The following is a 121,896-nucleotide window of genomic DNA, read 5'->3' on the forward strand; positions in this document are numbered from 1 at the left end:
TGACCAAAATATGGAACAGCTTGAGAGAAGAGCATACATATGGCACAGCTCAATGGCTGTTGGAAAATGAACTGGTTATAAATCTAAAAAAGACTATGTATGCAGTGTTTAAAAACAAGGAAAAGGCTGTAGACATGGATTTAGATGTTGATGGAACAAGGCTCGAAGAAGTAGAATCTGCTAGATTCTTAGGTATTCTTGTGGATAATGAACTGAAATGGAAAAAAACATATTAATAACGTCTGTAAGAAACTGAGCTCTGTCATATTCTTAATGATGCAGCTATCACAGTATTCAGACAAGAACCTTCTGTGTACAGTGTATCATGGACTTTTCGAACCATACTTACAGTATGGAGTGACTGTGTGGGGAAACTCAGACAAACAAGAGACAAAACGAGTGTTCACATTACAAAAAGAAAAAAGAAAGCAATTAGGACCATTTTAAGAAGAAAGACCTCTTTAGGTATCTTTACTTTTTCATCGTTGTATATATATAAAACAATAATGTTGAAAGCGTTAAAATTTTTTAAGTGGAACTGGAATTTTGAGGTGTTGGGGGGAGTGGAGCTGGAAGTGGGAGATTGAGTAGATGGGAGAGACTGGGTCTGTGTGCAATGAGGGGAGGTTGAGGTTTGTTGGAAAGGTTGTGGAGGGTGAGTGAGTTGCCTTTCTGGAGGTGGGAAACCAGGAGATTGGATAGTTTTTTGAGGTGGAGGGTGGCATGCTGTTCTAATTTGCGGTTGGCCTGTAGGAGGATGCTATGAACAGCCGGTGTGGATGTGGGAGAGGAAAGATTGAGGACTTTGATTAGGGATATGAGTTGATGGGTGTGTTCATTGGCTGAGTCGATGTATAGGTGAAGGATTAGGTGGGTGAGGGCTATGGATTGTGCAGTTTGGAACTGGTATAGGGACTGATGGAAAGAAGGATTACAGCCAGAGATGGGAACTTTAAGTGTGAGGCCTTTGGGGGTAATGACAAATGTCAGACAAAACAATAATGTACATCACAAAAGGTAGTGAGGACTGGATTACAAATGCTAGTGTACACACCCACAATACAAGAAGGAAGAATGAAGTACGGAGCATACCCCACCGACTGGCAATGCTAGAAAAAGGACCCCAGTACTCTGTTATCAGACTACTAAGAAGTCTGCCGAAAAACCTGCAAGATAGTGTACTTCACAATGACTTTCCAAAGAAACTTAAAGACTTTCTCATTGAAAAAGAGTTTTACAGTATTGCAGAATACTTATGCCATTAAATTTGTATATATTGTTATTCTTTATCAGTGATGTAAAAATGTAAGCTAAAGGTGTAGAAAAATAAGTGATGATGAATGTTAATACTTTGATATGTCCTATATTACATGTACATTTACTGTACAAAATGTAATCTTACAGGATCAAATAAAATTCAATTCAATTCAATTCTGGAGCTTGCACAGACACCAAAACAAAGTCACTAGCGTCAAAATTTTCTGTGAGAATTTTTTAATCTGGTAGGGTACATATTCACTTTTGACTTGTAATGACTGACTTGATGTTGTAATGGTTCCTGTTGTACCATGTAGAGGGCATATTTCACTCTTCAGTTGTAATAGTTGTTTCACATTCTCATTTAGTTGCACATCTTGACCCAGCACAGTACTTGTTTACTTGTGGAATGATACACTGGTGTGGTCGATGCTTACTACATAGCAAACCATAATGCACAAGCAACACTTCAGGTTTACCAACAACAATATCTGAATCACTGCACCCCACGTCATTCGATGTTTACTGTTGTGTATCAATGTCTGCATGAAACTATATCATTTAGAGACAACATTGTCAGGAACGAAGTCACACATATGAACACAGCAGTTTGGGAAATCTGTTGTTCAGCATGTGTAGCAACACCCTTCCATGAACGCTTGTGGAGTTGTGCATAACTTGAGATGAACCAGATGAATGTAAGAAATGTCTGACGTGTGCTGTTTAGAGATGAAGTACATTCAGGCATGATGGAGTCTTCAAGATCCACAGTTCACATGTTTAGAGCAAGTTTAATCCACACGCCACATTTAATTATACTCATCAAGTGTGGTTCTAGATGAATGTGTTGGCAGGTTTTGTTGGTCACTTTAATTGGGTCATATCTCTTGCCTGTGCCATTAAATGGGAAGCATTGCCAGAATTGCTGGATGACATGCCACATACTACAAGACAGCATATGTGATTCCAGTATGATGGGGTGCCAGCACATTTCAGTCATCCTGTGCACTGATTCTTGACCCAGCAGTTTCCAGAAGTGAACTGGCACAGGTGTTCCTGTACCATGGCCTGCTCCATCCCAATTCACCCTCTCTGGAATTTGTTGTGTGGGAAAGATGAGCAATCTTTTTACAAAACCCTGCTGACTTAGAAGATCTGGTTGCCCAGATAGCAGCAGCAGCAGCAGCAGGAGAAATTAAGGGCACTTCAACAGTCTTTGACTGTTTAGACAGAACGTTACCTCTGAGGTAATTTCTGTTTACAAGTCAATGGAGGCAATTTTGAAATTGTGCTGTAATTGAAGTAATTGTCTTTTGTTAATGTTGTTGTCTCTTGGTAATAAAGATTTAAAAATTCTGTTACTTTTTGTTTACTGTATGTAAAATTTGATGTTCCTGTAAAATGGTGCCTCACAGGAAAACGCATTCAAAAAAGTGTTTTCAGTGTTCCATGCAACATGCATGGTCCTGTTGGTTTCATTAATTTTCATTTGAGGAAAACTCCATCAGGAAAATATGAAATTAGAGAAAAATATATGAATTGGTGTCCAGAGCAACTGCCCTGAAATTGTTTCTTTATATGATTTTCATCCTGTATAGCGAAGGACACTACAATGTCATGTGTGCAGGAAGACAAAGTGATTTAAGAAACCCTTGACAGCTCACGATTACAATTCACTGCCTATGAGTTGTGGTATGGAACAAATGTCACAAAAGTAAACACATCCCTCCATCAAACACCCAACCAGCACATAGCATTCCAAGTCCTGATAACAGCCACCGTCTTCCATTGCCATATCCAATTATACGGTTGCAGAGAGCTTTCATCTCTGCTAAAAATACTGCCCACAGCCCAGATAATATCCACTACAATATGCCATAAGAAGGCAACAATACCTTCTGCATATTTACAATAAAATATGGTCTGAACATTACAACATTGTGTCTATAAAGTTAGGCAGGATTATACCTATTCTCAAACCAGGGTAGAATCCTGATTTGGTGGCAATGTCCCAACCAAGAACATTACAATGTCTTTACAAAGTGTTGGAAACAATGGTCAAATTCCAATTAGAATGGTGGGCTGAATATCCTAAGTCCATATACCATTCCCTAATATTGGATGAGTTTTCGCAAAGGGAAAAGAATTGGAAATGTTCTCATGCATTTGGTTAATAACATACAGCTCTGCTTCATTTGTAGCACATTTATATTGGCTTTGTTTCTAGACCTAAGCAGCACTTACAAATGCTAGTCACAGAGTAATACCCCAAATACCTGCAAAACGCCTATCATCATTTCTCTCTGATCGGGTGCTACGAGTCGTACATCAAAGATATACAATAGGATCACGAACTATTAGTGTGGGTTGCTGCAAGAATCTGTTGTGGCACCTCTTCTGTTAAATATACACATAATTGACTTAACATTAAGTCCCATAGTGCTCAGAGCCATTGACTTAACATAGGATATTTCTGGAGAAGATGAAAGTTTTGCAATATGCAGGTGGTATATGTATATACGTGGGAAGTACTGCATGACACAAGTGACAACCACAATGTTCATGCTCCAACAGAGGCTTACAAGCAATAGACCAGATGTATCCACAGTGAAATCAAATGCAGGAATGTTTTTGAGGCACAGAGTGAATCTGCCATGGGAAATAGCTATAAGCTCCTGCAACTTCCTTTTGAAGACAGTAATCAAATCCCTTGGCCTCTTCATCATCCATAAGCTAACCATGAAGTTGCACACAGAATATGTGGTCAAGAAATGCAAGATGGCTGTCAATATAATCAGAGCTATGACAGGACATGTATGAGGTTTGAACCTCAGCACAGCACTAACTGTTCACCGTACAATGATATGTCCAGTTACTGATTATTGATGTGGTTGTCATGGATCTGAAACTGACATCAACCTCAATGGAATTAATGAATGCCAATATAAAGTGCTGAGAGCTTGTTGGGAGCAATGCGCTCCATCCCTACCAACACACTCTTGGTTGAAGCACACAAACCTCCTATCGATCCACACCGGTGCTATCTTTGTACCAAATTTTGTCTTACAAGGAATCAATATGAACACAACAATCTGAAATCGATTGCCTCAAACAGTACAGTGCTTAACTGAATGCTTCTGGATAACTAGAACTCTTCCTCTCCTAGCCAAAGCATATTTAGATACCCAGAAGATTTCAATAGAGATCATTACAGCACCTAGACTAAATAGTTTGTGTCCCATTACCATTGAAATAGCCTAAGGTGCACATAATAACTGGCATTACCTTTGAACATGAGGCTCACATTAACTATAAAGCTCTGGTGTTGTTTTTAAGACAGTGCCCAGAGGCAATACACGGGATGCCCCAGCAGGAATGTTCAATATTCAGGGTTATGACAGGAACAATCATTTGAAGAGAAAAAGTCCAGTAAATGTGGGATCTAAGAAGCATATCTCAAGAGTTATGAGCATTTGTTCATCTTCACTAATGTGAAACACATCTCTTCTACTGAACAATTGCTCACAGCCCTCAAGGTATGTATTTGAGAGCCCATGTTTACTAGACCTCTTTTGCTTCGAATAACTGTTCCTTTCATATCCCTGGATACTGACCTTTCCTTCTGGCACACACTGTATATACTGACAGCTCCAAATTCAGTGTCTCTGTCGGAAGTGTGTACTGCATACATGTTTGCAGAAGTCTGGGCTATTCATATTACTAACAAAGGCAATTGTCATGACCATGGAACTTCTTGCAACACTAGAAGCACTTTGTTTCTGCTTGTGGATGACAGCATCTCTATGTTTCCTACAATATGACTCTTTATGTGCTCTAACACTGCTTAAAAATTTCAGCTGCTGTTTGTCTGAAAAGTCCATTGTATAAAAGGTTATTGAAGTGTTGGAATCAGTGCTTGAAGAAGACCATTCCATTATTTTAACTTGAGGTGAAATCACATTGTAGGGTCACTGGCAGTAAAGTTGTTGACTACATGCCAAAGAAGCTGCTGTGACAGGGCATACCACCTGGATTGCAGTCTGAAGTAAAACTAAACTAAACTAAACTAAACTACATCCGAACAGGCCATGAAGGACTCCTGATATGTCCTACACAGATACACGATAGACAACTTGCAATGGGAATGGCAGGGAACAGCAATTCATCAGTCAGTCCCTTATTCCATTACTTTTCACATGATTTCAGTGCCTAGGCATCTCAACCCTCTAGTAGCCAGACCCAATATTATTCACAGGTGTTTCTGTAAACATCTTCACAGGCTGTACATCATAGATATTTTTCTGCTCTATTTGTGATGAAGAGGACACAATCACCTTTTCCGTGGGTGCCACAGGATACATAGGGAAGTACTACAGTCTTGTTACAAGAACTTACATAGGTTGGTCATCTGTTGCCAATGTGACTGCTTTGTTAGCATTCGCATCTAAGACCAATACTTCACTGGCAGTGAACTGCATAAAAGTGTTCTATAACATTTGATTTTACAATCACTATATACTCTATGTATGGTGCTTACTGCACACTTAAGTAAAATAAAAGTTTTTTTAATTAGCTTCATTAATTTAGAAGATTATTCTGTTGTAACAGTAAAGAGTGAAAGAATGTGAAATAAGCTAAAAATTCTCACTGCTGGCCGATGCAGTGACAGATCTGCAAGTCCAAAACATACAGAAATGAGCTTTTTGTAACCTTATCCACATAGTTATACCTTAGTTTATTATCCATTTTGACAGATCTGCAAGTGCAAAACATCCAGAAATGAGCTTTTTGTAACCTTATCCACATGGTTATACCTCAGTTTATTATCCATTTGGATGACTAGGACCTTTGCACTTATTGTTTCCCCTATCATGTGATGGTATTTTTAAGTCACTTTTATTTTTCTTTGAACTAGTTGGGGAATATTGAAGAAAGGGATACAATGTGTCGGCTTTGACCAATGACATCACAAGTTACCACAGACGATGTATTGCAAAGATTCAAAAGACTAGATGCATGTTGAGAAACAAATGATTGTAGTCCAGAGAAAACAGATTATGGACATTTATCATGTACATCCATATTTTGAACATAATGTTACATGTATCACTTTTTTCACAGTAAAAAAGCCTCGTATCCTATTCTTTAGTTGACCTATATATGCCAAGTGAAGGATAGGATTCTAGTTCTACTGAAAGCAAAAAAAGTAACATGTGTAAAATTGGCATGGAGTACTTCACTTGAAATATGTAAAAATTTTATGTATGTCAGTTTTTTCTCTTGCATTAATACTACATTGGTTTCCAAAATAAAAGCAACAAATAGAAATTTTGCAAAGTTGCATTTATTTTGCCACAAAACAGTAGACACAAGTGATAGAATAGTAGAAACAATGTAAATAATACAGAATGTAAACAATTGTAACATGCATAATGATAGACAAAAATGTTCTTCATTTTTTCCAACTTAACAGATTTGCACACACATTCTGACAATTGCTTAATGTGCTCAGTAAGGAGTGTGACCACCTCTGGCACCAACACAGGCCTGACAACGATGGGACATGCTGTGAATGATGTCATCATCTCATGTTGAGGCAATAATGCCCATTCTTCCTGCAGAGCTGCTCACAAGTCTTGGGAGAGTGGCTGGCAGATGCTGATGTAATGCACCCTGTCTCCCTAATGCATCCCAGGCTTGTTCTATGAGATTCAAATTGGGAGAGCGAGCAGGCCACACCATGTGTGCAATATCTTCCATTTCCAAAAAGCATCAACCACCTGTTCTCTATGAGGTCGAGCATTATCGTCTATCAATAAGAAGTCTGGGCCCACAGCACCTCACAACAACAGTGCGTGAGATCCCAAGATATCCTCACAGTACCTCACAGCAGTAAAATCTTGCTGACTCACCTGCACAATTTCATGAAGAGGTGTTCAAGTGGTCAACATAACCCCTGCCCACACTATTAGGGATCCTCCTCGATATTGGTCTCTTTCCACAACGTTTGTGTCCCAAAATCATGTTCCATGTGGCCTACAGGTGCAAATTGTTGAGAATCACTCTCCAAGTAAGATCAGGACTCATCTGTGGAAAGAATGTTGGTCCACCGTTCGACCGTACAGGTGGCATGTTGATGGGTCTAGACATTCCCTTCTGTGAAGACATTCCAGAGGTAAACAGTAGAGCAGGTCTCCAACAATAAAGGCCACTCTGGTGAAGCCTTCTGTACACTGTTTGCCTCAATACAACAAATGCAGAGGATGCTGTGAGGTCAGATGCCAGTTGCAGTGCAGTACTAAGGTGGTACACTGTCATGCCCTTACAGCCAAATAATGGTCCACTCTTTCTGATGTCACATATGGTCAGCCCTATCCTGCTCTCCGGAATACAGTTTTGGTCTCTATAAAATGTTGCCTCATCCAAGAAGCAACAGAACGATTCACATTAAGCCATTGGACCACTTCAGTTTGCGACACTCTTGCTTGCATTCATCCTGTGGCGCCCCACAGCAGAGGGTCTGTAGGCCTCTTCTCTGTGCCATATTGAACTGTCTGTGACTGTGTACACAATGATTGTGGATGTGGGACTACCCTGCAAACACTACCCCACTTGATATGTGCCCTGCATCATTACTGGAGAGGTTGTCCGTTGATCGGAATGCCATCTTCCATGCAGAACACGATCATAACGACATCTGTTGACAGTTTGTATGATTATATTGTGAGTAAGTCACAGGACAGGGAAATAGCAGTTTGTTGCTTTAATTTTGGACACCAGTGTAGCATCAACTGAAGAATGGGACACTAGTACTAGCGAAGGCAAAAAAAGCACCAAACATAAAGTTTGTATCCCGTACTTAAGTTGACCTATATAGGTCAGCAGAAGAATAGGATACTGGTCGTAGCAAAGTCAAAAAGAGTAACAAACGTACAATTAGCATCCTGTATTTCAGCTGATCTATATACGTCAACTGAGGAACAGGATTCTGGTACCAGTGAAGGCGAGAAAAGTGACAAACATAAAATTTGTATCCTATACTTAAGTTGATCTTCATGGTCAACTGAAGAATAGGATACAACCTTCATAGTTCAGCTGAGCCACAGGATGCCAGTGTTATGTACATTGCCTTTTTTCTTTTTTTTTTTCGCTAGTACTAATCTCGTATTCTTCAGCTGCCCTACATAGTACAAGACACGAATCACTGGCCATTGGCCATTTGCCATTGGAACAACTCACTGTCAATCAGACAGAGGTATAATTCAAAACATGTACACAAATGATTTAAAATTACCACAAGCGACAAAAAGTGTACACAATATCTGTCTTTTAATAACACATTCATTTATATCTATTTATGATTATGATGCTTCACCACAAAAGATAATCAATTTATTATCTATGATTAAAATATGATGTCACTGGTCAAAGCCAATGAGTTGTATTCCATTGTTCAGTTACCCACTAAGTGTAAGCTTTTCCATTATTCTACTGTTTGTGTCAGCATACAGCTTTTGAAGAGTCCTGATAAATAATTTATGCAGGTCAAGAATACAAGTGGGATCAGTACCTGTCCTTGGGGAACACCATGTTTAAAGTTTTCCCACTCCGAATTTAGTTTATCTTCTGGTGGTATCATCTGTTAATTTTAATTTGTATTTTGATGTGGATGTAACATCTTGGTGGGACGTAGCAATAAATTATAGCATATGTTTACTGTTGGTAAGATATAACTCCATCAATGCAAGACAGATGCACAGTTTTAATCTGCTGTGTAGTTTCATATATGCGCACGCTCTGCTGCAAAGTGAAAAATCACATTCTGGAAACATCCCCCAAGCTGTGGCTAAGCCATGTCTCCACTATATCTTTTCTTCCAAGAGTGCCAGTCTTGCAAGCTTCGCAGGAGAGCTTCTGTTAAGTTTGGAAGGTAGGAGTTGAGGTACAGGCAGAAGTAAAGCTCAGTCCATCACATAGTTTTAATATGCCAGAAGTTCCTTATTGATGCACATGCCACTGCAGAGTAAAAACCTCATTCTAGACATAATATTATACGTTTCTTACCTTTTGCAAAAGTATATATTGCTCTCGGGTGTCTGGGTGCAGTCATTTAAGTAACACAATATTTCAACAGCATACCTTGCCATCACCTTCAGGTGATACATATTGAATGAGTGTCTTCGCTACATTGTGCCTCCTTTACATTCTTATCCCTCCCCATCCCTATTCTTGCTACCTGGCCATACAGGGCAGTGCGGTGGAGTGGGGCGGGAGAGGGACGCAATCATAACACGTAGGTGCTAACTCAGTTTCTCAGTGCTTTTGCTGCCCCCATCAGGTTCGACAGTTACTCACAGTTGAAACGAGAATGAAGCCACTATTTATTGATAGGGCCACTGGCCACTTGGATTTCGACAGCTTTCTTTAGAACACAGTCCCAAAATGATGAGGTCTGTCTTAGCACTTTCTTTTGTTCATATCTCATTGAGTACCCTGTAGCCATACAATTTTCTGCAGTCACAGATTTTATTGGTCACTTACTAGTGGTTCATGGTGTGGGTTCCTGTTGCCATGTCCTAGTTCATGAACCACAGGCAATGTATGAGTGGCCAAGTAAGTGGTCCTGACAGTCGGGATACCAGTTACTTTGGAATAAGGCTAGGCATCTCGGACATATTCTGAGTCGTCGTCACCTCTGTGCTCAGACGGCAAGGACTACCAAATCCACCAGTTAGTCCCTCAACCATTAGGGGTAAAACTCAATGGGACCCAGGGCAAGTAAGGCTAGCAACCTGCTTCCCTGGTACTTTAAATATGATGCTGGAAACAATCAGAGCAAAATGCCTCGGACCTTTGGAGGTGACCGAGTCCCACCTCTAACTGACAAACCAGGGACTCCTAAGATACAACTCGGCAAATGAATGGTAACAAGATGGGGAGCTATTAATATCAATGGGGGCTACTCTGGGAAGACGGTAGAGCTGGCAGAGGCTGCAAGTAAGATGGGGTTGGACGTTTTAGCTGTTAGTGACATTCGGGTAAGGGGTGAGAAAGAAGAGGAAGTGGGAGAATACAAGGTCTACCTGTCAGGAGTCAAAGCAGGAATAGCACAATGGGGTGTAGGGCTTTACATCAGGAAAGAAATGGAACCCAGCATAGTTGCAATAAGGTATGTAAACAAATGACTGATGTGGATAGATTTGACAGTGTCTAGCAAGAAAATTAGGATTGTCAGTATATTCGCATTGTGAAGGGACAGATCAAGATAAGATGGATAGTTTTTATGATGCACTCAGTGATGTAGTTGTTAGAGTAAAGGACAAGGACAGTGTTCTGCTTATGGGTGATTTTAATGCCAGGACTGGAAATCGAACAGAAGGGTATGAAAAGGTTATGGGTAAATTTGGAGAGGATATGGAGGCCAACAGGAACGGGAAACAAGTCTTGGATTTCTGTGCCAGTATGGGTTTAGTAATCACAAACTCCTTTTTTAAACATAAGAACATTCACTGGTATACTTGGGAAGGCAGGGGAACCAGATCTGTCATTGACTATACAATAACAGATCAAGAATTCAGGAAGGTTGTGAGGGACACGTGTATTCAGGGGATTGTTTGATGACACTGATCACTATTTAATCTGCAGTTAAATTGGTATTGTGAGGCCGAAAGTGCAGGAGGTCAGGTCTATATGTAGGAGGATAAGAATGGAGAAACTTCAGGATAAGGAAATCAGGCACAAGTACATAACAGTGATCTCAGAAAGGTACCAGTTAGTTGAATGTAGTCAATTACAGTCATTGGAAAAGGAATAGACAAGGTACAGGGACACAGTCCTAGAAGTGGCTAAAGAATGTCTTGGAACAGTAGTGTGTAAAGGTAGGATGAAGCAAACAGCTTGGTGGAATGACACAGTCAAGGCAGCCTGGAAAAGGAAAAAGAAGGGGTATCAAAAATGGCTACATACTAGAACGCAGGTAGACAGAGAAAGTTATGTTGAAGAAAGAAACAAAGCCAAACAAATAATTGCAGCATCCAAGAAGAAATCTTGGGAAGACTTTGGAAACAGGTTGGAGACTTTGGCTCAAGCTGCTGGAAAACCATTCTGGAGTGTAATTAGCAGTCTTCGAAAGGGAGGTAAGAAGGAAATGACAAGTATTTTGGACAGATCAGGAAAACTGCTGGTGTATCCTGTTGATGCCTTGGGCAGATGGAGGGAATATTTTGAAGAGTTGCTCAATGTAGGTGAAAATACCATCAGTAATGTTTCAGATTTCGATGTAAAATGGGATATGAATGATGATGGAAATAGGATCACATTTGAGGAAGTGGAGAAAATGGTCAATAGATTGCAGGGCAATAAAGCGGCTGGGGTGGATGAAATTAAGTCAGAACTCATCAGTTACAGTGGAATGTCAGGTCTTAAATGGCTACACAGGATAATTGAAATGGCGTGGGAGTCGGGACAGGTTCCATCAGACTGGACGCAAGCAGTAATCACACCAATCTTTAAACATGGAAACAGAAAAGACTGTAACAACTATAGAGGTATCTCTTTAATCAGCGTTGTGGGTAAAATCTTCTCAGGTATTGTTGAAAGGAAAGTGCGAGTATTAGTTGAGGACAAATTGGATGAAAATCAGTGTGGGTTTAGGCCTCTTAGAGGTTGTCAGGACCAGATCTTTAGTTTATGGCAAATAATGGAGAAGTGTTACAAGTGGAACAGGGAATTGTATCTATGCTTTATAGATCTAGAAAAGGCATATGACCGGGTTCGTAGGAGGAAGTTATTGTCTGTTCTACGAGATTATGGAATAGGAGGCAAACTTTTGCAAGCAATTAAAGGTCTTTACATAGATAGTCAGGCAGCAGTTAGAGTTGACGGTAAATTGAGTTCATGGTTCAGAGTAGTTTCAGGGGTAAGACAAGACTGCAACCTGTCTCCACTGTTGTTCATATTATTTATGGATCATATGTTGAAAACAATAGACTGGCTGGGTGAGATTAAGATATGTGAACACAAAATAAGCAGTCTTGCATATGCGGATGACTTAGTTGTGATGGCACATTTGATTGAAAGTTTGCAAAGTAATATTCCAGAGCTAGATCAGAAATGTAAGGACTATGGTATGAAGATTAGCATCTCCAAAACGAAAGTAATGTCAGTGGGAAAGAGATATAAACGGATTGAGTGCCAAATAGGAGGAACAAAGTTAGAACAGGTGGACGGTTTCAAGTACTTAGGATGCATATTCTCACAGGATGGCAACATAGTGAAAGAACTGGAAGTGAAGTGTAGCAAAGCTAATGCAGTGAGTGCTCAGCTATGATCTACTCTCTTTTGCAAGAAGGAAGTCAGTACCAAGACTAAGTTATCTGTGCACCGTTCAATCTTTCGACCAACTTTGTTGTATGGGAGCAAAAGCTGGGTGGATTCAGGTTACCTTATCAATAAGGTTGAGGTTACGGATATGAAAGTAGCTAGGATTATTGCATGTACTAGTAGATGGGAACAATGGCAGGAGGGTGTCCACAATGAGGAAATCAAAGAAAAACTGGGAATGAACTCTATAGATGTAGCAGTCAGGGTGAACAGGCTTAGATGGTGGGGTCATGTTACATGCATGGGAGAAGCAAGGTTACCCAAGAGACTCATGGGTTCAGCAGTAGAGGGTAGGAGGAGTCTGGGTAGACCAAGGAGAAGGTACCTGGATTCGGTTAAGAATGATTTTGAAGTAATAGGCTTAACATCAGAAGAGGCACCAATGTTAGCACTGAATAGGGGATCATGGAGGAATTTTATAAGGGGGACTATGCTCCAGACTGAACGCTGAAAGACATAATCAGTCTTAAATGATGATGATGTTGTTGATGATGATGATGATGATGATAATGTGATGATGATGACTTGAGTTCACTGTGTCTCCGGCATTCCTGGCAACACTCTCCAACTGCCCGCATAGTCTGCCATATGTAAGTAAGCACATGACCCAGCACTCTGCCAAATGAAGTCACAATGCTGGCCAAGTGTGACTTTGTGCCTGACAGGGGTAGCAGAAACACTGAGAGACCTCAGTTCATGTCCAGCATTTGGCAGTTGCATTGCCCACCACTCCACCTGAAGCAGTGTATGGTTGGATAATGAGGGAAGAGGTGGGGGTTGATATGTGTATAAAGGAGGTGTTATGTAGTGAAAATGGTCAGTCTACGCAGTTGTCAAAATATTGTTACATAATTATTGCACCTGGCTGGACACCTGAGACCAATGTAAACAGGTAAGGCATAAATTAATTAGACCACGTGGAAAGCCAACGAAAGGTGCCACAAGCACAGGAACAACCAGTAAAATCTACACGTTTGAACTTTGCATAGCTGTAGGGGACTCAACAAAATATGAACAAACGGAAGTGCTAAGACAGATCTTGTTGTTTTGGGACTGTGTTCAAAAGGAGACTGTTGAAACCCGAAAGACTGACGGCCCGCAATACAGACAAAGGCTTCATTGTCAGTCAAGTGTCAGACCCCACACTCAGCCAACTGAGGTCACAACACTAGCTGAAAGTGACTTCCACACCCAATGCGATGTGTTGCCAGGTAGAGAGGGAAGATGTAGGTAGTGATAAGAGTACAAAGGAAGTGCAGTGTAGTGAAGACGCTCATTCTAGAGGTATCGCCTGAAAACGGCTGCAAGGTACAATGCTGAAATATTGTGTTACATATACGACAGCACCTGGCTGGACACCCAAGCACAATATAAACAGTTGACTCACAATGAAAGTTTAAGACCACACCTCATGCAAAACATTTTCGATGATAGACTGAAAAAGTGTAAACTTTCTTGTGATTTTATTGTTTCTCCTGAACTGCTTGTGAGGAATCCAAAGCCATTTGCACTCCATTAAAACTGCTTTACTTTAAACTCGTATAAAAATTAAGCACTGATGAAACATTTTAAAGCTCAGAAGATTCTTTTCAAGTTTCCTATGTACTGATAGTTAGTACCAAATGGCAGGATTATTGTGATATTACATACTAGAAATTGTACCGTTTGTGGCCCGACCACTCTTATCTCTTAAGCATCTATTGGTTTGTCAGTTATTTAACACTACTATATTTTGAAATATTTGAATATTTCAGGAATAAGCAGATACTTCCTTTATGGGAATGATAAGTTTCCAATGAATGTAAGCAATATTCATGTTGAGCTTGGTACATTCCTCTTACATTTTACTGGAGGAATTTAAATGTAATGTCATTGTGAGAAGGTGCATTAATTGGGAGGGGTTGTGGGACCAAACGGCAAGGTCATCATCAGTCCTGCAGTTCCAAAGTTAGTCACAAAAGAAAGAGGGTTCGCTAAAAGTGGACGGACCCAGTCAGGGGAGTCAAATTGTCTTGTGACAGCCAGAGCGAGAGCACCAGCAGCAGCGAGTACTGTTTGTATAAAGTGTTTATTTTGCATTTTGTTTACGACCATCCACTAAGGAAGGGATTCTATTTGTGTTTATCTGCTCTGCATAGTAACTAACAGTTCTTGATAAAACTTTACGTAGTTTTCGTGTTAGATTTCTTAGTGTTTTCTTGATCGTTTAGAACAGAAAGCGCCCTAAAACCGTCTTTTGTTTGTTTCGCGGCCGTTAGCCACTAGTCACTTGAATCAGCAGTTGTCTTGTGACAGCCAGAGCGAGAGCACCAGCAGCAGCGAGTACTGTTTGTATAAAGCGTTTTTGTACTTATTTGCTGCGCTTAGCTTTTAAATAGTTTTTCTGGGAAAACCTAGCGTAGTTTTCGCATCTCGTATTTCAGTGAGTGTTTCTTGATTATCAGAGTAGCTCATCAGAAGATTATCTTGGGAATTTGTCACCGTATAGAGTAGGGTAAACATAGTCATGTGTAGGGACTGTGGTTGTTGTGAGCGGACGCAAGGAGAATTGGCCACTCTTCGGGGGCAGGTGGAGGCTTTGTCTGTTAGGCTCATCGAGCTCGAGGCGCAGGCGTCGGCTCGTAGTGGCGTTGGGGCAACTGTGGTGAGACCTATGCCTACTTCGGTGACCTTGGAATCACATGGAACCCCTGATGTCGCTGCGTCTTCCGGCAGTGAGCATCTTACCGGTCAGCCATCACTCCAGGGTGAATGGCGGACAGTGGTGGGCTCGCGCGTGCCTGGCCGAAAGGCAAAGGTGGGATCTGGCCGCGTGGCAGCTGCCTTACCCCTTTCCAACAGGTACGGGGTGCTTCCTAGTGGTGATGACATCGTTTCCGAGCCACCACAGGATGCCTCGCCTGTTGGGCAAGTGGCCGATTCTCCGGCAAGGTCCCGACAGTCACAGAGGGCGGGCCTATTAGTTATAGGGAGCTCCAACGTTAGGCGGGTTATGGAGCCCCTCAGGAAAATAGCGGGTAGGTCGGGGAAGAATGCCAGTGTGCACTCGGTGTGCTTGCCGGGGGGTCTCGTCCGTAATGTGGAGGAGGCCCTTCCGGCAGCTATTGAACGCACTGGGTGTGACCGGCTGCAGATAGTAGCACATGTCGGAACGAATGACGCCTGCCGCTTGGGTTCTGAGGCCATCCTTGGTTCCTTCCGGCGGCTGGCTGATTTGGTGAAGACAACCAGCATCGCACGCGGAGTGCAAGCTGAGCTTAATATCTGCAGCATAGTGCCCAGAGTCGATCGCGGTCCTCTGGTTTGGAGCCGTGTGGAGGGTCTAAACCAGAGGCTCAGACGACTCTGCGACTATAATGGTTGCAAATTCATCGACCTCCGTTATTGGGTGGAGAACTGTAGGGCCCCCCTAGACAGGTCAGGCGTGCACTACACACCGGAAGCAGCTACTAGGGTAGCAGAGTACGTGTGGCGTGCACACGGGGGTTTTTTAGGTTAGAGGGACCCCCCCCTTGGGCGAAACGATAAAATACCTGACGGCTTACCAGAGAGGACATTATCATCGTTGATAAAGAACGTCCGTCCTCAGAGACCAAAAACAGGAAAAGTTAACGTAATATTGGTAAACTGCAGGAGTATCCAGGGCAAGGTTCCTGAATTAGTATCTCTTATTGAAGGAAATAGTGCGCATATAGTATTAGGAACGGAAAGTTGGTTAAAACCGGAAGTGAACAGTAACGAAATCCTAGACACAGAATGGAATATATACCGCAAGGATAGGATAAACGCCAATGGTGAAGGAGTATTTATAGCAGTAAAGAATTCAATAATATCCAGTGAAGTTATTAGCGAATGCGAATGTGAAATAATCTGGGTTAAGTTAAGTATCAAAGGTGGGTCAGATATGATAGTCGGATGCTTCTATAGACCACCTGCATCAGCAACCGTAGTAGTTGAGCGCCTCAGAGAGAACCTGCAGAACGTCGTGAAGAAGTTTCGTGATCATACTATTGTAATAGGGGGAGACTTCAATCTACCAGGTATAGAATGGGATAGTCACACAATCAGAACTGGAGCCAGGGACAGAGACTCTTGTGACATTATCCTGACTGCCTTGTCCGAGAATTACTTCGAGCAGATAGTTAGAGAACCAACTCGTGAAGCTAACGTTTTAGACCTCATAGCAACAAATAGACTGGAACTTTTCGACTCCGTGAATGTAGAAGAGGGTATCAGTGATCATAAGTCAGTGGTTGCATCAATGACTACAAGTGTAATAAGAAATGCCAAGAAAGGAAGGAAAATATATTTGCTTAACAAGAGTGATAGGGCACAAATCGCAGAATATCTGAGTGACCACCATCAAATGTTCATTTCTGAGGAAGAGGATGTGGAACAAAAATGGAAAAAATTCAGAAACATCGTCCAGTACGCCTTAGATAAGTTCGTACCGACTAAGGTCCAAAGCGAGGGGAAAGATCCACCGTGGTATAACAATCATGTACGAAAGGTACTACGGAAACAAAGAAAGCTTCATCATAGGTTTAAGAGTAGTCGAATCATAGCTGATAAGGAAAAGCTGAACGAAGCGAAAAAGAGCGTAAAGAGAGCAATGAGAGAAGCATTCAACGAATTCGAACATAAAACATTGGCAAACAATCTAAACAAGAACCCTAAAAAGTTTTGGTCATATGTAAAATCGGTAAGCAGATCTAAATCCCCTATTCAGTCACTCGTTGACCACGATGGCACCGAAACAGAGGACGACCGAAGAAAGGCAGAAATACTGAATTCAGTGTTCCGAAACTGTTTCACTGCGGAAAATCGTAACACGGTCCCTGACTTCAGCCGTCGCACGGACACCAAAATGGAAAATATTGAAATAAACGATATCGGAATTGAAAAACAACTGCTATCACTTAGTAGCGGAAAAGCATCCGGACCAGACGAGATACCCTTAAGATTCTACAGTGATTATGCTAAAGAACTTGCCCCCTTTCTATCAGCAATTTATCGTAGATCGCTGGAAGAACGTAAAGTACCTAGCGACTGGAAGAAAGCGCAGGTCGTTCCCATTTTCAAGAAGGGTCATAAATCAGATGCGAATAATTATAGGCCTATTTCGCTTACGTCAATCTGTTGTAGAATAATGGAACATGTTTTGTGTTCTCGTATTATGACGTTCTTAGATAATACAAATCTCCTTCATCATAACCAACATGGATTCCGCAAACAGAGATCATGTGAAACTCAGCTCGCCCTATTTGCCCAAGAAATTCACAGTGCCGTAGACACTGGCGAGCAGATTGATGCCGTATTCCTGGACTTCAGGAAGGCATTTGATACGGTTCCGCACTTACGTTTAGTGAAAAAAATACGAGCTTACGGAATATCGGACCAGGTTTGTGATTGGATTCAGGATTTCCTAGAAGAAAGAACACAACATGTCATTCTTAACGGTTCAAAATCTGCAGATGTAGAGGTAATTTCGGGAGTACCGCAGGGAAGCGTGATAGGACCTTTATTGTTTACAATATACATAAATGACTTAGTTGACAACATCGGTAGCTCCGTGAGGCTATTTGCAGATGACACGGTTGTCTACAAGAAAGTAGCAACATCAGAAGACTCGTACGTACTCCAGGAGGACCTGCAGAGGATTAATGCATGGTGCGACAGCTGGCAGCTTTCCCTAAACGTAGATAAATGTAATATAATGCGCATACATAGGGGCAGAAATCCATTCCAGTACGATTATGCCATAGGTGGTAAATCATTGGAAGCGGTAACGACCGTAAAATACTTAGGAGTTACTATCCGGAGCGATCTGAAGTGGAATGATCACATAAAACAAATAGTGGGAAAAGCAGGCGCCAGGTTGAGATTCATAGGAAGAATTCTAAGAAAATGTGACTCATCGACGAAAGAAGTAGCTTACAAAACGCTTGTTCGTCCGATTCTTGAGTATTGCTCATCAGTATGGGACCCTTACCGGGTTGGATTAATAGAAGAGATAGACATGATCCAGCGAAAAGCAGCGCGATTCGTCATGGGGACATTTAGTCAGCGCGAGACCGTTACGGAGATGCTGAACAAGCTCCAGTGGCGGACACTTCAAGAAAGGCGTTACGCAATACGGAGAGGTTTATTATCGAAATTACGAGAGAGCACATTCCGGGAAGAGATGGGCAACATATTACTACCGCCCACATATATCTCGCGTAATGATCACAACGAAAAGATCCGAGAAATTAGAGCAAATACGGAGACTTACAAGCAGTCGTTCTTCCCACGCACAATTCGTGAATGGAACAGGGAAGGGGGGATCAGATAGTGGTACAATAAGTACCCTCCGCCACACACCGTAAGGTGGCTCGCGGAGTATAGATGTAGATGTAGATGTAGATGTAGATATAAAATATTGAACATTACACACACACAGTAAAGGGATAAGAGGTGAGACCAAATCTACAAACAGGAAAAAAGTGGGTAGTCATGGGGTCACAGACTGAGGAGACTGTAAAAGACATCCCAACAACAACCAACCTACTCCTGCTCCAAGACTAAAGTAGAACCTTATTTCTGGAAATAAAAACCACTTTCATGGACAAAACTTAGGACCAGTTCAACCGTCTGTGGATCGTATACTAATATTAAATTTAAGGACTTGGGAAGCCTATACTTAACATGAAGTGCTGAAAGAAAGATTCCACTAATATGAGAGGGATCGTCAGTCTGCTTCAACGACCACATTGTGGGGGTGGGTTGTTGTGGGTGAGTCAGATATGACCAAAGCATCTCTGACCATACCACAACAAAAACTCTTCAAACAGGAGCAGGGTAGGAAAGGGGGAGGGATAGCAGCGTATGGGTGGGGAAACAAGAACTGGCAGTGTTTGGTGGAGTGTACAGGGACTACAAGTGGCAGGGCAGGGCTGCCAGGCACAGCATCAAGAGGCTGTGGAGGAGGGAGAACAGGGGAAAATGGGGAGCATATAGAAGAGAGGCAGAGAAGGGGAAAAGACTGATGGGTGCGCGCCGGCAGGTAACAGTACGTAATGAGAATGAAGGAAGGTGACTTGTAAGGAGGTAACACGACAGATGGGGCAGCAACAGTTGGTTGGGGGGGGGGGGGGGGGGGTGGAAACCATGGGTTAGTGCTGGCTGAGGCTGGGATGATTTCGGGAGCGGAGAATATGTTGTACAGAGTAACTCCCATTTGCATAGCACAATAAATCAGGTGTGGAGGCTCCAGATGGCCCATGTCATCTTTACAGAGAGCAGCAGCCCATCCTTTTTCATAAAATGGTTTCAAGATACATAGATAGATTAGATAACACAGTACCAGTTATGCCTTGGGAAAGAGACAAAATCTGATCACAAACTATCATTTTGTGTTGAGGGAAGACAAGAAGGAAGCTTGGAGTTTGACATCTCAATAATGAGGTCATTGGAGAGAGCAGTGTTTGAAGAGTGACAGGGAAGGGATTAATTGTTAACATGATTTTGGGAAAAACACAGAAAACTTAAAATCCAAGTAGTTGGAGAGTGATTTGAACTCTGCTGAAAGAAAATCAAGTGCCACAACTACTGTGAAACATACTTAGTACACTTAACAAAAAACCGATTTTGCTCTTGTTCAAGCTCACTCATTGAACAGGAGCCATAGAATGAGATTATTCTACCACTTCATGTACACATTTTAATACTTGTGGTTTGACCACTAGGTGCTACTGACAGTGATGATCTTAATTCATAATTTACACACCAAGTGCTGACAAGAGAACACAGACATTTGAAAAAAGGTTTTACTTATCCTAGCCTTCGGAGCCAGTGGCTCCTTCTGCCGGCAGAAGGGTTGAAGAGGAAGGAAGAGGGGTAGAGGTTTCGGAAAAGGGGTGGAATTCGGAAAAGTCATCCAGAACCCTGGATCAAGGGAGACTTATTGGAAGAGATTAGAAGGAATCGTCAAACATTGATTATTTTAATTGTTAATTAATAATTTGCTGCTACTCAATCTGCCGTCTCACATTTCGCAACACTGTCCTCAGTTCACTTGCCATGTCGTATTCTATTCTAACACTTGTTCATTCTGATTTACTTACTGTCCAACAGGATGTGACTTATTGTTAAATGTGTGTTAAGACACTTAACTCTTCTTTGAGACCACAGTAAGCTATTAATGTCTTAGATGTTTGCTTAGCCTAACTCACAGACCACATGCATCTATTTGGTGTTCTCTGTTGTACGCCCTGCTTTAATTTTTAACTTACTGGGAATTTTTATATCAATATACTTTTGAGAGTGATAAAAAACAGAGGTGGAAAAATTCTTGCCAAGGCACACAGGTGGAAATTAAGTCAATAAAATTTTCAATCAAACAATGGAAATGTAACAATACCAGAGAAAGAAAGTTGCTACTCACCACATAGCGGAGATGCTGAGTCGTGATAGACACAATCCTCACATCCAAGTGTTGCCTCCCAGTCCTTCTTGAAGAACGTCCCAATAACCCTCAACATCACCCCAGGTGAATCCCGTCCCATTAAGGAGCTGAAAGCACACCGCTCTATTGTCATCCTCCCAGCGGATAGAGGCTCCACAACTGTGGTACTTGACTGTGTGGAGTATGTGGCAGAAGGACTGTGTCAACTCTCCGACACCTCAACCCACAAAGCTGTTACCCAGGATCCCATTCCCTCCATACAGACTGAGCTGCAGAAAATCCTAAAAATCTAAGGTACCACACAAGGCCTCAAAATGGCTTCCATAGACCTACTCACTCCAGCTGAGCCACGTACCCCTCCCTTCTACCTATTACCCAAAATCCACAAAGAGAACAATCCTGGCCATCCCATTGTGGCAGGCTTCAAAGCCCCAACAGAATGTATCTCAGCTCTGGTAGACCAACACCTCCAACCTATCACCCGCAGACTCCCATCCTACATCAAAGACACAAACCACTTCCTAGAACGCCTCAAATCCATTCCCACTCCCCTCCCACCTGAAACCTTTCTTGTCACCATAGATGCTACATCCCTTTACACAAACATCCCACATACCCATGGTCTCCCTGCCCTTGAACACTACCTCTCCCAACGCCCACCTGAAGATCTTCCAAAAACCTCGTTCCTTATCACACTTACCAACTTCATCCTCACCCATAATTACTTCACTTTTGAAGGCCAGACCTACAAACAAATCAGGGAAATGGCCATGGGAACCAGGATGGCTCCGTCCTATGCCAACCTCTTCATGGGCCACATGGAAGAGGCTTTCCTGAAGGCCCAACAGCTGCTTCCCCTGGCCTGGTATAGGTTTGTAGATGACATCTTTGTGGTCTGGACTCATGGTGAAGAAACACTCCTTAATTTCCTCCATAACCTCAACTCATTTTCAAATCTGAATTTCACCTGGTCCTTCTCCAAAACACAAACCACCTTCTTGTTGAAGCTCACATCCACACCTCTGTCCACATCAAACCCACAAACAAACAACAGTACCTTCACTTTGATAGCTGCCATCCATTCCACATCAAACGCTCCCTTCCATACAGCCTAGGTATTCGTGGCAAACGTATCTGTTCCAGTGACAAATCCCTCAACAATTACACCAATAACCTGACCAGTGCTTTCCTCTACTGCAACTATCCTGCAGACCTCGTCCACAAATAGATCTCCCGAGCAATACATTCCTCCCCGTGCAACAACAATAATCCTACCCCCAGACCACACAGAAGCATCCCCCTTGTCACCCAATATTATCCTGGCCTCAAATACATCAACAAATTACTCTGCCAGGGATGTGACTTTCTCAAGTCAAGCCCTGAAATGAGATCATCCCTTGATGAGATCATCCCTTGACAATATTCTCCCCACACCACCCAGAGTTGCCTTTCGTCGCCCCCCTAACCTCCGTAACATCCTTGTCAAACCCTACAATATTCCCAGACCACCTTTTCTACCCAGCGGTTCCTACCCCTGTAACCGACCTCGCTGCAAAACCTGTCCCATGCATCCCCCTACAACCACTACTGGTAAAATATACACAATGCAAGGCAGGGCCACATGAGAAACAACACGCCATTTATCAGCTGACATGCTTGCACTGCACAGCCTTTTACATTGGCATGATGACAACTAAACTGGCTGAGCGCATGAACGGGCACAGAAGAACTGTCCGCCTAGGAGATGTCCAATACCCAGTAGCAGAGAATGCCCTCCAGCATAATTCTAGGGACCTAGGAACCTGCTACACTGTACGTGCCATTTGGCTTCTCCCACCCTACACCAGTCCCTTGGAACTGCGGAGATGGGAACTTGCACTCCAACACATCCTTTCATCCCGCCATCCCCCTGGACTGAACCTACATTAACCAACTTCACTCCCATTTACTCTTCAGTCTTCTCCTCTTTCCCTTTCCTCTTTAGCCATTGAAGCATCTTTTCATCCTACATAGTTGTGTTCATCTTTGAACTATATACCTCTTTACTTCTGTATGTATCCTCTTTGGTTTGAAGCTGGCACAGTACTTACAGAATACCTTTGGCTTCCCTCTGACACCCATGCCTCCACCTTTGCTACCCTCCCTGTTTACCTTTCCCCTGTTGCTTCATAACCTGGGTTGTGAGTAACTGAATCCACTTTCCCTTCTTCCCCTTTTTTCCCCTCTCCCCTCCCTGACGAAGGAACAAAGTTCCGAAAGCTAGGATACATAAATTTTCTGTTCTATTTTGTGTATCTATCGGCTGTACTGAGTTGAGGTAAGTACTGACCAGCCTCTCTATCTCTTTGTTATTATTTGTTTCACATCATTATATGATATTTTCCATTAATCATTTAGCACAATAAAAAGATTCACACATTTAAAGCTTTCGGGCATTAAGGCCTTTGTCAGCAGTACACACACACACACACACACACACACACACACACACACACACACACACACACACACACATAAACGCAACTTGCACAAACATCTGCAGTCTCAGAGAGCAGAGACCACACTCAGGCCTTAAATGGCAGAAAGCTTTAATTGTGTGAATCCTTTTATTGTACCTATCGCGACTCAGCGTCTCCGCTATATGGTGAGTAGCAACTTTCCTACTCTGGTATCAATAAAATTTTGTTTATGTGTGTTGGGCAATAACTTAAATGTCTGCTACATCTGCCGAATATTTCTATTTAGAAAGGTGTAGTAATTAATCTAGTCTTCTTTCATGCAGAAAGCAGGAATTCCCTCTAATAATGGAATTCTTCATTTTGATTGGTTTAGTACTAATGAAACCATTGAAAGTTGGTGGTGATTTAGGAGTTTGTACCTTCATTTTTAACAGTTAAGAAATAGCTGCTGAATTCAAATGCAGTTTTCCTCTTCTTGCGGATTATCCCAAAACTGCAACCCCAGTTGAAAACCTTGGGCGATCAACTGATTTCAAGGTGTATGGAATAGGTGACATTGTTGCTATATCCCAATGACTACAGTATGTTTTACATAAAGAATTAACTATGTGAGAGTTTTGTGCAAATAGTTGTTTGTATTTGTGGGATATTGGCCAAAAGTGCAACCACTGTTTTTTAGAGTGTGAAACGTCCTTTTTTTTGTTGATTACTGTTCGAAGGATAAAACTAACTTGCATATTCTGAACACAGGCATGTGCTGTACCTGAAAATCACTCCTAATAATATCCTAAGTATTTCTGTTGAGTAATCAGACATCGCAAATAGCCTGGTATACAAGGAGTGAGGAGAACATGGAGAAACAAATAATGCCAAAGACTTTGGAGAGAAACTTTTAATTCCTTGTTAAGTAAAACCCAAAATTAGAGGAGCACATGCAATACACAAATTTTGGCTCATTTGTAAGCAAAAATACAAAGGTCGTGCTATATTAGTCAATGCCATCTGCCACATACAGTACACACTGATTGTGAAAATAGTGATTAACACAATACAGCTAGCTCTTTACACATGTTAACAAAACAGGCAGTGACATCATAGAAAAGAATTAATACAGAGGACCATCCATCAGTATTCATTTAATTTCTTCTTATCTTCTTTGTACCACAAACATCATCTGAAAAGGCTTTAGATGGTGCAAGCTGACGCAGCAGTGCATCTTCTGAAAATCCACCAAACAATGTAAGCAAGAGGGCAACTCCATAACCAGTGGCACGTTCACCCTGAAAGACAAATGGAGCTTTACAAACCAGTTTCAAGAATTTCTGAGGCTGAAGGTTCTTTTTATTTTGACATTATGCAGTTAGGACATATTTCCTATACCAATATTATGATAAGAGTAATTCCGATTTCCAAATAATCATCTTGATTTGAATAAACTTACAGCAATATTTGCACCATTTGGTATTTCCTCTAATTGTTTTGTTAGGTTATACACCTACATATATGCGTTAGTTGCATAATTTAATTTTTCTTTCCACTCCATTCATGAATGAAAAACGGCAAGATTGACAGCTTGTACGGTTCTGTGCATGCCATTGTTTGCCTGCAACGTATATATGGGCTAGATGTCAAACTGGCTGAGGATGATTTGTTCTTTTGGACCTAAAAGAAAGTCTTTTAAGAAGGTGTACACTATCTTTAAGTGTCTGCCAATTAAGATTTTTCAACATTACTATTACACTGCTATCTTCTGTGCACATGCCTGACGTGCTCTGTTGGTCGGAAATGATGTAGGTTTTCTTATTTACAAGACAGTCCATGTGATTATTCTGCTTCATATCTACATCCACTTCCTTAATCTGCAAACCTCTGAAGTGCATAACAGAGAGTACATCCCACTGTACCAGCTATTAAGGTTTCTTCCTGTTACTCGCATATGGAATGTGGGAAGAATAATTGTCTGATTGCCTCTGTGCATGCAGTAATTATTCTAATCTTATCCTCATGATCCCCATGTGAGCAATACATAGGCTATTGTAGTATGTTTATAGAGTAATCAAGTAAAGTATGTTCTCTAGGTATTTGTTGCACCCAAATATTTGTAGATAGCTGACTCATTCATGTCCTCTCTTACTGCCTGTGCTATTTCACCAGCAAGTTGTATAACTAACATGACCTCCCCACGCTATGTTCCTGTTTTTTATTCTATTTGCATCTTAAAAGTGGCTGGTAGCTGATTCTTATAACTGCATATTTTCATGACAGAGAATGTTGTAGAAGGACAGAACTCTACAAGGTGGCCAATTTCAGACAAACGCTTTCTGTGTAGTGTTCAACACAAATAGTCAAAGTGTGTGCAGTGCACAGAGGCTTTGAAGGGCACTGAGAGTCTGAGCAAAGGTCACAATAGAAAAGCCTGTGTCGCTGGGTGTACTCTGTGGCCTGATATTGGGCAAAGAGCTCTGCTGTAAATACTGAGCAGTGTGACTGAAGCCTATACCGAAAAATGTCAGCGCCAATGACGAAGGCACACCCAACACCAAGGTCACTCTGAGAGCCATCAGTGTACACAATGGCTACCGCGAAGATGCATGTGAAGGTCATGAAACTGAAGGTGATAGAGTGAGGCTGGAGTAGTGTCCCTAGGAAGTGAATGAAGGCCAAGGTGAACACGGGCCGCCGCACGAAGCCAAGGTGGTGAAGGGTTCACACCCACCGGGAAACTTGCAGGTAGCGTGAAGTTAAGCTACCAGAGCAAGAGCTGAAAGCGAATTCCAGGAGGTAACAGAAGAGGGACGCACCCCATACTGGCGATCAAAGAAGCTATCAAAGAAGGAGGCATAGGATGGGTGGCCATGGATGGCAGACAAATGGCATGCATGCCTGCTGGGGAGAAAGGCATGGCAGTAGGACAGTGGTAGTTCAGCAGCTTCTGGTACCGACTCTCAACTGGGCTAGTGCGAAAGGCGCCAGTGGCCAAATGTACGCCACGATGGTGGATAGTATTGAGATGGTGTAAGAGGGACGGACGAGCAGATGCATAAACAAGCACCCATAGTCTAGTTTCGCATGGACAAGGGACCAGTACAAACAGAGGAGGATGGTTTGATTTGCACCCCAGGAAGTACCGTTGAAGACACATAGGACACTGAGGAAACGTGTACAGCAGACTGCCAGGTAAGACACGTGGGAGGATCAAGAAAGTTTCCTGTCGAGCATGAGCCACAGGAATTTCGTAGTTTCAATGAATGAAAGAGCAACAGGCCCAAGATGTAAACATGGTGGGGGAAACCAATTACACTGCCAGAAATTCATACAAACGGTTTTGTCAGTGGAAAAACGAAAGCCATTGTTGATGCTCCATGATTAAAGACAACTGAGACATCACTGAAGATGCCACTCAATGAGACAGGTATGTGGAGAACTGCAATATATGGCAAAATTGTTAACAGAAAGGGAGCCGGATATACCCAGCGGGAGAAAGGCCATTTTAGGGTTAATAGCGATGCAAAGAGGATTACACTCAAGACGGAACTCTGAGACACACCATTTTCCTGGATAAAGGTGTCCGACAAGGCAGAACCCACATGGACCTTGACAACTCGATCTTTTAAAAATTCCTCAAGGAAACAGGGCAGGCGACCATGGAAGCCCCACATGCAGAGAGTACGGATTATACTAGTCCTCCAGCAGGTATTGTAGGCTTTCTCCAAATCGAAAAACACGGCCACAGTCTGGGATTTCTGAAGAAAACCCTTCATGACAAGGGTGGACGAAGTAACAAGATGGTCAACTGCAGAACAGTGCACTCGAAATCCACATTGTGCAGCGGTGAGTAGATTGCAAGACTGGAGCCACCATACCAGCAGGGCATGAGTCATACATTCCATCACCTTGCAAACACAACTGGTGAAAGAGATGGGGTGGTAGCTAGAGGGAAAGTGTTTGTCCTTACTGGGCTTAGATATGGGTATGGAAGTGGCTTCATGCCCGCATCTGGGAGATGTGCCCCGTGCCCAGATGCGTTTGAGACAGGTGCTGTAACACCTGAATGTGAACAGTGTCTGGCCCTGCGGAGGAGGATTGGGATGAAGTGAGAGCATGATCTAGCTCCCTCATAGCAAAGGCGGCATTGTAGCACTCATGATTCTGAGAACAGACGAGTATCGCCCGAGCCCCCACTGCTCGTTTCCAATGGAGGAAGGCAAAGTGATAGTAGAAGGAGCTTGAAATTTCCACAAAATGGCAGCTCAAGGTATTGGAGATTGCAATACGGTTCACAATGACTTTGTCTGCTACTGTCGGGCCAGAAATTAGCGAATGCGTTTTGGTCCCAGAGAGCTGTTGGTGGAGGTTGGCCCACACATCAGAGGAAGGGCTGGAACTAGTGAATGAAATCCAGCTAGTTTTTTTGCTATCCTGAAGAACGCGATCACACTGCGCAAGCATCTCATTATAACAAATGAAGTTTGGAATCGTAGGATGACATTTAAAAACACAAAGTGTGTGTCTCTGCGTGCGAATTGCATCACGGCATGCCTCAGTCCAACAAGGGACTGGGACGTGGCGTGGTAAAGAGCAAGTGAGAGGAATGGAATATTCTGCAGCGGTAAGGATATGTCTGTAAGATATTCCACCTGGTCATCACAACTGGGGAAATTTTCTTCATTGATGGTCACCAGGGAGGAGTAAAGCCACTTGTTGGCCTTAGCAAGCTGCCATTTGGGTGTGCATTAAGGTGGGGTAGGAGTCAGGAAACAGATAACATACGGAAAATGGTCACTTGAATAGGTGTCAGAGAAAACAGACCACTCGAGACGATGTTTTGCTCCTATGTTAAGGCAGAAGAGTTTAAGTTGATTAAGGTCAGCCAAGAGGGCACCTCTCCGACAGGTTCAGGGGGAACCTCAAAGGGAATGGTGCGCATTACAGTGACTGAGCAGCAGAAATGGGTAAGGTAGCTGCCCAGTAAACTGGAGGAAGTGTGCCCTGGTGACATCAAAAGATGGAGGGATGTAAATGGTACAAAGGGAAAAGGTCAACCGAGGAAGGAAAAGGTGAACTGCAAAATCTTGAAGGCGAGTAGTCAGGGAGATGGGCTGACTACGAATGTCATCCCATATGAGCAGCATGACTCCCCCATGAGATGGAGCGACCTCAGGGGGTAAGGTCAAAACGGACTGGGAAGAAATGTGAAAGCTCAAAGTGGTCATGAGGATACAATTTTGTTTCCTGAAGGCAGAGTACAAGTGGACGCTGCAATTCTAAAAGCAACCATAAATCCTCTTTTTTGGATCGAAGGCCATGAACATTCCACTGGATGAGAGTCATGATGAGGAAAAAATGAAGGGGTGTCACCTCAGCAGCTGCCGAGAGCCAGCCTACGAAGACTTGCTGCTACAGGGTACAGAGGCAGGAGGATCCTGCTCCCTGGAGGTCCACACAAGTGTCAGCTTTCTTGTGCTGTCGGCCCGCAGAGTCCAATGCAGAAAAATGGTTGGAGGTGCGCACCGGCGACATGGAGGTGAAGGTATTACGTGGCGACACTGTCAAAGATGATCTTCGAGTTGGTGAAGGAGAAGACTGTTTGGCTTTGTTGGACTCCTTCAAGCCTTTCCAGTTAGCAGAGGAAGACTTGGTTGCCAGCTGGCTGGTGGGACACAGGATCTCTTCATGGGAATATTCCTTCCATCCTTTCTGGCCTGCTGATTGTGTAGCTGGTGACTCTGACCCATGAAGCAAGCATTTGATAGCTTGTTGCACAGCTGGATGAGGGGACGGCGATGCTACCGTGATACTGGGCAATTTCGCAACCTCGGAGCTGAATTTGAGGTCACGTCCGCGTGGCCATATTCTTCATGGAGCAAGATGTAGGAAGAACAGTGCTGAAAGTGCCAGACAGTATAATGCAGGGTTTCGGACTAGCCAACATCTCGCGACTGACTGGGTAAGGCACATTTTCCTTTACCCAGATCTGTTGGACAGCCCACTCATCAAGATAATAGGACAATCTTGAGAGAAGGTACATGGTTGCCATTGCAGTTGATACAGTGGGGAGAAGGAGGCGGAAAATCGTCCTCATGCGCATCCCTACCACAGATTACACATTTGGCTGGGTGTTGACAAGACATTTGAGTGTGGCTGAAATGATGGCACTGGTATCAGCACATCAGGTTCGGAATATATGGTCGGACTGTGATAACTTCATAGACTGCTTTGATCTAGGACGGAAGCACCACCCTATCACAGGCGAGTAAAAGAGTGGGTGTGGGCACTAAGGAGGCATCTACCTTTTTCATTACCCGATGGACGGCAATGATACCCCGATCAGAGAGGTATGTTTGGATTTCAGCCTCAGTCAGAATGTAGAGCAGCTTAGTGTAAATAACACCACGGGAAGAATTCAGAGTTCTATGGGCCTCAACATGAACAGGATAGCTGTGGAGAAGCGAAGCGGCAAGCAGTAGTTCTGCTTGAGAATCAGAAGTAGTCTCTAAAAGCAAACTGACATTCCAAAAATGAAAGCAGGATTTCTCAGAGCTGGCAACTGCATCAACACCTTTCTGAACAATAAACGGATTTACCATTGCGAAAGACTGACCGTCTTCAGTATGTGAAACCACGAGGAACTGTGATGCAGATGGGAGGGTCTTTGAATCGGGAACTTCATTCCATTTACATTTGGTAGATGAGGACTGCAAAGATGATGACTGGCTGATTGCCAATAAATCCCCCACGACTGCCAGCGTCTCCGATGGTGTGCTCCTACCAACCGGAACGCCCCCTTCACAAGGGGGCACACCAGCCTCAGGTGACTGTTCACACCTCCCGAACACCTGATAAGAGGGACCAATCAGCAATTTGGGAAGGTAGCAGCCGTGTGAACCCTACCTGTTGAACTGGGGCTGGGAATTATGCGTTATCCAGTCACCAGTTACACATTATACATGTGGGCCGGCCTTCAGGACCACACAGGGAGGAAGAAGAAAAAGAGGAGCCTCAAATACCGAAGCAGAGGAAGGATAGGAGAAGGTGAACGAAGAAAGGAAAAGGGAACGAAAAACAGTGGTGAGACTTCTTACGTCAGCTACAGACAATGTGCAACATTCCCAAAAACGCTCCAGACATGTTCCCCAAGGGAGAGAAAACAAATAGGAAGAGGATAGCCATGCAGCATGGAAGCAAAAAGATGCTGCAGAGGCTGGGGCCCTGTGGTAGCTTAGGACAAGCCCGCCAAAGAGTGGCGAGCAGTTTGACATCCAAGCAGTATGGCTCTGTCCCCAGCTTTATTCTTTGGTCAGGATTATATCTTTGTACATTTTTCCTATTTTATGTGCACAAACAGTATAATTTATAAATCACTTGAATAGTAGCATCTTGTGTGAATACACTGCCATTTTCATGCATATGACAGCTTGTACCATATAACTCTTTCCATTCAGACACAACAACATTATGAAAAGATCAATTACTGACAATATAATGTAAATGGACAGATAAAAAAATCTGTTCACCATGTGGCGGTAGAGAACACACACACGATGGTTTAACTTTTTCAAGCTTTTAGAGCCAGTGGATTCTTCTTCTTCTTCTTCTGGTAGAAGAGTTGAAGGAGAAGGAGAAGGAAGAGGGGTACAGGAGAAGGATGGAGAGGTTTAGGGAAAGGGGTACAGTTCAGAAAAGTCACCCAGAACCCCGGGTCAGGGGAGACTTACCAGATAGGATGAGAAGGAAAGACTGATTGTTGGGGACTGTAATGGATAGGATTTGAAAACCCGAGAGCTTAAAGGTGGAAAACAGGGTAAATATGCAAGACACAGATTACTACTAAAACATTGTGCATGAGTTAATAAGAGTGAAAAATAGGCATAAAGTGTATACAGGCAACACACAATATCCTGTTGCAGAGCATGCTCTACAACATGACAGTCACGACCTTGGTGCCTGTTCCACCACAGGCATCGTCTGGATTCTTCCTCCAGACACCTGTTTCTCTGAGCTTCACAGGTGGGAACTAGCACTACAACATGTCTTTGATTCTCGTCAGCCACCTGGCTGTAACTTATGTTAATTCCTTCCGTCTCAGTTTTTTTTTTTTTTTTTTTTTTTCAGAGCAACTACTCCTTTCTTCACTCCATTTTAGTTTTTTACATCTTTCATTTTCTGACCTGTCTACTTTTCGCCATTTCCCCTCCCACCTCTGTTACATACAATACACTTTGCTTTTCACTCTTGTGCATGATGCTGTAGTAGTAATCTCTGTCTTGCATATTTATCCTGTCTTCCACATTTAAGCTCTCATGTTTTCAAATCTAGTCTGTTGCAGTCCCCAACAATTAATCCTTCCTTCTCAACCCCTCTGGTAAACCTCCCCTGACCCGGGGTTCTGGGTGACTTTTCTGAACTATACCCCTTTCCCTAAACCTCTCCAGTCCTTTTCCTTCACTCCTCTTCCTCTCCCTTCAACTTTTCTGCCAGAAGGAGCTACTGGCTCTGAAAGCTTGTAAAGGTTATACCCTTTTGTGTGCATGTCCTCCTGCCACCACTTGGTGAGTAGATTTTTTATCTATCCATTTACATAAAATTATGAAAAGGATAGATATTTATTCACCATATAGCAGAGATGTTGAGATGCAGACAGTGCAACAAAAAGACTACTAAACACGTAAGCTTTCGGCCAGAAGGCCTTTTTCTGAAATAGACAACATACATACACACTCACACAAACGCAGCTCACACACCCATGAACACTGTCTGGTTGCTGGGGCTCCAAAAGCTAGTGTGTTTAGTAGTCTTTTTGCTGTGCCTGTCTGTGACTCAACATCTGTGCTGTATGGTGAGCAGCAATCTATCCTTTTCATAATACTGCCATTATTCCATTCCAGATTTTCCATTGTTTAATTTTTCATTAAGTTTTGTTTGTACTATGGTATTCCCATTTAATGGCAATAATGCCATGTACTTTTTAACCCAAAATTAGTGATGTAACAAAGAAAGTCTAAGCAGAACTTAACTTTTACAAGCTTTCAGAGCCAGTGGCTCCTTCTGGCAGAAAAGTTGAAGGGAGAGGAAGAGAAATGAAGGAAAAGCAGCAGAATTTGCCTTTAGGTGTCCGAGATGAAATGAAGCAAGCATGAGTCACCTATTACTGTTGATGCAAGGATTCTAGAACAAGATCTGTCATCTGATGTACGATGCACATCAAAATTTAATTTTTATTTTATTTCCAACAATCCAGTGGTGCTATGGTTCTCTCTCGTGAAAACCAAAAATTAATTTACTATGTTTCATCCAACTTCAGTGAGTCCCTCTACCAACAAACTTTTGATTATTTTAAATACATAATTTAACTTTCCTGGGCTAAAAGTTTCTCCACTAAACTTTACACTGATTGTACTTTCAGCAAAGACGACCATTTCAGCTTCATGTGGCAGACAGTGGGATTTGTTTACCAATAATAAGAATAAAACTGGAGTCAAAACTGACTGCTGTATCTTAAACATGCAACCTTATCTATAACATTAAAACCAGATGCACAGTGAAACTTGTTAATCAATACCGATATCTGTGTTCCTGCACTTCTTACACAGAAAAGCAAACACTAATACACAAAATGTATTATAAAGGTAAGTGAGAATGGTAACACTGCTACTTCCTCTCCGCATCAGTTATGCTGAATTGTGCCCTGAACTCCATACCTGGTTGAACTTGCTGCAGTTGCTTAACATTATGTTGAGAGCTTCTGAAATAATGTTTTACAAAAATAGACCAGTAGAAATACGACCAACATCGCACTATCAAATTCTGTTCGAAGCCGTTACTGGCAGTTACGAAAAATTGCAAGGGACATGGGTATTTGGATGCACCAGTTCTTTTTAGGAGGTCAACAAATAGTGCGAGGCAAAGTGTGTGTAGGTAGACCATTAACTTCAAGAATGGATGATAATGTGGAAAAACTGAAGTGTCCTTTCTCCCTTTTCCCTAGCCAAACTGCAGTCACGGCACTGTGTATTCCTACAGCACAATGTAGCCATCTCTCTCTCTCTCTCTCTCTCTGTGTGTGTGTGTGTGTGTGTGTGTTAAAGCACTACACTTTTACAACAGATTTTATTCAGTCATAGTCCCAAAAGGTAATACAAATATTACCAGTTTATGCCTATTATAGCCATCTTCACACACAGTAGAACTACAGTATCATTCATCAAGAAGCAGCATAACAGCAACATACATGACAACAGCTCTTATACAACCTAGGGTAGAACAGTGAAAACCTTTTGGACTAAGGCCACAGGAACTCACCACTATCACATGGTTTTTGTTGACCTCTCCCCAATGGTTACACATTCTTGTTCAGGTGAGAAAGGCCTTTCAATTAGCTATTAATGAAACTGATATATTTACTGTATAGTTCATCATGTTTGTCAGGACTCTGCTCAGGATTCTATTTATTGTGAAGGTAAATGGCAGATTCTGTATGATGTTTGACAACTATCCTCTGCTAGCTATATGTTTTTATATGAATCCCCAAACTACAAATTCTCCATTACAATTTGTTTAGTAGAACAGTCAAAAATTTGAGCACATATTTATTGGAATAAGATCTATACTGGACAAACGAGATGAATCACTGCAATATTTAAAAGAGTAGATCTGTATAGAAAACAACACATTTTTTGGATGTACATAACAATAATAAATAATAATAAGAAAACACATTGTCACAAGCCTACATATAATATGAAGTCTTGCATAGCACTATAAAGGGAAAACTGATTACCATTCTTAAAGAATTGGACATTTATGTTCATTGTGAACAGATTCCAAAGAAGTTTATCAACAAACCAGGTAATTATACCAAGTAATATTATTTATGAACTGTACTTTGAGATTGGTCAGCTTGGAACTGATTGGTAATGGTATATTCAATTGGAGCTACTTATGGAGTGTTTTAAATGGCTGGTGTCCACGATGTCAAAACACCTGCAAGTGGCTCACAACACTGGCTCACAACACTACAGGAAATCAACCACCACTACAAGGCACATGATCCAGCAGCAGCAATGTACAGTGCTGCATCATTTATATTTTGTATGAAACTACCAATTACTAATTTTTTGTGCCTATGTGATTGTACTTTGACATTCTTTTAAACAATGGGTTAATATTTTAGTAAATGTTTTGTGTAACTGCCAACATTATAAAACAATGAGCTATAATTTTAATATTCCATTACACCAGCATATTTTTCTGGTTTGTTTTAGAATATAAAATCTCCATTGAGATGTTCAGTTCATTGTTTTAACACAATCAGCTCCATATAACCCAATTTTACAGGGTACCACAGAAATGTTGCCGCTAACTTCTAGGGGAGGTTGGGCACATTGTTAGGATTGGTAACTGCATAGCAAGCTATGGCCACAAACATCAAAGGTGAGTGGTAGCAGATGTCGATGATCGGAAAGGAAACAAGAGACTGATTTTTTTGAAACTTTATTGGACATATGAGTACACATAGTGTACGACATGAATAGAGCTCTAATGCTCCAATTTTGTACTGTCAGATGCCACGCATGTCTGACACCGATGGAGTATTAACTGCCAGCCAAGCTTGAACATACCGGGAGTTTCTTTTTGATTGGAGCAGCTGTGCAGATAATTCTTGCGACGAGATCAATTTCAGACTCCACAGGATCATGATACATGAGAGGTTTTGTGAGTGCCACGGAACCAGTCCATTATGCCCAATCAACGAATGTGGGAATGACTTGTTCAGGTACCTATGAAGAGCCAATAAAAATGAATGTTTCTCTCTTGTATTGTTATCCTAATGAGTCTGAAATGGATCTCATCACATCATCGTCTGGGCAGCTGCTACAATCAAATAAACTCCCAGTGTGTTTGAGCATGTCAGGCACTTGATGCTCTGTTGGTATCAGTATGCATGGCCTCTGATAGTGCAAACTTCAAGCATTTATTGTAGCATTAGAGCTGTATTCATGTTGTACACAATGTGTACTCATTATGTCCAATAAATGTTTCAAATGAATCACATACTCGTTTCCTTTCCGATCTTCAACAGTGTCAAACACGATGGAACGGTATTGTTTGCTGATGACATTAACATTCTTCTAAAAAAAAGTATTAGTTTCCACATAAGCAGAAAACCCAAAAATAACTCTTTAAAAGTGAAAGATGAGCTCACAGAATGTCTATCACAAACCAAATTTCTAGGGGTGCAGGTTGATGCACAACTAAAATGGACTGAGTACGTTACTGTCCTTGGGAAACGAATAGCTTCAGCATGCTTTGCACTTAAGACTAATAAATTCTGATTGAAGTAGCTCATGCACTAGAACAACTTACTTTGCATATATTCATTCTGTGATGAGTTATGGGATAATGTTCTGGGGAACAAATGAGCAGAACAGACAAACACTCTTTAAGCTACAAAAAAGGGCTGTACAAATTATGACAAAATGTAGCAAGACAACTTGCTGTACTGAGCTGTTTAAATCTATGGGAATCTTGACTCTTTGATGCGAGTACATTTTGCAAACAGCAATCCAAAAAAAAAAAAAAGGACACACTGATCAGTACACAATGAACAGGTCTCTACATGAACATGGAACCAGTTACAGCCATCACACATCTCAAAACACACACACACACACACACACACACACACACACACACACACACACAAAAGTGTGTGCTATATAATGGAATTAAACATGCCTTCAGGAATGACCTAAAAATTATTTGTTAGAAAAGTGTATTTATATTAGACTACCTAAAACAATGTGTAAATTTTGTTGACAATAATTCTAATAATTAATTACTGAAATTAAGAGGCATTTTACAATATGTTCAATAGAACAGTGAAATACAATGTCAAAATGGGTAACTCAGTAAAGCAAGACATGTCTGTATCTATTTATGTGTGTAATTGTGTATGTTTATGTATCTCTGTGTCTGTATTTTATGCATTTATGTGTTGACATATCCATAGAATTTACATTGTCTATGGATGGTTCAAATGGCTCTGAGCACTATGCGACTTAGCTTCTGAGGTCATCAGTTGCCTAGAACTTAGAACTAATTAAACCTGACTAACCTAAGGCCATCAAACACATCCATGCCCGAGGCAGGATTCGAGTGTCTATGGATGGATAGATGGATAAATAAATAAATAAACTTCCGGTACCAGTTACACATGATGTTTGTGTTCTGAGCTGTTATGCAATTCTCAATCCTTGTGATGTGCCACACCTCCCTAGAAGTCTGTCATGACATTTCTGGACACATTGTATATACTCAAAATGAATGTGCTATGCCTGTCCCATTCCTTTCTTTTTCCTTCCCTATCTTCAGCAGCATTATGGTGGTATATCTGAGATAATTAGCTACAGCAGAGCATAGTGAATTGCTGTTGCATACTATATCTAACATCAAAATATTGCTAGAAATAACTGAAACCAGTACTGTGTATTACATCTTGTGGTTGTGACTGAATAAAAATATTTGTAAATGAGTCAAATTTCTGTTTTTCCATTAGACAATATTTACAATATAATTAAGATCAACACGACTGCTTGCCCTAACAAGACAGAACTTTAGAATATTCTTACTTTGTGCCGCACAGTTCACAGCATTGTCACTGTTTCTGTACTCATTTCTTACTTGTGATAATGCTATTGAAATCAAGTCTTTCTCAGCAAGCAAGTGACTATGTAGTCAAGTGGTGGTGTTAGTAACATTATTTCTTGAACGTGTATGTTAACAATTATTCTGATATTTGAAGGCATACATTAACAATTATTCTGATATTTGCTGACAAGTCCTAACATATGGCACACTGCTTAAAGATTATGTAACTTTACTCGGGTTGAGGAAAAAAGTACTCACACTATGCACAGGATACGCCATGTCGACATGTATCCAGGCTCCAGGATAATCAAAGCCAAGGTGCGCACCAACAAACAGTCCTGCACATGAAGACTGGGCATTGCTCCGATCCTGAAAAGAGGAAAGAATATTTCTGAACATTGAAACAGAAATAGAAATAAAATAAAAGTGAGAAGTAAAAGTTATTCAGTTTGTTGGTACTTGCCATCTTCTTTTAGGTTACTATGGATTATTGCAGAACACCTAAAAAAAAAATTGTAAGCAATTTTGTCAAAATGTTGTTTGACATTTCACTGCAGTACACACCACTGTGCATGTACACAATGAACACACAGCTACAAAAAGTTGTAACTGGTAATTTAGTCCTGTTTGGAAGAGATTACACTACCACCACCTTGAATCATAGACATTCCTCTTAAGAAGAGATTTTTAATAAAACCATAAAAAACAAAGATTGTTTCTGATTGACAAGTGACATCTGTTGCTCCACACCCCTTCCTATATATTGTGACTTCTATTGTTTTCTGTTAATTTAATTTTTCTTTTTGATTTATTGCTTTTAATTTTAGTTTTTTGCTCCTTACAACTCTGACTCGAGAACTGCCATATTAACATGACACGGAAAGAGAGAGATACTCGATTGGTTGATTGGGAGGGGGGGAGGAGACCAAAGAACGAGGTCATCGGTCCCACAATTCCAGGTGGCAGTAACAACAGGAGGTACAATGCTAACAGCATAGTCCAGTTGATGAGATAGGGAACTGGGCAAACAAAGACACAGAAGGAACATTGGAGTGGCAGGAAGAGTAAGGAACAGGAAAGGAGGTGAGGTGGGCAGGGGCGAGAGCAGGACGCATCCCAGAAGCACTATGCATGCTGGGGTGCAGGCACCACCACCACCACTGCTGCAGACAAATCCCAATCCCCATCTCATACCATACCATACTATACCATTACCATGACACCACAGGGAGACAACACAAAAAAAGGAGAACAAAATGGCACAAAAGACTAGACAAAATACAGGGAAAGGAGGGGGGGAGGGGGGGGAGGAACCTGGTTGTTGTGCAGGCAAGGTCAAAGGCCTCCTAAACTGGGAGACTCTAGTTCCAGACGGCAATGCAGGAACTGAAATCTGGGAGGACAAACACTTCTGCAAAAAAAACCGAGGACAGACATGACCAAGTGAAGGTCATCCACTAGCACCCATGACGTGGAGAGTGGTAGGACATATTTAGTTCAAAGGGCCGAAAGGTGGAGGCAGTACAGCAAAATACGGATCACTGTGAGGGGGACCCTGCAACTACAAAGAGAGGAGGGGAGTGGCCCCATTACAGAGTAAAAGAACTGTAGGTCAACCTGGTATGGCCGATACGAAGATAGCAGATGATGGTAGATTCCCGCTGGGAGAGGCAGAAGGAAGAACACCACATAGAGGTGGACCCTTAGTTTAACAAAATTTGTTGGACGGGAACAAGTGCCAGCCCACCAATGAGCAAAAACGAAATTTGACAAGAAGCTGCAAATCCACCCCTGGAGGAGTCACAGAGGTGGTAGGTGGTTGCCCTCCCAGCCAGATAATCGGCAAGCTCATTATCTGGATTACCCAAGTGGTTGGGAACCCAAAGGAAATCAACCAAACAAGCAGCACGGTCAAGATCAGCAACAGCGTCGTCAATGGCAGAGACCAATGGGTGGTGGGAAAAACACTGAGCAATAGCCTGAAGGGAACTCATTGAGTACATACACAACAAAGTTGGACAAGGGAGGACCGTTTAATAAAGCAAAGGGCTGAGTAAATGGCCACTAGTTTGGCAGTAAACATCATACACATGGAAGGTAGGAGATGGTGTGCCATGCCAACACAAGATGTGAAAGTATATTGGTGGATTTGGAGGATTTAGAGCCACAGCGTAAAAAAACTATAGGACCCCGAAACTCCCGTAAAAGGGGGCAGAACAAATGACTGAACACCATCAGAGTGATGGGGGCTTTTGGATCACAAGAGAGATCCATCTGAATCTAGGGCTGTGGAACTAGCTGGGAGGGGTGGAGGGTGGACAGGAAAGGGGGGGGGGGGTTCCAGGAGAGAAAGTGGCCTTGGGAAGGGAACAAGAGGGAAGATGGAATTTGTGATAGAAGTGTGGCAGAGCCCAACTAGTAAACTCAACCGAGGTCAGGCAACTTCCTGGCGCCACAAAAAGAATAGAATAGGAGGGGTAAGCATGGAAAGAGCTGATAGAACTTGCTCAGGAAACCATGCGCTGGGACTGCTGAACCAAAAAAAAGGGGGGGGGGGGGACAGGACGGAATCCCAGTGCCAACCAGAAGACTGACAGTGCTAGAATAAAAGGCACCAGTTGCCAAATGGATACTACTGTGGTAGACTGGGTCCAAGAGGAACAGTGTGGAAGGGGCAGCTGAGCCACAAACTTGACAACCATAGTCCAGATGGAACAGAACTAAAGCCCAATAAAAGCAGAAAAGTCCCAACAATCCGCACCCCAAGATGTGTGGCCAAGGAAGAGAAGCACACTGAGTTTACGGAAACACCAAATCTTCAGAAGGTGGATATGGGGCAATTAAGTAAGTTTGCTGGGGACCACAGTCAGGCATTGAGCAATGAGGTAGAGCTCCAGATCGAGATGGACTGTAGTATGGCGACAGAAATGCACCACTCATGGTTTGGGGAAAGAATTGAAAACCATGTGAGAGAGTCCACAAAACAGTACGTGGATGGTGCACTGGAGCTGTCACTCTGCGGGGGCCACCAAAGTTGGATCTAGCCCAAATAAACCATACAAAGCAGGGTAATCAACCGTCCGACAAAGCCCACAAGTCCATTAATAGTAACAAAGAAAATAAGGACACTTAATATAGAACCCTGTGGACTGCCATTCTCCTCAGTCCGCGAAGAGCTGAGAACAGTGCCAACCTGAACTCAGAGCAACCTGTGGGACAAGAACAGGTGAATAAAAATGGGGCAGGGGTCCCAAAGATACTACTCATGGAGTAGTATCTCATGAAGTGTAAGAAAGATGTGATGGTACCAAGCCGTTTTGTATGCCTTACAAAGATTGAAGAAAACTGTGAAAAGATGGTTACGCTGAGAAAGAGCCAGCCAAACTGCAGTTTCCAACCAAAGCAGATGATCAGTCAGAGACCATCCCTCCAGAAAGCCCCAATGGTAGCAAGAGAAAAGGTCATGAGATTCGAGGATCTGACAGAGCTGATGAGCCACCACCCCTTCAATAACTTGCAGGGGATGTTGGTCAGACTGATTGCTTGGTAACTATTGATGGATGACTCATCCTTACCCAGCTTAAGGAGGGATCCACAGTGCTGTTCCTCCACTGACGGGAAAATACCTTGCAGCCAAATAAGGTTAAACACCTGCAGGAGGTATCATCGTTGTGGAGGACTGAGCTGTTGAAACAATTGGTTTTGGATGGAATCAGGGTCTGGGGCTGAATAGGGGGAAGAGGAGAGGGCCAGTTCCCATTCAGTGAAAGGTTCATTGTAGGATTCTTCCTGACATGGGGTAAAATGTAAGTGGGAAGCTTCGGTTCACTGTTTCCAGAGGAGGAAGGTGGGCAGATAGGAGGCTGGCGCTGAAATAGATCGCAAGGTGTTCTCACTGATCCTTACATGGAAGATGGCCTCCGACAACCCTGGAGGATGCAGAGTGTAGCCCACACTCATGACAGAAGAATCTATGGAAGAGACAAAGAGTTCCCATTACACCGGTTTGCTCTATTTGATTAAGAAGTAATGGGTTTTGGTGCAAAGATGTTTAAAAAAAGATGAGAGGAGGACAGGTGCCACTTAAGGTGTTGCAAGGCTCGACAGCAATCATGGATGGTGATGGCAATGGCCGTGCTCCACCATGGGGCTGCTTGGGGCTAAAGAGGCCCGTCATGTGAGGAATGGCAATTCATCGGCGTAAATAATTGTAAGTCATGGATGACTTTATCAATACAACCTGACAAAGAGGGAGTAAACACAATCTAGGAGGTATATGGATGCCAATCAATGTAATGGAAAGTCCTGCGGGGTAACCTAACCATCTGGAGGCAAGAGGGAATGAAAGAATCAACAGGAAGTGGTTGCTATTGCAGCAGTGACCAGTGTAATGAAGGGAGAAGAGGAGGGGATGTGACCAAAGATCAATGGCAGAGAAAGTGCCATAAGCAGCACTAAAACGGGTAGGAATCATCATTAAGAAAGCACAACTCGTGATCTGCAAAAAACTGGTCTATGAAGAGACCCCAGACTAGACAGAAGCACTGCCCAAAAGAGGTGATGGGCATTAAAATCCCCGAGGAGGAGGAAGGGAGGGGGGAGTTGCTGAAGGAGGGCAGTGGATGAGGTTCATGTCAGGAGAGAGACAGAAATTGCAAACTGTGACCACAGAGTCCTGATGGTAACCGCTTCCAATGTGGTACAAAGGGGAGTCCATGTACTAACAACATCTGTATGCAGCAATGTGCAAATACCACTCGAAGCCTTCAAAAGGACAACCCTGTTCTGACAAAGCACAGAACCCATGACGCGTCAGCGAGTGAGCATCGGTAAAATGAGATTCCTATAAAATGACACAAGCTGCAGAGTAAAAGGAAATGAGGGACTGCAACTCCGGAAGGTGATGGCAGTTTTCATTAAAATTTCATTGAATAATCATGAAACAAGGGTCTAAATGTGAGGTGAATGGGCTGGGTCTGGTCACACCGCCAGGTCACTACAAGTCACCAACTAGGACAGGGCAGCATTCAAAAAAAAGGGGGGTCAGGTCGCAAGGGGGGAGTTGGCACCTTCAGAGGTAGCGGTGGGGCCTTGTCCTGACACTTGTTTCTCCTTTTTTTATTTCACAGGAGAAAGAAAGCAGGCTTCAATGAGACCTGGAACTGACAAAGAGCAGGTGATCTTAGGGCGCATGTAATGTGGGTCCCATGGCTGACACGTACCAACAGACCTCTAACCTGGAAGACGCCAGGAGAAGGGGTTCCATGAGAAGGCCCCATCACCAGCAGACGCTGAAGTACAGGACACTTCTCTGGCCGGGTGGGGTGGGTGGCACATACAGGGGAGGGGGTCAGGACTGGGATAAGGAGAAGGTGCAAAGGACTTAACAGAGGCAAAGTTAGATGTCATAGACACAGGGTGAAGACAGTCATATTTCTGATGAGACTCAGTCTAGGATAAACACTACTGTATTTTCTTGTAAACCAGGAAATGCAGCGAGCGTGGTGGGGGGGGGGGGGGGGCCTCAGCCAAAAGGGTACGTAAGACCCCCACCACACGGAATGGCTATCTTTCTGGCAATATAGCATGAAAAGGACAACTGCATTGATTATAAGATGGAAAACGCAGTAAGGCCAAATGCCGAATACGCTAAGTAAAGTGTTCTTCCCCAGTTGGCTCACACTACAGAGAGAAAATTCAGAAGGGGAAGTCAAACCCCAAAGCAGGGAGGGGGAGAGAAGAGATCCCACAGCACATGGGATAGAAGATTCATGAGGATAACAAGGCTGATGTAAGCAAGGACACAGAGAGAGGGGAAGGAGCAAGGGCAGGAAGGGAGAGGCACGTTGGGGAAGGGAATGCAGCCCAGGAAGGAAAAAAGGGCTGCAATAGCTTGGGGCCCAATGTGCACCACACACAAAAGAGTCATGAGCCCTCTGGTGAGCAAAATACTTGGTGATTCAACTGTTTGCACTCTGACCAGTCCAAAGAAATTATAAATTTGTAAATATATGTTGAAGTAAGAAAAATGAGCTATCATTTTATGGAAACTTGGTATATAAGTGCCTTTTTTTACTAATGTTAACAAGAGTCTTAGAACTTCTACAGGCTTGATTACTGTACAATGGTTGTCTCACAGACTGCCACATGCAAGTAGATTTAGAAAGATACAGAGAAAATGGGGCATTCAGTAAAATTATGTACGCAATCAACTGTCTTCTAAAATATACACTGTTTTTAGAACTAATCTAATAATAATGCTTAAATATACACTGTGTTTACAACTAATATAATAATAATGCAACTCTAATCTGCTAACTGCCACGCACAGCTTCAGATCTATTGACAATTAAACTATATTATGGATAAAACTTACGGCCACTGAATTCTTCATGTCAGCCACCGCAGATGCAAATTCACTAAAATGTAGCTCAGGACAATATGGTATAGGGAAGACAAGGTCACCTGAGATGCGGCCTGCAGTCACAGTAGCTGTCTCCCATTGTCCACTGTTAGTTAAAACAGCAGCATGGTACTTTCCAGTTGATATACCCTGCACAGTGAAAATATGATATTACTCCATTGATTATACAAAGTATTGTCACAATTTAAGTGTCAAGTTACCTAACAGTGCAGTTTTTTCCACCTTTGACAAAATTTTTGGGAGACAAATGTTACAATACTGAAAATTCAAATACTGATAATATAGACAGTAATTTAAATTTTTATTCTCATCCCCATTCCCATCTCTTGAGGAATCACACTAAATTACAATTTATCTATTTTCATTTACTTTTAAATCATATTTCTAAAATGCAACTACAGCAGAACAAAAGCTATAGTTATATTCCAGAATACCAGTATTGTAAAAAATGAATATACCAGACATCTTCAAAAGATACTAATCTTTTTTATCCAACAATTTAGGTATAAGAATGAAAACAATCAATTATTGACAAAAAAATTTAACTAGATAGGTAAAAAATCTACTCACCAAGCGGCAGCAGAACACACACATAAAAGATGGTTGTAATTGGCAAGCTTTCAGAGCCAGTGGCTCCTTCTTTAGGTAGAAGGGGAAGCAAGAGGGGTGAAGGTAAAGGACTGGAGAGGTCTAGGAAAAGGGGTAGATTTCGGGAAAGTCATCCAGAACCGAGTGTCAGAGGTGACTTCCCGCATGGGATGAGAAGGAAAGACTGATTGTTGGGAACTGAGTTTTTCCTTCTCATCCCATGTGGTAAGTCTGCCTGACCGACGGTTCTGAGTGACTTTCCCAAAATCTGCCCCTTTTCCTAGACCTCTCCAGTCCTTTTCCTTCATCCCTCTTGCTTCCCCTTCAACCCTTCTGCCTGAAGAAGGAGCCGCTGGCTCCAAAAGCTTGCCAATTACAACCGTCTTTTACGTGTGTGTTCTGCCACCACTTGGTGAGTATGTTTTTTATCTATCCAGTTAAATTACTTTATGTACAAGGCTAGACATCCGACAAACTTTAAAATGAAGTAAATTTGCTGCATGCTAATATCTTGGCATCAGCTGTGTTAGGCACAGATGCACAATCTATAAGTGACATATGAAAATTTCTGCCAGACTGGCTCTCAAACTCGGATTTCTCACTATCACGAGCGGTCGCCTTAGCCACTTTGGCTATCCTTGACCACCTCTCAGACAGATCCAAAACTTCCACTCGTCATACTGTATACATCTTTATAGCATAGACTCCTACAGTCATTACCTAATGCTTGTAGCTTTACTCTGTATTGCCACACCAGTGCAAACACGACTATAGGAACTGAGACACATTATATTACTGTCTTGTGCCCACTATGGCATTTTGTATTTATTTTCTTGTCTGTGTGAACAGACATTAATGACAACTGACAGGCAGCTGAAATATATTCACTGAATACGAATATGCTTGCATCAACTCTGTAGTTATAGTTGTACTACCTGTTAGTAACATATAAAAATTTGTGCTGGACTGGGATTAACCCAGATCTCCTGCTTATTGTGGTCACATAATGATATCATTCACAGTATAGGAAACATACAAGGTTGTTTATTAAGCCCTTAGAAAACCCAAGGGATGACATGTACTACTGAAACAATTTGCTGGTAGTCAGGATTATATGTCGCTAGAGAATAGGTAAAGTTGCAATCGTATCCATCACTTGGTTTCACTGTCCCATTTCACTGAAGCAACATGGAAAAAAGTTAGTTTCGAGCAGTGAATAAACACTTCGGTTTAAAAGGGATAACACCAAAACAGATCAAATCCGAGGTAGATGAAGTTCACATCACACCTGCTTCTGTGTTTACAATTGGATAAATGAGTTTCAGTGTGGCCATACATCCACAAAAGATCAACTGTGTTCAGGATGTCCAGTGAAAATGACCATCCCAGAAACGATCGACAAACTCCAAAATATGGTTCTGAGCGATTGATGAATCAAAGTGCATGAAATATTAAGGCCGCAGGCATATTCCAAGGTATTTTCAATTTTGCATGAATATCTGAGTGTGGAAAAAATCATGGCAAGATGGGTCCTGCATTGGCTCTCAGTAGAGAATAAATGCAACATTGTGATTGATGTAGAGGCTGTTTTTGCACTTTTCCATCGAAATTCTATCGGATTTCTAAGTCAGTACGTAACTGTGGTCAAAACATGGGTACACTACTATACTCCGGAGACTAATAATCAATCAAAACAGTGGATTTTTGAAGGCAAATGAGCTCCAAAGAAGGCAAAGATGGTGATACCTTCTAGCAAGGTGATGGGCACTGCTTTTTGGGATGTTTGTGGAAACATCTATGTCAATTAATTGAAAAAGTGACAAACAGTAACTGGAGAGTGTTTTACGCCGTTATTGTACCAGTTGCCCAAATAAATAAAGGAAAAGTCCTCATTTGAAAAAGAAAAATCATTTTCTTCCATCACAGCAATGCATGCATGCAGTTTCAATTGCCAAAATAATGGGATTAAAGTTTGAATTACTGCAACGTCCACCGTATTCACTGGATCTGGCCCCAGTGACTATTTATTTAATTTCCTAACTTGAAAAAAATGGCACGGCAGTTCACATCAAACAAAGTGGTCACAACTTAAGCAGATGCCTGTTTTGCAGATGTTCTGGAATCCTACTTTTTCATGGCTAAAATAAGTTGGAGCAGCACTTGGAAAAATGTATGGAGTTAAATTTTGTAGAGTGTGGAGAGGGCGGGGGAATCCCGAAATAATTGTTATTTTTTTCCCCTAAGGACTTATTGAATGATCATCTAACTTTAAAAAACATCCAGAAAGACAATTTTCTCTTAATACAATCTTCTGTATAAAACAATATCATTTATTTGAAGATGGGAAATGGGAGGGTACCTCTGGATGCCTCAACAGGCGTAATTATTATGAGAAGCGTTGTTTGCATAGGAACGTCTATATTGCCATTACAAGTACCACCAGCTTATCAAGAGTAGGCAGTTACTTCCAGAGGCCACAATGGAAGCAATTAACTAAATTCCTGTTTTGGAGGGCTCAAATCAGATGCTGGTCGAACGAGAGTTTCTGAGTGTTTCCCAGACAGTCTGTGAGAGCAATGCTACATTCTGATTTTAAAGCATGTCAGAAATAACCCAACTGACTGAATTTTATTTAGCAATTTACTGATTTCTGCCAACTGGAATACTTCAAAATTTTGAAGTTAGTGCCAGGCTAAGATACAAGTTAATTACTCCTTTTCTTTGTTGGAGATCTGACAAGAGATGCAATATTTTAATGAGCATAAATTCTAAATTGAATCCTTATAAAATCCATGGGCAATCATCTCATGTGCAAACTGGGTGCAATCTTCCAAAATATGGCGCAGTAATGTTCATACAATGCATGTTATATCACAAATCGGAAAATATTTAACAGTAAATTGACAGCAGCTCTGAGGGCAGTGTACGGGAGCTGGCACCAGGAAACATTAAAAGTAGCTCCACCACACTCTCAGCAGCCATGCCTCCAGAAGTCCTGACTCTTGAGATAAATAGCACAGGCCTTCCATAGGCCAGAAGTTCAGCTCACTCCACGGATGCCAGCACATCGCTTATGGATAGACTAATAATGACTCGGCTTCACACCAGGACTCTCATGAGATGAATGCTTGGATTTTCTGTGAATTTTGGTTTGTGGACTGTGTGTGTATCACTGACTGTTATTTCTGGACCAATCAGTGACTATCAGAGTTTGAACTGTGTGTGTGTGTGTGTGTGTGTGTGTGTGTGTGTGTGTGTGTGTGTGAATTTTTCCAGTAGAGTTGCAATTCATGGAATACCAAACCACAATCACAGACACTAGAGGATCCCCCTATTGGAAACAAAATCTGTGCTTCATGATAAAGTATCCTTTTTGGAGACACTTCTTCTTACATAAATGGCTGGAACCACCAGGGCCCAGTAGAAGGTTTTACTACGCAGCTTCTTGTCATTTGTTTTGAGTCACTCTTACCACTGATGCATTTCATTTCAGAGGAGTCAAAGACTTCGGAGTGTGATGCAGTGTGTATCCTCCATTCCTCCTTAGTTGCTAAATCCATCACTAATTCCTCCAAATTTCTACCTGTCTGGTATCCATCAGAATACCATCACCTAGCCTAGTTGTTTTAAACAAAGGAGATGAAAAACACCTTGGAATATGCCTGCAGCCTTAATTGGTTCAAATGGCTCTGAGCGCTATGGGACTTAACATCTGAGGTCATCAGTCCCCTAGAACTTAGAACTACATAAACATAACTAACCTAAGGATATCACACACATCCATGCCCGAGGCAGGATTCGAACCTGTGACCATAGAGGTCACGCGGTTCCAGACTGAAGCGCCTAGAACCGCTCAGCCACACCGGCTGAAAACATGCGCTTGATTCATGATCTTATATACCAATTACACTCCAATTACTGTGCACAGCATTCTCTGTGGGCATGACACATAACCAACTCTACTTCCAAGAATGGCCACAGTGAAAATTGACTGTACAACAGCCAAACATGTTATGCATCAAAATTCAAATGATCAGCAGCTGCTTCACTACGCTTGCCATTTGGATACTCCTTTCCAGCACAAGCTTTTCTGAGCTATGCAGATGGCAATTCTCTCCCTGCATATTCATAATCCCCCAGCCTACACTTCTGCTAACCTGTTTCCCACTGCCTCATCTTGCCTTTTCCCTTTTCTCTCTTTTCATTATCCATACCACCCCTCCACCATTCAGTTCGTGTACTGTCTTGTCCCCACCATTATTCTTCCTGGCCCCCCCTCCCCATCCTGTCCTCATGTGGGCTGGCTCTCTCTCTCTCTCTCTCCCTCTCTCCCCCTCTCTCTGTCTCTCTATACCCCCCCCCTTTCCCTCTTCCCATCCCTCTCCCCTTCTCTCTGTCTACCTGTCTGTCTCCAATGTACTCCTTCTGTACCTTTATATCTCTTACATGCTCTACTTCCTCAGAAGTCCTATTGTCTTGTTCTGCAACTCCCAAGTCATCTGTCTTTCCTGGTACTTCCTGGTATCCCCTCCTCACCTTGTGCAACCTTCCCTACCCCTTCTGTACATCAATCAGATCAGGCAATTGCTCTCTAATATTCAGTGTCTCTGTGGCTGCAGTAGTGCGCATTTGGGTGCCTGTGCGTACTTTCTGCCAGAAGAAGAGCCAGAGCTCAAAACCTAGTTAATATTGTGTTACGTAAGGGAGGGATGCATTATGTTTCAGTCTGCTGAAAGTGAATGGTTGCCTTTCTTTATGTTACATATTGTTCCACCCATCCACAAATTTCCATTATTATTATAGTTTTTAAGTTCTTCACATACAGTAACAATATCAGTTTCAAATGGAACAAGAATACCTGAAATGTTGCAGACTCTTTCACACTCAGAATGTTGTTCATTCAAAATGCTGATGGACTAAACACATAATTTGAATCCTGCATATGTACAGTCAATTCCACAAACTTATTTAGTGTTTTGTCATCACATTTTTACAGAAAAGAACAAAACAGTTCAGAAATAAGGATTACTGGCTTCCTTTTTGTGGATGTTGTACTATTGATGGCATTGGCAAAACAGTGGCACTTGGGGGTTATCATTCTTCCATTCAAAAGTGTCTCTTAGGACTTCCTGACTGTAGCTGATACTGTAGTCCTCCTCAATGCAGTGATATTGAAAGAAACATGTATGAGGCGTTGAGTAGGTAAAAATGTTTTTAGTATGGCCATTTCTAGCAGGAGCAAGTTATGAATGGTGGAATGGTACCTTGTAACCCAAATCTGAAACAACTAAGGAGTTGTCTAGATTTGAAAACATATGACAGGATGACAGTTTAGCCCATACTCTGATGTCTTTGTTATAAAGCTCATGAGTGGAGCACAACAATAATACAGTTAGTTTCACTTTGTAGGGAATTGTTACAAGTACACTACAGCCAAGCTGTAGCTGCTAAGAATTTTTTATTGAAATTTCAGAAACTATTTATTGCAAAATGTGCAGGCAGCAAATTCAGATAAAATAATGAATCTTAAAAAGTGAAGAAACAAAGTAATAAAGTGGTTTCTTAATTTTTCATACAAATATCTCCAAACAGCCACCACTGAAGATATTCTACCGTAAAAATAGTTACAAAAATATCAGTCAGATGATCCGATTCCAAATTCATCATTATGATGAACAGGGTCCTAAAAAATAGTTTTCATTTCATTAACAGCTTCAGCAATGCAATTCTGAATAGAAGAATGGACAATGTAGCCTATTACAAAGTAGTGAAGTTGGATTCAGCACTTATGAAAAATTATACCCTGTTAGTGTAGCGAAAATTTTATTTACTATGATGTACACTAAAAACAACTTTTAAAATTACTACAAAAATGTCAATTAAATTAGTTCACAGTATATAGGACACGACCTTATAGAAGTCTATGATCATTCTTAGCACTTACATACAAACTTTGTCTAGATCACAATGTGTTTATTATTCCTTATGGCTCTGAGCACTATGGGACTCAACTGCTGTGGTCATTAGTTCCCTAGAACTTAGAACTACTTAAACCTAACTAACCTAAGGACATCACACACATCCATGCCCGAGGCAGGATTCGAACCTGCGACCGTAGCAATCGCACGGTTACGGACTGCGCGCCTAGAACCGCGAGACCACCGCGGCCGGCTTATTCCTTATGACAACTGTTAATGCACTGGTCACTGTAATATATATTAGAACTGCTGATGTGACACATTGTATTTATGCTTCAGATTCTATTTTGATCTGATGATGGCAATGACTGAAAATGTATCAGAAGAAATCATAAACACATTGTGGTCCACACAAATTCTGTGTGTAAAACCATTATGATATAGCTATAATAGTGCCAATAGTAACTGATTCCCTCATGACAGCTATTGTGACTTTGCAGTAGGTTTTATGATTAGTGTAAAATAGTATATATAGTCAGCACAATCCAAGAAAATGACCACACTGTCATGATACTGACATTGAAAGTTGAGGATTTTTTAATAGTTAACATTACCTGAGCACCTGTGAGTGTAGCCATATCAAGAATAATATTTGCTTTTAGATCCTTATGGGCGTAGGAAACACCATCTGAAAGCACCAACCGCCCCTCAGCATCAGTGTTGTTTATTTCCACTGTCCTAAAATATGACATAAAATACATGTACTCTGGCTAAATTCTTAATTAGAACCACAGTATCCAGTATATTTCCAGGTAAAAATGCTACAGAAAGCTATGGACACAACAGCAGTACTCAGTGTAAATACAAAAACAAACATATCTATTTAGTTTAACATTACATCACCACTCATGCGCAATGTAGCATGAGAAATGTGATTACGGACACTGACAGGAAGCTTGTGTAATGAGTCTTGACAATTATGGACACAGGTCACCTGTATCATCATAATGGTACACTACTAAATCTCATGCTAACAACTATTTAAAGTTTTCTGGCACCATTCTTTCTCATTAGAAATATGCAGTAATGAACTCTAACTGTAAATATGCATAAAAGGAGAAACAGTCTTCATGTGCAAAACATTACATTGGAGAAGCAGAGAAATTTTGTTGCATGATTCACAAAAGAAATTAAAGTTTGTAGTGACTTATATTAAGCTTCTGCAATGAATAAGAATCACCAGCTGATAAAGTAATAAATATTGCTAAAAACTGTGCATTGGAACCCTTTTTATGGCTAGGTAATAACATTTAATGGAATCAACAGCTTGTATAATCTAAAATGAAAATGCATCATATAGGAGCAAATATGCCAAACAGAATGCATGCAGCACTGAGGATAAGGTGGGGGGGAGAGCTATTAGTGGTTACTTTTGGTTGTTCCAGTTGGAGATATAAGCTATCGGGGTACGCAAGAGCAGGATACAGTTCAGAAAGTAAATTTGTTTTTAACGTATCATTATCACACTAGGTCTACAGTTCAGCATTGTAAAAAGTTGCTATTAACTTAAAAAAAAAAAAAAAAAAAAACTGGAAATGATGTTCGTTTCCTCCTTGAAGAGAAATACATTAATGGATTGGTGTTGAAACAGCAGGTATTTGTAATATATCTTAGAATTAAAACAACTCAGCTGCTGCAAATACTCCCTAAGGAGATCAGACAGCCAATTTTTTTTATTATTTTTCTATTTAATCCTACGTTCAGCAGACTGTTGCTTGCCACCTATAAAACCAGCCATGTCATATACCACCAGCCTTAGTGCAATTGTTCCACAGCTTTTTGTACTGGTATGAGTACATAGGACAAATGGCCCAATGGCTGTGGATAAAAGAAAAGTGGACCACCCTGCGGCACAACATGCAGCTGAATGTAACATGCTTGATTTCACGGATTGCTTCACAACCAGGGCCATATGGATCCTCCCCTCCACCACCAGCTTATCTGAACTGCACAGATGAGAGTTAACCTTACAACATGGTCTCTGTTCCCGAAATCAACCCTGCCTCAATCTGCGGTTATGTACTCTCTCCCCACACCCTCATCCAATCGTTTCCGCCCTCTCTGTCCTATACCTCTTCCCAATTTATGTCTCCTTACTCACCCTCTGTGCTGCTCTCTTCCAACACATCCATCAGACTTTCCCCTTCTCTTGTCCTCTCTTTTTCCACTCTCTGTATCTCATTCCCTCCCTCACAGCTCCCTGAAGCTGTACCTGGTAGCCTCGTCTTGCTACCATCTAGCTTCATCATGCTCCACCAGGCAATGCTGACCTCTCCACACCCCCCGGATCCAAGTCAAGCTTTGCTATCCCTTACCCTTCCCTGCTCCACTCTGGATTGTTGCTCCCATTCAATGTGACAGCTGGAGCAGCTGGAGACAGAGGTTGTGTGTGTGTGTGTGTGTGTGTGTGTGTGTGTGTGTGTGTGTGTGTTTGTGTGCGCACGCGCGCGCGCATGTGCTGTTGATATTCCAATCTTTACTTTCCATTGTTAATTTTTCACTGCTGACAGAAAACAATTCAATGCAATTTGATTTTCAGTTAGATGTTCACAGGGGAAACATAATACGCTGCTATTGAGACAGCCAAATGCCTTGATTAAATCAAGTAACCAGAAACTGCTTACAATTTCTGAAGCCTTCTCACTGCCTCCCAGAAACCAACACACTTGATTATGCAAATTACATATGAGTACTGCTTATACAATGATTCATCAAATGCCTCTGGCAATGCAGATAATAAGAGTTGCTGGATATGTACTTTTACAAGAGAAACTGTTTTAGAAAGTTAATAATCTCCCCGACCCCTCCCACCCATAGTATAACCTTCAAATCTTGTTTACAAATAGAACTTACCACACTAAGATATATGTTAAAGATCTTGCCATAATCACAAAATCTGCAGAACATCACATAATAATGGGCTAATTCATACCTCCATAGAGCCTGCCTATTTAATGAAGGTATGCTTATTGCCAGAGAAAACTTTCAGCAACAGAGATAGATGTGACCTATTTTCACTGTAAATAAGGATTTTCCCTCTTATTAGATAAGACAGTGATTTGGTTTACAGTTACCTGGCACTTTTATGCCAAAATATTACTTAGAAAATGTCCCTTCCCAGCCACTTTCAGATGTTAGGCTTACATACTGAGACGGAGGTCATGGAGAGATTTAAATGATGTCACTGCAGTACTTCAGCATCAGCAATTTCCACAGTACTCTGGTAACATATTTTATGAAACATTTTATATGATATAAACTGTGGTCTGAAACACAAAACTGTTACTTCAAGATGACATTTTGTTCTGACCATCGCTTCTGTATTCCTGCAAAGGACGTTTGCAGCCATCCTGTTACATCAACTGGATCTCCTTCATTACCTTCTCACCTACTAGTTTTCAATCTGGTGTTAAACCACTCTTACGATAATTTTGGTAGCATTGTATTATTATCCCTGAGCTCGCTCACAGTTTTTAACAAGCAACAAAATTTTCAATTTCATTATCTGTGACTGATTCACTATTTTTCCCACTCTATAAGCTGTGTGAAGTTAATTTTCATCACACCCTGACCATGTGTATACATGACATCAAATCGCATTCACTTTCTGAATGCCTTTTTAACATTTTCCAATATTCTTTAGCTTCTCAGACTGTTAATTTCCTCTCTCACATCCACTATCATATTTCATTAAGCTCTCCCCACATTCTCTTACAAACCAAATTTTACAAGATCTGCAGATCCAACAGGTGAACTGACAGCTAATATTACTGTCAACATAAATTTAGACCACACAACTGGCAAGCGCCAAGTATTTTTGGAAAGCCTGTCACCATCTCTAATTTTCTTAAGTGGGATTGGACCACCAGCCTTTGGGGTCAATAAAGTATCCAGGCCCACGACCCTGCCCAAAATGTTCCAAGACATGCCCAGCAACAGACTGTTGGATGCTACCAACAGAAAGAGATTAAGTGCAGCCATTCATTCTAAAAAATAGGTCTGTAGTGATCATGCCAACATACAATACAGTTCAAATTGTAATTGAGCTCCTGTAATCCAGAAATTGTTTTTAAATTGTTTGTGTGTATGGTAACTGCCCAACATCTGTTCTATATGGCACAGAGATGTCTTTCCTTGTAACATTGCTTATATTCTATACAAAATTTTCCTCCACTTTCCTCAGTTTCATAAACTGAACCTTAATTTGTCTGTAAAAAGCATTTTCTAATAAAAATGCCTAGTGGATAGCTGGTTGGTTAGACTGGAGAAGGGACCAAACTATGAGGTCATCAGCCCCTCGACCCGGGAATAACTAAAACCAATAAAACCTCACACTATAAGAGGGAACTACAATGGCCACAAAAATTACAAACTACAAAAACAGAGAAGGAAGGAAGAAGGCGGAAAGAGAGGAGGGACAGAAAGTGATTAATGACAGGAGCATGAAGGAAAAAGCACAGGTAGCCAAGACAGACACTCAAGATAAAACAGACCCCATAAGGAAAGGAGTGGGAAGGCAGAGGGCAGGGGTGAACCACCAAGCCCAGTCGAAGCTAGTCAAGTTGGGGCGAAGGGGAGAGCAAGACGGCCTGCCAACCCCCTCCACCCAGTGATAACGTTGCAAGTCCTACCACTAAATAAAGCGATAAAAACCCCCATCATGAAGAAATCGTAAAACTATATCAGCTGCTGAGGCACTGTCAGTTAACGCAAGGGGTAGCGGGTCAGGAAAGCTAAAAGTCCGTTGCAGGGCGGCTAAGTTGGGACAGTCCAGTAAGAGATGAGCCACAGTCAACATTGATCCATCACGACAGAGAGGGGTTTCCTCATGACGGAGGAGATAAGTGAGTCAGCTGACTCACCAGGCTTTCAAGGAGCTTGCAGAGGGTGTTGGTAAGGTTAATTGAATGGTAGCTATCCAACTGAAGAGGTGGCTTCCTAGGCTTCAACACCGGAATAACAATGTTTTCTTGCTACTGGGTAGGAAATACCCCTTCACTCCACACACGGTTGGAAAGGGTCAGTATACGACGGTGGCCAGCCACCGATAAGTGTTGGAGAATTTGATTATGTATCCAATCTGGCCAGGAGTCGTGTTGGGACAAAGGGCAAGGGCACTGGCGAATTCCCACTCGCTAAATGGGGCATTGTACGGCTCCAAGCAGTGAGAAACGAAAGACAAAGGCAGGCATTCCAAGCACTCTTTCAGGAGGAGGAACTTGGGCGGATACTGAGTCGATGCAGAGGCTTGGGCAAAGTGTTGAGAGAAATGCTCTGCGACAAAGTCTGGATGGGTAAGGACAACACGATGCACAGAAATTCCTGCAACACCAGTGGGAGGATGATGGCCAAAAATTCGCCTGAGTTTCACCCAGACTTGTGAAGAGGGAGTGTGCGACCCTACGGCAGCCACATATCGTTCCCAGCAAATCCGTTTTCGAAATCTGATTAGGTAATGGGTGCGGGTGTGGAATCGTTTAAAGACCAAAAGGAGAGCAGTAGGAGTGTTGAAGAGCATGACAGTGGTCTTTTATGGCCACAGCAATTTCCGGAGTCCACCAAAGGACCATCTTCCGACAGGGGACAACCCAAGGAAAAAGGGATGGCTGAAACAGCTGCGGAAAGGATAGCGGCAGTCAAAGTCTGTGTAGACTCATCAATACCGCTGTGTGGTAGTAGAGGGGAGATGGTAGCAGAGAACGCACCCCAATCAGCTTTAGAGAAGGCCCACCTGGGAGGGTGATGGAGCGAGATACACTGAAGGAAGGAAAAAAAATCGGGTAATGATCACTGTCACATAAGTCGTCGTGGACACCCGACTGAATGGAGGGAAGAAGGCCAGGACTGCAGATGAGAGGTCAAGGGCAGAGAAAGTGTCATGTACCACATTAAAGTGTGTGGTTTTGCCGGTGTTTAGTAGACAGAGGTCAAGCCCTGCCAGAAAAGCTTCCACTGTCCTGCCCAGGGCAGTATTTGTGTGACTACCCAAAGAGGGTTGTGGGCATTTAAGTCCCCTAGAAGCAGGAAGGGAGTTGTTGAAGAAGGGTGGTTAGGGCAAGGGATGTGGGCGACCTGTCAGATGGGAGGTAGAGATTATAGATTGTGATTGGCGTGGCCAGATGGACCCAGAGTGGCACGGAGGGGAACCCATTTACTAACAATGCCCTTGTGGACCAAGATGTAAACACCACCAGAAGCCCGCAAGGGGCCAATACAGTTCCAACAGAAAGCGTGGAACCCACGAAGGGTGGGTGAGTAAGAATTGACAAAATGAGTCTCCTGGAGAGTAATGCAAGCAGTAGGGTAGGAGGAAAAAAGGGGCCGCAACTCCAGGAGGTGATGCAAATAACCATTACAATTCCACTGGAGGATTCTCAAGTTGGAGTCCAAATGGGAAGGGAACGGATCGGAGCCAGTCACACCGCAGGGTCACCATCCGTCACCGAGAAGGATGGGGTAATGTCCATATAGGTGGAGTGAGACTCTGTTGGTTCATTGGCTGGAGGAGGGGAAGGTGGCACCTCAGCGGGTACCAGAGGGGCCTTGCCCTAAAATGCCTAGTGGAAAACAGAAAAGTAATACCTCTAAAGATTTGATGTAGAAATGTAAAATATGCATAGGCTCTGATCAAGGGCAGTAACAGCAAGCATTTAAAGCAATAGGCTGTGGATGGTATAGTTCTGAGCTCTTAACTATGTAATGCTTTCTGAAGAAATTGTCTTATTTTGAGCACCTTAGTGCAATGGTGGATATGCCAAATTGATTTCAGTGAACCCAGTTCATGTAGTTAACGGAATTTCGGCAAGGTTATATTGTGGAACTGCCAAAGACCAGGTGGCCCATCAAAGAAATGTTGCATGTAGTTGTCAGTGGTGTATTAATATCAGTGCTGGTAATTCAAGGATCCTCGCAGATTTGATTCTGAACAGCAGCAGCATACAGAACACACCTTGGTTGCGGTATCAGATGAACAGCCATAGTTGGAATGTACATTTACTACAGTGCTATTGTTGCCTCAATAGTGTCAGCTAGGAGCATCAGAAATTGTTGACTGAAAACAGGGCAATGAGAATGTGGATCACTAACATGCTTCCTCTCAACCCCACGCATCCCACATCACGATGTGTAGCAGAAGAGAGGAACGGAAGGTTAGAAAGTACAAAGTTGTACTTAATGAAGAGACCTGGCTCTCTTTGGTGTCGGTGACTGGCATTTGTAGGCATGGTGCCAAGCTAATAGAGCAAAAACTAGTAGACTGTATCAAGAAGTCATGTATGGGGACAGCTCTTGGGCATCACGGTATGGGGAGCAGTGACTGTCCACTTCTGGCGTTTGCCGAGGGAACACAATAGCACAGAATCATCCACCCCCTTCTGTTGTTGCTACTAAATCTGGGAAATGCACTCTTTCTCAGTATCAGTTTTCAGATTTGCCTTATTACTTCACACGCTCTCAAAGATTTTCAGCAGCACCATTTATCATATGTAACAACAATGAACTGGAAATTTGTCCAACAATGTGTAATACTGGCAACACCCCACAAACTGTGACAAAACACATGGAAGCAAAACATAATAATATAACCTACAATTATTCATTAATTCATCATGTGCTGCAGATAACATAAAGAATGAGAATATTCAGGCAAGTGGAATGCGTCAAGGTACACATAGCAAAAGACAAGCAAATCATAGTACTGTAGCATTGTATAGCTAGTGCCTATGATTCTACTAGCCTTCAGACAGCTGTATAGTAGAAGTGATCTGCATTCCTCGCTTGCTCATCTGCATTCCTCGCTTGCTCGCTATAAGGACTCCGGCAATCACAAGGAAACAATCCAATGTAAATCTAAAGCTGCGGGATTGAAAGTCTCTTCACGTTTGCAGCCAGATACTAAAGTAAATTAGATTCAATACTTTGGCAATCCTGCTGTTTGCCATCTTCAGGACTGTTTTCCTCCACATCTCCAGCAGCAGCCCCAAGTCCTGGGGGTGCAAGTCTCTCACGCAGGTGTCGCTACCAGCACTGGCACTATCTCGCTGCAGGCAGTCACGTGCCTCCAAGCGCTGGTCGTTGTATCCTTCTGTGACCTAGCTATGAAGGCTGCGGCTCAGCCAATCTATGGCAGTTGTACACTGGAGCAGCACTGTGGCCAGGCGCCAAACATCTGCAGTTTTTCAGTACGGACCTCTCCTCACCAAGCACAGCCGCAACTCAGTAGGAATGACACCGTGGCCACCTTGCCACAGTTCCTCAAGCATGGATTTCCTATGGAGGAGTGCACCAAACTCGCCTGACTGACATCTGCCTGCATCAAAAGTCCAAAGAGCACCTCGCCTGCTGCTTCCAAGCTGTTGACCCTCACCAAGCGCTGCCTCCGGACCACATCGCGAGACATCACCACCAACTTCGATGTCAAGCTCCCAACCCTACACAACAACTACAACCAGATCAAGGACATTTTACTAAAGTAACAGACAATAGGCTGGTACCAAGCCACACATCCAAGATGCTTTGTTTTGTTATTCATAGTGAAACAAGAAATTATTGTTTTCTTTATTCACAGGTAAAATAAACTTCTACTGTTTCACTTAACAGGTTTCCCGTACCTTGTAGCATGCACTTTCATCACACGAATACTTAGTAACTTTGTCTGATCAGTATATTAACAAAAGAATTATCACTATCCTGCTTGATAACATTCACTCTTACGTCTGCTGTTTCCCTATTTATATTAAAGAGCTGCAGGTTATCTCATACCTTAATATTTACTTTATTACACTAGTGTTTTTCACGGTGAATAGTTACCTACATCTGTAAACACCAAGTCCTGTTTACAGTACCTTACTATTTGTCATGCTGCATTACAGTGAACACTGGTATTTGCCCTGTACTAACAGAAATTTTCAATCTTTGAGTCTCAATATTCAGATAATTTATAGAAAAAGTGTTAATGATATATATTATTAATATTCATCTGAACTTGTAAGGATTCTAAGTGTATTGCTTTGTGTGAGATGGGAGACCGTCATGCACACAACTACGCTCTGAACCCTACAAAAGAAGGCAAAGTCAAAGTGCAAATAATTTTTGTCTTCCATTGTGATTACACAACCCACTTTCAGGTGAAGCTGATTTTTACTAGCACGATGTATTAAAGAATAGATGTAGCGGGAAGGAACTATAAAAATTCATAAATCCTTAAATCGAGTTCTGCAAAATGTTTGGTTATCTGCTTTACACAATATCCTTACTGCTAGTGCCAGGTGAATAAATAGTTTATTTACATTAAGTGCCCTCTCCCTGAAGCTAATTCCGCAAGACAATAAGGAGTGAAAATATGTAAATAAAGCTACCACAGTCTCCTTGTCCTTCGCTCAATGTAATGAGAGATCCAAGGGTGTAACACATGTAACTCAGCGTCTTAATTTGTTTGTTTGTGTGTGTGTTGATTCCATTTTAATTTGTAATCCAGCTGGACCCTACGAAATTTCATTTAATGAATGACTATTAATGCCTACTTCTGGTGCTAGCAGGTCATTTTTGCTAGTTTGAAATTGTATGCTGATAACCAGCTACATGCCCGTTCAGTCATCACCTGAACTTTGTTCGCCAAGGTTCAGTCTGGACCCTTGATTAGTATGCCTGAGTTATGAGCAAATATAGCAGTTTTTGAACTACTCTGTAAAGTCACTGGAAGATCATTTATGTAGGTCAAGATTTTTTGTGGGGGTTCCATAGTGGTTGTTACTGTGGTCTTCAGTGTGATAATAGATTTGCTGCAGCTCTCCCTGTTACTCTATCCTGTGCATGCCTCCATCTCTAAATGACTACTGCAAACACATCCTTTTGAATCTGCTTACTGGATTCATCTCTTGACCCCATTCTGTGATTTTTAGCTCCACACTTCCCTCAAGTACTAAATTGGTGATCCCTTTATGTCTCACCATGGGTCCTATTGACCGATACGATTGGTGCCACGAATTTCTCTTCTCCTCAATTCAAATCGGTACCTCCTCATCAGTTTTGTGATATATCCAGCTAATCTTCAGTATTCTTCTGTAGCACCACATTTCAAAAGCTTCTATTTGCTCCTTGTCTAAACTGTTTATTGTAGCTGTTTCGCTTCCATATATGGCTAAACCCTATACAAAGCCTCTGATCACATACCTATACAAAATACTTCATACACGGCTACAGCCCATACAAATACTTTCAGAAAAGACTTCCCTATGCTTAAATCTGTATCCAATGTTAACAAATTTCTCTTCTTCAGAAACACTTTTCTTGCCACTGCCAGTCTACACTTTATATATCCACTCAACTTCAGCCATCATCAGTTATTTTGCTGCCCAAAAAGGTAAACTCATCTACTGCTGTCAGTGCCTCATTTCTTAATCTAATTCCTTGAGCACACCTAATTCAATTTGATTACATTCCATTACCTTTGTTTTGCTTTTGGTGATGTTAGTCTTTATCCTGCTTTCAAGGCACTGCTCATTCCATCCAGCTGTTCTTCGAAGTCCTTTGCTGTCTCTGACAGAATTACAATCTCACTGCCAAACTTCAAAGATTTTATGTCTTCTCTCTCAACTATAATTCCTACTCCAAACCTTTCTTTGTCATGGCTGGCTCTCCCCTGGCTATCAGTAGTTTCGACAGAATGTCTTAGTTCCTGGGGTCTGGTTTCGGCTTAGGTGTTTCAGTGCTCTGGCAAATTATTCTTGCAGTATCATATCTCCCATCTCCTCTTCCATTTCCATAATATTGCCTTCAAGTATATTTCCCTTCAGTAGGTCATCTACATACTCCATCATTTAGCTTCCCACTCTTTGCTTAGGACTGGTTTTTCATCGAAGCTCTTGATATTCATACTGCAGCTTTTCTTTTCTCCAAAGGCCTCTTTAATTTTCCTGTGGGCAGTAACTGTCTTCTGCCTAGTAATATACACTTCTAAATCCTTCAAAATCCCCTAGGTTACACAATTCATTCCAAGATTAGTTTCATGCCCATGACAGTCTGTCAGAAAGACAATCTGCTTTCTATTATGAAGGTCAGGCTCCGTCTATGCAAGTGGGATTTTATTAAACCATAACATTTTAGTATACCGAGTAGAATTTTGTAACAAGCCTATGATTGCGTCTAAGCTCAACTGCAGGGTTGCACTGTAACTAGAGAAAGTTATACAAGATACTGATTTGTTGCTCAATATTATCTATCAACTACATGTGCAATGCCAATACTGTGAGCACTGTTAATAACATTTAATTCACTGTGGATCTCTGCTTCAGAGAACTGATTTTTAATTTTCCTCATTTTTTCTTTTAAATTTTTGAGCTGAAAAGTTAGGTTTTTATTATTTTATTTTTGTCTATATTTGCAGGGTAGTAGCATACTATAGTGAAAGAAAAATATTTCAAATTTATAACAAGGAAAAGTCCTGGCAGAATGTAAATAATTTAGGAGTAAAGGACCACACACTGAAGAGGAGAAGCATTGAGTGATTTTCTGTATCCCTAACTTATTTATATTCAAATGTATATTCTCAAGAGTACAGATATACTAAAATGGCCTATTTTTCCACTAAACACTGAAATGCAAATACATAATAATAACTCCTTTCTGAGGAAATACAAATAGAAAATTTTAAGTTGTTTTACATGGAGAAATGATGCTCACCTGCCAGAATAAAGAGTGTGGACGTCATCTGGACGTGTTGCATCAGGACCCACAGCATTTTCTGCTAGACAGAAAACAGCATGTAAATTCTGTGCAAAGCCCCTCTCAACTGCTGCCATGAACGCACCAAGTATGGCAGCTGCTCCACCACAGTCACGCTTCATGCCTGGCATAGTAGTCTGGAATCAAAGAATTAACATATTCATACAAATATTGTACATTCAGCTCATCGTGAATGTGAAATCAGTGTCACTAAAGCTAATGTATTATAGACAGTACTTCATCTACACTAAATATATTTCAGTCCCATTACACTTAGCAAAGCAGAAATTATTATCTATCTTTATCTTTGCATTATATTTTGACAGTCATGAAGATATAAGGTCAGTTACTCAGAAATGTAGAGCTGACTGTTACTGACTATATGGGCTGATGTTTGGTTAGCATTTACTGCCAATTGTGTAAGCTAAACCTCTTCCATACACCATTAGTTAACCAACTTCCAATTCTATGAATGTCAGGAAAGATAAAATATTTCTGAAATTTAAATAAAACACATTTAATCTTAATTCATTTCATGGTTTTACCCTGGATTATGTGCTCTTTGAGTTGGGATTCCCTATCTCCCCCCCCCCCCCCCCCCCCCCCCCCCCGATGAGCTATGATGCAATGAAGAATACTAGTGTACTCTCCCAGAAACCTCTAGCCACATGATGAAGTATTTTTTGTTTTGCAAAATGACGAATACCCATCACAACTAAAGTTTACATGCTGGAATATTGTAACATTGTTCAACAATCGGTTATGCTGAATTTATTCTGTTATGGATGGAACTTAGATTTGGACAATGAGAGAGAATTATTGAAAAAATGTGTCTGCCTCTAAAAAGAAATCCTTGACATATATGCTAATGGTGTCTTCTTTATAAAATGGATGGTGAGCTTTTCCACTCCCCCCCCCCCCCCCCCCCCTCCATTGCTAGACAGCACAAGGTTCCCTACTTGCATTTTAATAATATCCATACCAAACACATAATTAGATGTGATAGAAGTTTCAAACAAGAATTCTATATACTGACTGAAATGAGACCTCCTGTCCATATCAAACACTACACAGACTTCTGGGTGAATTTTCAGTACTAAAGCCATCCCTCGAAAATTCACCCATGCTAGTTACTTCATCTCAAATGTGCCCACTTTTAAAGCATTAAAAAACAAATTTTACACAGTACATTTGGATGCCCCAAGATAACACCAAAAAGACATAATTTAAAAATAATGTGATGTGCCTGTCTCCTCAACTTTTTCTAGTCGGTGTTCTGTTACTGAGTTCTTCTCACCTTACCCTTTTGACGTCAGTTCTGGATCACTCACTTTTCCCTTGATGCTGAGTCCACCGGTGTCATAAACGATGCCCTTGCCTACCCAGGCAACTGTCTCAGTCGCACCCTGCGGTTCATGGGACAGCACAGCAAGAGCTGGCCCAACAGCTGCTGCCTTTCCGACTCCGTAGATTCCACCAAAACCGCGGGCCTCCAGCTCTTTGCCTCGAATGACAGTTAGTCGCACTCCCGGGTATGCAGCAGCTACAGCTCCCACTTCCTAAACAAAAGCAATTTGCAAAAATTTCTATACACATGCTGTTGGCAGATTTTCACAGAACATGGTGTCTGTATGTGCAGAGTACACATTAGAAAGATACAGCTTGAGCAGAAAGTCTTGCCCTGAGACAGCTTACATGAAATATTCATACAATGGTCTTTTGTTTATCATTAAATAAGATTACCATTTGCTTACACAGATAAATGGTCTGTAACATTTTTACATGAGTGTGAGTTTTTTCTTTCACTTTATTATGTTTACATCAAAATATGATCATATTTGACCACTATGAGAAAGTCAAGGATTTCTGTATGTTCAAGGGTCGTGAAGCATTGTGCACAACAGCAGCTGGTATCACAGGAATGAATGTAGTAGAAAAATTAGGGGAGTACTTTCTTGAATATACAGCAGGTTTTGCAACATTTTCTACATCTTGTATGCTAGTGTGCCTTCCGAGTACAGGGAATTCTGCTAACAGCTATGTCTCCACTGTGGTTTGAGTTTCAATACTGAGACCAAGAAGAGACAACTAAGTGCTGTAATCACATACAGACATGTATGTGAGAGCTGTGATAGTTTGCTAATTAATTACAAATTCTTACAGAAAGGCAATTCACCAAACAGTCAGGTAAAAATAGGTAGACTCATATGTCAACGTGTGTAGGTTAGGGTGATTAATTTTCAGTGAACTGTGACAGAACAAATTTGCGTTTAACAATCCAGATATCATGGAAGTGGCTATGCATACAAGTTTAAAAATTATGGCAACACAAAGTGACAATCTAGCCTATTTAATTGAAACTTTAAACAATATGAGCAATGCCAAACTTTAATATGAATGGAGAAAGTATTACTTTTTGATTACGTGAACACTGAAACAGACAAGTTAGGAAAGTGCACTGCTCACTTTGATTAATAAAGCACCAGAGGCTTCCTTTCCTGAACCATTTTATTCAAATAATTCTTACTTACTCGGAGTAGAAGTTTAAAATTATAAAATATTAGGCATGTTTGCTTCAGGCAGTATGATCAGGTAAATTATACTATGTTTAAAAGGTGTTAACCATTTTTGTAATGCACCCAACCACCTACAAATAACAGACAAACTCCAAAAATAAGGTAAAGAAGGGAAGTAACACAATGCAATTCTTTATGTTTTCTGTCGTTCCCCTATTTCTTCTATGTAAGTGACGCTGCCGCCTCCACCACCACTACCTACTTGGAGACGTGGTCCACCTATGCAACTAAACAAAAGGCTAAATTGAACAAGGCCTTCTATATATCATTCTCAAAAGAACTGTGATGACAAGATTAGTCTAATTAGCCCATAAATATTGGTATTTTAAGCAGCAAATCTTCCTGTACTCCAAATGCATACGAAATAGAAACACTAACACACAGTTCTGTGGGTCATACAATCTGCCATGCACTTTATAGTTTTTGTACAGTATGGAAGTACATGTAATCACAAAAAAAAGCAATATACACTTTCAAAGATCAATACAGAGCGTGTGTGTGTGTGTGTGTGTGTGTGTGTGTGTGTGTGTGTGTGTTTTACTAATATAGGAGATACGAACAATCAATTCTCTCTTCGTCTGTTGTTTTAAGGATGTACGTCTCTTCAACAGAAATAGCATTAGAGAACAAGCTTTAAGAATGTATGCCTCTTAAACAGAAGTGACATTAGAGAAAAAACAAACAGAACTAACTACAACATTCTACATGTAACTGTAAGGCATTAAACCTTACATATGTTACATACCTTGAGGAAGTGATCCACATTCATTACATTGCAAGGCATATCAACAATTTTGGCTGCAAGTCGAACACCAGATGCTGCACTTTCAAGGCAACGCAAATCTTCTTGGCTTAAATGCAGATCTTCAGACTCACTCTCATCTTCAGCACCATTCGCCCCATCAGCAATTGACTCAGGAACCAAGAGGAATTCAACATTTACTACAGTTGGTGTTTTACAGTCCTGTGATGAACCTGGCGACTTTGCAGAATACAGCGGATAGGCACGCGCCACGGCACACGCTGATGCAAATACATCCTTCCGCTCACATACGATCTGCATACATAAATGACATAGTACACATTTAAAATTCTTATCTAGAAGGTCTGGATACAATAATGTAATCAATGTTAGATACAGCATGCAAAACAATAACACACTAACGTACTTCTACATTTGACATTTAATTTCAATGCAGAATAGTTACAGGTCTCCATAATACTCTTTGTGAGGATATCTCTCTCTCTCTCTCTCTCTCTCACACACACACACACACACACACACACACACACACACACACACACACTCTGATTGGATGCAGGGTGAGGTATGGTGTGAGGTGGAGGGGATGATGGAAGAGATAAGGTGGGGAGTAGGAAGGACAGTTGGGAGTTTGGAGGCAGGCAGCAGGTGCATAGGATAGGAATGCGACAGAGAGTGTAAAGTACAGGAATGCAACACGCCAGTGGTGAGTTCTTGTAGTACGCAATGACGATGAGTGAATTTGAGGGGCTATAGAGAAGAAGGAGACACCATGAGGATGTGGGTGAGCATGCAGCATGAGCAGAATTAGGGTTCTGGGGCACAGTGTAAGTGGGTGAAGGTGAGGGGCAGGAGGCTAGCAGGCATTGTGCCAGGAGCATTATGAGAACAAAGAAAATGTTGCAAGGATCACCCCCATCTATGTATCTGAGAGGTGGTGAGGGTGGGGGTGGTGGTGGTGGGGATCCAGATGGCATGGGCTGTGAAGCAGCCACTGGAATAGAGCATGTTGTGCTCAGTGACGTATTCTGCCACTGAGCATTCAGCTCTTTTCTTGGTCACAATTTGGTTGGTTGCCATCCATTCAAGTACACAGTTGAATGGTGGTCATGTCCACATAAAATGCTGTGCAGAAACTGCACCATACCTGTATACAACATGACTGCATTCTCAGGTGGCCCTGGCTCTGATGGGATAGGAGAAGCCTATGACGGAACTGGAGGTGTGCTGGATGGGTGTATCAGACAGGTCTTCCAAAGGATATGACCCATACAGTAAGTGTGTGGACGTTTGACACGAGCGCCCTAATATCGTTCAACCTGCACCCCAAGCCATCTTCCCAACAGTTTCCTCTTTCTCTATTGTCTTACTTCCTCCCAGTTCACTCATTGGCTAAAATACACTTATGTCAGGTCTTGTGTTGCTTGTTGGTACTGGTAATACACTGACATTGGTCAAAGCCAATGATAATCACTGAGTATAATGGCTTCTTTCAGCAAAAGATACAAATTGATTACATTTGTTTCAGATATTGAAAGTGCTAGAATAATGTTAATGGCCTGGTTATATTAATATTAAAGTTGATTACTGATTTTTGCATTTCTTTGGTGACTCAAAAAACTACATGGGCTGACTGACTGACCTGTAACATAACCTGAAGCCTGGGTTAAGTTATAGTTTTCTAATCTGCTTGTTGGTTGGCGAATCCAACAAGTATCAACCCAAAAATATCACTGCTGTAATAAACTGATAGTGTAGCCCAAGATATAACCTACCTGTATGTCTGATCCACGGTTTTGACAGAAATTCTGACACTATGGTTAAATTATAACCTAAAAGAATAAAATACTAGCTAACTTTACTGACAAATGATAGGACATTACAAATGAGAATCTCAATGGCTATCTACACCTGACTCATAATTCATTGTGTCGACTTCCCACGATTCATCACATAAATTGTTATCAAGAGCAGCATGCAATAGAAAAAGCTGCAGACACCATAAGTGCACTTTTACCCACTAGTATGTATCATTGTCATTGCCTGCTGTTTGAGGTAATCTGCACTGGTAAGAAATTGCATTTCTATCCTGTGCACCTGCTCCCTCTCTCCCTGGGTGTCAGCCACACCTTCTCAACCCTCCCTCCCACTGCCACCTCCTTTCTCCCCTCGGCCATCAACTGACACAGTTCCTCAACTTAGTCAAGCTGCAGGGCTGCAGACTGGGTACAATGTATTCAGCTGGCACAACATAGCCTTGCAGGTATGCGTGTGCGTTGTAAATCAAAAAAGATTCATCTGAAAGCTAGCAAGGTCTTCAGTCTTTTTTATGTGCCCATTGAGGCCTCAACATCTCAACTATTCTGCAGGTTGTCACCTTTACTCCTAAATTATTAATAAAAGATTTACATCTTCCACTATCTGCTCATATGCTCCCTTCTTTTTATTAAAACTTTAAAAGATACATCACAAAACATCTCTTTCCCTTATGCTTTTTTCATTATTAAATTTTCTTATTCTTGAGCATGTCTTATCAGTTAATTTCACATTTCCTCCTTTCGTTCACTATTTTGATTTTTATCAAATTCTTCATTATTTATGAAGTGTGTTCTCAAGCTACACAATATAACTTGGAGAGAGTTTTTGTTTTGGCCCAAGTGAGATGGTGCAGTGATCAGCATGCTCGACTCTTATTCAGGAGGAAGGTGGTTCAAATTCCCATGCGGCCATCCAGATTTAGGTTTTCTGTGATTTCCCTAAACTACTCCAGGAAATGCTGGGATGGCTCTTTAGAACAGGGCATAGGCGATTTCCTTCTCCATCCTTCTGTAATCCGAGCTTGTGCTCCATCAGAAATTACCAAGATGTTGATGGGACATTAAACTCTAATCTTTCTACCTTTTAGTTTCAGTCATAAACAGTATATTGGGTTGACACGAAATATAAATTCCTGTCAGTTGGCAGCTATCGTCTTTATTTCAGCACAAGTGTCGCATCCCACAGCACTGATGATTTGCCTTAATGCACTCATATCTAGGGCTGCTTCTGCAATTCTTTCCATCTTTCACATCTCTAACAACAGATTTCAACAGTGACTCATGTCATAATACGTGCTTCTGCATTTGCTCTTTTTATTTCCTGTTCTGACATTTTTTCTCTTTGACTCAATCCAAAATATCTTCTTTCTTTACTTGATCACTCCACCCACTGTTTGAACAGTCTCTTGTAAAATCACCTTTCAAAATCTTATACTAATCATTTCATTTCTAACTTCCCCTTTCCCCATGTTTCTTGCCTTATAGAGCTGTTCTCTAAAAACACGTTTTTTATGAATCTTTTCCTGGTAATAAAGCTTAAATATTTGGATGTTAGTGACTGTTAATTTTCAAAGACAGCCCTTTTGCTCTATGCAGTACTTGGTGATATGTCTTTCATGTATCTTCAATCTTTATTATTCTAGTCCCGAAACAGAAAAATTTGTCCACCTTTTCTAGTCTCTTGTACCAGTTTGCACTTACAGCCATCAGCCAACATACATTCCAATTCATTAAGAACCCGATTCAATTGCTGTTCACTCCTGGCAACTACTGCTGTCATTAGAAAATCATATTGTGCTGATTTTCTGTCCCTGACAAACGACTCCCACATTATGATAGTATTTTACTTCCCAATTTGCCTCTTTTACATAATAAATTAAGTGACAATGCACTTAGTGACTGTGGGTACATAACTCTAGATTTTAGACAGTAAAAACCTTTAGCATGCAAATCCTATGGACACAAACAGTGCATACTGATGAGTAGTCAAGCTGGGTCAACAGAAGCGTCCGATTCCACTTGTCTGCTTTGACCCATAGTGTAAGGACATTATGGTATGCGACGTCATTAAGGCACAGAGTTTATGAGTTGGCTGTGTTTGTAGATGTTGTCTTGTTGTGTTTGATGGTGCCGTGTGTGTGTGTGTGTGTGTGTGTGTGTGTGTGTGTGGTTTTGTCTTTCGTAGTTGTTGGTTTTTTTCTATTAATAGCTATGGTTGACCTATATAGGTCAAGGGAAATGACCAATTCTCATTTTTGTAGTTTTATGTGTAGGTATTGGTGTTTTGGTATCATCAGCTGTGGTCAAGGGAAATGTCTGATTCCAATTTCCATAGTGTTTGCTGTAGGCGTTGGTGTTTTGGTATCGTCAGCTGCAGTTGCCTATACAGGTCAAGGGAAGTGTCAGATTCCTGTAAATTTTGTAATTATTTTTTTGTTCGTCATTTTGTGTGTTTTGGGAGTGTGGAGTGTTTTTTTTTTACTGTTATACTTAGCTTGTCCCCTCACTAAAACTGCCAGTTTCCCGCAGTTGTCCCATTAGTTTGATTGTATTTTAGGAGGGAGATGTTATTGTCTTATTTATTTATAGCTGTTTTCATGTTTGTTGCTGTGTGTATGTAGAGCACATCATTGGCACCATACTGGAGACGCTTAGAATAGCCATTTCCACCATATTGATGATGTCATGGGTCAAAGCAGATGAGTGGAATTGGACACTTACATAATTCCGTCAAGTCAGAAAAGTCGTCCTATTTAAAGCAATTAGTATGCACTACCACACAGTTGTTATCACTTAAAATTTGTAAAATGCAGACAAAGAAATATTCTGATGTACTGTTTATAGCAACTTATCATAAGTTAAGTTGCAGCCTAAACAACCAGGGCAATAATTATTTTACCCAAACTTCGTGTCCTGAAGTCATGTTCAGTGCAAGTCACTACAATAAGGACTCTGTTGATAATGGACGACTCACAAACACAATTTATCGACAATAGACACTTCACGATAAATTATGACTGCCTTTAGTACAGAGAATGGGAGTAGGTCCAATTCTAAAATATCCAATTCAAAAACCTTGTTCCATAATGGCAAATTCAGTGAATACTTTTCAGGGGAGTGCTGCTTCCTGCAGTCAATCGCTCCTTTTAGTGCTAAATGCAACCTTAATGTGGCATAATGAATGTCATTTTTTCTTCGTGTATAGTCATTATGAACATCATTATTCCTTTTGAACTGCAGTGGATTATTTGTAACACACTCCATGAGGACATAAGTATACTGTGAAACATAGTAAGAATGCTCAAATCCTTAAACAGATGTCTACAAGATGATAGTGGGGGAGTCCTACATATTATTCATACAGCATGTTTCTGAACAGAACATTATTCTGTATGATATTACTGAATGAAAAATTGCAAAATATGTCAACATACTGATTTTCTCTCCCTTAACATTTGCAATGATTCTAAGTGCAAGTGTGGCAGAACTAAGTTCTTGTAGGAGTTAAAAAGATTTGCTTTTTCCAATTTAAATTCTCATTAATACGACACCTATGAATTTTGAAATTGTCAACCTATTTATTGTTTCCTCGTCATATTACACTTATCATTGCTGTGTCACCCATATGTGTGCAGAACTTGTTTTATATAACTCAGGGTGAGACCATTCACAAAAAACCAATGATACTTTTAAGAACTTTGTTTACCATTCTTCTGTTACTCTAAGTATGCATGGTTACATATATGAGGAACAATAGTGAACCTACGATTGAACTTTGGGGAAGCTCATATGTGGCTTCTCCCCATTCAGAATTATGTCCTCTGACTATATGGCTTGAATTACTAAGTACAGCTCCTTGCATTCTTTTGGTTAGATATGATATTATCCATTGGTTGGCTACACCATTATAAAAAAAAAAACTTCCATTTATCTATGAGAATACTGTGATCCACACAATCAAATGCCTTTGACAGGTCATAGAAAATACCAACTGGCACTATTTTATTATTTAGCACTGGTAAAATTTGCTGAGTGAATATGTAGATGACATTCTCGGTAGTGCAACTCTTCTGAAACCCAAACCATGATTTGCTGAGGATGTTGTTGTTGCTACAATGAGATAATATTCTAGAATAAATCACCTCAAAATTTTGGAAAATGATGTCAGCAGTGAAACAGGTTGGTAGTTGTTGACATTGCTCCTATAATCTTTATGATAAAGGGGTTTAACAATGGCAGTTTTCTGTCTTTCTGGAAAAATACACTAAGTTAGTGATGCATTACATGTATCGGATAAGAATGGGCATACTATAAGGGTACAAATCTTTTGTACTCTATTGGAAACACCATCAAAGCCAGACAAGCTTTTATTTATGAAGTGATGTCAGTAGCAACTGTAAAAGGTTACATTGTATGAAGAGAATGTGTATGGTTTTTTTCCCCCTCGGGAGAAATCAGTAGTATATTTAATGACTGAATACTATGAGAGTTGCTTCTCAACATACTGCTGTGGTTGTTCTTTTGAACTGTTAATACTTTTATTTTCTACTATATTTCAGAAGTGATTATTAAACACATTTGCTGCTTGTGACTCTTCAATTGTAGCACTTCCATTCCATGTTATCCTTGATCTGTAGCTTGTTGTACTGTCTCTCATTTCATTAAATTCCATATAGCTGTAAGTCTATTGGCAGAATTACTGACATAATGTGCATATTCCTTGATTTTTAATAGCTTTTCTTAGTAATTTTGAGTAGTTTTTGAAACGTGCAGATACTGCACGATCTCCTCTTGTTCTTGCCAAAAGATACATTTCCCTTTCTTCCCACAGGATACATTAATTCCTCTGATGATCTATATTTTTTTTACATGTGTACAAAAGAGCACTGCCAGAAAGAAAGAGGAGAGTAGGACATAGTAGTTGCTTTCAGTAGAGCATTAAACATGGTCTGATTACTGCTCTGATCCCTAAATTTTATCAGAAACATGTAGAAATAGCGGTGTCCAGCCGCAACAGAAATTAATAGTTTCAAATACTGGTACTTACATACCTTGGTAATCAACGATTTTTCCAACTGAGTTTTAGTCCCATACTGTCAAACACGGAAAATACAGGGCCTTAGACGGATTTTTGTTCGAAAGGAAGTTTGAACTTGACATTTCCATTCTTGAGCAATTTTTAAAGTGTCCGAGGGCTTAATGAACAATCAGGAAATAGGACCAACTATAAAACAAATAAGAAGTATTCACCACAATCGATTCTTCAACTCCTGCCGTCGAGCTACGAATCAGCTTGGTAAGGGCATGTGATCTCGACGAAGTGTTATGACGGCTACATTTGAGAGGAAGAGCAGCAAGTGTTGCTAGGTTGAGATACAACGAACAGCTGTCTGTTGGTGACGGATGCAAACTTGCTAAGGCTGTCTTGTACACCTGAAAGAAAAAAAAAAATCACAAACAGATCGTAAAACCAAAATAAAAGAATTAATATAATACAGTCAAACCAAGCCATTTACCTCTTCTGTCACTCTAGGTTCTAACTTTATTTTTATATCGTTATATTTCACTTTTGCCAGATTTTTTAACTGGCCTACAATTAATACTGGTTTCTTTTGCGGATCGCTTGGCGTTAAACCATCCTGGAATTCCAGCTTCACTGCAGGCATAGCTGATAAGCAAAGTCTGCTGGTGCCAAACCGTCTTTGTATTACTAATCCTGGAATTGTACAGAACCGTAAAAAATGCATGTCACGTCAATGATAAGGGAAGGATTAAATAAAATCTTCTTCTCTGACCCACGTTTGAAATACAAGAAGAACGTCCACACTGTTACTTTACAATAAGCTCCACGATTTCTAAAGCTACTCTGCTTAAAAATTGAACACAAATATCAAACACAAACGCTAAAGTTCCGTTAATCCAAGTAGTAGCAAATAGAGTCTGTAAACAAAATCAGTGTTGTTAAATCTGTTACTTTTGCCTTCAATGTTTTTACAACACAACTCAGTTAACGTCACTTATATAAGAAAAAAAAATACTCATGTAATATCTTATCAGTTCAAGAACACTGTAGTCATCAGATAAACATGATGTAAACTAAGTTGTGAAGGACTCTGGTAACCATGGAATTTAAATTACATGGCGTCAGTAGTGTCTCGTGTTTTTAATTTACGTAAGCATTGCTTATTAGTCTGTATTATCATGAACAACAGTATGGAGATTCAATAGCTAAGTAAAGAAATATAATTACAATAGAAAACTAAATGTGGCGAAGGGGGTCCTTTGTATTATTTTTCTTCTATGCTGCGGGATCTCTTCCTGTAAATTCTTTGACCCCTATGCGTCATGTTTTTGTTTTGAATGTGCAGTGTATTCTCTGGAAGTGTTAGTAAGGTTGTTGACAGTATTTAGTTGCAGGAAGTTTTAGAACTCAGAATGTTTAATCAAAGTACATTGGGTAATACATCGGGGTATGGCACAACGACTACTCCATCGTCAGCTAACCCAATGAAAGATTTTGAAGTTACGTCCCCTCCTGACGATTCAGTGTCGTCTTTAGCGTTCAGTCCCGCCACAATTCCACAAAATTTTTTGATAGCTGGAAGCTGGGACAACAACGTAAGTGCATAAGACGAGAGAAATATTGTGGAAATCGTATAATTAATTTCCTTTAAATCGGTGTATTGTGCAATATGACAATTATATTTTGTAGTCTGAATAATGTTGAGATTTTTCACAAAGGTCCGCTGCTGGGAAGTTGAACAGACAGGAAAAACAATTCCCAAGTCAATGCAGACCATGCAGGGTCCAGTACTGGACGTATGTTGGAGCGATGTAAGTGTTAACATTACATTTCGAATGGACATTTTGCTGAAATCTTAGAATATGTTTCATGTAAGAAAACATTACATTGTCATTTACCAAGATGTACGAAATTTAAATTTGAGACTATTATTTTATCACAGGACGGGACTAAAGTCTTTATGGCTTCTTGCGATAAGATGGTAAAATGTTGGGATCTGAATAGCAACCAGACAGTGCAAGTTGCCCAGCATGATGCACCGGTGAAAACATGTCACTGGATAAAAGGAAACATGTATTCTTGTTTAATGACTGGATCATGGGACAAAACTCTCAAGGTTTGTGGAATAGCAAGAGTATTTGTTAGTTTTGAAACATTTGAAAGCTAATGGATGCATATGTATGATAAAATTATATGTATGTTTTTTCAGTTCTGGGACACGCGAAGTGCAACCCCCATGCTAAGTATCACTCTTCCGGAAAGGGTATATTGTGCAGATGTTGTAAGTATAGTTTTGTATTATCCTGTGGTTAACTTCTCTTTTTGTTGGAAGATTAACATTATGTGCATGAGACTTGCCTTTATATTTCATTAACTTCGTAGTGACATCAAATATTTAATCAGGATGTTTGGTATTATATGTGTTGTCATATACAATCTACTGTTGCTGTCACCAAAACTAGAAGACACAGGTCTACAGAAGTCTCAGGATTCCATCTGTCTTCTTTGATCCATTGATGTATTGGTGTTACAGTGTGTGACGTCACTGTGGTGCGGTGTTTTTGAGCGGGTTTGTTTTTGTAGATTTCATGTTATAGTAGGTGTTATACTCTGGTGGTGGATGTTGACATGTAAAGTTGTTCTTGTAACTTGTAGTATTGGGTTGATTTGAGTCTTGATAATCTGTGAACTTGAAAGTGTGTGCTTTGTTTCCATTGAGGTATTATGATTTATTGGTTTATGTGGTTTATGTATTTGGCATTTTTGTTAGGTGTGATTAGCTTTGTGTATTGCATGTAGAATGAAACTTAATATTTTTAATGGTTTTTTATTAGGCATGGGCATGACTGATAAGTTACAAGCTAGACCCATTCATTGGGTTTGGATTTGGATGGAGACATGTTGTTGTCCATTAAGGTTTGCAGTTTTTTGGACTGGTAGTGGAGTATGTTAGGTGTCATCTTTGTCTGCTTGTGTCTGTGTATGTGTGGATGGATATGTGTGTGTGTGCGAGTGTATACCTGTCCTTTTTTCCCCCTAAGGTAAGTCTTTCCGCTCCCGGGATTGGAATGACTCCTTACCCTCTCCCTTAAAACCTATATCCTTTTGTCTTTCCTTCTCCTTCCCTCTTTCCTGACGAGGCAACCATTGGTTGCGAAAGCTAGAATTTTGTGTGTATGTTTGTGTTTGTTTGTGTGTCTATCGACCTGCCAGCGCTTTTGTTTGGTAAGTTTCATCATCTTTCTTTTTGTTATAGTTCAGTTGATTTAGGGAATTTGGGGGTTGTTGTGTTTTCGAGTTGTGCTTTTCATATTGTTGGATGTTTGTGTGCTATTTAGCTCTTGTGCAGTTTGTTGAACTAGTTTTTTTACTTATGTTTGGGTTGCAGGTATCTAGAGCTTTGCTTGAGCTATATAGGTATAGGGAATTTTGTGATACCCCATTTAGGAAATGCATATGTTGTTTTTTTGGCATTGAGGGCTTTGTTTAACTTTATAGGTCAATTGAAATATAAGATTCCTGTGGTTTTTTGCTTATAACACTGTATTGTATGTTGAGATTTTTTTTTTTTTTTTTTTTTTTTTTGATAATATTTATTTTGGGTTGGTGCCATTTTTTGTATTATCGTATATTTAGCTTTTCACCACCCTAAACCCTCTATTACCAGCAGTTTTCCAATTAACTTCATTTTACTGTTGGAGCGAAAAAAATTGTGTTACTTTTTTGTTCGCATATGTATGTAGTGACATTATAATCACTATATTGCATTAGGTGGAAGTGAGTGTTCCAGCTGTACTGGTGATGTCATAGGTCAAAGCAGGCAGGCGGAATCGGACAGTTCCCTAATGCCAGGACATATTCATTACAGAGTCTTCCCAGTAGTTGTAATTTTAAACATTGACAGTAGATGAAGTTATAAACAGTCACGAGAGCAGCTAATGGAAATAATAAAAAAGGAAAACTGGAATTGAGATAAGTCCAAAGATTTTATGTTTTATAGACCTGACAGTTCTTTGTGTTGTCATTATTTGCTGCAGGTCTTTATTCAACTGGGATACTTCACCGCTCACAGCCTACACATTTGCCTTGTATCCAACCTGGTTGCATGCAAAATTCAAAGCCAAAGTCATTAAAGCAGTCACAGTACACCTTCATATCACCCTTACTACTCTTGTTAAAATAGTGTGATGCGCCTGTAGGTTGTGTTTCATATTTTCCTTTCATACATTTGAGCAGTTACTTTCTGTGTATATTAACATAACTATTAGTTGAATGCTCAGTTTAGTTAGTAACCTAACTGGCAAATTATTACAGTTTATCTTGGTTATGTACCAGCTGTTTATTAGTCTAACATACATTTTTGGGGCAGAAAAAATTTCCAAATAAACTGAGCCTTTATATTGTGTGAATATAACTGTATGTGGATCTAAATGATTTTGATTCTCTTTTGTGAATAATTTTCATTTTCTCTTGTTAGTAAATTTTGTTACTTAAAGTATTTAAGCTTAAGCTGAAGCTCCCATTGTCGCTCAGAGCTAATATAACAAGGGGAAGTGATGAATCTGCTGTTAAAGACCTTGTCCTCACCAATGTGCGTAAGTCCAACATAGATAAGTAGTAAATGTCATATGTAACAGGAAACCTGAATGCGGATCACTCGCAGATACGTTCAGTGTCTTTGTGGAAACTTCTTTGGTAAATTTAGAGAACCAGTACTCAAGGTACACTGCACAATTCTGCTGCTTGAATTATTACTTATTTAGGGAACATGAGAGATTTGTGTGTGTACAGTCACAGTCATTTGCCTCCCACTCATAGACCCTGATGGGACACTATAAGTAATGATTAATACCGTATTGCTATTAATTTCCCAGCATCATGCTCTGTACTGTAGCTTGTGTTATGTGTAAAAAGTTACCAAATGTTAGCTATGATCTCAAAGTATTACATTCGGCAATTACTGAAGCTTTTGAACTGCAGATCTGTCCCAACAGTTTCAGTAGAGAGAAAAGATATACTAAAGAAAGAGTGCACTGGGTAGAATGTGGAATTTGGCCTTCAGCAAATGGCAAGAACTAAGATACGTCTGGCACCCTCACCACTTCCCATTATGTCTGGTGGTCTGGAGCCAACTGATCTATCTATGACAAGAGTGGTGAATATCAATTAATAGCTACTGTTGAAACCAAAAGCAGTGTTAATTCACTATCTTTGTGAGTGCTACTGCGAAGAGCTTCTTTGTACCACAAAATTATGTGCTAAATCAATAACAGCACAGTACTGAACAGTTGAAAACTATATGAATGATTACTGTATATGTGAAACGTAGGAAAACAGTCCAGTCGGGTTGGCAACCTAAGTGCTAATTTAAAAAAACTGGACTAATGCGAATGGGTCTTAATGCTCTGAGGGTTTTGTACAACCATAATTATGTATATAGATGATGATGATGATGATGATTATGATTATTATTATTGTTGTGTTTGGCTCAGTGGCTTAGTGCAAGTCATTAAATTGGCTGCAACTTCGGCGACTTGCATATACCTAACTTACCCCAGTTATCCAACAGGGGACGAGGGATCTCCAGTTTAACATGGATTGCAAGTCACGTCATTTCTACCAACTCCTTGCATCGTTGAGGGGTAAAGGCTAGGTTAAAACAACGAAAAATCTGTGGTCCAACAGATTCAATCCTGTGCGCTCTCAGTTTCCATGCATGTGATTTACCACAAGATCCCTAGGCTGGACATGTATGAGGGGGTACCCAAAAGTAATGAACTAATTTTCTGGTGGGCAGAGATTTTCTAGTACTGAATTTTAATGCTAGGATCACATAGAGTAAACATTCCAGTCATTAAGCCGAGTACACTCACTGAAGGAGGTCACAACTAGTTTTGGCAGAGTTTATAGTGACAACTGCTTCGTGAGATAGTTGTTTTTGCAATGGCTGATTTTCATGAACTACATGCCATGGTGAAATTTCACTTTTGCTTGGAAAAAGTGGAACAGAAACTCTTGAAATGTTCAAAATGGTGTACAAGGATGATGCTATGGGGAAATTTCAAGTGTTTGAGTGGTTGTTCCTGTTTCAGAAATGGTGAAATGTCAGTTAATGACAAATCTTGTTTTGGTATCCTTCAATGGCCCAAACACACAAAAATGTTGAAAACATTCATGTACTCATCAACAGAGATAAACATGGGCCATTAAAGAAATTGTGGAGCTGTTGGGAATGACTTGAGGTCATTGAGTTGGGACAGGAGGTTTGGAAACGAAAAGTGTGACTGCGAAATTCGTGCCACGACTGTTAAATGTTGAACAATAAGGAGGAGGAAACATGCTGTGCTTTGAAAGAAGAGTTCTGAAATGATCCAAACTTTTTTCAAAAATTGGTACATGTGGCAAAGCTAGATGCTGTAGCAACAATTGTGAATCACAGCAACAGTCATAGCAACAATTGTGAATCACAGCAACAGTCATAGCAACAATTGTGAATCACAGCAACAGTCAAGCAGTGGAATACTTCTAGTTCACCTCGCCCCAAGGAAGCTCATCAGATGAAGTCAAACATTATAACACTGCCAATTTGCTTTTTCGATGTGAGAGGAGTCATCTATTCAGAATTTGTTCTTCAGGGTAAGACAGTTAACGGGCTTTCTTCTTGGAAATTTTGAAAAGACTGTGCAAAAATGTGCAGTGGAAGTGGCCTCATTTGTGGCAATTGGGTGACTGGTTTTTTTCATCACGGCGATGTTCCTGCTCCCACAGTTGTGTCTGTATGACAATTCATGACCAAAACTGGTATGACCCCTGTTCCTCAACCTCCATCCCTCCTCCCCCCCATACCCACCCCCACTGTCACCAGACATTTCCCCATGTAATCTTTTTTTGTTTCCTAGAATGAAAACGGACATGAAAGGAAAATGTTTTGTTGATGTTGCCGAGGTGAAGGAAAAAAGATGGAGGTGCTGTCAAGCATCAGTAAAGATGAATTTAAACAATGTTTTGAAATATGGAATAAAAGAGTAGAAGAGTGTGTTAGTGCAAGTGGAGAGTACTGTTAAGGGGATTGAAGGTTTGTGCTTAAAAGTGACTAAATAAGCTGAAAAATAAATTTTTTTTCCTTTGGGTATCCCCTTGTACAGTCAAGAAGATTACGTATCTGTACTTATAGAGTCCAGGCAGTCTCCTAACAGCTCCTAGACAGTCACTAGAGTACCGACCAGAGAAAGTCAGAGCATTATACTAGCATTGCAGCTGTAGCTAGCTAAAACGAAGCTTTCTGTCACCTCTAAAAAGGAAGAGATGGGATCTGATTGCCATCATAAAAAAACAACACAACTGCCTCTAATCCATGTGAAAAATATTATCAACATTGGATTTAAATATTGTCCCACTTGCAGCATTTTAATGGACAGGAAAAGGAAACTCACTTCATTTGACCAAATCTTGTATACAACAATGTACTGATTCCTGGAGGGAGGCAATTGTAGTTCCTCTCTTCAATCCAAGGAAGGGCTGTATGTGTCAAAATAGTTAACACAGTATTGTTATTTCAAGCTGTGTGGGTGAGACTTTGCAGGATATAGTGAGCAACTGGTTAAAATAGGCTCTAGAAACTAAGAAACTCTGAAGTCACATCTATTGTGAATTCATAGTTATACACCATTGATAACTTACCTACGGGGGGGGGGGGGGGGGGGGTGGCTGTAGAGAAGTATATCCTTCTCAGACAACTTGAGGCACAGTGTCATTGGTACATCTCCAGTGATGTGGCTTCTAGTGATGACTCTCATCTTCTTGTGATCGTTTCTCTACAAAAATTTCTTTAGACTTTTGGGGGCCATGCCTTACTTACGGGGACATTGTATGCCCTATGCCGCCAAAGTTCAATTGTTGAATTCTGTGCCCATTATCTTGGAAACTTTTTGAAACACCAACTTACAATTTTCTATAATTATTGAATGCGTCTTTCTAGATACACCGAACTAGAATTATTACTAAATTGTATTGTGAGGCATGTTATCTTTTTTTTTCCAAACACTCAAATTTTTTGACAAAATTTTGTAAATAAAAGAACATAAAACCAAAACAACTCCAGATATTTTAATTATTCTAGTTCCATATGTGTTGAATCTCACACTTGGCATGCTGTGAAAATTTCGTGTCTCTACCATCAGTACGATTTTAGAAAATGGGTCATTTATTGCAAAAAATGTAGTTTGGGGTATTGAGGTTTAAAACTTTTTTTATTACAAGTTCTTAGACAGGCTTACATTTGTGCGTCTTTTGTCCACTAGAATTGCCCTGGCCCATAGTCTGTGTCATCTTCAGTGTCACAACAGCCCAGTGCTTGCCTCCTCTTTTTCTTTCTTGGTTGTTTTGTGATTTGGCAGCTAACTCTGCTTCACGTACATGAAGCTCATCCAGTTCCCGCAGTCATTTAGCTGTGTTCTATCCAAATCTTACCCTAATTTCTCCAGAACCTTAAGTCTTCCATAGTTCCCACCATTAAAAGTTATTACAGCATCAGGCACTGCTAACTTTAGAGTCATAAGGCCAAGAAATTCTTTTTCAGGCACACGACACCCTACAACATTATTGAAGGACTCATTAACATTCTGGGTCTTCCCATGTAAACACTTCTTTAGTAGCTCAGGATTTGCCAAATCTCTGTAAATAGGTTTGATTGCCTCCATTACTGTCAAAGGAGGAGAATGTTTGTGTAAATTCATACAGGGTGCCAGAAAATTCAGCTTGCCTATATTTACACCAAGTGTTTGGTGAAGGTGGACACAAAGCATGACATGGCTTTTCATTGGTTGATATTCGATGAAAGAAAGTGCTCCACACAGCTCTTTTCATCTTCTCTAAATTGTCACAGTTATCTCTAATGGCCTTCCCAAAATTTTCCTGTAATTCATCAATTACTTTTCTGATACTAGTTTTCATTGAAAGTAGTGTGATTATCGGCTATTTTTGGAGTAAGCTAACTTCTATTTCTTTTTATACGTAAATAAACTAAGGACTGATTTGTTTATTTGTAATGCCAACTTCTGAGACGTAGCAGTAGGCACAAAACAAAGCAATTCACAGCCTTCTAGACTGCGTAGTTCCCAAGATGTGACTTCTCAACTGTGGCAGTATAAGCGTAGCTGTGAAATTTGACGGTCACATGTCAATATTCAAAATATCATTTGAAGGTCTCTCAATTGTCTGTTTTTAATGTATACCAAAATGTTCAGGAAGTCCAAAGTACATTCTGGAGTAGAAAACAGAAAATGTCAAATTTCAACGAATTTCACATACAATGCACCCTTAACTGTTTTGGTCAGAACAGTAGCATCTACCAATAACTTATTTTAAATGTAGCCATGTTTGCTATAGTTATTAATAGTATATTGTACACAGTGTAAAGCCCTATTCAGTGATTCTTTATGTGGATGTTTTTGTTACCTTGTAGTTTTCCTAATAGCCATGATTTCCAATTGCAGGTCTGATGACCTTGCCGTTTAGTCCCATAACCCCCCTCCCCCTCAATCAATCAATCAATCAATCACCTTCAGTTGTCAGATAATAGGTTGGAGGCATGTGCTAAATGATGAGGCACATGGGCACCCTTTGGTGACCCACGGGCCTGATTCAAATTCTTACTTAAACTTGCGGGCTGGCTTGTCACGTGACGCGACAGCAACACTCCTAGCACATGAATTAAAACTGTAGTTCCCATGATGTTAATGTGTATAACACAACACACTGGTATGAATGGCACCCCTTTCCCGATGTGCCATGTCAATAAATTGTACCTCAGAACAAGTGTTTTTGAGAGTAAATTCATTATCTGTTCATTCCATTTTCAGATGTTTGCATTTATTTATATTTAGTCAACATTGTTTCTTTACTTACAGTGTTTTACAGTAGCTGCCATAAAATCTTCCATTACAAAATTATGCAATGTTGTTCGTAAGAAACAACATTCATGGCATATAAATAAATATCATGGAAAAATAAATGTCAATAATAAAAGCAGCTGGTTGCACCTAATTATTTATAAATTACCTTCAGTTTCAACAGTTGCAGTGATCTAATATGTTCACAGTCGACAAGAAGTATTTACTGATGTTAGTGTGAGAAAGAACAGGAAAGCAAAATATGGCAATGAAACAAGCAATCCTAGTTGAAAAGTGATTAGGAATAAATTCATGATATATGGCCACAAGCAGGTCATTACAGAGTTTTAAACGTAAATGTACTAATATCACCAAACTTTATTAGCAGGCACTTTTTTAAATATTTGTCCAAAAATACTTTCAATGACTGGTTGCATAGGCATGGATTGTTACTGTAACACAAAAGGAACATCACTTTTTTATTTATTTTAAAGCGTTTAATAGTATAAATCACTTGGCATATATCAGCAGTATTATGCAGAAACCAAACTGGAATAATGCGAACAATAGAATGGTGAACATCTGAAAATGTGTCACAGGCAGAGTACGAATTTCTACCGCAGGCCAAATTGAAACCAGTGGAGGCTGGGTCTGGGCTGCGTGCTGCCGGTTGTCCACTCGTGTTTTAAGTTATCTTCGGGAAGAACAGTATATGTTCACATTCATGATTATGGATGAAGGGCACTCAAAATATAAGCATAACTTTCCACCAAGAAATTTCATGTTTTCTCGCATCTAAAATATCTCAAATCCATAAGTCACCCATCATCTTACACACCTGAGCCACAAACCATGAGAACCAGACTGAACACACATTCTGAAATTCTATAAGGCTTTTCTGTGATGCTGGCTGGATTACAGTTGCACAAGATATGCTTAATTTCAACGTCCATATCTGAAAGTTACAGCCTTTTCATTCAAGAGAATGAGCATGTAACAAAAGCAAAAGCTTGTGGGGTGTTGAGGCTGGTGAGACACCACTTGCCATCATATTGCATCTCTTCTTTCTGCAACAAACATACAGCACTTTGTCACTTTCATACTTAACAGCTTTCCAAAATGGTGTACACTCTACAGTGAAGTGGCTCTTAAGACGACAAAACCATTCTAGTTTCATGTTAACCATAGATGTGGAGGTAAAATGCTATCCTTAACAGATGAGGAGCATCATTTCAAATCTTTTATGTTCAGGAAACAAAATTTTACTGTTGTGAAATATGAAGGTATTGTGATTGAGGCTTACTTCTAAAAACATGAAAAAGTGGAATCTATTTGCAGTTGGGTTCTTCAGGTTCAAGGAAAATGATTTGGATTTAATATCCATTGATCCAGTAATCTGTAAAATATATAAACAAAAATCATAATAAAGTAAATACATAGCTAACCAATTATTTTTGTTATTACTATAGAAGAGCATTGTCTTTTAATGCAAAATTAAATTTTTCACAATATACATTCTAATGTATATTTGTCAATTGACTTTAATAGGATTTGTATCAAACCAACATGTTGTTATTGAAAACCATGTTATTATGCAATAAAAATATTCACATTAATCATTCTGATATATAATTAACATCCTGTTTCTGCTATAATTCTTTAATGATATACAGTGTTATGTAAATACTTGTTTGTGTTATTATTGAAATAGTCAATCCAAAATCTAAATCTTATGGTTAAATGTTTCGATTTATAGTATGTTCATAATGACCATCCTATTGGTTTCTCTTCAAATTTGGTTCAGTTCTCCTTCTTCCAAGCAACCACAAACTGACATACAGTACTTACTTTTTCCTCATTGCCATTTACCATAGCAATTTAATATTAAATGTTAGCATTGAAATATAAATCTCCTATGCTGCTCCAGTTATCCCGAAAACATTATTCACATCAGCCTTCTTTGCTTCACATCGAACGAGGTGGCACAGGACTTAGCATACTGGACTCGCATTTGGGAGGACAGTTCAAACTGCGCCCGGCCATCCTGATGTAGGTTTTCCATGATTTCCTTAAATTGCTTCAGGAAAATACCAGGATGATTCCTTTGAAAAGGCACGACTGATTTTCTTCCCTATCCTTACCTAATCTGAGCTTGTCCTCTGTCTCTTATGACCTCGCTGTCAACGGGACATTAAACACTAATCTTCCTGCTCGTTTCACTCACTCTACTGATGGACAAATTTTCTTTTACCGCTTTTGGCCACCTCTTGAATTATCACTTGCAGAAATTTTTTCCTTCATAATTGAAAAAGCTCTTCCTTTACAGACAGCAGCTGTTGTTGAAGATTTAGATTTAGCATTGCAGAGAAAAGTAAGCTTGTTGTCAGCATAATCAGCTGAGCAAAGTAACAGCTTCATGTAGTGTTAATGTTGGCCACAATACAGTTTGAAACACACTCTATAGAGGATTGATATGATTTGAAACAACAGCTAGTTTTCAGCAGCTATTTACAGTGTTAGTGAATAAGATTTGTTACAGTTTCAAAACATGAAAATTGCTTCAGAAACTATATGAAAGTGTATTAACCTCAATTTTGTCATTTGATGGATATAATATGATTTGAAACAATGCTCATCAGATTGAGAAGTTGTTTACAACCTCTGGTTTCTAAGAGTATTTCAGAACATGATTTTAAGTCTGTGTTCAAAGAAATTTTAAATGGTTACTTTTGTAACCCTCACTATGGGGCCGAATTAGCACTCTGTAACAACAGACTGAATTGCACATTAATTCACAAAAACCAAACATTAATAGTTCCTGATTCAATTTATGTTAAGTCCAAGCATACTACTTTGTTGTGCAAATGTATGGCAATTATAATATTAAGTACAGTTCCAAGTAAGTCTTACAGTGGTGGAAACAACATGCTCATCAAATAGAAGCACTATACAGAAATGTTATACCAGCTCTTGGATTGCATGTTACAGTCCCATCACTAGTTACCCAGCAGCTAGCAAAGAAAAATTGAGGGCAAGCTATCAACAAGCAGTCTTATGTTGTCCCACTATAGAATTTCATGCAGCAGCCTGCAATGTCATTGCATACCCTGTTGGAGGTGCCCTCGACTTGTGGGCAATGTTATGCATATCAGCATATGTATATCTTCCATTTGCAAGTCCAGCAGCAGCAGGAGTACTAAAGTAACTACAACCATGTTATAGTATACTCTGATGGGTCTAAATAGGGCACAATCTCTAGGTACAGATACAGCCTTGATTGAAAAGCTTGATTTCCTGAGTTTGCATTTTGTAATGCTCTGAATATGTTTCTTTCCATGTATTAATTGGTATTTTTATAGTACTACACTTCCTATTTTTGGAACTGCCATTATATTCCATTAGTTGTTCCACAACGCGTGATAGTATTAATTGCATTTAAAGTATGCGTAGTGCTGTATTACCTAACCTCATAAGGACAAAAAAATGAACAGTCTGCCATACACCCCTAAACTGAAACAAAATGATAGTAATAATAATAAAATTTCTTGTGTCTTAATTTTAAAAATAGTAAGCAGTAAAAAATAACTGATTTGGTATTGGCCAATTTTTTTATATTTCTGTGTCATCAACTATGTTTCAGGATTTTCCAATGGCAGTGGTAGGTACTGCCGGCCGAGGACTCATAGTGTATCAATTAGAAGGGAAACCCCAGGAGTACAAACGTATTGAATCACCCCTCAAGTATCAACATCGATGTGTTGCAATTTTCCGTGACAAAAAGAAGTCACCTACAGGTGAATAAAATTAAGATAACATTTGACTCGAACTAATGGAGATGAAATCATCCCTTCCATGTAGTTCAAGAAGTTTTGTTTATTACTTTGTGATGATAGAACACAGAAGAGGTTAAAAACTTTGCTAACCATAGTGTACATAGAGGAATCTTAAAGCAAACTTAACAGCTAGTCAGGCTTTAGGATATTATAATGTTTCTTCCCCTTGGACTACTTCTCACAATCTGGTTTAATCAGATTGGGGGAAATGCAGCTAATTCGTGGTTCAGTATATAATTGTGTTATCAGTTTTGATCTATTTTTATTGCTGATATACCCTCTTTTTGTATACTAGTATTAATATATTTCCTCATAAAAGCTACAAATTGCTTAATATCTGAAGCATCATGGAGTTTGTCCAATCAGTTTCGTTGGTGAGCACAGCAGGCGCTACAGAGTCCACTTAATGCTATGTGGCAAACGAACTTCATTCAGTCATGATGCTCATTTTCCTCATGTGAAAATAAAAGACAGTTTTAAAAAAAGGAACTAACAGAATTAAATTCTTTTAGAATACAATTAAAACCTTAAATAATAGTATATTAGTGGACCGCAACACCCGTGATTGCATTAGTAGTAAGAGTACAAACGTAAACATGGGCAATTTTGTGACATTACATAGCCTCCTTACTAACTGCCCAATCAAAGGTAAGAAAGTCTGTTTCTGATAGTAACTATAGTATTCAACAGTGTAAACAGAAAAGGAAATTCAAAGTTCTGTATGTATATAGGGTGTTACAAAAAGGTATGGCCAAACTTTCAGGAAACATTCCTCACACACAAAGAAAGAAAATATGTTATGTGGACATGTGTCCGGAAACGCTTACTTTCGATGTTAGAGCTCATTTTATTACTTCTCTTCAAATCACATTAATCATGGAATGGAAACATACACAGCAACAGAACGTACCAGCGTGACTTCAAACACTTTGTTACAGGAAATGTTCAAAATGTCCTCTGTTAGCGAGAATACATGCATCCACCCTCCGTCGCATGGAATCCCTGATGCGCTGATGCAGCCCTGGAGAATGGCGTATTGTATCACAGCCGTCCACAATACGAGCACGAAGAGTCTCTACATTTGGTACCGGGGTTGCGTAGACAAGAGCTTTCAAATGCCCCCCATAAATGAAAGTCAAGAGAGTTGAGGTCAGGAGAGCGTGGAGGGCATGGAATTGGTCCGCCTCTACTGATCCATTGGTCACCGAATCTGTTGTTGAGAAGCGTACGAACACTTCAACTGAAATGTGCGGGAGCTCCATCGTGCATGAACCACATGTTGTGTCGTACTTGTAAAGGCACATGTTCTAGCAGCACAGGTAGAGTATCCCGTATGAAATCATGAAAACGTGCTCCATTGAGCGTAGGTGGAAGAACATGGGGCCCAATCAAGACATCACCTACAATGCCTGCCCAAACGTTCACAGAAAATCTGTGTTGGTGACGTGATTGCACAATTGCGTGCGGATTCTCGTCAGCCCACACATGTTGATTGTGAAAATTTACAATTTGATCACGTTGGAATGAAGCCTCATCCGTAAAGAGAGAATTTGCACTGAAATGAGGATTGACACATTGTTGGATGAACCATTCGCAGAAGTGTACCCGTGGAGGCCAATCAGCTGCTGATAATGCCTGCACACGCTGTACATGGTACGGAAACAACTGGTTGTCCCGTAGCACTCTCCATACAGTGACATGGTCAACGCTACCTTGTACAGCATCATCTTCTCTGACGCAGACATTAGGGTTATCGTCAACTGCACGAAGAATTGCCTCGTTCATTGCAGGCGTCCTCGTCGTTCTAGGTCTTCCCCAGTCGCGAGTCATAGGCTGGAATGTTCTGTGCTCCCTAAGATGCCGATCAAATGCTTCGAACGTCTTCCTGTCGGGGCACCTTCGTTCTGGAAATCTGTCTCAATACAAACGTACCGTGCCACGGCTATTGCCCCGTGCTAATCCATACATCAAATGGGCATCTGCCAACTCCGCATTTGTAAACATTGCACTGACTGCAAAACCACGTTCGTGATGAACACTAACCTGTTGATGCTACGTACTGATGTGATGCTAGTACTGTAGAGCAGTGAGTTGCATGTCAACACAAGCACCGAAGTCAACATTACCTTCCTTCAATTGGGCCAACTGGTGGTGAATCGAGGAAGTACAATACATACTGACGAAACTAAAATGAGCACTAACATGGAAATTAAGCGTTTCCGGACACATGTCCACATAACATCTTTTCTTTATTTGTGTGTGAGGAATGTTTCCTGAAAGTTTGGCCGTACCTTTTTGTAACACCCTCTATAGTTGTTTTTACATACACAAACAATTCCCCCTCATATTTTATGAACTTCTGGCTTGTAAGTGACACTGTGCACAATGAGTTACGTTCTCCAGCCAATATAACTAAATAGGAGATTATGGTGTTGTGCAGTGGTTGTCACTCTTTCATTTATTTTTTTTATTTTCTCTGATCACATTATACTTCACATGAGAAAGCATTTACTATTTTTGACAACACAGGTTTCACATAAATATCTGTTTGTAATTAACAAAACATCGAGAAACTGTGAGTTATGACACAATTTCAGTTTGAATACTCTTTTCACAAACAAGATTGATCTTTTAGCTTTATATACGTATATAGGTTTGTCTCCCTCAGATGTAGTAAGTACAACAAGAATAGTCCTTTAGCAACTGTTTCATCAAATTAATCTTTGTTAACAACTGTAATTAACTTCCAGCTGATTCATTATAAAAAAGTTATATTGAACAGAACTGTCACCCTGAATTGTTTATGCTATGTCTCTTTCCCATGGACGGTATTTAATATCACATATCTATAAAGTTGCCTGATTAGGAAGTAAATCATCAAAATATATTCAACTTTCTTTTATAATGCAGGTATATAATCAAGTTTAATCCATTGTGATGATGACTTTGTTTACAGAAGTCTGATATGCTTAACACCATAGTACTTGAAAAAAGGGCTAAAATCAGGATTTAAATAATTAATGGAAAGTCTCATATAAAGATGTGAAACAAATACTAACAAAGAGATAGAGGGGCTGGTCAGTACTTACCTCAGCTCAGTACAGCCGATAGATACACAAAACAGAACAGAAAATTTACATTCCAAGCTTTCGGACCTTTGTTCATTCATCAGGGAGGAGAGAGGGGAACGAAAGGGAAGAAGGGAAAGTGGATTCAGTTACTCACAACCCAGGTTATGAAGCAACAGGGAAAGGAAAACAGGGAGGATACCAAGGATGGAGGCATGTTTGTCAGAGGGAAGCCAAAGATATTCTACTGTAAGTACTGTGCCAGCTTCAAACCAAAGAGGATGCATACAGAAGTAAAGGGGTATATAATATAAACACAACTATGTAGGATGAAAAGAAAGCGTGAATGGCTAGAGAGGAAAGGGAAAGAGGAGAAGACTGAAGAGTAAATGGGAGTGAGGTTGTTTAACGTAGGTTCAGTCAAGGGGGATGGTGGGATGAAAGGATGGAGTGCAAGTTCCCATCTCCGCAGTTCCGAGGGACTGGTGTTGGGTGGGAGAAGCCAAATGGCATATACGGTGTAGCAGGCTCCTAGGTCCCTAGAATTATGCTGGAGGGCATGCTCTGCTACTGGGTATTGGACATCTCCTAGGCGGACAGTTCGTCTGTGTCCATTCATGTCAAACCCTACAATATTCCCAGATTACCTTCTCTACCCAGCGCTTCCTACCCCTGTAACCGACCCCGCTGCAAAACTTGCCCCATGCATCCCCCACAACCACCTACTCCAGCCCCGCTACTGGTAAAACATACACAATTCAAGGCAGGGCCACATGTGAAACAACACGTCATTTATCAGCTGACATACCTGCACTGCACAGCCTTTTACATCGGTATGACAACTAAACTGGCTGAGCGCATGAGCGGACACAGGTGAACTGTCCGCCTAGGAGATGTCCAATACCCAGTAGCAGAGCGTGCCCTCCAGCATAATTCTATGGACCTAGGAACCTGCTACACCGTATGTGCCATTTGGCTTCTCCCACCCAACACCAGTCCCTCGGAACTGCGGAGATGGGAACTTGCACTCCAACACATCCATTCATCCTGCCAGCCCCCTGGACTGAACCTACGTTAACCAACCTCACTCCCATTTACTCTTCAGTCTTCACCTCTTTCCCTCTCCTCTTTAGCCATTCACGCATCTTTTCATCCTACATAGTTGTGTTTATCTTTATATTATATACCTCTTTACTTCTGTATGCATCCTCTTTGGTTTGAAGCTGGCACAGTACTTACAGAATATCTTTGGCTTCCCTCTGACAACCATGCCTCCATCCTTGCTACCCTCCCTGTTTTCCTTTCCCTGTTGCTTTATAACCTGGGTTGTGAGTAACTGAATCCACTTTCCCTTCTTCCCTTTCTTTCCCCTCTCTCCTCCCTGATGAATGAACAAAGGTCCGAACGCTAGGAATGTAAATTTTCTGTTTTGTTTTGTGTATCTATCGGCTGTACTGAGCTGAGGTAAGTACTGGCCAGCCCCTCTATCTCTTTGTTAGTATTTGTTTCACTAAAATCAGGACTGTACAATAAAATAAACAGTCTATACAGTTAAATGGTGGAACATACATTTAAACAGTATTATATGACTGTGGCCCCAGACTATGGAAAGATTATCTCTTTCCTGAGTAGTTCCAGATTCCTATTTAAATGTTTATCCTCAGAGACTGGTTCCAGGGAAAAGTACAAAAGCATAAACTGTCCATGGGTGCGAGGTACCTGCCCTCCCCATTGTCCCAGTACAAACGTACTTGAGAACCTTAACACCTCTTATTTGAGCAAGACAATCCTCTTCACTGACCACTTTTAGCCAAGTACATTGGCTGTTTTAAGATCCTTAAAAGTGAAGTCTGCCCACAAAACGTATTAAATTATAGCTTAATGACATTAACCTAGACACAAATTATAACATAATTTCAACCCATTACAAGTTGCATTGCTACAAAATATCCCAGTACAGAAATTACAAAGCACTACTATTTGCAAAAATAAGACTTAATTGTCAGTCAAGTTAAAGATTTGCAGTCACTGATCGTGACGATTCTCTGATACATGATACTTCACTGGTTTGATGATTACTTGCCCTGCAGAGCATTTTCTCTTTACCCTACCATCACAATGGAAAAACCTGTAAATAACTGGCGGGTAAGGGTCTAATTTGGTTATTAATGGAGAAAACAAAGTTATATTTTCATAATTGCAGTAGGTTTGTGTTACAAGAACTCACTGCTAACTAAGAATCCCACTTTCTTAACTATAGTCAATTAAAGGTGTACAAAAATTATAAAAATCCTTTCCTATTACTCAAAACTATAATCAGTGCAGTGTAGAAAACTAAAAAATATCAATTTAATCATTACAATCTACAGGTGGCGGTACTTTGTGACGCTTGTTGCAATTCTCATTTCTCCATTATACCTGTCAATCTATTTTAGATTACATGGACTCTTAAAACATTCCTTCCTTTTTGATATCTTCAGTGTCAGCAATCCTGTTTCCTTCTTCATTCGATCTGTGCCCAGTATTTTTCTCCCTTTATATCTGAACCTCATGTATGGCTCATTACTTCTTTCTTCCTTTACTGTACAGTAACAACTAATTTTACCTATTGTCAGTCCATGGTGGGGTTTAATTTTCCCGTGGTGGGATTTAGTTTTCCCTGATGAAATCTGACCATTCCTTCCCCACCTCTTTTTGTGACCTTTATTAAGGTTATCCAATAGTTCCAAGTAACTTAATATTCAACTGACTCTTGACCAATCCTTCCCAATCATTTTCTCATGTATGTAGGTGGGCATCTTACTGATTATTACCTTCATTAGATGACTCTCACTTATTGATTCATGTAAGAACTTTACCCTTGTAAGGTGCCATTCAAAATACTTCCAGAATCCACCCCCTTAAAGGTTGAATGGTTTTGGCTCCGTCAGTTCTAGGATTAGTTTTTGCTGTTCTCCCTCTGTCCATTATTTCTCTTTCAATTGTGTCTCAAAATCTTTCCAACTCTGGAATTCCTTCACATTAAGGGCTCCACATTCTTCCACTTTGGACCTCAGATGTCCTGTTACGAATTTGATTTTCTTTTCATCATTCTGTATTAGTGGAAAAAATATTCAAATGTTCGTAAAATGACTATAGGGTGTATTTCCCCTTCAGGCTTGAAACATGGAGATGTATTGGATAGATTTCTTCTGCCTTCTAGACGAAATTCCTTCCACCACTCATTTGCATTTCCTGACATTTGTGGTCAGCGTACATTACTTTCTTTTAATTCTCCCCTGTTTCCAGGTTCCTCTAATTTCTCTCTCAAATCAAAATACTTTTGATACATGTTTGGTTATCAATCTCCACCATCTACTTAGTAATTTCCTGTAACCTACTCTCAAAAAGTTCTATTCTGGGTACAAAATCTGCTGGCACTGACTCTGTTTCCCCTTCTTAAATCTAATTTTGTTGAAATGTTTCTTTCAGTTCGGTAATCAAATGATTGTTACAGTTCACCTTCTTCTTGAAAGATTTGAATTCGTGTTTGTTTTTCCTTAAGTCAGTTGCTACATCCAAGAAACCCTCTTCCTGTAATTTAGTTTGGAGATTTACATCAGTTGATACTTCCTGCACAGTTGCCACGACTTCAGTTCGGAGAACTTCTAAATTATTATTAAACTCCTCTTTCAAACATTTTCTTTTTAACCAGTTCTTCTCATAACATAAGTTTAAAATTGTTTAATTGATCACTGATTACAGTGACATCAGATTTTTACTTTGTGGTTTCTGCTGTAAAATTTACTTTTACTGAGCTCCCAGTTGGTGCACATCGACAGTGCAGAAAGATATGTATGTAGCTTCTTTTCTGTGTTTACTTCGTAGATTCTTACTTAAATTGCTTGTGAGTTTCGTATAGGAGGTGTAATTTTGAGTTTTAGTTACTGTAATCGTAAATTCAGGCAGATTGTAGCGCAGTCGTTAGGCATTTGTATAGCTTAGTTCATACATTCTTTTCGTGTTTCCCTTGCGTTATCTAGGCACGGACTCGTGTTTCAGTAACTGTTGTTCAACATTGCTTAGAATGGACAGGGGCTGTGATTGCTGTGTTCGGATGAGGGCTGAGTTGGCATCCCTTCGCTCACAGCTGCAGGCGGCGCTGACTTCGATCGCGCAGCTTGAGGCTGTTGCCAATGGGCACCACTGTGGGGAGCCAGATTTGGGTATCACGGGGATGTCAACCTCATCCCATCTGTCCCCAGATCAGTCTGCTGCTGTGGTTGCCCCGATTGCTGCCCGCAGTGGGGCTGAGCCCTCCCCTGTGGTTGATTGGGAGGTCGTTCCAAGGTGTGGCAAGCAGTGAAAGACGTCCCTGGAGGCTGATCAGAAAGCCTCCCCGGTGCGTCTGACAAGCAGGTTTCAGGTACTGTCTCTGGCTGAGCCAGATGCAGCTGCCTGCCCTGTTTCAGAGGATGATTCTCAGCCTTCAAGGTCCGTGCAATCACAGAGGGTGGGCTTATTGGTAGTTGGGAGCTCCAATGTTAGGCGCGTGATGGGGCCCCTTAGGGATATAGCGGCTAAGGATGGGAAGATCCAGTGTGCACTCCGTGTGCATTCCGGGTGGAGTCATTCTTGATGTGGAAAGGGTCCTTCCGGATGCCATGAAGAGCACAGGGTGGAGCCAGCTGCAGGTGGTGGCACATGTTGGCACTAATGACGTGTGTCGCTTTGGATCTGAGGTAATTCTCTCTGGATTCCAGCGGCTATCTGATTTGGTGAAGGCTGCCGGTCTTGCTTACGAGATGAAGGCAGAGCTCACCATCCGCAGCATCATTGACAGAACCAACTGCGGACATTTGGTGCAGAGCTGGGTGGAGGGTCTGAATCAGAGGCTCAGACGGTTTTGCGACCGTGTTGGCTGCAGATTCCTTGACTTTCGCCAATGGTGTGTGGCGTGGACTGGACAGTTTTTTAGGTTAGAAGGCCTCGGGAAAGTACGGGGTGGGCTGCAATCTCAAAGGGTGCGTGGCAAATACAGGACATGCTTGGATCAAGGAACAGTCGGAATTGTAGTTGTAAATTGTTGTAGTTGTGCTGGGAAAGTCCCTGAGCTTCAAGCGCTAATAGAAAGCACAGAAGCTGAAATCGTTATAGGTACAGAAAGCTGACTAAAGCCTGAAATAAGTTCTGCAGAAATTTTTACGAAGTCTCAGACGGTGTTCAGGAAAGATAGATTAGGCAGAATTGGTGGTGGAGTGTTTGTGTCTGTCAGTAGTGATTTATCTTGTAGTGAAGTCGAAGTAGATACTCCGTGCGAATTGGTATGAGTGGAGGTTATACTTAACAGCCAAACTAAGTTAATAATTGGCTCCTTCTACCGACCCCCAGACTCCGATGATATAGTTGCTGAACAGTTCAGAGAAAATTTGAATCTCGTAACAAATAAATACCCCACTCATACGGTTATAGTTGGTGGGGACTTCAACCTTACCTCAATATGTTGGCAAAAATAATTGTTCAAAACTGGTGGTAGGCAGAAAACATCTTTCGAGATTGTCCTAAATAATTTCTCCGAAAATTATTTCGAGCAGTTAGTCCACGAACCCACACAAATTGTAAATGGTTGCGAAAACACACTTGACCTCTTAGCCACAAACAATCCAGAGCTAATAGAGAGCATCATGACTGATACAGGGATTAGTGATCACAAGGTCGTTGTAGCTAGGCTCAATACCGTTTCTTCCAAATCCACCAGAAACAAACGCAAAATAATTTTATTTAAAAAAGCGTATAAAGTGTCACTAGAAGCCTTCCTAAGAGACAATCTCCATTCCTTCCGAACTGACTATGCAAATGTGGACGAGATGTGGCTTAAATTCAAAGAGATTCATACCTCATAAATCGGTAAGAGATGGAACTGATCCCCCATGGTACACAAAACAGGTCCGAATGCTGTTGCAGAGGCAACGGAAAAAGCATGTGAAGTTCAGAAGAACATGAAATCCCGGAGATTGGCTAAAATTTACAGATGCGTGAAATTTGGCACGGACTTCAATGCGAGATGCCTTTAATAGGTTCCACAACGAAACATTGTCTTGAAATTTGGTAGAAAATCCGAAGAAATTCTGGTCGTATGTAAAGTTCACAAGTGGCAAGAGGCAGTCAATACCTTCACTGCGCAGTGCTGATGGTACTGTTACTGACGACTGTGCCGCTAAAGCGGAGTTATTGAACACAGTTTTCCGAAATTCCTTCACCAGGGAAGATGAATGGAATATTCCAGAATTTGAAACACTAACAGCTGCTAGCATGAGTTTCTTAGAAGTAGTTACCTTAGGGGTTGTGAAGCAACTCAAATCACTTGATACGGGCAAGTCTTCAGGTCCAGATTGTATACCGATTAGGTTCCTTTCAGATTACGCTGATACAATAGCTCCCTACTTAGCAATCATATACAACCGCTCGCTCACCGATAGATCTGTACCTACAGGTTGGAAAATTGCACAGGTCGCACCAGTGTTTAAGAAGGGTAGTAGGAGTAATCCATTGAACTACAGACCTATATCATTGATGTCGGTTTGCAGTAGGGTTTTGGAGCATATACTGTATTCAAACATTATGGATAACCTCGAAGGGAACGATCTATTGATATGTAATCAGCATGGTTTCAGAAAACATCGTTCTTGTGCAGCGCAGCTAGCTCTTTATTCGCACGAAGTAATGGTCTCTATCGACAGGGGATCTCAAGTTGATTCCGTATTTCTAGATTTCCGGAAAGCTTTTGACATCGTTCCTCACAAGCGACTTCTAATCAAGCTGCGGGCCTATGGGGTATCGTCTCAGTTGTGCGACTGGATTCGTGATTTCCTGCCAGGAAGGTCGCAGTTCGTAGTAATAGATGGCAAATCATCGAGTAAAACTGAAGTGATATCGGGTGTTCCCCACGGAAGCGTCCTGGGACCTCTGCAGTTCCTGATCTATATAAATGACCTGGATGACAGTCTGAGCAGTTCTCTTAGGTTGTTCGCAGATGATGCTAGTAAGGTCATCCGAAGACCAGTATCAGTTGCAAAGCGATTTAGAAAAGATTGCTGTATGGTGTGGCGGGTGGCAGTTGATGCTAAGTAACGAAACGTGTGAGGTGATCCACATGAGTTCCAAAAGAAATCCGTTGGAATTCGATTACTTGATAAATAGTACAATTCTCAAGGCTGCCAATTCAACTAAGTACCTGGGTGTTAAAATTACGAACAACTTCAGTTGGAAAGACGACATAGATAATATTGTGGGGAAGGCGAGCCAAAGGTTGCGTTTCACTGGCAAGACACTTAGAAGATGCAACAAGTTCACTAAAGAGACAGCTTACACTAAACTTGTTCGTCCTCTGTTAGAATATTGCTGCGCGGTGTGGGATCCTTACCAGGTGGGATTGACGGAGGACATCGAAAGGGTGCGAAAAAGGGCACCTCGTTTTGTATTATCACATAATAGGGGAGAGAGTGTGGCAGATATCATACGCGAGTTGGGATGGAAGTCATTAAAGCAAAGACGTTTTTCGTCGCGGCGAGATCTATTTACGAAATTTCAGTCACCAACTTTCTCTTCCAAATGCAAAAATATTTTGTTGAGCCCAACCTACATAGGTAGGAATGATCATCAAAATAAAATAAGAGAAATCAGAGCTCGAACAGAAAGGTTTAGGTGTTCGTTTTTCCTGCGCGCTGTTAGGGAGTGGAATGGTAGAGAGGTAGTATGATTGTGGTTCGATGAACCCTCTGCCAAGCACTTAAATGTGAATCGCAGAGTAATCATGTAGATGTAGATGTAGATCTTTCAGGCTTGTCAAGTTTTGTCACACAACCATTTAATTCAGCCAATCTGTCGATATTATGTTGGTTAGAAGCCTCAAAGGCAGTTGACAGTTTCTCTATTTTTTTTTTTTTTATTTTGATTATTTAACTATTTATTTTAATTGTCCATTCTAAGATTAAACTCTCTATTTTGATCTTGATATCTACAGCCATAATCATGTGTTGAAATTGTTTAAATGACTTATCTTTTTTATTTTGTCAAAATCATTACTGGTCATTTTTAATCTTACAAAAGATACAGGGTGTTTCAAAAATGACCGGTATATTTGAAACGGCAATACAAACTAAATGAGCAGCGATAGAAATACACCGTTTGTTGCAATATGCTTGGGACAACAGTACATTTTCAGGCGGACAAACTTTCAAAATTACAGTAGGTACAATTTTCAACAACAGATGGCGCTGCGGTCTGGGAAACTCTATAGTACGATATTTTCCACATATCCACCATTCGTAGCAATAATATGGTGTAGTCTCTGAATGAAATTACCCAAAACCTTTGACAACGTGTCTGGCGGAATGGCTTCACATGCAGATGAGATGTACTGCTTCAGCTGTTCAATTGTTTCTGGATTCTGGCGGTACACCTGGTCTTTCAAGTGTCCCCACAGAAAGAAGTCACAGGGGTTCATGTCTGGCGAATAGGGAGGCCAATCCACGCCGCCTCCTGTATGTTTCGGATAGCCCAAAGCAATCACACGATCATCGAAATATTCATTCAGGAAATTAAAGACGTCGGCCGTGCGATGTGGCCGGGCACCATCATGCATAAACCACGAGGTGTTCGCAGTGTCGTCTAAGGCAGTTTGTACCGCCACAAATTCACGAAGAATGTCCAGATAACGTGATGCAGTAATCGTTTCGGATCTGAAAAATGGGCCAATGATTCCTTTGGAAGAAATGGCGGCCCAGACCAGTACTTTTTCAGGATGCAGGGACGATGGGACTGCAACATGGGGCTTTTCAGTTCCCCATATGCGCCAGTTCTGTTTATTGACGAAGCCGTCCAGGTAAAAATAAGCTTCGTCAGTAAACCAAATGCTGTCCTCATGCATATCGCCGTCATCAATCCTGTGCACTATATCGTTAGCGAATGTCTCTCGTGCAGCAATGGTAGCGGCACTGAGGGGTTGCCGCGTTTGAATTTTGTATGGATAGAGGTGTAAACTCTGGCGCATGAGACGATACGTGGACGTTGGTGTCATTTGGACCGCAGCTGCAACACGGCGAACGGAAACCCGAGGCCGCTGTTGGATCACCTGCTGCACTAGCTGCGCGTTGCCCTCTGTGGTTGCCGTACGCGGTCGCCCTACCTTTCCAGCACGTTCATCCGTCACGTTCCCAGTCCGTTGAAATTTTTCAAACAGATCCTTTATTGTATCGCTTTTCGGTCCTTTGGTTACATTAAACCTTCGTTGAAAACTTCGTCTTGTTGCAACAACACTGTGTTCTAGGCGGTGGAATTCCAACACCAGAAAAATCCTCTGTTCTAAGGAATAAACCATGTTGTCCACAGCACACTTGCACGTTGTGAACAGCACACGCTTACAGCAGAAAGACGACGTACAGAATGGCGCACCCACGGACTGCGTTGTCTTCTATATCTTTCACATCACATGCAGCGCCATCTGTTGTTGAAAATTGTAACTACCGTAATTTCGAAAGTTTGTCCGCCTGAAAATGTACTGTTGTCCCAAGCATATTGCAACAAACGGTGTATTTCTTTCGCTGCTCGTTTAGTTTTTATTGCCGTTTCAAATATACCGGTCATTTTTGAAACACCCTGTATTAAACTTGTTAACAAAGAAATAGTTAATTTTTGTCCTGTCTTTTTACTTTTTTCACTAATAAAAATTCACAAACATGCTCACCGGTAATTCTAAATGATTAATGGAAAATCTCATATAAAGATGTGAAACAAATACTAACAAAGAGATAGAGGGGCTGGCCAGTACTTACCTCAGCTCAGTACAGCCGATAGATACACACAAAACAGAACCAAAAATTTATGTTCCTAGCTTTTGGAACAAATGTTCCTTCATCAGGGAGGAGAGAGGGGAAAGAAAGGGAAGAAGGGAAAGTAGATTCAGTTTCTCACAACCCAGGTTATGTAGCAACAGGGAAAGGAAAAAGGGAGGGTAGCAAGGATGGAGGCATGGTTGTCAGAGGGAAGCCAAAGATCCGTTGGCTTCCCTCTGACAACCATGCCTCCATCCTTGCTACCCTCCCTGTTTTCCTTTCCCTGTTGCTACATAACCTGGGTTGTGAGAAACTGAATCCACTTTCCCTTCTTCCCTTTCTTTCCCCTCTCTCCTCCCTGATGAAGGAACATTTGTTCCGAAAGCTAGGAACATAAATTTTTGGTTCTGTTTTGTGTGTATCTATTGGCTGTACTGAGCTGAGGTAAGTACTGACCAGCCCCTCTATCTCTTTGTTAGTATTTGTTTCACCGGTAATTCTGTCTGACTTTATTCATTTTTACAATCATCTGGTGTCTGCTTGTCATCAGCATTGGTGTTTGGTCTGCTTCCGTAGCAGTGATGTTGGCTGCATCAATTTTCACCATTTAAAAGCAGTTTTCACTCTTCCGTCGACAGTTGTAGCGGGGGCAGTGTCTGCTTCCATAGGGGCGAGACTCAACAATTACAGCATCTGTGCAAGCACCAGTTGATGACACCTGTAGTGTTCTTGTTCTTGAAACTTCAACAAATAATGCTGGAGCATATGTTACATTCTCAGCACCCAATGTTGTTATAATTATCAGTTGTTCCCGAATTACATCAGCTCCAATCATTCTTTCGGCTGTCATGATTTGGAGGCTATTATTAATGAAACATTACTTTTCTTTCTTTCTCGTTTCTTCTGTTTAGTGTCACAGTTGCGACATATAATGTTACTTCCTCTTGGACTTCTTCTCAAAGCAGGTTCATTCAGTTTGGAATTAAGGCAGCTAATTTGTGAATCAATGTAAATTTGATCTCAATTTTGATCTTTTTTATCACTGACATGTAAAGAATACAGTCAATTACATTGTTTTGTTTATTAATATGAAAATATTTTCTCATAAACGCTACAGATTGCTCAGTGGCACTAGTTGAACTTTTTCTAACACCTCTCAAGAGTGCCAGGAATGATTTGCAGATCCTTAATGTAACAGAGAAACTATATGTCTGAGGCATCATGGAGTTCGTCCTATCAATCTCTTTGGCAAGTGTAGCAGGTACAACAGCAGCCAGTTAATACTGTGTGGCGGATGAACTCCAGTTGGGTGCTATTCTTGTTCGCTCCACGTGATTTTTTAGGAACAACCAGAATCATATTCTTTGGAATACAGTTAAAACCTTAATTAACAGAATATTAATGCCACACATTACCTGTGATCTTGCTAGCAGCAGGAGTACAAATGTAAACATGAACAATTTTTTTGGCATTACAATATCAAGTTGTATACAGCTGCTTTACCTATTTACAGTTCAGGAATTTCATTCATGTTGTTGTCTGAGTTCATTATACGTATTGTTGTTATCAATAGCCATATTTTGTGTTTAATGAATATGTCCTGACAAATGAAAATTTGCGTTTGATTGGAACACACACCCGGATACATTGCTTTTCACTACCAGTAACTTCAGCTATTCGGCTATCTGAGCACACCTTCAAGTCTGACTCAAACTGCCATTGTCACTGATGTTTTTTGGTACGATGTCCGCATACTGCAACCAGAGATTGTCCCGTGGGTTATTTAGGAGTAGCACCCCCATGAAGGTGGTTGATGGATTTCATGGAGGCCTGTGGCTTCACAGTCATGAAGACACCTTTGCTGAAATGAAATTAATGTACCAGTGGGGATGAAATGAATAAAGATCAGTTACATGAAATAAATTAAATATCTTCGGAAATGCTGAAATATGAATCATTATTGCCTCCATTCATTTCATTTGGTTTATATCACTTGTGGCAGGATATGCTACAATGCTCCACTGTGCAGAACAAGTTCCTGTCTGCAAAGTCATGAGATGTGGGTGCTAGGTAGAAAAATTCCAATTACCTGTATGCTGAAGCAAGCACTGTGAATTCTGTGCTGTTGAGCATGCTCTGCGACTGGGTGCTCTATTTGCCTCTGTGTATTCCTCATACATGTCCAGGCATTCTTGCTATCAGCTTCACTTTTTTGTGTCAATTGATATGTGTATGTTTATCTTGGTTATTGATTGTTATTGAGGGATGTTATCTACGTAATGTGATTGTGTTGTTGCAAATTGTTGTGAGCTTTGAATTACCCTTTTCCAATGACTGTTACATAATTTCTGCCTGGTTCTACTACCTGGCTCTTCAAAGCAATCAGATAATTGCGGTTCACTGTGAGCATTTATCTTAATTTCTGCAACTTCTGATTAGGGTGTCACCTTTTGAAGACAGGATAAAAGCTAGGAAATATTGGAATAAATGCTATACAACACTGCTTCAATTGTGTTAAGTAAATGTACTATGTTTCTCAGCCTGTCTTACAGTCGCTCTGTTTACCTGCAGTCCTTAGTAACTTTCATTAACTCTTGCTCCTTGTTCCTAGTTTCTGAGGGTAGTGTGCTTGTTAATTATTTTTTCATGATTAAGCCTGCTGCTCCATAGTAAGAAGTTTTATTTTGCCATTGTTTAATTTGGATATTTTTTTCTTTATACTGGCTTTTAAATTGCAGGATATGCTTTGGGCAGTGTGGAAGGCCGCGTAGCAATCCAGTATGTAAATTCAACTACTACGAAAGATAATTTCACATTCAAGTGCCACCGTTCAAATGGGGCACCTAATGGCTACCAAGATATCTATGCTGTAAGTATCACATCACACTGACATCCAAACAAATTCCTGCTGTAATGCTTTTGTACTGTTCACTGAGCAACCTGTAGTCGTTTTTTTTTTTTTTTTTTTGCTCAGATCATGTAGTTTCTTATTCCGTTTTGAAGGCTGAAATGGAAGAGGTGAACAGTCTATGTTGTCCTGGATGCAGCATCAGTACAATAATTGCCATTTTTGGAAGGGGTTTATATCTTTCTCAATGGATTATGGTTCATGAAGTTACCTGCTACAATAAGTTCAAAATGGTTCAAATGGCTCTGAGCACTATGGGACTCAACTTCTGAGGTCATTAGTCCCCTAGAACTTAGAACTAGTTAAACCTAACTAACCTAAGGACATCACAAACATCCATGTCCGAGGCAGGATTCGAACCTGCGACCGTAGCGGTCTTGCGGTTCCAGACTGCAGCGCCTTTTAACCGCACGGCCACTTCGGCCGGCGCTACAATAAGTACTGAAAAGATTGCAGCTAAAGTAAAAGTAAACAAATTATTGAATTTGAAAACATTGGATGGTTGTTTTGAGTATTCTTCTCACCAATGTGGCATTTGAAACATTCAACCTGAGAATTTCTGCAGTCTTCATAGTATAAAATATAGAAATGTTCATATCTTAGGAAAGCAACAGTTACACTTAATTAGTCTATAAATTATCAGAAGAAAGTGGGATACTACCTTCAGATTTTGAAATAAACAATGACAATTTTTTGCACTGTGTCATATTCATCTGCTAGAATCTTTTAAGCTGATGCTGAGAAAATCAAGAAACTGTGGGGAAATGGGGGAATTGGTTAAATATGTTGTTATTGGGAACAAGAAGATTAAATGAAACTTTGGAGTAGCAAAATATAAATCTGTGAAGTGCAGATGGAAAACCCTCATTAAACATAGAAGAGCAGACAGATCACAAGTCTGTCTGGGACTTGTAAGATGAAGAGGAACTTTCCCAAAGTGTTAGGAAAGGAAGAGGAAGTTGAGTTGAAAGAAATTAGTGATCAAGTAATGCTGTCGTGCTTTGTGACAGAGCACTAAATGATCTGAAAACAAACAAATCAGCTGGAGTTGAAAGTAGACATTCAAGGTCACTGAAATTAGTGGGAGATATATAGGAACTACATAGGTAATTTGAATTGGTGCTGAAGATGTGTGAAAATAGGGACCATCAGATTTCCAGAAAAAGCATTACCAAAGAAGGCACATTGGGATAAATATTCAGACACATTGCTTAATTTTTTCATCGGATTTTAGATAGCTCAAATCAGATATCATGAGTGTACAGAATAATATTTAGTGACTAACAGCAAATAATAAAATACTATGTGTTGACAAAACTCTATGTATGTATGTATGTATGTTTTATACAACCTGCTTTAACACAACTTTTTTTAAAGACAAAAGAATAACAACCCTACCCATATTGATTCGAACTTTTTTTGCTAAATGGATTAGTGAAAATATTGAGTAATTGACTGCATATTTACTGCACTTTTGTAAATGAAAGAGTGCAGTTGAACCATTAAAAGCTGGATATATATATATATATATATATATATATATATATATATATATATATATATATATATATATATATATATATATATAAAAAAACAAAGATGAGGTGACTTACCGAACAAAAGCGCTGGCAGGTCGATAGACACACAAACATACACACAAAATTCAAGCTTTCGCAACAAACTGTTGCCTCATCAGGAAAGAGGGAAGGAGAGGGGAAGACGAAAGGAAGTGGGTTTTAAAGGAGAGGGTAAGGAGTCATTCCAACCCCGGGAGCGGAAAGACTTACCTTAGGGGGAAAAAAGGACAGGTATACACTAGCACACACGCACATGTCCATCCACACATACAGACACAAGCAGACATATTTAAAGACCACCGAACAAAAGCGCTGGCAGGTCGATAGACACACAAACAAACACAAACATACACACAAAATTCAAGCTTTCGCAACAAACTGTTGCCTCATCAGGAAAGAGGGAAGGAGAGGGGAAGACGAAAGGAAGTGGGTTTTAAGGGAGAGGGTAAGGAGTCATTCCAATCCCGGGAGCGGAAAGACTTACCTTAGGGGGGAGAAAAGGACAGGTATACACTAGCTCACACGCACATATCCATCCACACATACAGACACAAGCAGACATATTTATTTATATTTATATTTCCTGAATTGGTATTTATATGCTGGCAAAGATTCAGATGGAGATAGGCTTACAGAAGAAGAATGAAAGCTCTCAAAACAAACAATCTTTAATATGCCTGTCGAAGCTTATTCAAGTTACAAACAGCAATGTCACATGGGACAATTGGTTTTCCTCTGTAGAGCTTGTGGATATCATGAAGACCAATGGACTGGCTTACATTGGAACTGTGAGACAAAACGAGAGAGAGTATAAGTGAATTCCTTCCCAGCAAATCCAAAGAAATAGGTTCCTGTCCATTTGGATTTACAAAAGACAAGACTGTAGCCTTGTATGTGGCATAAAATAACAAGGCAGTAATTATGTAACATACACCCATCATGTGGTATTTGTTGACACCACCACTCAGATGGCTAGAGGACAAATGTAAGGATGTAGAGGCTTATCTCACTTGGGGTAAGATACATACTGCCTACAGGAAAATTAAAGAGACCTTTGGAGAAAAGAGAACCACTTGTATGAATATCAAGAGCTCAAATGGAAACCCAGTTCTAAGCAAAGAAGGGAAGGCAGATAGGTGGAAGGAGTATATAGAGGGTCTATACAAGGGCGACGTACTTGAGGACAATATTCTGGAAATGGAAGAGAATGTAGATGAAGACGAAATGGGAGATAAAATACTGCGTGAAGAGTTTGACAGAGCACTGAAAGACCTGAGTCAAAACAAGGCCCCGGGAGTAGACAACATTCCTTTAGAACTACTGACGGCCTTGAGAGAACCAGTCCTGACAAAACTCTACCATCTGGTGAGCAAGATGTATGAGACAGGTGAAATACCCTCAGACTTCAAGAAGAATATAATAATTCCAATCCCAAAGAAAGCAGGTGTGGACAGATGTGAAAATTACCGAACTGTCAGTTTAATAAGCCACAGCTGCAATTTACTAATGCAAATTCTTTACAGACGAATGGAAAAACTAGTAGAAGCCGACCTTGGGGAAGATCAGTTTGGATTCCGTAGAAATATTAGAACACGTGAAGCAATACTGACATTATGACTTTTCTTAGAAGAAAGATGAAGCAAAGGCAAACCTACGTTTCTAGCATTTGTAGACTTAGAGAAAGCTTTTGACAGTGTTGACTGGAATACTCTCTTTCAAATTCTGAAGGTGGCAGGGGTAAAATACAGGGAGCGAAAGGCAATTTACAATTTGTACAGAAACCAGATGGCAGTTATAAGAGTCAAGGGACATGAAAGGGAAGCAGTGGTTGGGAAGGGAGTGAGACAGGGTTGTAGCCTCTCCTCGATGTTATTCAATTTGTATATTGAGCAAGCAGTAAAGGAAACAAAAGAAACATTTGGAGTAGGAGTTAAAATCCATGGAGAAGAAATAAAAACTTTGAGGTTCGCCGATGACATTGTAATTCTGTCAGAGACAGCAAAGGACTTGGAAGAGCAGTTGAACGGAATGGACAGTGTCTTGAAAGGAGGATATAAGTTGAACATCAACAAAAGCAAAACGAGGATAATGGAATGTAGTCAAATTAAGTCGAGTGATGCTGAGGGAATTAGATTAGGAAATGAGACACTTAAAGTAGTAAAGGAGTTTTGCTATTTGGGGAGCAAAATAACTGATGATGGTCGAAGAAGAGAGCATATAAAATGTCGACTGGCAATGGCAAGGAAAGCGTTTCTGAAGAAGAGAAATTTGTTAACATTGAGTATAGATTTAAGTGTCAGGAAGTCGTTTCTGAAAGTATTTGTATGGAGTGTAGCCATATATGGAAGTGAAACATAGATGATAAATAGTTTGGACAAGAAGAGAATAGAAGCTTTCGAAATGTGGTGCTACAGAAGAATGCTGAAGATTAGATGGTTAGATCACACAACTAATGAGGAGGTATTGTATAGGATTGGGGAGAAGAGGAGTTTGTGGCACAACTTGACAAGAAGAAGGGACTGGTTGGTAGGACATGTTCTGAGGCATCAAGGGATCACAAATTTAGCATTGGAGGGCAGCGTGGAGGGTAAAAATCATAGAGGGAGACCAAGAAATGAATACACTAAGCAGATTCAGAAGGATGTAGGTTGCAGTAAGTACTGGGAGATAAAGAAACTTGCACAGGATAGGGTAGCATGGAAAGCTGCATCAAACCAGTCTCAGGACTGAAGACAACAACAACAACAACAACAACAACAACCACTCAGAAACTGAAGATACAGAATTTTATAACGTAACCAAGGGTATTTTACCAGATTCTGGACGTTAGTGCTGTCAATTCACGTACAGTGCACAGAGATGACAAAAGCCATGGGATACCTTCTAATATCGTGTTGGACCTCCTTTTTCCTGGCACCATGCATTAACTAGACATGAGATGGACTCAACAATTCATTGCAGCAAGCTAGTCCCCTGCCGAAGTACCAAGCCATGCTGCCTCTATAGCCATCCATAATAGCTAAAGTGCTGCCAATGCAGGATTTTGCACATGAAATGACGTCTCAAATACATCCCATAAATATTTAATAGGATTCACATTGGGTAATCTGGCTGGTCAGGTCATTTGCTAAAATTATCCATAAAGTTCTTCAAACCAATTGCGAATGACTGCAGCCCGGTGACATGGCGCATTGTCAACCAAAAACTCCATTGTTGTTTAGGAACATGAAGTCCATGAATGGGTACAAATGGTCTCCAAGTAGCCTAATATTACCATTTCCAGTCAATGGTCAGTTCAGCTGGACCAGCAGACCCAGTCCAGTCCACACCATTGTGGAGCCACCACCTGTTTGCCCACTGCCTTGTTGACTTGGGTCCACGACTTAGTGGAGTCTGTACCACACACTAACCCTGCCAGCAGCTCCTACTAACTTAAACTGGGACTCATCTCACCAGGCCATGGTTTTCCAACCATCTAGGGTCCAACCGATATAGTCACAAACCACCAATAGGTGCTGCAGGCAATGTTGTGCTGTTAGCAAAGGCACATGTGTCAATCATCTGCTGCCATAAAAGAACTTTCATGTCTTCTTTATAACAGAATGATAGCTGTGAATATTATGCGTGTATTTTCATTTTCTTCTTATTTATAAAGCACTGCTGTTGAGCATCACTGGCAACAAATACTTGTGTGTGTCTATATATATATATATATATATATATATATAAAAAGAAAGATGATGAAACTTACCAAACAAAAGCGCTGGCAGGTCGATAGACACACAAACAAACACAAACATACACACAAAATTCTAGCTTTCGCAACCTATGGTTGCCTCGTCAGCAAAGAGGGAAGGAGAAGGAAAGACAAAAGGATATGGGTTTTAAGGGAGAGGGTAAGGAGTCATTCCAATCCCGGGAGCGGAAAGACTTACCTTAGGGGGAAGTTTCCCTCTATTATATCATCATATATATATATATAAAAAAAACAAAGATGAGGTGACTTACCGAACAAAAGCGCTGGCAGGTCGATAGACACACAAACAAACACAAACATACACACAAAATTCAAGCTTTCGCAACAAACTGTTGCCTCATCAGGAAAGAGGGAAGGAGAGGGGAAGACGAAAGGAAGTGGGTTTTAAGGGAGAGGGTAAGGAGTCATTCCAATCCCGGGAGCGGAAAGACTTACCTTAGGGGGAAAAAAGGACAGGTATACACTAGCACACACGCACATATCTATCCACACATACAGACACAAGCAGACATCTCCATCTGAATCTTTGCCAGCATATAAATACCAATTCAGGAAATATTCATTTCTAGCATCTGAAAGACACATCACTTTTATGCCATATTGCATCAATGCATTATGAGGTGCCAATGGTATACACAGCTTGGCAATATTATGCATCAATTTCAAAAATAATTCTGAAATTGCAGCTGTCTTCTCTTGTAGCAGTATTGTTAAAATGTAGCATTGAAAGAAGTATATTGAATCGACGTTCCCTCATGACACACTGAAAAATTCACTGCCAAAACCATCTGTTGCAAACATTGCGCTATTAGTCGTGTGAGGTGAATGAATGTTGCAGAATACAGTAAAAGTCCTAACAAAGCGTGGAGCTCTGTAATGTGTGTCAGGCATATCAGTGCAGTGTGGAACTTTATATTTTTGCCATTCAGTTGCGATTTTCACATTGGTCCGAGCTACTATTTCTTGTAGCTTTTCTTGTGGGGGTATTCAGATTCCAAACCACCTCAGGTTCGGCTGAATTTCCTAGTGTACACATTTGACCCTTTATACATGGCAATTGAAGAACAATATTGTATTTTTACATCATTCTCCTTGGGATAAAAGGTCGACAAGACCACTTCAACCCATTTTTTCCATAATAAACCTTATTATGAACATAACTTACTCCAATATCTTACCTTTCATTGCCAGAAATTTCAGAAACTGAATTATCATCATACCTCTATGCAGAAGTTTACCTCACACTCATCAACATCACTTGCATCATCTAGCCATGGTTGTATTACAGAACTGGAAGTCTGGATCATATGAGTGAACACTGCTACACATGGGTTTACCTCCACTCAACATAATGTAGCTTTTGAGGTGTGTCACACAGACCGCACATGTTAATAATAACACTACAGTTTTCATGCAATTAACAATTGGAGGTAAACTGTAACCACATAATTGATCAACGACATAGTGCATAAGGTAGATAGAAGTGGGGCGAGCAGATGCAAAATAAGGTGCCAGCAGGAAACTTCAGAATTATTAATTGGTATGGAAAAATGCACATCACAAATTAAGGGTAAATTAAATTATCCATCTACCATTCAGATTCTTGGACACATGTAATAGCTATATTCGAGTAATGAATACTGTAGAAGAATAATAGGTTTTTATTTATTGTAGGGGTAGATACTTGTTAAAATGAATCAGAATTTTACAGTGTCGAAGTATTTTGCAAACACAGAATCAAAATATTCAGTTAACTAGCAGAAAAGTGGCACATAATAATGACTTTTAAATTAGTTTTGATTCTGTATATTATTCCAGATGTTCTTATTTTTGTAGAAAGAAAAGAAAATTCTCAGACAATCAAGAATTATGCTTGCTACCGTAGACATGGGCGCAGAATCTATAAAATTTACTCATATTTCTCATGTTTGTGCAAGAACTCTAAGGCCTTTGAAAAGACTTCTGCAAGAGGCTTAGTTACAAATTCTATACAATATTCTTATTTCTTGTATATGCTAAATAAATTTTTATTACATTTTTCTGAGCTCAAAATTGTCTCGCAAAATGTATCAGAATATTTTCCAGGCAAGAAGGTGGGTTGCTCAGTGCATTCAGTGTGTGCCGTGTGCCTGCCCCCCCCCCCCCCCCCCCCCCCCCCCCCCCACACACACACACACAGACAGACAGAGAGAGAGAGAGAGAGAGAGAGAGAGAGAGAGAGAGAGAGAGAGCGCACTGCTCTTTCTATAATTGTAGTATGTATAATTCTACAAATGCAGATATGCAGATTCATAAAGTGAATGAACAACCATATCTATCTGTTTGGTAAATAATCATTAATATTTTGAAATTGTGTAATTTAGCTTTTGTAAGATTTAAAATGTACTATTTTCCTGTAAAATTATTATTATTATTATTATTATTGTAGCATTGCCACATGGAAATTGACTCTAAATGAAATGTGTGTGTCATTCACTATATTCAATTATTAATCAATAATAATAGATATTCTATATCTAAAAACAAAGATGATGAGACTTACCAAACAAAAGCACTGGCAGGTCGATAGACACACAAACATACACACAAAATTCAAGATTTTGCAACAAACGGTTGCTTCATCAGGAAAGAGGGAAGGAGAGGGACAGACGAAAGGATGTGGGTTTTAAGGGAGAGGGAAAGGAGTCATTCCAATCCCAGGAGCGGAAAGACTTACCTTAGGGGGAAAAAGGACAGGTATACACTCACGCACACACACACACACACACACACACACACACACACACACACACACACACATACACAGAAACAAGCAGACATTTGTAAGGCAAAGAGTTTGGGCGAGATGTCAGTCGAGGCGGAAGTAAAGAGGCAAAGATGTTGTTGAAAGACAGGTGAGGTATGAGTGGCAGCAACTTGAAATTAGCGGAGGTTGAGGCCTGGCGGATAACGAGAAGAGAGGATACACTGAAGGGCAAGTTCCCATCTCCAGAGTTCTGACAGGTTGGTGTTAGTGGGAAGTATCCAGATAACCCGGATGGTGTAACACTGTGCCAAGATGTGCTGGCCATGCACCAAGGCATGTTGAGCCACAGGGTGATCCTCATTGCCAACAAACACTGTCTGCCTGTGTCCATTCATGCGAATGGACAGTTTGTTGCTGGTCGTTCCCACATAGAAAGCTTCACAGTGTAGGCAGGTCAGTTGGTAAATCACGTGGGTGCTTTCACACGTGGCTCTGCCTTTGATCGTGTACACCTTCTGGGTTACAGGACTGGAGTAGGTGGTGGTGGGAGGGTGCATGGGACAGGTTTTACACCGGGGGCGGTTACAAGGGTAGGAGCCAGAGGGTAGGGAAGGTGGTTTGGGGATTTCATAGGGATGAACTAAGAGGTTACGAAGGTTAGGTGGACGGCGGAAAGACACTCTTGGTGGAGTGGGGAGGATTTCATGAAGGATGGATCTCATTTCAGGGCAGGATTTGAGTAAGTCGTATCCCTGCTGGAGAGCCACATTCAGAATCTGATCCAGTCCCGGAAAGTATCCTGTCACAAGTGGAGCACTTTTGTGGTTCTTCTGTGGGAGGTTCTAGGTTTGAGAGGATGAGGTAGTGGCTCTGGTTATTTGCTTCTGTACCAGGTCGGGAGGGTAGTTGCGGGATGTGAAAGCTGTTGTCAGGTTGTTGGTGTAATGCTTCAGGGATTCCGGACTGGAGCAGATTCGTTTGCCACGAAGACCTAGGCTGTAGGGAAGGGACCGTTTGATGTGGAATGGGTGGCAGCTGTCGTAATGGAGGTACTGTTGCTTGTTGGTGGGTTTGATGTGGACGGACGTGTGAAGCTGGCCATTGGACAGGTGGAGGTCAACATCAAGGAAAGTGGCATGGGATTTGGAGTAGGACCAGGTGAATCTGATGGAACCAAAGGAGTTGAGGTTGGAGAGGAAATTCTGGAGTTCTTCTTCACTGTGAGTCCAAATTATGAAGATGTCATCAATAAATCTGTACCAAACTTTGGGTTGGCAGGCCTGGGTAACCAAGAAGGCTTCCTCTAAGCGACCCATGAATAGGTTGGCGTACGAGGGGGCCATCCTGGTACCCATGGCTGTTCCCTTTAATTGTTGGTATGTCCGGCCTTCAAAAGTGAAGACGTTGTGGGTCAGGATGAAGCTGGCTAAGGTAATGAGGAAAGAGGTTTTAGGTAGGGTGGCAGGTGTTCGGCGTGAAAGGAAGTGCTCCATCGCAGCGAGGCCCTGGACGTGCGGAACATTTGTGTATAAGGAAGTGGCATCAATGGTTACAAGGATGGTTTCTGGGGGTAACAGACTGGGTAAGGATTCCAGGCGTTCAAGAAAGTGGTTGGTGTCTTTGATGAAGGATGGGAGACTGCATGTAATGGGTTGAAGGTGTTGATCTACGTAGGCAGAGATACGTTCTGTTGGGGCTTGGTAACCAGCTACAATGGGGCGGCTGGGATGATTGGGTTTGTGAATTTTAGGAAGAAGGTAGAAGGTAGGGGTGCGGGGTGTCGGTGGGGTCAGCAGGTTGATGGAGTCAGGTGAAAGGTTTTGTAGGGGGCCTAAGGTTCTGAGGATTCCTTGAAGCTCCGCCTGGACATCAGGAATGGGATTACCTTGGCAAACTTTGTATGTGGTGTTGTCTGAAAGCTGACGCAGTCCCTCAGCCACATACTCCCGACGATCAAGTACCACTGTCGTGGAACCCTTGTCCACTGGAAGAATGACGATGGAACTGTCAGCCTTCAGATCACGGATAGCTTGGGCTTCAGCAGTGGTGATGTTGAGAGTAGGATTAAGGTTTTTTATGAAGGATTGAGAGGCAAGGCTGGAAGTCAGAAATTCCTGGAAGGTTTGAAGGGGGTGATTTTGAGGAAGAAGAGGTGGGTCCCGCTGTGACGGAGGACGGAACTGTTCCAGGCAGGGTTCAACTTGGATAGTGTCTTGGGGAGTTGGATCATTAGGAGTAGGATTAGGATCATTTTTCTTCGTGGCACAGTGATATTTCCAGCAGAGAGTAGGAGTGTAGGACGGTAAATCTTTGACGAGGGCTGTTTGGTTGAATCTGGGAGAGGGGCTGAAGGTGAGGCCTTTGGATAGGACAGAGGTTTTGGATTGGGAGAGAGGTTTGGAGGAAAGGTTAACTACTGAATTAGGGTGTTGTGGTTCCAGATTGTGTTGATTGGAATTTTGAGGTTTTGGAGGGAGTGGAGCTGGAAGTGGGAGATTGAGTAGATGGGAGAGACTGGGTTTGTGTGCAATGAGAGGAGGTTGAGGTTTGCTGGAAAGGTTGTGAAGGGTGAGTGAGTTGCCTTTCTGGAGGTGGGAAACCAGGAGATTGGATAGTTTTTTAAGGTGGAGGGTGGCATGCTGTTCTAATTTGCGGTTGGCCTGTAGGAGGATGCTCTGAACAGCCGGTGTGGATGTGGGAGAGGAAAGATTGAGGACTTTTATTAAGGATAGGAGTTGACGGGTGTGTTCATTGGCTGAGTTGATGTGTAGGTGAAGGATTAGGTGGGTGAGGGCAATGGATTGTTCAGTTTGTAACTGGTATAGGGACTGAGGGAAAGAAGGGTTGCAGCCAGAGATGGGAACTTTAAGTGTGAGGAGAGATCTGGTGTGAAAAAAGGCGAAAAGTTGCTTTCTAGTTCACCTTAAGTGTGAGGAGAGATCTGGTGTGAAAAAAGGCGAAAAAGTTGCTTTCTAGTTCACCTTTATCTCTCCCCATATATTTTTATTTTCATTTTCATTTCAGCCTCGTGTTACACTTTCCACCTTCTAATACCATGTCACCCTCACAAACCCCCACAACGACCCCATTAAGTTTTATTTACATTCCCTCCGCAAACATGCCTTCGCCCTAGCCAGATTACACTCCCTTATTGTATTTTCTCAGGCTTGTCTGACATTTGGCATTACCCCCAAAGGCCTCACACTTGAAGTTCCCATCTCTGGCTGCAACCCTTCTTTCCATCAGTCCCTCTACCATTTCCAAACTGAACAATCCATTGCCCTCACCCACCTAATCCTTCACCTACACATCAACTCAGCCAATGAACACACCCGTCAACTCCTATCCTTAATAAAAGTCCTCAATCTTTCCTCTCCCACATCCACACCGGCTGTTCGGAGCATCCTCCTACAGGCCAACCGCAAATTAGAACAGCATGCCACCCTCCACCTTAAAAAACTATCCAATCTCCTGGTTTCCCACCTCCAGAAAGGCAACTCACTCACCCTTCACAACCTTTTCAGCAAACCTCAACCTCCTCTCATTGCACACAAACCCAGTCTCTCCCATCTACTCAAGCTCCCACTTCCAACTCCACTCCCTCCAAAACCTCAAAATTCCAATCAACACAATCTGGAACCACAACACCCTAATTCAGTAGTTAACCTTTCCTCCAAACCTCTCTCCCAATCCGAAACCTCTGTCCTATCCAAAGGCCTCACCTTCAGCCCCACTCCCAGATTCAACCAAACAGCCCTCGTCAAAGATTTACTGTCCTACACTCCTACTCTCTGCTGGAAATATCACTGTGCCACGAAGAAAAATGATCCTAATCCTACTCCTAATGATCCAACTCCCAAAGACACTATCCAAATTGAACCCTGCCTGGAACAGTTTCGTCCTCCGCCACAGTGGGACCCACCTCCTCTTCCTCAAAATCACCCCCTCCAAACCTTCCAGGAATTAATGACTTCCAGCCTTGCCTCTCAATCCTTCATAAAAAACCTTAATCCTACTCTCAACATCACCACTGCTGAAGCCCAAGCTATCCATGATCTGAAGGCTGACCGTTCCATCGTCATTCTTCCGGCGGACAAGGGTTCCACGACAGTGGTACTTGATTGTCGGGAGTATGTGGCTGAGGGACTGCGTCAGCTTTCAGACAACACCACATACAAAGTTTGCCAAGGTAATCCCATTCCTGATGTCCAGGCGGAGCTTCAAGGAATCCTCAGAACCTTAGGCCCCCTACAAAACCTTTCACCTGACTCCATCAACCTGCTGACCCCACCGACACCCCGCACCCCTACCTTCTACCTTCTTCCTAAAATTCACAAACCCAATCATCCCAGCTGCCCCATTGTAGCTGATTACCAAGCCCCCACAGAACGTATCTCTGCCTACGTAGATCAACACCTTCAACCCATTACATGCAGTCTCCCATCCTTCATCAAAGACACCAACCACTTTCTTGAACGCCTGGAATCCTTACCCAGTCTGTTACCCCCGGAAACCATCCTTGTAACCATTGATGCCACTTCCTTATACACAAATGTTCCGCACGTCCAGGGCCTCACTGCGATGGAGCACTTCCTATCACGCCGAACACCTGCCACCCTACCTAAAACCTCTTTCCTCATTACCTTAGCCAGCTTCATCCTGACCCACAACGTCTTCACTTTTGAAGGCCGGACATACCAACAATTAAAGGGAACAGCCATGGGTACCAGGATGGCCCCCTCGTACGCCAACCTATTCATGGGTCGCTTAGAGGAAGCCTTCTTGGTTACCCAGGCCTGCCAACCCAAAGTTTGGTACAGATTTATTGATGACATCTTCATAATTTGGACTCACAGTGAAGAAGAACTCCAGAATTTCCTCTCCAACCTCAACTCCTTTGGTTCCATCAGATTCACCTGGTCCTACTCCAAATCCCATGCCACTTTCCTTGACATTGACCTCCACCTGTCCAATGGCCAGCTTCACACGTCCGTCCACATCAAACCCACCAACAAGCAACAGTACCTCCATTACGACAGCTGCCACCCATTCCACATCAAACAGTCCCTTCCCTACAGCCTGGATCTTCGTGGCAAACGAATCTGCTCCAGTCCGGAATCCCTGAACCATTACACCAACAACCTGAAAACAGATTTCGCATCCCGCAACTACCCTCCCGACCTGGTACAGAAGCAAATAACCAGAGCCACTTCCTCATTCCTTCAAACCCAGAACCTCCCACAGAAGAACCCCAGAAGTGCCCCACTTGTGACAGGATACTTTCCGGGACTGGATCAGACTCTGAATGTGGCTCTCCAGCAGGGATACGACTTACTCAAATCCTGCCCTGAAATGAGATCCATCCTTCATGAAATCCTCCCCACTCCACCAAGAGTGTCTTTCCGCCGTCCACCTAACCTTCGTAACCTCTTAGTTCATTCCCATGAAATCTCCAAACCACCTTCCCTACCCTCTGGCTCCTACCCTTGTAACCGTTCCCGGTGTAAAACCTGTCCCATGCACCCTCCCACCACCACCTACTCCAGTCCTGTAACCCGGAAGGTGTACACGATCAAAGGCAGAGCCACGTGTGAAAGCACCCACGTGATTTACCAACTGACCTGCCTACACTGTGAAGCTTTCTATGTGGGAATGACCAGCAACAAACTGTCCATTCGCATGAATGGACACAGGCAGACAGTGTTTGTTGGTAATGAGGATCACCCTGTGGCTAAACATGCCTTGGTGCATGGCCAGCACATCTTGGCACAGTGTTACACCGTCCGGGTTATCTGGGTACTTCCCACTAACACCAACCTGTCAGAACTCTGGAGATGGGAACTTGCCCTTCAGTGTATCCTCTCTTCTCGTTATCCGCCAGGCCTCAACCTCCGCTAATTTCAAGTTGCCGCCACTCATACTTCACTTGTCTTTCAACAACATCTTTGCCTCTTTACTTCCGCCTCGACTGACATCTCTGCCCAAACTCTTTGCCTTTACAAATGTCTGCTTGTGTCTGTGTATGTGCGGATGGATGTGTGTGTGTGTGTGTGTGTGTGTGTGTGTGTGTGTGTGTGTGTGTGTGTGATTGTATACCTGTCCTTTTTCCCCCCTAAGGTAAGTCTTCCCGCTCCGGGATTGGAATGACTCCTTACCCTCTCCCTTAAAACCCACATCCTTTCGTCTGTCCCTCTCCTTCCCTCTTTCCTGATGAAGCAACCGTATGTTGTGAAAGCTTGAATTTTGTGTGTATGTTTGTGTGTCCAAACACTAATCAGGATTGTGGGCTGGCTTAGGTAACAGCCCTGAGCCTGTTCAGACATTGACTTGACTGTGTCTTTATTATGGAAGCCAAACTGAAAGATCACTAACAGAATTTCCGGAAAAGTGAGTATGTATTCTGGCATAGGCTGTTTTGTAAAAATTATGTAGAAACTGAATGAGGAGTGAGATAGAATGAGAAGTTAATCACTTATTTGCACTTCTTTAAATAGTTATACTGTATATTCCAATCACTTAGAAACTATCCCGTGCTCCATTGACGGTTTGATGAAATAGCTTCTAGCCAGATAAATCTGAGTCATCACAGAGTGTATGTAATTTGCTGGAAATACCTGGTAACCAAGGGAAGACTTTTATTGTCAGCAGTTGAATTACTATTATAATCACTATCCTGTTTGAGTCTAAACTGTTGCCTGCAATGTCTGCCTCAGCAAAACCATTGCATTTATATGTGATTGTTTATTTCCAGTCTCTATGTTTTTACCAGTTTTAAGAAAAAGTAATTGAATTCAGTGGCTGCAGATTTAATTTTTTAATATCTATGTCATTCCAAAGGAAATGAATATAGTTTATGTGACAGTTTTTGTTTTCTCTTTAATAACAATCCATAGTGATTTTGCTTTATTCTTTATTTTTTCTTCATGTATATACTGTTTGCTTTTGTGACAACACAATGAACAGCTTTTAAGTAGTTGGTAATGCAGTTTCAGTTCTCGTATTAAATATATTCTCTTTTCTGTTTAAAGAATACAGAGATATTCATAAGACCTATGGGGTTTCATAAGAGAACTGTGTTAAAATTACAAGACATACAGAAAAGTAACACATATCAGTGAATAGAGATTCTCTCAAAGTTTAGATTCGCATTGCATTGTGACGTAGTTGCAGAGCACACCACTAGTGGGCCAGTGTTCAGGACATCAAGACAAATCATTTTTGCATTGGATTCGTTCATGTCTGCAGATAGGCAATACAGTTAACAGATTTACAAAGCTGACTCCATTGTGCCTTCCCACACCAGCATCTTCATTGAACTGCATGCAATTAATGATATTTGCTATGTCACAAACGGTGCCCATTTTAATCAGCTGTGTTCAGCATAATGTAGGAAAACTTTGAGAATAAATTGTATTTTTCATGTATAATTCTTAGCCAGTAGATCTTTTGCACTGTCCTTCCGGCAAACTTTCTGTGAATAATCAGACTGGACCACAATTTATAGCTCTTTTGAACAGTACCATTCCTTTGTTGGTTTAACATAAATGAATAAGATGTTTCACAGTTAGTATTTACTTGTTGTGACCAATTCAGTGCCCACAGAGGTAACATTCTTTTCATTTTTTAGACTTTATAATGGAGACAAGTCATGATACTTCAATTCAGTGATCATCAGCAAAGTTCTTGCACTCTACAGAATGGCTCCCTATAAACCTGGCTATCACAGTTTTGTTCTTCAGATGTTTTAGTGGCTTCTAAAAGTGCTAGTTTACTTATTTCTAATTTTTGAAATATGAAACATATTGTTGTTAACCCTGCTCATTCAGAAAATAATGTTTTTATGAATTTTACAGAGCATGTACCCCATTGGCATTAATTTATTTCTCCTACAAAGTACTTGCGTATATTACATACTGTCCACTTAGTTGACAGAGAAGGAACCCACTTTTAAAGATATAAGATTGGACTCCCAGTCTTGTCAAACTTGACATAGTTCACAATTGTCCTTGTATCCTGTCTTCTGTGGTATAAGCCTTCCATCATTTGTGTGTCCTGGTGGACACCTTACCTCATACAGTGTTATGACGATGTCACTAACCATCAACTGCCATGTTTATCTTCTCTTCCATGTGGCACGTTTGTGGAAAATTTTGGGTTTAAACACAGCCATTTAAAGGAATATTGAGCAGTAACTCACATGACTTATAAGTCAAACATTGTAATTCACCTTCCAAACTTGAGATCTTCATGTTGCACATATTGTTACAGGGTTGAGAAAAGAGGAAAGTATAGAAGGAAGCCACTAAGAAAAGCGTGTTGCCAACTTGTGAATATCTCTCTCTCACACACACTCAACTTTATAGTAATGTGCCTCTGCATGGTGATTGATTATATGTCTTTACTCTGGCAACTGTATACCTTCCATTTCACTCGACATAGCATTCAAATGTAATGTTCTTAAGAAGAGGGTTTTGGAGTTTGAAGATCAATTCCATGTCAAATTGTTTCAAATTTTTTCACACTAAATGTTGAGGACATCCTTTATGTTCTTATGCTGCAAGGTGTAAGAGTGAATCCATCTACAGGAACAGTGCTCTATTTAATAGTTGTCACACCAAACATAGTTGTGAGCTTTTTCAGTGCTTACAGTGTTCAGAACTGTAATGTAGACTTATCTTACAAAAGGATATGCATTTGTGTAGGTTGAGAGAAAGAGTTGTGGTTTTTATGAGAGACTGCACTTACACTTAAAATCAAAATTTTCATTACCATTGGATGTATCGGTGGTATAATTTTAGTCACTGATAAACTGTGAGGAACAACTAAAACAATGTTCTTTTCTTTATAGGTGAATGATATTGCTTTCCACCCTGTGCATGGGACACTGGCAACTGTTGGTTCTGATGGTAGTTTCAGTTTCTGGGATAAGGATGCACGCACAAAACTGAAACCTTCAGAGACTATGGAACAATCAATTACACGCTGCTGCTTCAATAGTAGTGGCCATATATTTGCATACGCTGTCAGCTATGATTGGTCAAAGGTAATTTAGAAAGTAATATGTGTGAAATCAGATTTATGTGGCAGAATATAATGACAAGTTCTTAGTTAAAGTGATAATGGAATAAGTAGTTAATATGAAATTCATTGTTCTGAGTAGTTCATTGAGAACTGAGAACTGACATATGTGTAATGTTGGTAAAGGTTTATAAGTAGCTTGAACCTTCACTTTGGATAATTAAGAAAAAGGTGGTAAAATTCAAGTGGGGCCTACATTTCTTGAAGATGATATGCCTCAAGGACGTTCCAAAACTTGAACTTCAGTTGAAAACTTGAAGAAAGAGCACAATATGATACTCAACAACCAACAGTTAATATGAAATAGCTGGTGCCAAAGACAAATCACTATAAAAAATTCTATTTTAAAAATCCAACTGACTTTGTGTAGCCTTCTGTTGCTATGGGTGAAGCATATTAGAAATTAAACACAAATTTTATTAGTGAGTCGAAAAAAAGCTGGAAACATTATAGCCAGTGTAACGCAGAACAATTAATACTTTTCAGTCAATAATAAAACCATATGTGAATACTGCACATCTTTAGGACCAACTAGATGAAAAATTGTGAGACACAGCCTAAATTGCGAAAGAGACAAAACTATCATTCATCATGATAAAGCACCTGCCCACAAAAATGTGTTGGTAAGGAAAAAATTGAGGGAGTTGAAATGTGAATTGCTAGAATATCCACCTTATTCAGCTAATTTTTCACACCTCTCCCCCTCCCGACCACCACCAACAATAATTTTCACAATTTCCCATTCGTAAAGAATTTGCTGGAGGAAAATATTTTAGTCAGATATGTATTTTGTCAACTCACCAGAACTGCACTTCAGAGGATGTAATTCACAAATGGCAAAAATGTTTGACAAGTTGCTTAGGCATTAAAGAGGACTGGATTGACAAATAATTTCATTTTACACCTACAAGCCACTGTCTTTTATACCTGTCGGAGAAATTTTGTCCTTGCTGTTGTATACTGACGGTTCGAGGCATATTATTCTGTCCTCAATATATAACATTAATAGTAAACCATCATATTCCGCTTGTAGTTACATATTATGATAATTGCTGAAATTTCTTGCATTGTCATTGTGGCCAAGTTTAAAGCAACAATAATTCTAGTATATGCATACACGACAGTGGATATGATCATTTATATGAGCAAGCCTGTGCAAGCCAGAACATAGAGGGGAATTACAGGCGGTATTCTTTTGTAAGGAATGTGGATTGTGGATAAGTAGTGATAAATTCACTGAACAATTGCTAGTGTTGTGTACTATATATTAAGTATAAGAAGTACTAATATACTGGCAGATGGTGGTGGCAGTTTCTTGTGAAGTATAAAATTTAATAAGACTTCAGCAAAATTGATTAAACATATCTGTATGTGGAACTAAATATTTTGTGATTTGTGAACACACAGTGCATCATAAACCCACTTAGTAAGTCATTGTTTCTGTATTGGTCCACAGGGCTACGAGTTCTACAACCCAATGAAAAAGAATTACATATTTCTCCGCTCGTGTTATGAGGAACTGAAACCTCGCAGTTCATCTTGAATATTTAAAGCTGTTATGTACCTGGTGACTGTGTAAATATCAGATCGTTTGTAATTGCACAAATAGGTCTTTCCTACTATGAGTTACATATGTGTATTATTTTCAGCATTTATCATTTTCTAAAGACTGTACTCAGACTGTATTCAAATAAAATTAACATTTTTGTATGCTGTGAGTTTTCAATTTTTGTTGGTTGTCACTTTTGCAGTTGGTGGTGTAAACTGTTTGTTTCTAATATTTACTATTCAAGAGAACCAGTAACTGATTAGCACTCGGAGAGACAGAATGAATAATTATTTCTAATGTTTATGTAGTTTAATATATCAAGTGGTGAGAGGAAGTGAAAGTGAGAAAAAAGGCAAAAAATGACAAACACTAATTATTTTGTGTAGTTCACATTATTTAATGTTCTGTGTATCTGTGGCGGGAGGCAGCAAGTGCACTTTACATTCTCTCTCTATCTGCTTAGAAGATTAAAGATTAAAAATAGCGTATCATGACTTCAGAGTCAATAGAAAGGCATTTTCTAATTGACTTAGTTATTACGTCCAGTTAAGTATGAAATTAGTCAAAAGTTTTCAACTGTTTTAACTGTACATTTTGTAGTTACCTTTTTCCCCAAATGTAAAGGAAAACATTTATAAGTGATGTACCCGCAGTTTGTAATATAGATACTAATTAAACTTTGGTATTCTCTTAGACTGTATTTATTATTTCTCTTTCAGTTTTGGCCACTGGGTTACAGGTTACAGTACCTGTGAAATCAATTTGTGTGGTGTGTGGTGTGTGTGTGTGTGTGTGTGTGTGTGTGTGTGTGTGTGAGTGAGAGAGAGAGAGAGTGAGTTCAGTCACTGGACTTGTAGATGTTCAAGAACTCAGATACATGCTGCTAAGTCATTAACTAAAATATACTGCGAGACAGTTCTTCTTCTTCAGTGGCATACTTTCCACAAGAAAAATGTAGGAGACATAAGGGTATACAAGCTACTTTTCATACCTACATCCATTTGAACTTGCTTATTGTATTCAAGCCTTGGTCTCCCTCTAAAAATTTTTATACCCGACACACACACACACACACACACACACACACACACACACACACACACACACACGCATGCTCTTCCTTCCATTATGAAACTGACAGTTCTTTGATACTTCAACATGTGTCCTTTCAATTGCTGCCTTCCTTAAATCAAGTTATGCCACAAATTTCCGTTTTCCATTTATTTGGTTCAGTACCTCCTCACCTGTTACTTGATCTACCCGTCTAATCTTCAGTATTCTTTTGTAGCACCGTATGTCAAAAACTTCAATTCTCTTCTTGTCTGAACTGCGTAGCACTCACGTTTCACTTCCATACAAGGCTACACACTTCAAATACCTGCAGAAAAGGCTTCTTAACAATCCAGTTGACATCAGATGTTAACATATTTCTCTTTCTCAAAAATGCTTTTCTTGAAATTGTCAGGCTGCTTTTCAATTCTCTCTACTTTAGTCCTCATCAATTATTTTGCTACCCATACAGCAAATTTCATCTACTGCTTTTGGTTTCTCATTTTTAATCTACTTCCCTCAGCGTCACCTGGTTTAATTCGATTGG

At 40.8% G+C, this 121,896-nt stretch overlaps 2 protein-coding genes across 3 annotated transcripts; one reads left to right on the plus strand and one right to left on the minus strand.

The window, feature by feature from the left end:
• Window positions 1-24,421: 24,421 nt before the first annotated feature.
• Window positions 24,422-73,139, minus strand: LOC124619272 (probable aminopeptidase NPEPL1). Of its 2 annotated transcripts, none has more exons than XM_047145541.1 (10): window positions 72,858-73,139; window positions 72,575-72,774; window positions 72,309-72,491; window positions 65,224-65,535; window positions 63,234-63,461; window positions 61,861-62,039; window positions 50,736-50,859; window positions 43,568-43,744; window positions 37,450-37,560; window positions 24,422-24,824 (listed from the first exon to the last, which is right to left on the minus strand). In XM_047145541.1, the coding sequence occupies exons 2-10, from the start codon at window positions 72,722-72,724 to the stop codon at window positions 24,681-24,683; spliced, it is 1,608 nt and encodes a 535-aa protein (XP_047001497.1). In that variant the 5' UTR covers window positions 72,725-72,774; window positions 72,858-73,139; the 3' UTR covers window positions 24,422-24,680. The 2 variants fall into 2 exon arrangements, with proteins under 2 accessions (XP_047001497.1, XP_047001498.1); XM_047145542.1 differs by having other exon boundaries at window positions 72,854-73,139.
• Window positions 73,140-73,401: 262 nt separating this feature from the next.
• On the plus strand, window positions 73,402-120,460 carry LOC124619273 (protein Rae1). Its single transcript, XM_047145543.1, has 8 exons — window positions 73,402-73,676; window positions 73,800-73,892; window positions 74,024-74,197; window positions 74,291-74,362; window positions 85,612-85,765; window positions 101,423-101,553; window positions 118,521-118,715; window positions 120,207-120,460. The coding sequence occupies exons 1-8, from the start codon at window positions 73,494-73,496 to the stop codon at window positions 120,291-120,293; spliced, it is 1,089 nt and encodes a 362-aa protein (XP_047001499.1). The 5' UTR covers window positions 73,402-73,493; the 3' UTR covers window positions 120,294-120,460.
• The last annotated feature ends 1,436 nt before the right edge of the window (window positions 120,461-121,896 follow it).

Source organism: Schistocerca americana, chromosome 6 (assembly GCF_021461395.2).
Source record: "Schistocerca americana isolate TAMUIC-IGC-003095 chromosome 6, iqSchAmer2.1, whole genome shotgun sequence".
NCBI lineage: Eukaryota > Metazoa > Arthropoda > Insecta > Orthoptera > Acrididae > Schistocerca > Schistocerca americana.

Coding starts and splice junctions, on each gene's coding strand:
- LOC124619272 (XM_047145541.1), bottom strand. CDS start 72,724: ATGCCTGCAGTGAAGCTGGAATTCCAGGATGGTTTAACGCCAAGCGAT. Junction 65,536..72,308: donor GAGTTGAAGAATCGATTGTG/GTGAATACTTCT, acceptor TTATGTATGCAG/ATCGTATGTGAGCGGAAGGA. Junction 37,561..43,567: donor ACATGAAGAATTCAGTGGCC/GTAAGTTTTATC, acceptor TCCTCTTTTCAG/GATCGGAGCAATGCCCAGTC.
- LOC124619273 (XM_047145543.1), top strand. CDS start 73,494: ATGTTTAATCAAAGTACATTGGGTAATACATCGGGGTATGGCACAACG. Junction 85,766..101,422: donor CAAAAAGAAGTCACCTACAG/GTGAATAAAATT, acceptor TTTAAATTGCAG/GATATGCTTTGGGCAGTGTG. Junction 101,554..118,520: donor GCTACCAAGATATCTATGCT/GTAAGTATCACA, acceptor TTTTCTTTATAG/GTGAATGATATTGCTTTCCA.